The 144,179-nt window shown below is 42.4% G+C and overlaps 1 protein-coding gene across 1 annotated transcript; it reads right to left on the reverse strand.

Annotated features, from left to right (window-relative positions):
* Positions 1-18,351: 18,351 nt before the first annotated feature.
* Positions 18,352-103,180, reverse strand: LOC126252404 (triokinase/FMN cyclase-like). The gene is made up of 3 exons (XM_049953295.1): positions 101,744-103,180; positions 42,517-42,732; positions 18,352-18,441 (listed from the first exon to the last, which is right to left on the reverse strand). The coding sequence occupies exons 1-3, from the start codon at positions 103,178-103,180 to the stop codon at positions 18,352-18,354; spliced, it is 1,743 nt and encodes a 580-aa protein (XP_049809252.1).
* Between the last annotated feature and the right edge of the window lie 40,999 nt (positions 103,181-144,179).

Consider the following 144,179-nt stretch of genomic DNA (forward strand, 5'->3'; position numbering starts at 1 on the left):
AACAGTGCACGAGGATCGTTTGGACACCGATTTGTGGAGACGCGTGCTGCAGAAACGAGGGAAAATTCGTTCGCAGGAAATGTTGAAACATTCTACCACAAACATTTCTTCTCCATTCAAAATATCCAAGTGTACAAAGAGAATAACAATACGTTACACCCAAAAAAGGTTGCTATCTCAGTACAGTAAAGTGCTACCATAATCATGGCCACTGAAACACAAGATGGAAATTGCTTGCGGATTTTTAGTGGAGTCGATCGCGGAAATTATGCGCAGTGCTGCGGAGTGTCGTCGCTTAAATAAAGAGTTCAAGGACGCATTCCTTAACATATATTGGTCGCAGGACACACAAGAAAGAATCAAGCAGGGGATTATGCTGAGCAGAGACCTAGAATCATCATGATTCCATAGTCTGGTGAAGTTCTTTAAGTCGTTAGTTAAGTTAGTTTGACCAGGCGTACAGTCCCAAGGAAATTATGAGGCACTGTTACGTCAAATTAGCTCTGCACTACCAACAACTCCTTATCAGACGGTGTAACGATTCCACTAAATCATTCAAGTGCGCACTACGTGAATTAAACTATGTCAACGAAATACGAAGCGCAAGAGACAGGAACATAAACAAAGACCACAATAGGCAAGGCTCGTCATAAAGCAGCGATGACAGACGAGGTGGGGTAAATTATCGACCACAGGGAAACAAATACTCGAACTATAGAGGGGATAACCAGCCACGGTGGGAGAACAGAGGTAGACGAGGCAATTACAATAACAATTACAACGAAAGGCGAAACGGAAACCGGACAGAACCACGAAATCAAAACAGGTTCCAGCGGGATACGGGAGAACCACAGCAGCAAAAAAACAGCTGGGAGAACAACAGTCAATGTCAGTAAAATAACCAATAAGATTAAAATATCCAGATTAGGCCGCCTAACCCGTCACAGAAGAAACGTAGCAGAAGTCTAAACAGAAACTGACGCTCGGCTGCTGCGGGCACAGCTCTAAACTGGGCCGTAGAAACAATAAGCAACATCAACATCTGCCAGGAAGTTTCAACATCATGAAGACACAAGTTAGCTTTCGCGTGAAGAAAAAGAAGTCCTTATTCACTTCACCGCACGCAACGTCAATCTGATTGGGAGTGTGAACAGTGGAAGCCACGTTATGGTGATATCGGAATCTGCCTACAAGAGATGTATTGTGAATCACCCATGACCAGCAATCAAGCTGAAGAAAACGGAAATCACTGGCCCACTCAGAGTAAACCTCACGGAGGTTCAGCTACAAACCCGGTTGCCAAGGGCACGCCTTGCAAAGAAATTTCCTAGTCGTCCCATCGCTGGCAATTGAAATAATGTTCGGCATGGATTTCTTGAACCAACATCAGGTCGTATTGAACGTGGGAAGAGGAGAGCTCGCCTTGCAAAAAGATGGCTTCAGATCACGAAGTACATGCGCAAATTCCTGCCGAATGTCTCAACCTAAGGTATACCAGAAAACGGGAGGAAGATAGAAATCAATCGTGGCGTCATGTGCGTAGTCGCACCACGCACCAAGATGAACAAATTCGATCGGAGATGCACTATGTTGCTGATAACATGTTGTGAGAACTTAGAAAACATTCGAGCGAATAACAAGTAGGATCTGGAAGAAATACACTCATGTTCAAAAGAAACGGAACACCTTGAACGGCTAGAGGTAAAACGTTCATATTCACAGAACATTTCAGTCACAGAGCATTTCAGTCACCTGGGTTCAGCATGTGTGCTGTTGCCTAGTAGGTGCAGGTTCCGCCATGGGTCCCGGTAACTTGTTCCATGCGTGATGGCATCGATGCGTATAAGGTGCGAATGGCGTCCTGTTGTATAGACATCCATGCTGCACTCACCTGGTTCCAAACTTCATCTGTGGTGGCTGGCAGTGGGTTACAGTGCTGCGCCCATCGTTTCACCATTCCCACACATTTTCGATTGGCGACAAGCCAAAAAGCTGACCTCCTGGGACACCAAGAAGGTACGTGTTCATCCAGCAACATGTGGTCGTGCATTGTCTTGCAGAAAAATGGCGTCTGGGATGTTGTGCAGAAAGGGTAGGACGACGGGTCGCAGAATGTCATCTACGTAGGTCACGCTGGTTACACTGCCCTGGACACACACCAGCTGCCATTTGTGGTTGTACTCAATAACACCCACACCATAAGGGCTTGAGTTTGCTCTGTATGTTTTCAGCGAATGCAGTCATTGTGATACCGCTCCGTCAGTCTGCGGGGAACCAAAATGCGGGCCATCATTTTCAAATCAGAACTTTGATTCGTCCGAAAACATTATCTGATGCCATTTCTGTCCCCCGTGACGTTGTTCCATACACCACTTCCTTCTAGCAAACTTCTGCACATTCGTCAAAGGCAGGCGGAAAAGTAGACGGCACGCACGTGACCCATGCCGTAATAAACGGCGACGGGTTGTCACCCCTGATAGTTTATGATGTGCTACACTGTTCCACCACTAGGGCCGAGGAGGACGCAGATCTGTCTGTAATGCCATTCGGATGAGGTTTCGATCTTTAAGAGGGGGGGGGGGTGCAAGGGTGGTCCGGGTAGTGTTACCTGACCCATCTCGTCGTGTTCTACGGCCTCCCGTGAACCATTCTGCACACATCGGTTGCACTGCCGAAACACATTTTCTCTCTTGCCAATAACGCGTCCTCTTTCAAACTCAACTGATTTGATGGTACGGTTCGCTCATACGTCAGCGAGGCATCCTGCACGCCTACTCAAGTCCTCAAGTCGCACTGATCCATTATCTTTGGTTTAGCGACAAGAGCCGGAGGCACATTTACCGGTAGGTGGTGTAGAACCACGATATTGATGTTGACCTTGAAGCCTTGGGCCGGCATGGTTCATGTGCTAATCATTTCTGCAGAACATACTAATGTACGTGTCCTGTGAATGTGAACGCCCTATCTCTAGTGTTTCAAGGTGTTCTGTTTTTCTGAACATGAGTGCATTATTTGAAAACTCGGATGTATTTCTGCCAAAAACAGGAGCAATCCGCAATTTTGAATACGTATTCCCAGTACCCGAGCACACAGAATTCTTCGTGCCACTTTACCATGTTCCACTCATCTACCGTCATTAGACGATAGTGATGAAGAGGATGCTTGACAGCGACATCATTTGACCTGCAACCTCCATGTACAACAACGCCCTCACGGTATTTGTTAAGTTCGACGGCTCAGTCTGTCTGATGCTGGATTCACTCCAAATTAATACCTTCATAGAATCAGAAACAGACCGCACCAAGCAGCTGGAGAAACTCCTACAAAACTTCCATGACGTAACAGTATTCTCGTCCCTCGACTTGCGGTCCAGTTTCTGTCAAATTACGCTCCACCCAGACTGCAGGAAACACACTGCATTCCTCGTCTTCGATAGATGTTACCGATTCATATGGCTACCATCCGGGTTAAACGTGCCCTCAGCTGCCTTCGTTACGGGTCTCGAAAGTATATTAAAGGATTCCGTAAAACAAAGAATTACCACTTGTGAAAACGATCTCTCGATTGCGGAACCGACGTGGAGATTGCACAGTATGATCTTAAGGGAAATACAACAAAATGGTTCTGAGCACTATGGGACTCAACTGCTGTGGTCATAAGTCCCCTAGAACTTAGAACTACTTAAACCTAACTAACCTAAGGACAGCACACAACACCCAGCCATCACGAGGCAGAGAAAATCCCTGACCCCGCCGGGAATCGAACCCGGGAACCCGAGCGTGGGAAGCGAGAACGCTACCGCACGACCACGAGATGCGGGCAGGAAATACAACAGACCTTCAGAGATGCGGCATAACTGCCAACATCACAAAGTCATGCATTCAGACCTCGTGAGTAAAATTCCTCAGCCATATCATCACCGCCGAAGGAATCTCACCAGACTCAGACAAGATGGAGGCAATAGCCAAATTTGTAACGCCAACAATTAAGAAACAACTCAGTGGTTTTCTCGGTGTCACAAATTTCTACAAGAGATTCATTCACGTGAAGAAACTAGTAACACCACAATTATGCCAGCTTACCAGGAAGAGTCTTGCATGGTGACGGACAGCTCATACTCTGGGTTTGGCAATAGGGAAACATGGTGCATCGACTACCACTTTTGGAAGACTTGTTCTCAGTAAATGCAAGAGAAACTACTGTGTAACCGAGTTGAAAGCTTTGGGCTTTGGCGGTCGCGTTTGGCTTCGAAACATTTCAGTTTTTCTTGTGTGATAGAAAACCAAAAGTCTTCACCACTCACAAAGCCTTGGAGTTCTTACTCACAGCGAAGCTCTGCAACAAGAGACGGGCGAGACAGGCATGCATGCTGCAGAAGTACGATTTAATTACACACATACCAAGGGAGGAGAACATCATCGCAGATGTGCTGCCTCGTACGTCTGTCGGATTGGAAAGAAGTAGCGCAAACCCACTAGGAAAAGAACACTACAGACTGCCTGATATTAAAAAGATGGCATTTGAGAATAATATCACCCGGAGCCTAAAGGACATTAGCGGGAAACAAGACCCAGCTCTAGTTGCTCTAAAGAATAGGTTTAAAAGCTGGATGGAAACTAGGCTCAGACAATTCTGTCTATTACGAAAGGGAATCTTGTTCTTTCGCAGTGAAGAGGAAGGCGCACCCTGGCGTGTTTGTTTTCCAGATGAACTTGTTCACAAGGTCATCTGGCACACTCACCTCACCTACGCGTATTTTGAAGCCAGGAAATGCTACATGAAATTTTGTACAACGTGCCACTTTAAAGATATGGGCAGAAGAATTCGGAGCATTTTGGTGGTGTGTAAAGCCTGTCAGAAATCAAAGGATGTTACGGTGGCAATGCAGGTACTTGTGCATCACGTAATTCTGTCTAAAACACCTCGCTGCAACCAATTTAATGGGCGCTCTTTTGCTCGCACGTATAGGACATAGTTACCTCTTGGTAGTAATGGAGCTGACATCTAAGTATAGCACCTTAACCATCCTGAACAAGGCAACTGAAAAGACAATGTGCAGAGCCTTCTGAAAAGATTTCCTCTCCCAGGTAGGTCTTACAGACAGGACTACGTCGGACAGTGAACTCCATTTCCGGTCAGAGAGATGAAAAGCTATGTCAAGAAAACACAGGATTTAACCAATATATTTTTCCATGCAACATTCCCAATCGTTCCCGACAGAGAGGATAATGAAAAACCTGAGAACCCTTTGCTGTACATACTGCACAAAACGACAAGCTACCTGGGATGTTCTCCTACGAAACTTGGAGGACGTGATGAACGAGCTGCCACATGGGAGTCACTAAGATACCACCAGTGACTGTTCTCAATAAAAGGCAACAAAGAGATCTAATTCGTGAAGCCGTAGACTTTCCCCTGGGAACCCGAGTGCAACATAAGCAAATTGTTGATCTGGCATTCAGGAGCTTGCATGAGGCAGGAGTGAAACAAAAAGAGATCTGGGATAGAAAAGCACATGTAAGAGAATTCGGTATTGGTCAAAAGGTGTTGGTTAAAAGTTTCCAACTAGCTAACAAGGACGATCAGCTGTGCCACAGATTCTGCTATATCTATAGTGGACCTGGCCGAGTCTGCAGGATCGCTCACATGAACACACTGTAACTCAAGACCTTGAAATCGAGAGATCTCTTGGCATTCACCGTATCTATCATGTGAAACCATTTGTAGAGTAGGTGCATGTGGTAGTTCATTTAGGATCAGAATCAATTTGTACGTAGAACTTCAACAGACCAGCAAATTCTATCTAGTAATTGTGAAGCACAGCCTAGATTATCCGTTTATTGAATTTCTGCATTTGATGTATTGTAATTGTAGCTTACGGTCTGACTCCTTGTGCAACGTGATCAAATGAGCTGCGTGGCTATTACGTCATCGTATCAACGAGTGCACTGCGTGCATGAAAAGCAGAGTCAGGATTGAATAGAAATTCGTCATAACTGACAGTTCCTCATATAAACTGACACTTACTTGTGGCATGACTACCCATGCACATTGAGGAGCTAAGCTCCTTGTGCAACCAGCATTTTACCTATGTTACAAAAGGCCATTATGTTGTTGTCCATTAACACGCTCCAAGGAGAGCAAGAATGTTAATCAAGAAACGATCGCATTAAGAACACCTAATTCAGCTGTATAATTCTGGTGGTAGTCTCTTCTATAATATCACTATGATATGTGAGATTATTTCTGTCGTTTGCCACAGTATCTTTTGCTCTGCCCTAGAGGAGAGTGTACGCTTCTTTTCACTGTTTGGCAGTGATGAGATTGCAAACATGCCACTGCTCATGTTTGTCTCGATTTTCGGGTTTGTTATGACTTTAGCTGGTCATGCAGTAGGTGCGTGGAGACGCTAATTCCGCTAGAATTCTGGGTCATCGCCAGTCGTGTGATGAAGCCTTTCTCGGGACCTTTTCATTTCGTCAGCGCCATGAGAGCGCGGTGGGCGAATTGTATATTATGAGGCGACAGCACGTACAGTACGAGTCACGCTTGTGTGGCGTACCTGAGGCTCAGGAAAAGGAAGACAGTAGTAATAAGAAAACCATTGGCGAGACTGAAGATCAGCTTACGTTGGTGTTGTTGTCAACAACAACAACAACGTAAGCTGCTCTTCAATCTCGCCAGTGGTCACCTAGGAGAACTAATTTACCTCAAGAGAAAGACTGGAGACATTTTTACAACATGTTAAGCAACATCTACACAAGAAATAGTGACATTTATAAGTTTCAGATGTGCGAACCCAGGAGAAGTGCTCACTAGACAGAGCATCTATGTAGACAAATGGGAGCACGGTTTCAGACCACTTCAGCATTGGGTGACAATGCCGCCGGAAGTACTAAGAACAGGAACAGTATGTGAAGTGTAGACATAATCTAAGAGCAGAGAGGGCTTGGAGGTACTTGACAGGTGTTGGGTAAAAAAAAATGTTGATACTAAGTTTTGTCTGGAGTGAACATGTTTGAATGATGATTAGGTACAGTGCCAGTCAAAGGGGTATGCATGATGGGAAATGGTACTAACACAACTCTCTCACACAGACTAGAGACACTTTACATAATATTTTTAAGACAATTGTAACTATTAAGGAAGTCATGTTTAGTCGATACTACAAAACTTATTTCTTCTTTTCATTTTATTGCGATCAATCAAATAATTTCATATGGGTTCATACTGTATTTAATCGAAGAACTCATTTTTTGTGATACTTATAACCATAAGAAACTATTTGTAACCTATGGCACTGAAGCATACCAAGAGGACTGTGCAGATCTTGGGAGCTGTCAAACCCTGTATCGACGCATCCTGTGGGTCATCGCGAGGCAACATGCTGTAGCCAGCGACGACGACCATGAGGCAGCTTGAAGGAGAACACCTGTGGCGCACGAAGCCCAGAATGTCCTGAGCGGAGGGCCAGCAGCACAGCAAAGCTGAATTAATGCTAATGCTGGGACAGCTGGGCGCCACCCAGCCGCCTTCACAGCCAAACAAGTGTGAAAGCGGAGGAGGAACTGCGCCACACGCCGTGGCTGCCATAAACCATTCTACTCCGGGTGGCTATGAGTAGAGGCAGGTCACTGGACAAGGGCAGCCCGCCATTGACGTCATGCCACTGCCTCGAGAGTCTTGCAGATGGCCTGGTGCCTAGTAACTGACAGGTGACAGCGACAGTCCATCGAGGGGTTGTGAATGGGACCCACCAGACAGGAAGATCGTCCCTGACGTCATGCCACACCCTTCAAGGACCTGCAGACGGGCTGGCGCCACAACAAGTCCCGGAGGAATCCCCCAGATGGACACACCCCTCTGCAGATGGCATACGGAGTCTGATGGCCACGATCCAGAAGAGTTACTCCTGCAGTCTTGCACTATGATGCAGACAAGCATTAGCGACTTTGGAGAGATACACTCTACCTAATGGCACATTGAGAAACAAGAACTCATCACTAGGAGATGGGTTGTGCACCCAAGTACAGCGCTGTCTCGCCACATCATCCGAGGGAAGACCCCATTCCTTCAGCTACCAGATCAAGAGACAAGATGGGGGCAGAAACGTCACTTCCTGGGTTGGAGATGTTGGGCACCCTCCATCAGCACTGGTATCTCATTTCCTCCCACCAGATGTCATGTCCATCACACCTGACAGGGTGTCAGACTGCCAACTGCTGCCAGGTCAAGGTGATGCCAACTGACCAGCTGTCATCCTGATGCTGCCAAGGACAAGATGGGGGACCAGACCCGTCCACTGCTACTCCCAGATCAGGTGCCGAGAGAAGGGTAACCCTCATTCTGGCAAAACCTCTCTGCACCTTCATGCTCCAACCAGTCCAGACAATTTGTGTGTGTGTGTGTGTGTGTAGTGCCGTGTTCTATCCGTGTAACTTCGTAAATGTAGATTGTCTCCCCAGGCACCCTTGCAGAGGGAGCAATAGGATGTTTCATATAACTCTTAATTTCATGTAATTCTGTATATTTTTTTGTGAAATTAAAATAATTTTTGATACAGTTAGGAGCTGTAGCGGCTAATGTGAGGGCACACGCGTGATCCTACTGGCGCCACTTGTGCGCATGTTCCATCGTCTCTGGCCCTTGTTGTATCATCTTTATTGGGTTATGTTTTTCCTCTGGGGTTGTGTGGTGGTGAGTGGTCGGACACGGAGCTGGAGGGGTGAGCCTGAATTCTTGGCGCCCTGCCGTTTGCAGTGAGTTAACGCTATTGACCATTGGGCTACGGGTCCCACCTTTTCCTGAAGCGTTGACCATTGCTATCGTCTCTCTTCGCGTTCACCCTGGATGCAACATGCATCTGTCAATCGTGCTGTGCTAAATACTCTGAGATGTATGGAACAACTTGTTAGCGGCCACTAGCAGTAGAGCAGTATTGTCCGTTGCCTACCCAGAGTCCTGAAACTATTGGCGTCCTCGGCATTTGTTTGAAATTATCTATGAAGATTATTTAGTAAGTACTGTACTTAAAAATTGTTATTCTGCCCAGTGTTTGCTGGCCAGAAATACAGTTTCTTTATGCCTTTTGGTGACCCCTTTGGAACTGTGTGTCTCAATCTGGATGTTTCTGTATGTGCCAAGTTAGTATTTTGCAATATTAATCTTGTACTTGAAATCATAGTTTGTTATTATTAAGTATTTGATACAACTGATTGCAATTTCTGTTTGTTGTACACCTCATGGCCCTTCCTGGGTCGAGTACTGGATTCGGCCTGCAACTAAAGTTGTGTGCTCTCAGCTAAAGGTATGCATGTGTGGATCATGTGTGTGTGCATGCTTGTATTTTCACACTCGCTTACTCTGTGTTGATTGTCTATTAGCCCCTAAGAAGTCCCAGTAAAGGTATACTTTCATTTTATAAATCTTGTTTGAATTATTATGGTATTATTCTTTTAAATGACTTTGTGCATTGCTTCTTGATACTGCTGGGTAGGTTACTTGTAACGTTATGAGCGGGCCGCTCCCATACTGAAGTTGTAATACTCGAATATTTAATTGCCCGTTTATGTATTATTATGTATGTTAATTTTTATCAAATTCTTTTGCTGTTTGTTGCTTGGTATATGTTGACAGCCTTGTATCAGCAAAGGTTGGCCTAAGGTTGCCCAGTCGCTATTCTGCTGGCCCGGGGCAGGGACGCGGTTTCCTTCTGCTTTGGCGGCATTCCCGTAATTTCACGAGGCCTAAGTGCTGACAGGTCACACGCGTTTCTGCGGATCTCCATTTCCAGTCTCTGAGTAGTTTGTTTGTACTCTTTTGGTATCGTGTCATGGCAGGGGAGTCGCCGGATTAGGAAGTAATTGGCCCAGTATTATTGCTACTGTAAGAGTGGGTGTGTGACGAAAGTCTTTGGGCAAACTGAGAACTGAGTTTCTTGATTTATTTAAAAGAAATTAAGGCTTTAACTGTCATTATCATTTTAATTATGTTTAAGGGGAACAGTAGTTTATTTAGTGGAACAGGCTTGTGCCTAATCACTGAAGTACTACTGTTATTTCGGTTTTACATGTGTGTAGCCTTTGGATGGCTTGGCTCTATCTTGTCTATATGAGAGCAGAATAACCAGTGTAGATGTGTGCATTTTGTTGTCTTTTATTTAACGTTTGTTGAACTTATATTCAAGTCCCGTTTCGAGATTAGTCCACAGTTATATTCAAGTTGCAGGGACAGAGTGCCGCTGCAGCTTTATTTAATTAATTAACTGTTTGTAGTACGAGCACCATCGTGTTCCACAGTTGACATTTTTGAGTACTATTGTAATTTTATGTATAAATCAAATGTTCTTTACAACGTGAATCTAATTTAAAAATCTTAACTATTTGTATGTATTGCCCAAGAATCTTGGTTGGCTAATGACTGAATTGTTATTAAATAAAAATATTTGTTTGGGGATGATAAATGACACTTCAAGTTGGGCCACCCTTCCACATGTTTTCCTCAAATTAATTCCAATCCTTGTTCTTCGTCTCAAGTTATTTTTGGGAGGGAGATTTGAGGGATGTGTCAACCCTTCAACCAGTTGCCCATAATCTAGTCCCCCACATCAAACACACCAACCATTTCCTTCACTGACTCTCCACCATCCCAAGCCCTTAACCTCCTGGATCCTTAGTCGTCACTGTTGATGGCACCCTTCTATACACCAGCATCTGGCATGCCCATGGTCTGAACACTACCTACACCAACACCTTTCAGACTCCAAAAAGCTCAGCTGGGCTGAGCTTTTTGCAGCGGAGTGTGCGTGGATATGAAACTTCCTGGCAGATTAAAATTGTGTGCCGGACAGAGACTCAATCTCGGGACCTTTGCCTTTCGTGGGCAAGTTCTCTACCATCAGAGCTACCCAAGCACGACTCGCGACCCGTCTTCACAGCTTTACTTCCGCCAGTACCTCGTCTCCTTGGAAGTTTGGAAGGTAGGAAACGAGGTACTGGCGGAGGACGGATTGTAAGTCGTGCTTGGGTAGCTCAGATGGTAGAGCACTTGCCCGCAAAAGGCAAAGGTCCCGACTTCGAGTCTCGGTCCGGCACATTGTTTTAATCTGCCAGGAAGTTTCAGATATGAAGTTTTTTAACTATCACACATTGCGCGATATTATTTTTAGTTTGTGCAAATGTGTCTATTTGGGGAGCCTTCATACAAATGGACTCCCATGCCATGTAATAAAGAGTGATTCAAAACACACTATCTGATCAAAAGTATCCAGACACCTATAAGCGGACATTAATATGTGGTGTGTCCAGCCATCACCTTCCTGGTGGCTTGAACTCTGCTGGGACACTTTCAATGAGTTGTAGGAAAGTCTGTGGACGAATAGCAGTCATTCTTCCTCAAAAACTGAAACCAGAGGAAGCAGTTACCTTGGACGCTGGGATCTGGAACGAAGACGATGTTCCAATTCGCATCAAAGCTGTTACTTTGGTTCAGGTCGGAACTCTAGGTAGGCCAGTCCATTTCAGGAATCTTTATGTCCATAAACCATAGCGTCGCAGATGCTGCTTTCAGGTAGGGTGAATTGTCATGCTAACACAAACAATCATCGCCTCCTGACTGTTCCTCTACTGTACATAGAACACGACGCTATATAATGTGTTCATATACTTCTGCATTTACCGTGTTCTTATGCGAAATAAGGGAATCGCTCCCTGACCGCGGGAAACATCCCCATACTGTAAAACCACCTCCTCTGTACCTCACTGCTGGCACTACACGTGATGGCAGGCAACTTTTTACAGACTTTCGCCAAATCCAGACAGTTCTAGCAGACTGCAACAGTGTGTAGTGATTCATCACTCCAAATTTCTAGTTTCCAGTGATCCTCTGTCCAGTAGTGTCGCTCGTTATTCCACCCCTACTATTGCTTAACACTGAGTGTACTGTGCGGCTGACGGTGAGCTGCTCGGCCTTTATACCCCATTCATTTTAACCCACTACGCGCGGTTATTGTGCTACTCGACTACTGATATCCATTCGGAACTGGAAAGTGACTCCTTCCGCTGATTTCATGCAATTTTTTGCAACTACCCTCCGTGATGCTCGACGCCCCCTGCCCGTCAGTACTGGTCTTGGCTTGCCTGTGGTTGTTCCTTCGCGTCTGCATTTCATAGTCACACCACCAACAGCTGACTTGGGCAGCTTTGGAATGGCTGAAATGTCCCTGATGGATCTGCTACTCAGCTTATATCCAATGGCTAGTCTACGTTCAAAGTCACTGAGCTCTCGTGACCGACCCACTCTGCTGCTACTGTTACTCTTTTAACCACACAGCACTCCCCGCGTCTTTTTATGCTGGTGGGTCCGCCTCTCGTGACATCTAGTAGTCAATTCCGCATTACATAGGGATGTCTGGACACTTTTGATGAGATGGTGTATTCATCGGATTCATATCTTCCATGTGAATGAAGATAGAAACCATTAGTAAATTTTAAGTTACGCATGCAAAGTAAATACTAACCTTGGGACCAGTTGTAAATTACTGGTTGATGTGGTTGCTGGGTAGGGGGTCTCCTGATGCAGCTGGCTCGCCCACTACCTCGCTCGTTCCTCCATTCCCGACGCGCGTCGAGCCCAGATGCGATAATGCAGAGAGGAAAAGGGTGTCTCGACAATAGGCTGTCTCACAGATAGATTGCCAGTAAGGCGAAAACGGACCTCGTACTGCACTACGGGTCGGCAGAAGCAGTAAATGCAGTTAACTGCAAACATGCTCGCAAAAGTCTGGGACGAATTTCACCATCGTCTGGATATTTGCCGTTTGTCTAGTGGAGGGCACATTGAATATTTGTCAAATGTAAGTGAAAACTATGGCTCTATACGTAACTGTAAAAATACTGCAGGGTGGTACGTCCTTGCATGTAAAATTTGATCCTCCTTTTTAGAACAAAAACACTGTAGTTCCAAGCGTAAGTTAAAAATTACTCCAAGTTTCTATCTTCATTTTCTTTTCCCTACCGTTTACACCGCGTAGTACGGGATCCACTTTTTCACAGTTTGTCAAATTTTATTTAATTACTTAACTCTGTGACCAGGTCTGACGCCACAGTCCTCAAGGTTAAAAATGGTTCAAATGGTTCTGAGCACTATGCGACTTAACTTCTGAGGTCATCAGTCGCCTAGAACTTAGAACCAATTAAACCTAACTAACCTAAGGACATCACACACATCCATGCCCGAGGCAGGATTCGAACCTGCGACCGTAGCGGTCGCTCGGTTCCAAACTGTAGCGCCTAGAACCGCACGGCCACTCCGGCCGGCCCCTCAAGGCTACCTAAGGAAGGGAAATCATGTGCGTCACTTGCCTGTTAATTCTGTAAGCTTTGTTCTGTTCGTGACAGTCCTTTAACTGTTGGTGTATCGTGTTCTCTTAGGCCGAGTCTGGGGACCAGTCCAGCACTCGCAAACACGAGTGTGCGAAACCGCCTACAAACCTCAGTCAGGTTGTCCGGTACACCAGCCGACGACCGAGCGAAGTAACGCACTGGTTAGCACACTGAACTTGCATTCTGGAGAACGTCCATCCTGATTTAGGTTTCCCTTGATTTCTTTAAATCTCTCCAGGCAAATGCCGGGATGGTTCTTTCGAAAGGGCACAGCTCTTGTCCTTCTCCATCTTTTAATAGTCCCAGCTTGTTCTCCTTCTCTAACAACCTCGTTGCCAACGGGACGTTAAAGACTTATCTCCTCCTCCCTCTTACCAGCCGACGGTCGTCGATCCGTCGCAAGGATTCCATCTGGGTCCAGATCACCTCCCTGTCTAGCAAGCTTGAGGGCTGCGCGTTGTGCTATATGAGCAGGTGGATCAATCTTTTTGAAACATCCTGTATTAAATGTGAAACAGGCAGTCAGCTATCATCATCATCAGTGTTTTGGCCACATGGTAACTCTCCACTTTCTCCTCCCTTCTATCATCCTCTTCACGTCCGCGTAATTTTCGCTCCCTTTTATGTCGTTTATAGTCTCGTATATCCTCTTCCCTCTCCATCTCCTTCCACAAACTAGACCTTCCAAAGCGTCTGTTTGCAAGAACTCTGGTAACAACGAACGTCCCATCCAGTTCTTCTTCTTATACCTCCAGCAGTCTTCTGCTCTCCCCAATGCTTTCCTACACTCTTTCGTTACTCATTCTTTCCTTTTCACTTATCCTATCCATTCTCCACCACACCCATGTCTCAAATGCTTCTAACTTTATTTCATACTCAGTGTCCATGGTTCTGCCCCATAGAGTGCCACACTCCAGACGAAACACTTGCCAAGCCTTTTCTTCAGACTTTTATCTAGTTTGCCACATCATAATCTCCTTTTTCTATTGAATGCCTCCTTGACTGTAGCAATGCGAGTTTTCATCTCCGATTGACATCTCAAGTTTTCATTGATCGTACTTCCAAGATAATTAAGTGCTCTTACCCGGCTCATAACATTTTCGGTGCATAATTTCGTAGCATTGTTCACAAATTCATTAAACACAACAGATACACATTACACAGACTTCAGTATCAATAATATATTCACCTCCATTATTTACAACAGTCTGCCAACGCTGGGGTAACTCTTCTATTTCAAGACTGCAGATATGTAATTGTGATGCGAAGAACCCGTCGCGCTATGTGCGGAGCGAATTTTCATACGGAAAGGGTGGTCCTTGGAGGTTGTTCCATAGAGAGTGGAAAAGGAGAAAATCTGAGGGCGAAAGATCAGGTGAATTAGGTGGGTGCGAAATGACTTCACAGTCCAACTTCTGTTTCGTTAGTGTAGCAGAATGCGGGCGGGCGTTGCCGCGGAATAGCATAACTTCACGCAGTCTTCCGAGTCTGTTGTTCTTAGGCTGCATCTGCAAGATGTCTCAGTTGATGACAATAAATGTCAGCATGACGAATACACCCCGGGGAACAATTCGTTGTATACCACAAAGTCACTGTTCGATCTGATGCATGACATTACTTTTTGTGGATGCGCGCAGGTCTTTGTACGGGGAGTTGCTACTTTGTTTGGGCTCAGCTATTCCTTTCTTTTCCTTATGTTAACATAAAGACACCGTTCCTCATCACCACTAACGATACAGGATAGGAATGGTCGGTGTTGTTTGCGAGCCAATAGGTGACGAGTAGGCAGAAATGTACATATGGTCACCCGCTGATTTTTGTGAATTTGGCTTAGAGCGTGTGATACCCATATAACCGATTTTTTAATCATCCCCACTGGATGCAAATATTGCACGATGGTGAAATGATCACTGTTCATCACATTTGCCGTTTCTCAATTCGTAGTCGTGGATCATTGTGGAGTAATGTGTTTAAGCGATCTTCATGAAACCCCAAAAGTCTTCCTGAACGTGGAGAAAACCATTTTCTTGCCGTACTCTGTCAAGTGGCATTATCCCCATAGAGGGCGCAAACATTTCTCCCTGCGTTCGCTGCTGTGACCCCACTATCGAACTCAAACAGAAGAATATGTCGAAAATGTTCCAACTTTTCCACTTGGCACTCCATTTTCTGGAATTCACAGCTCCACTCATTGTCTACAAATGACAAAATTACAATATGTTAATCCAGATAGCAACAGTGAACTACAAATAAAAATGACAATCGATAATAAACCCATAGCAAACGGAATACCAACATGCAAAACAAAAACGCTACAAACTGATGCACCAACCTAATAACTTGTCCAGGTTGGTTATCGTGCAGACGAACGCTTATTTCTCAGTGATTATGATTTGGTTGAATGCACGGTATTAATTACTGCCTCCATCATGCACGTAACACACTCGCAGCGAGCTCGACTGCTTAACACGGCCCCGTTCATTAAGACAGTCCTAATTAGGAAACGGTGAGTGGCCTTACAAGACGCCTTGTTCTGGCCCACTAATGGGCTTCTAGAGTTGACAGCTGGTGTTGTTCAATTGATCGGAGAGGGCAACAGTCTCTACATACCACGCCCATCATTTAATATTCAGTGTTGCAACTCTCCTCGGTAGTCTACCCGTACAAGTCTGTTGATATCTGCAGAACCATTGTAACTTTCATCTGTCTTCAAATTTTATCCCCCCGCACTTTCCCTCCCTCCCACCCTCCTACCAAACTGATGATTCCTTGATGCCTCAGGATGTGTCCTATCACCGGATCTTTCTCTTAGTCAAGTTGCGATATTAATTTCTTTCATCCCCGATTCGATCCAGTATCTTCTCATTGGTTATCTGATCTAAGCATCTAATTTTCAAGTTCCTGATGTAGCACAAATTTCAAAACCTTTGAGCCGTGGGTGGCTCATGTTCCCGCCATCACGTATTTTACACTCTGTTTTTAACATACTTCCACCTCACTACCTTAATTTAAATTACTGGTGTCACTGAGATGTTGCTTTGCCTGACCGTGAGTGGCGCTAGCAGCGCATATCAATAAATCCCCTCTCATAGTATCTTTGCTCGACTGCTATTACTTCCTGGTCGTTGTCTGTCGTAAGCCAGTTCGGATCGCGAGTTTGGGCTGCCAGTCAGTTGGAACGCGTCTGGAGTGCAGTCCGGACCTGCCAGTCGGTGAGTTGCAATGCGGCACTAGTGCAGTCGGGTTGGAGGTGTGAGGTCCGTGTCGACATGGCTTGCCCGACCATTGCCACCACGCATCACTTGAGCCGGGCCACGGTCTTGGTGGATCGTCGGTCGGTCGTCCTACCGGACGACGCGTTTTGACTCACCGATCGTTTATGAGTCGGCTGAGTGTGTGTGCATCGACTCCCGATTTTTCTTCGTGCATGCTTAATTACTGTTGGGTATCGTTCAGGTCTTCGTGCAAGTGTTTGTCAGGTTGTGTCGTTGGCGTTATTTCCAATGACGAGTATTTTAGATGTTGTCGGCATTCTGATGGAGTTGGTCGGTTGGTGCGGACCAGGGAGGATATCTCCGTGCGGTGCAGTCGGCTGGGTCCGCTAGTGGTCCCTGCGCAGTGTCGGAGCGTGTGTGGAGCTGTCTGATCGCAACGAGCTTCGTGGCTCACCGACCCAGGACGTCAAGTTGAATGGTGTGTTAAGTACCCAAGCCACGTCCGTTCATGTTGTGTCGTTCGTTTCGGTGGTTCACTGTTGGGGGAGCTTTTCCTGTGAGCAACACTGAGTGTTCGTAGTAGTGGAATCGAGCCGCCGTGGGGTGAAGTTAACTATATTGGTTCACTACAATTCAAGTGCGCCAGCGGAATTTTTTGCCTTGTGGCCGTTGGTGTTCTGGTTACCTTCCCTGGGCACTGATGTAAATTCAGGCAGTGTTCTGTTTTGTTGGAGTTAACTATATTTTCTTATTTCCTTACCAGCGGAATTTTCTGCCTTGTGGCCATTAGCGTTCCGGTTACCCGCCCAGGCCACTAACGTAATTCCAGGTAGCGCCCTTTCCTCACCTATTGTCGCTGTCCTACATGGTGTGTAGTTTTGACAGCTTAATACATATTTCATTTTGGATAATCACGTCCGTAACAGTTTGGTCTTTGAGTTTTTATGTACCAGTTGGTGGCTAGCAAGTCGTTTAGTCGGTCGGTCCATGACTGTCTCTTGGTTGGGTTACCAACGGATCAAGTGTAGTTGGGCCCACCAACTGTCTCAGTAAAGTGGACGTTAATGTTTAGAGGGCAGCCCCCCCCCCTGCCCCCCCCCACCCCCCACCCACTGAGGCGTCTGAGTTCCGTTGTCTATACTGTCCTTTTTATGGGTGTTTAATGGTCTGTTGGTAATCTATCATAGCCAATGCGTTAAAAGAAAAAATTTGTGTTTTATGTAAATCAATTTATGTAAATCAATTGTGGGCCTTGAGCCGCTTAAAACCTTATTCTTAAATTTAGTTATTGTCGTTGCGTTGCTATTTCATTTAGTGTGCGTTCGGCCATTGAAAACTTAAAGGTTAAGATATTTTTGAATTTTTGGAAAATCAACTGTGGGCCTCAGCCACTTAAAGCCTTATTCACAAAATTACCCCTTAAGCGAAAACACTGCGGCCTTCTGCCTTAAAAGATTATGGTAATATATTTTAAAATATTTGAAATTTAATTGTGGCCTTCAGCCGTTTGTATTGCACGTTGTATATGTTTTGTTCTATCCTCTTCTTGCAAGTGCCAGTGTACGTATCGTCATTTATTTTGGTGCCAAAGTAATAAGACTCATCTACTAGGTGTGAACTGCGGACATGTGGATAAGCTACACTGCGTCAGACCAGGAGAAAGAGAGAGAGAGGAAAATGGGAGAGACAGACAGAGAGAGAAGCAGACAACAGCTGCGCTGCAGCTCGGCTTCTGGCCAGTCTGACCCGCACTCTCACACGGCCCCAACGCCCTCGTCGCCGCCGCCGCCGCCGCCGCGACGCCAGCCAGCCTGGTCGCACGCCACTAGGCCACACTCCGCATTCTGCTCGTCACAAAAAGCGGAGAAATATTTTGAGATGACAAAAGTTGTGCGATAACTCTTAATATCGTGTCGGACCTGCTTTTGCCCAGCGTAGTGCAGCAACTCGACGTGACACAGACTCAACAAGTCGCTGGGAGCACCATGCAGAAATATTGAGCCAAGATGCCTCTACAGCCGTCCATAATTCCGAAAGTGTCGCCGGTGCAGGATTTTGTGTACCAGCTGATATTTCGATTATATCCCATAAATATTCAGTGGGTGACCAAACCATTCACTCGAACTGCCCAGAATGCTCTTCAAACCAATCGCGAGTAATTGTGACCTGGTGACACGGCGCACTGTCATCCATAAAAATTCTGTCGTTATTTGAGAACGTGAAACCCATGAATGGCTGCAAATGGTCTCCAAGTAGCCATACATGACCTTTTATAATCAACGACCGGTTCATTTGGACCGGAGGATAGAGTCTATTGTATGAAAATGCAGCCGATAACATTAGGAGCCACCACCAGCTTGCACAGCGCCTTGTTGACAATTTAGGCAATCCAGGCGATGTCGTGATGTTAGCAAAGGCACTCGCGTCGGTCGTCTGTCGCGTAGGCTATTAACGCCACATTTCGCCGCACTGTTCTAACGGACACGCTCTTCGTATGTATCGCATTGATTTCTGCGATTGTTTCACACAGTGTTGCTTGTCTGTCGGCACTGACAGCAAACACCACTGCTTCCGGTCGTTAGTGAAGGCCGTCGGCCACTGCGTTGTCCACGGTGACGGGTAATATCTGAAGTTTGGTATTCTCGGCGCTCTCTTGACACTGTGGATCTCGAAATATTTAATTCCCTGAAGATTTCCGGAATGAAATGTCACATGCACCTAGCTCCAGCTACTATTCTGCGTTCTAAGTATGTTAATTCCCGTCGTACGGCTAAAATGACGTGAGACATCTTTTCATATGAATCACCTCAGTGCAAATGACAGCCCAGCCAATTCAGCGCCTTTTTATACCTTGTGTACAGGATACTACTGCGATCTGTGTGTGCGCATATAGGTATTCCATGACTTTAAAATTTGTTTACAAATGTCGATCCCACCTCAATATAGTTTTTTGTTGATAGCGCAAATGGCAAAATTTGATTTGATTTAAATTTACGAGTGGTAGTTGAATCTGTCCGCCTCCGTAGCCGAGTGGTCAGCGTAGATGCCTGCCGTGCGGTTTCGATTCCGTGTAGTGCCTAGGAATTTTCCTTGGCGAGAGGACTGGTACGGGATGCACTCAGCCAATTGAGAAGCTACTTGACCGAATACTAGTTGCTCCAGAGCCTACAGCCGGCCGCTGTGGCCGAGCGGCTCTAGCGGCTTCAGTCCGGAACCACGAGGCTTCTACGGTCACAGGTTCGAATCCTGCCTCGGGCATGGACGTGTGTGATGTCCCTAGGTTTAAGTAGTTCTAAGTCTAGGGAACTGATGACCTCAGATGTTAAGTCCCATAGTGCTCAGAGCCATTTGAACCTTTTTTCAGAGTCTACAAAGTCTCCAAATCGGCCGGGAGAACGGTGTGCTGACCACACGCCCGTCCATGGCGCATCCGCATGACGCCGCAAGACAGGGGATGGAGCTGCAGCCGATAGACATCACTTGCGCATTCACGCCCTAGCAACGAGCTCCTTTCGATAGTTGAACGTCGTTAACATGTAAGTTCGAATAGCTGTCCATACGAAATTCAAAACAAGTCATTGTGCGCCCTCTTAATGCTTAGTGAAGAGTCTCCAGTCAGTACTTGATGATAAGCCCGGCACGATTGAAATAGATGGCTCTGAGCACTGTGGGACTTAACATCTGAGGTCATCAGTCCCCTAGAACTTATAATTACTTAAAACTAAGTAATTAAGAACATCACACGTATCCATGCCAGAGGTAGGATTCGAACCTGCGACCGTAGCGGTCGCGCGGTTCCAGACTGAAGCGCCTAGAACCGCTCGGCCACACCGGCCGGACGATTGAAATAGAGGCTTAACTCATAGGGCACGAGCTTACGAGACAGGAATCATATTCACGCAACCGATTAAAGACCGTTATTCTGTCAGCAGTAGGATACTTTTATACGGTTTTCCACACTGACTTAGGAAAATGCTACGATGATCTGCGATTCCCGCAACAGAAAATATCATACGCAAACAGTTAAAATCATCTCAGTGGACAAAAAAATGATCACCGCCTAAAATAGCGCACTGTTCGCTTCGGAGCGTTGTGGATGACGTACAACTGGTACTTCTGCTAGCACAAATATGGCAGGGGAGTGATTTGTACGTGTCATAGAAATTCGATGGGTCGACTTTGAGTCGTGACAGAATGGCAGGTAGGAGCTACCGTGTTTGGTCGTGACCCAGACCTGAAAGAAACTGCCCAGTTAGTTGGTGCATCAACACAAACTGGTAAGCGTGTCTACAAGGAACGGTGTACCGCTCGCAGCCATGTAACACGGTGTAATAGCAGTGGTTGTAAAAAGAACCTATCCGACAGGAATGAGACACGAGTGTCACCCACTGTCAGCGACAATCGGTTTGAAATCGGACAGGGATTGCTGTTCTCAGTGAATGTATGTCCATATCAACCACTTTCCGGGAGAACACTGCGAAGGGCTATGCACGCAGTAGACAAGGGTCGGCCACAGCGTGCCAAACTTCACGTGGGCTGGCTGTGAGGGCAGCGTGCGCGCCGAGTCTCGACCTGCCCCTGCTTGGCTCGTTCCTTCCAGGAGGTACCCGGTACAGTGCAACACTTCATTTAGTGTTCCGGTGTGGCATTTTCCGGTTGGCAAAACACTCTTCAGTTCGGCACAATCCTCGTGTCAGCTCTGTTTACCTTTCGTTATTTGTTCATGGTATGAAGGACGTTCATAGATTGTAATGGGTAATTTGAAGTTCTATTTAATGTTATTATTGTGGTGTGTAAGTGTTATTGTAAAACATATGAAAATGTAGCAGCGAGAATAACAGTATCATTTGAATGAAAGAAATAATCTCTGATAATTCTTATTTATGTGCTGCTCAGTCCGACTATAACGAGTTTCAATAATTCCATACTTGACGTTAAAATGTATGCACCATATAAGTAATATATCACATCACCATCTCTACCCATAACAACACTGGTGTCGTAATTATTTCTATTTAAAGTCACTGATGAATTAGTTTTGGAAAAATTAATCTTACGCACCAGCCATAAAATTATTTCATTACGTAAAGTCTAAGATTGTTCTACTGAATGTTATTTTCACTTTTACAATAGAAAAATAATAATTTCCTGTGGGTTCTTGTCCTCGGAGTTCAAATATTGTAATATCGATCGAAAGAATTTGTGTCTGATTATTTCTGCAGTTTAAAATTGCCGCTCCATACGCTCACGTAATTGCGGCAAACAAAGCACAGTCTGGACTGTTCCGGACACAAAACTTAACACATTCATTGTTGGTTATTTAGTTACAAATAAAAGTCCGTACACTAGAATTCCATTTAGTAAATTTTACATTATATTTTCCCTTTGACCACTTATGAATATCTTTTACAATATTTAAAGGAACAGACCTCAGCTTATCTTCGATCTCATCCCCTTCATATAACAAAGAGAAGACGAACATAAGAAGGAAGAATTCCACGAACAATACAAAGCCAATACACTATTTTAGTGGTATTACCTTTTGTTATGTGGTAGTAGGAAACTAGTTATAAAATAATAAAACATATTGTTGTTATTTCACAATGTAATAATAATTCACAATATAATAAGTCTTTTCTCAGTCAAAAGTCATTTTTGAAAAAAAAACATTCGTTAATTGATAAGTCTCGAGCATTGTCCCACAAACTAGCGACACAAAATATTCGCGTTGACAATACGAGGTCCAGTGGCTGTTTCCAAAAAAGAGGCAGTGTATAGATTTATCGTGACAAAACAAAATTAACTGCTCCAGAACAGGCCATGAAGGCCCAACGGTACCGACCGGCCGCCGCGTTATCCTCAACCCACAGGCATCAGTGGATGCGTATATGGAAGGGCATGTGGTCAGCACACCGCTCTCCCGGCAGTATGTCAGTTTCCGAGACCGGAGCCACTACTTTTCAATCAAGCAGCTCCTCAGTTTTGCCTCTTAAGGGCTGAATGCTCCCCACTTGCCAGCAGCGTTCGGCAGACCGGATGGTCATCCACCCAAGTGTTAGCCCAGCCCGACAGCGCTTAACTACGGTGAAGAGAAGGAAACCGGTGTTATCACGGCGGCAAGGCCGTTGGCGATTTATCGTGACAAACCTTTAAAAATGAATGTGAATGACAGAAGAGAGAAATGTGACTGCTCATTCTTTACTATGCAGTCGCATAAGCGACGGGTACTAAAATTTTGCTACGAAATGATATTAAAATACCATGCAGAAAGAATTTAAGGTTTTAGTTGACAATCATAGAGCAACAAATTACGACGATCGATAGACAGGATTCATTGTTCTGAACATCAAGCAGCACTTTGTACTGAGGTGGTGGTGGTGGTAAGTTCCTATGGGACCAAACTGCTAAGGTCATCGGTCCCTAGGCTTCCACACTACTTAATCTGACTTAATCTAACTTACGCTAAGGACAACACTCTCACCCATACCCGAGGGAGGACTCGAATCTCCACCGGGGGGAGCCGCGCGAACCGTGGCAAGGCGCCATACACCTAGTGGCTATAGCTCGTGGCTATGTGCTGAATTTTCAGATATGTAGCACATGAAAAAATTGATTGTTTGTATAGTAAAATTTCTGATGTACACATTATTCTACTTCCAGTTTCAACTGTTATCGATGGAACTGAACGAAGAATATGGAGACTTTATATATTGTGGCAAAGTACGTTAATTAATATCCGGAAAGGGTTGAAGACGTCGCATTTTAAGAGGACGTTGACTGCGCACAATCGGCAGTAAAAACAGGTTTGTATACGCCGCGACTTTCACATTGGACAGAAGATATTAGTACGTACACACTATTTATCCAATAGAGGAAAAGGTAGGTGCAGTAAATTTGAACTTCTATGCGCAGGTCCATATCGGATTCGCAGCATTCCTCACCCCAATGTAGTACACGTCGAAACTTTGAGAACCAGAAAAGCCAAAGGGAACCACCAAGTGTCGAACGTCAAACCTTTTATTGAATGAAGATACTTTATGATTTATCACACTGTAATGCCATTTCCTAATTTTTTATGACCGCTTATGCAATTATATTCACATGAACACCTACTGATGATTATCGTAATTTTTTCTTGGGAAGTGCCCGGCAAGGTAAGGTTAGCAGGTCGCTTTTCTTGTCGTTACACATCAGACCGTGCATATTTTCCATTTTTCATGTATGTATGATTGTTTTCCAGTTTTTTTTTGTATGCACTATGAAACATTTAAGATATAATAAACACCAGTTGACTTTAACATTTTGCCTTATGATAGCTAAACATCGTGACTATATTAGATTTTTTTTTTTTTTTTTTTTTTTTTTTTTTTTTGTGCTACATCGTGATACACTGTGTACATATTTGCTTCTGAACACTGTCGATGTTTTTGACATATTACGTTTTCTGTCATGCTATGCTGTATGCTCAATTATGTTACTATAAACCAGTTTTTATCTAATGGGTATATGAATTAAATGCAAAACATTAATCTTTGTTCATCATTTTCAGAAAGAAATAACGTGTAAACGAAATAAATTAAACAGAAATGGGAATTTCACCTTCGGACTGAACGAAAGAGGATGCAATACCTCGTGACAAAGAGTAAATGGATCAGAATTAACAAGCATTAACAAGAATATACTATACACATCGTTGAATAGCAGTCTTAACTAATTTTTTCTTTCAGAATACAAGGCGATTGATGCAGGCTGTCAGACAGAACTACACATCTTAGTTTTAGTGATGAAATATGCTAGAAATAAGGAATAGTTGTATAATGAATAATGAAGTGACTTTTTTGCAGATGATAATGAATGGTGATGAATAATGATGAAGAATGTGCTACTATGGATAATGAAGTTTTTCTTTACAGGTGATGATAATAATGGAGTTATGGTGATATGGATAATGAAGGTTTTTTTTTTTTTTGCAGATGAAAATAATGATGAAGTTTATATATTTACTGTTAGTTAAGAGATGCTATGTAGTTATTTAAGTATTTGTTGCAGTTCGTTTTGACAGTATGTCTTATATCGCATGGTATGATGACTGAAGGTTTTGGAAAGGACAGCTAGAGAACATATACATTTTTATACACATTTCACTACCTGTTAATTCGAAGTTCACTACTTTTCAGCATAATATGCGTTTCTTCTTTCAGTTTCATAATCCATTTTGTATATTTTGCAGGAGAAATTATTCGTGAAATTAATGTGGTATAAATAGTTGTATATTAAACCTATGACGTTTATGAATGTGATCACATATACTGTACTTGTTTCATAACCTTGATACAGCTGACTCATGACGAATGACGTTACACATCTTCATTTGCAGCAATACCTAAAAAAAAAACAAAGGAATTACCAGTCACAAATAATGCTACTAGTTTAAGAGAGTTCTGAGCAATACTGATCAGCTCTGAATAGTATGTCACTTCAATAATGACTTCTGAATAATACAAAAAAAGGCTTTGTAACTGGCCAATGAATGCCACTGATTATTGTAATAAGATGACCTATGATGCCAATGATTACTATAATTAGTTTAATTATGTATAAATGGTATGCCAATTATCAACTTATTTTGAATGATGAGTTCTGAACAATACATGCAAAAAAAATTGTTTGTAACTGGCCAATGAATGCCATTGATTATTGTAATAAGATGACCTATGATGCCAATGATTACTATAATTAGATTAATTATGTATAAATGCCATGCCAATAATTAACACATTTTGAATAATGACTTCTGAATAATGCAAAAAAAAGCTTTGTAGCTGGCCAACGAATGCCACTGATTACTGTAATAAGATGACCTATGATGCCAATGATTACTATAATTAAGTGAATTATGTTAATACTATGCCATTCATTAGCTTCTGTTTTGAATGATGACTTCTGATGGTTTGTAACTGGGCAATGAGTGGCAATAATTACTATATTAAGATAATTTATGAACATTATTCTGTAATACTACATACATGGTACAGAAATGTTCAGTAACTGGGCGATGAGTGCCACCAATTACTCAAATCAGTTGTTAGACTAGTGTACTTCTCAATGAAGACTACTATGTGACTTAATGTCCTTCACCTTCTGACCTAATTACCAGAAATTACTGCAATATCCATTTGTCCTGTATCCTCATGATCATGGAGCACTATATTTGGTTTTTGCACTAATTCTACGTTGGTCTACTTTACAAGAACATGGTGTTGACACGACATTCTGTCCACCACCTTGAGCGATGGAGATGTTATTATGGTCCCACTGTTTGGTGTACCTAGTGTACTACCAAAATGATAGCATGGAATATTATTACGACATTTCAGTGTCTTGGCTACACTGATTAATACTTCAAGGAAAAGAGCTTCAGATTGTCTCACTTGGTGTTGTGCTTCTGTAGAGAGATATGGACTTTCAGTGCAGCTGCGTGCAACCTAAAGTGCTACAACCATGACGCAATCCTTCCCATTCCTTTCCTAATTCTTGTAAAATGATAAAGACATATACAGTGCGTGTGCACTTCCTTTCATTTGTTAACAAGATCAGTTGTCCTAAAAATACTAAAGACTTCTATAGTGTATGTGCACTTTATTTCACTCCTTGATATGTTTATTTGTTGTAAAAAAATGCTAGAGAGTTTTACAGTGCGTGTGCGCTCTATGCCATTTGTTAATATGATTTGTACTCATTACGTATGCATTTTGTGATTCCCAGATGTGTTTTGTATTACAGTGCGTGTGCACTTTCGTCATTTTGTTAACATGATTTGTATTCATTGCATTTTGTGATTTGCTGATATGTTCTGAACTACAGTGCGTGTGCACTTTTGTCATTTGTCAGTATGATTTGTACTCGTTGCCTATACATTTGTGATTTCCTGATATGTTCTGTACTACAGTGCGTGTGCACTTTTGTCATTTGTCAGTATGATTTGTACTCGTTGCCTATACATTTGTGATTTCCTGATATGTTCTGTACTACAGTGCGTGTGCACTTTTGTCATTTGTCAATATGATTTGTACTCACTGCATATACATTTTGTGATTTGCTGATATGTTCTGAACTACAGTGTGTGTGCACTTTTGTTATTTGTCAATATGATTTGTACTCATTGCCTATATATTTGTGATTTCCTGATATGGTCACTACTACAGTGTGTGTGCACTTTATGTCATTTCATTTGTACTCATTGTGTATAATTTTGTCTTTGCTTGATATGTTCTGTACTCAGTGCAAGTGCACTATATTTTATTTCATGTTCTGCACTTATATCTATGTAAATATTTTGTGATTGTAAAGTTAATTAATTATGAAAAATTTGTTGCTCATGGCAAGTCCAATTGACTCACCATCGCTGCCAAATTTTTGCCCCTCCCAGTGGAGGGTTATGTAAGGCGTATGCTTCGCCGGCGATGGGCGAGGCATGACAGAATCTCTGACCAGAGAGTAGCTTATTGTTAGTTGTTGCTTGTCGCGAGTCTGCGCTAGTCTGCGCGAGTCGACAGTAGAAGTGAGTCTGCAGTAGTAGTCAGTCGGATACAGTAGTAGTCGGTCGGCTTTAGTAGCGAGTGGACAGTAGTAGTCTGCGGGAGTCGGCATGCATCGGCTGTGTGCTCTGGTCGCGACTCTGGTCAGGACTCTGGAGGATGAGTATTGTTGTAGAAGGTAAAGAAGCAGTCTTGCGCATATTTAATAATGTATGTTAATTGTAATTTAATTTGTTCAGAAAAAATGCCCCAATAATAATTTTTATAATATAAAGTAACTCTTTAAAAGAAAAGCATTCATTTCAATCTCCAATGCATTATCATTGCTTCCAAGAATCAAAAAATATATATACGCCAGCATTGCACGAAGCTGTGTCGAAGAATGTATAATTAAGAGCAGATATAATTGCAGTTTTTATTGAGGTAAGAATTTTTGCTTTTTTATTCAGAATACAGGGCCGAAGGTCAGCGCTGCTGTCCTTATAAAATTTACCTGATATTATTATTTCTGTTAGGAGGTTACATTTCGGTCATGGTTCATTATTTAATCAATATTATTGTGTGGTTTATGGTCAATTACCATTCCTTTTAATTCTGTGGAGAGTTTACGCTTGGCTCCATTTTGCATTATTATTTAACATATTTTGCGGGGAGGTTACAACCAGTACTAGCCATTTCCTTTCTGTTCCACCCGCAAATAGAGCAAGGGAAAAACGAATGTCTATATGTCTCCGTACGAGCCCTATTTTCTCCTATCTTATCTTTGTGGTTCTTAAGCGCAGTGTTTGTTGGAGGCATGAGAATCGTTCTTCAGTCAGCTTCAAATGCAGGTTCCCTAAATTTTCTCAATAACGTTCCTCCAAAAGAACGTCGTCTTCACTCCAGTGATTTCCATTTGAGTTCCCTAAGCATGTTCGTAGCACTTGCATGTTTTTCGAACCTACTAGTAACAAATCCAGTAGCTCACCTCTGAAATGCTTTGATGTCTTTCTTTAAACTGACCTGGTACGGATCCTAGCTCCAAAGCAGTACCAAACAATACGTCACACTAGCGGCCTATATGTGGTCTCCTTTACAGATGAACCACACTTGCCTAGAATTCGCCCAATAATCTGAAATCGACCATTCGCCTTCCTTACCACAATTCTCACATGCTCGTTCCATTTCAAGTTCCTTTGCAACGTTATGCCCAGATATTTCAAAGCCGTGACTGTATCAAGCAGGACACTTCTAATGCTGTATCAGATCATTTTGAGTTTGTTTTTCCTACTCATCCGCGTTAACTTACATTTTTCTACCTTTAGAGCTAGCTGCCATTCATCACTCCAACTATAAATTTTCCTAAATCATCTTGCGTCCTCCTACAGTCAGCTTCGACACTTTATCGAATACCACAGCATCATCAGCAAACAACTGAAGATTGCTGTCAATCCTGTCAGCCAAATCATTAATTTATACAGAGAACAGCAGCAGTCCTATCACACTTCCCTGGGACGCACATGACGATAACCTTGTCTCTGATGAACACTCCCCATCAAGAAGAACTTACTGGGTTCTATAACTTAAGAAGTCTTCGAGCCACTCACATATCAATGAACATATTCTAGACTCCAGTACTGGGATAATGGGGCTCCGAAGAAACTTTTGATATCAAACTGATATGCAAATTCAATTGATGAATTACTTACCACCCACTCCCACCCCCCTCCCAACAACATAGGTGATGTCACGTCTTTTCCCCTGCCGCTCCCTCCCTTTTCATCCCCCACCCCCTCCCCCACCTACTCTATTGGTAGGAATTTCGAGTTTAGGCAGGAATTTCGAATTTTGGCAGGAATTTCGAATTCACGTCTTTTCCCCTGCCGCTCCCTCCCTTTTCATCCCCCACCCCCTCCCCCACCTACTCTATTGGTAGGAATTTCGAGTTTAGGCAGGAATTTCGAATTTTGGCAGGAATTTCGAATTTTGGTGGGAAATACAAAAAATAGTAGGAATTTAAAAAATGACAGAAATTTCTTTGTCCCAAGGCTGTGCTGACATCCCCCCGACCCCCCACCCAGGAATGGCGGAAAATTCAAAATGGTACTGCCCTTTCAGGGACTAGAACCGCGATCCTTCTGGACGGTAAGCCCAAGTGACCATCCAACACAGGGAAATTACCCAGGTGCAGGAGAGGAAGGTCAGGTTAGTGTACATTATTTATTCTGGGTGGGGAACTGAAGCATAGATCGGTCCTAATTACAAATCAATGATAAATATCTGTCCTAATTACACATCTATAAGCATAGCACTACACAAAGAACGCTTGAAATCGGGACACAGCTCAAAAATTGATAATGACATAAAAGTTGTGTTATCCTGCTGTTAAAAAATTTCACAATACCACTTGGACCTAGTGGCAGACATACTCAAACTCTACATAGCTCCTTCCACCTGCAAGCTGGCGGGAAAAAGGCTGGAGTGGAAGGGACCATATTTATTTTTGGCAGGAAATATCCTCAACCGACGAGATGTTAGTATTGGACACAGAGGAGTTTACTGAGTGTATTACCGGTATCAAAACAGCCGAGGGCTGTGTTCATCGCTGTTTGACGTCGGAGATCATTACAGACACCTCCCGCTGCATTGCTCGACAATCACCCTGCAGCCCAGATGCTCAAAGTACAGGAAGGCCAATATACACTACCACAACTGATGGAAAATGCTCCACTGTTCTAATTACACATCGAAATTGTTGTGAAAGAAACCAGCACCCGTAAACATTGGAGATAGGGGAAAAACATTGTAAAAACACAACTACTGCAAGAAACGACTCCAAAAGATTCCACTAGGATAGAGGGGCAACAGTTACACATGTGTGTTCCTCGATGTGCGGTCACGAAATAACCACTTGGAGCCAGTCTCACCTACCCCCTACCGCCCCTCATCCCTCCCTCTTCTCGTCACAGGTAGGGTACACGCCTGTTCTATCTTGTCCCTGCTGGTCCACAAAGAGATTCATCTTGTGCTAGTGATGTACTGTCTCCAGTCTGTGGGAATCAGTCACGGATACATGCTTCCTGCAATCTGTTAAAAGTATTTCTCGGAAAGACTGGACCTCCCCCGGAGCAACAACTAAATTCCAGAGAACTCTCCACAACACTTTTCCAATCATAAGCTCCTACCGCTTCTGTGTGCAGGCACACAATACGTTCCAGCAGGTAGGCGTGGCCGGCCATAGCCAAAGGTCCAGACAGTAAGTAGGTTTGCCCCGAACATTTAAATCAGAATGTCATCTTAACATTACTGTAGGTATTTGTCATTCTGTTTAAATTCAAAAGAACTTATAATACTTACAATTATTTCATAAATAACTCAAAATCATAAGAAGGAGATCACTCTATAACGAATCTGAACTTCCTATCAATTCTACTTCTATAACATAAGCTTCAAAATGTTAATCACTGCAGAATCGGAGGATTTAACTTTAAATTCTAACGTAAATTTCTTCCTCATCGTGGGTAGAGCGAAACGAAATAAAACTGCACAACCATCCTTAATAAATAGAGAAACGAGTCGCTGGCCATATTGTCACACGTCTCTGCTAACCAGCCAGACAGCCACATCGCGTGCAGGAATTGCATGCAATCTATTAGATTTCCTGGGATTTTTGCGGGACCAGCGATCACTGACCGATTTGCCTGGGTCGAATAAATAAAATCTCCTTTTCGGAAGTTTGTTAAAAATAATGATCAGTGAGAATGTGAAGACAAATAAATTTATTAATTAAGCCAGCTTTCGCTAGCCAGACTGTATTTGAAACACGATTTTCAGGCTTTTTTCTTGATTTTTGTAGCGAAAAAACTAAAAGACGAAAATGACAAGTAAAGAGGATGTTTCAAGTAGCAGTAAATGCAGCGAGGTAGCCCCATCGCCAATTACAAAATTTAATTATGGTCATCGAAGAAACAATAGTAATAAAAACTTGTGTAACTCACCACTAAACCCACTAGAAGAATCGGAGTCGGAATCGGTAAATTCTGGTAACATTATTGACTAGATAGCTTCTGGATCTCATTCATTTGAATCTACACCCATTCTGGATGATAATGGTCATTGCCATGAAAATAATATCGGATGGTGGGTTGGGCGATCTCTCTTAAAGGCTGCCCAAAAGCGAATAGAAATGTTAAAGTGATGTTGGGAACCTCCAGAAAATAATGATTTTGTTGGTGATGCTACGCATTTGAAACGCAAATTTAATCATACTTGGTTAGAAATGAATAAGCCATGGTTTGTTTTCTCAGATATATTGAAAAATGTTTCCTTTTGTGTTTTATTTCCACCGAAACTAGCACGTGGTGTACAGCGATCTCTAATTGACCATTCGCTAATTATAAAGATATACACAATCGTTGTAAAGCAAAGAGTGGCACCAAGCGTTGTATGTGTCTGTTAATCAGCTGGTAACGCAAAGACAAATGTACGGGTTGCAAAAAGGCCACACAAAAATTATTGAAGATAATCGAAATGCATTACAAGCTGTAGTCAATACAATTATTTTTTGCAGAACTCATGGTTTGCCATTGAGACGAAAAGAAAAAAATAACGGCATATTTCAAGATTTGCTTACATAAAAACTGGTTCTGGTGACGAAATTTTGAGCACGCCCTTGCAAAAAGGACATAAAAATGTTCAATATATGTCTAAAAAAATACAAAATGAGATTTTAAACATGTGTGGAGAAAAATTGGTCGATAATGTCAAAGCCGCAAGTGCCAACAGCATTTTGGCTGATGAATCAGCTGATATATCAGGAAAGAAGCAACTGTTAATAGTATTGAGTTACCACGATGAGAGCGAAAAAAGTGTTAAGGAAGAATTTGTGTACTGTCGAGTTAGAAAAATAGATGCCCAAACGATAGATTTTGAAATTAATGGATTCATCAACTCATTAACCACTGATGTTAGCAAATGAGTGGTACATGGCTACGAAGGATGTGCTACGATGGCGGAAAAAGATGGTGGTGTCCAAAACACATTGAGAGGAACATACAAAACGGGTTTATTTCACTGCGTTTGCCACAAATTAAACCTTGTAGTAAACGACTTAAATAAAGTTGCTGAGATCTGCAACTGCATTAGAACTGTACAACATACGGTAAATTTTTTCAGGGAATCAGTTTTGCATCAAACCCCAATCTGGGGTTTCAGATAGCGTCATCCAATCACATGCTTAATATTTGTTAAAGGAAATAGCCCATTTGTCAAAGCAATTAAATGCTATGGCATAGAACGCGATTGTCTTTCTCAAATTTCGAAATCAAATTAATTATTTCTTGGTTAGGGTTTTCGTTCTTTAATTTGTTCAAATTCATCTTGGTTTGCATGTTAATAAAACTGGCAGTTCTTCCTTTCATTCAGAAATCTTTCAGTGGCGATTAATATACTTCTTATTTCAATTTTCGAGACTTAGTTCTTCTCTCCGCTTTTTATATATTTTTTCAAACAGAGCCAAGTTTGACGGCAAAAACATAAAGTAAATTTCACTGATCGGACTACTGAAAAAATCTGAAATTGTTTTAGGTGACCTGTCTTCGGCGTCAAACAATTATTTTAACAGAAGAAGCCAAAGCTTAAGAATTATTTCAACTGCGGGAATTAATGAAAGCTATCTCGTTTTTGAGTGAGATAGAAGAATCTGATAATTGACTTCAACGTGTAAGCAGAACTCTTTCAGATTCTACGTCCTTACCGTGTATATTGAATGATAATTAAATACTTTCATGACGATTATTTCAATGTCGACAGCTGAGACTCCATCAGTGCTTGATGTAGTATTGTGGAGAGTATGGGCGGGGCATCCAATTCCTTCTATATTTTTTCCTATTTCTTCTTTAATTTGATGAAACACATTCCGCTGGCCGCGTCGATGAAGCCCTCCGAAGTTGGTCTCCACAAAAAGCGATTAACTTATCTAACGGAATCTGTAGTTGTCTTAAAGCGCCTAGACAGAACTTTGTAATTGTCTCCGATGTTTCTTTATTCAGCGAATCAAACTTCAACAGCTCCTGTTGCATTTCGTCGGTTTCAGTAAACTATTGAACAAGTAAAGGAAACATTTTTTCAGCGTTGTGGTACGATGTGTCGGTGCCTGTTCCTAAAATGAAACTTCTTGAGATTGTATTATCCATTCGGACACTGAGTGCGGTACGAGAATATTTTCAAAAATCTCTGAAGCTTTGTTTCTGGCTGTAGACTGTTTGCGGCGGCTTTGTAGTCAGGATACAGTGCGGCATTCAGTTTTATGCTACAGTCATGCGAGCTGAAGGACAACTGTATAAGCTGTTGTTGGTTCTGCAGTAACAACGAGTAATTCTTCCTAGGGATCTCCTTCAACAATGAAAGTAGGAATAGGCTTTGACGTCGGTGCTACAGCGAATCTATTTTTATTATTCTTCGTAAAAATGTGATGCCTCACTTCTGCCTTACCTCCGAGAGATGAAACAACCGAAAATCTCACACACCACCACCTGATCCGTACGTCCTTTCTTGACAAAAGACCACTCTTTTGTGTAATCATCCGGAAAGTGATATTTTCTCTTTTCATCCTTAGACATTTTCGTATGCTATGATAAGTTTATTAGATGGCAAACAGTCGACAACAACAGTTAAGTTACCGAAGTACCCGTCACTATATACTTCACGCCCTGTATATCCGCAGTAAAACATTTCAAACATTAATAACTTCCATTCGTTGTTCGTATTACGTTTAGAAAGAATTGTTTTATCAGTTTGCTATTCAAATGGGAACCGCTAATTTCTTCCGCGTGGCGCTGCTTAAATAGTCCCAGCCCCGTACTACTGGAGAAGCCTGGTACTTTCTCAAATGATGGCGCTTGATCTAGAAGGTGCTTGCATAGCTGATACAGGTTACGCAACATAGAACGCCGTATGTGAGACGACCTTCTCAACATAAACTTCTTGACATAAGTAAAACTAGCTGAGGCTGCATTTACATGTTGCGCTAACAGATGGCGTTACTTCAGTTCTTGATCCAAAATCGGGACACAATTGGATATTGTCGGGATGTCAGCACAAGAAGGTCCTTAACGATTACGGTCCCGATATATCGAGACAGTTTGCACCCCGGCCCTACACAATAAACACTCCTAACGTTACGCATAGGTGTCTTCGTGTAGTATGTAGGGCAAAACAAGCGCTTGGGACCCGGATAAGAAATTTTTTACTTAACTCCACCCCCCTTCCCCCGCCCTAAGCTAAAATATGGGTACGCCCATATGCTCAGGCTGTTCTTTTAATCATTTTGGAGCATATCTACAAAGAAAATGCTTGGCGTACAGGAACACATGTCTGGTTTCCATTAATACGACCTTCTCGCCGAATGGGTGAACGTGACAATGTGGCATATTGCCTCAAAATTAGGTATGACATCTTTCAAGACAAAGTGCACATATTTATCGTGGACGTTGGTGCTGCAGTGTTTAGGAGAACACAACGAGAACGATTAACAATATTGACTCAGCTTTAATCACACTAAATTTCAGTGCTGTCGATTATAGGAGCCACGTATTGTAGAAAAATCTCTATATATAAAAGGACGTGTCCTGATTACCTCATCATCGCCCAGTCCAAACCACTTAGGGTGTTGGTCTTATACTGTAGACGTCATTAAAGAAGGGTTTTTTTCGAAATTCCTCCCCTATGGGGGTGAAATAGTGGATGAAAAACATTTTTAAAAATAAATCATTATTAAAGAGCTACTAAAGCATCATCTATGAAAATTTATGTTTGACTTCTCGGTTCGAAACTTTTTTAAAAAAATAGGTGTTCCAGTGTTTCTGGAAATTTGACCCACAAGTGAGTGAAATACGGGATGTAAATTTTTATGAAAATATTTCATTATGAAAGCATTTGTGAAGCCAAATCTAAGAAAATTTGTATTTGGCTTGTCAGTTAGAAATAAAAATGTATGTGGTATAGGGTTTCTAGAAACCGAACACCTGAGGGGACAAAATAGGGGATGAAAATTTTTATCGTGATATTTCATTACAAAAGCTTTTGCAACTAAATCTTTAAATATTTGTATTTGGCTTTTCTCTTAGAAATAAAAAATACATGTTTGTTTTTTGGGAAATTCAGCACATTAGGGGGTGACCTAGTAGATGAAAATTTTTATGAAAATATTTCGTTATATTAAAGCACATTTGGAGCTAAATCTATTAAAAATGAAGCATCCAGAAGAAGGTGGTGGAAACGGAATGTAATCTGTCTTGTTATTTCAGTGATTAGAAAATCCAGCTAAATTTATAAAGAATTTGACAGTATGTGCCCTCTTGTCAGTACGAAGTTGCATCCCCTCTAGTCTGGATGCGTGCATGATTCGGTTGCGAAGGGTATCATCAAGCCGTTCTATCTTTTACAGAGGCAAACTAGCCCACAAGTGTAGCAACGATGCTTGATACCCCAGACACCGGCACTGGGACAGAGTTGACATCCGAACCGGTCCAGCACCTGTCCTATCACGTACCAATTTGGGGATCTCTCTGGCCAACGAAGTACCTCAGCATCACACAGACAGTTCATAGACACACTGCCATCTGTGAACGAGCATTGTCCTGTTGAAAAATGGCACGACGATACTGTCACATGAGAAGTTACACACGATGATGCAGGACGTCCGTGACGTACGGTTATGCCATCCGAGTTCCCTCAGGCACCACCAACCGCGACCAGAAGTCGTACTCGTTGGCTCTCCACGCCATAACACCAGGAGTAACACAGCTGTGCCTCTCCAAAAGATTAGAGGAATGGTACCTCACCCAGGCCACTGCCACGCTCGCCGACGGAGGTCATCCGGGGTAGAGCAGAATCGCGACTCATCACCCAACACAGTGCGACGCCATTCATCAGAAGTCCATTCTTCCTGGTCACGGCAGCCTACGAAGGGACGGTAATTCGCTAGCTCAGCTGCTGATACTCTCCAACCAATGGTATCGGGAGAGACGTGATGTTGCAGGGAGTACATTACCTGTTCCCGGATGACAGGCGCAGACTTGAGGGGTTGACAATGTGCTTAGTACACTATACAGAGATACTCCCTTGTGGTGGTCGGACGTGTTCTATCGAAACCTTGACGTTTCTACACAGTGCAGCTTCGGGTCAACGTGACATACGAATGCCCGACAAATCCGGATATTGCACGATTCGACCAGAGACCCACAATGAGGCCCCTAATAACGCTGTCTCATATGAGTACACACCTCCATATCCTTCACAGTGATCACTCAACGTCTAACTTGGTCACGTCGCTTATATACCTTACAAGAGTTGGTTACAACATTGAACAGCAGCAGCAGTAATGAACTCAGATGGCCGTTCTACGTGTCACAGAGAATAGCAACTCTAATCATTTACATATCCGCCGATAGTATTTACGTGTGCGAAGCTACATTGACATCCGACCATGTCCTCTGGTGCTTCAATTTGTCAGGCAGTATACTTATTGTCGTTTTCTATTAAACATATCTGCAAGTTTTTTACTGATTTGATGGGTGTAGTGTAAATCAGATCCTTTCGGTATGTAGCCACATATACTTTTCTCTGTCACGACAACGGTCCACTTGGGATAAGAAAGGAACTACAGAGTCAATTTGTCAACCGCATAGTATTGCGTGTAGGACCTTCTTTGTTTGTTTCCGGGTTTTTGGTATGAGTTCTCAATAGAGTGGTCAACAGTGTGCTACACAGATGACTCTGCACTCATTGAGAACCTGAAATTGATATCCTATATCGAAACTAACAGTACGATCATTTTATTAACAAATCAAAAGTTTCCCTGCTCATTCTCTAAAATAACATAGCCCGCATCTCGTGGTCGTGCGGTAGCGTTCTCACTTCCCACGCCCGGGTTCCCGGGTTCGATTCCCGGCGGGGTCAGGGATTTTCTCTGCCTCGTGATGGCTGGGTGTTGTGTGCTGTCCTCAGGTTAGTTAGGTTTAAGTAGTTCCAAGTTCTAGGAGACTTATGACCACAGCAGTTGAGTCCCATAGTGCTCAGAGCCATTTGAACCATTAAAATAACATATCTTTAGGGATACTTCTTCGATCCTTTAAACATCTTGAAAGCATCACATTCTTTCACTTTAGCACGCCAATAACTGTGTATCCACAACATCGTTTACGTTTACCAACATTAATTTGTCTGAAATCAGAACACTTTCATCATCCGAAGAAGACACAGTGCCACGTTAGTAGTGCCAAACCACTTCTACTGGCGCCGAGTTCTTCTACTGGCGCCAAGTTAAGCACATGCCACGCCACTGCCACGTGTCTATCACGGCACGCATCACTTCAAAAATGGCTCTGAGCACTATGCGACTTAACTTCTGAGGTCATCAGTCGCCTAGAACTTAGAACTAATTAAACCTAACTAACCTAAGGACATCACACACATCCATGCCCGAGGCAGGATTCGAACCTGCGACCGTAGCGGTCACGCGGTTCCAGACTGAAGCGCCTTTAACCGCACGGCCACACCGGCCGGCTACGCATCACTTCGCTTGTCATGCCACGACGGTGGATGTTTCCTCAGAGGAATAAAACCCAACTTGATTGCTTTTCACCCTGAACCATGCTTTATTGATTTGTGAAATCAATTCTACCGATACAGTCACTTTTTATTACAAGGGACGCTTAAAATGTTTCCGATCGAGGGCCGTACAATTCAGAATCTGTACGCTAATCAGGCAAAATTGCCGTGAAAAATCAGGCTATTATCCCACCAACGCACTAAGTTGAAGATAGGCGTTTGGTAAAACACCGTGTCTTGCTGCGTGAAGAAGTCTGCAACTGCCTGCTGCACATCCTCGTCCATCGGGAACTGTCGACACCTCAAAGCCTTTTCTAAGGGACCGAAGGCGTGATAATGGCATGGGAAGAGATCAGGACTATAGGGCGGGTGACTGAGTGTCTCCCACATGAGTTGGCGTAACTTCTGCGTTACGACACTTGCGATATGGGGACCTGCGTCATCATGAAGCAGCAACACCCCTTGTGGCTGTTAACCCCGGACGTTTCGCCTTAATCGCACGCCGTAATTTCTCCAACGCTGCGAAGTACCGTTCGCGGGTGAGAGATACCATGTTCCTTGCAAGCTGTAAGCAATAGGCCCTAATGCCGCGTGGAGTGGCCGCGCGGTTAGAGGCGCCGGAGGCTCGAGTCCTCCCTCGGGCATGGGTGTGTGTGTTGTTCTTAGCGTTATGTTAGTTTAAGTAGCGCGTAAGTCTCGGGACCGATGACCTCAGCAGTTTGGTCCATTAGGAATTCACACACATCTGAACATTTTAGGCCCTACTAATCAAAGAACAGCGGAGCATCGCCTTTCCAGGGAATGGCTGACTCTTGAACTTCTTAGGACGAAGGGATGATGGATGACAGCAACGCATCGTCGACGCTTTCACTCTGGTTGCCAGTGGTGGCACTTTTTCATCGCCTGTAACAATGGGCTCAAGTTTAGTGTTGCCTTTAACAATGAAATGCATCAGGTGCTTCAGTTAAATACCTACCCTGTTTGCTTTTTACGATATTGCAGTGCTTGCGTTATTCTGATTACGATGCAAGGCGCTGCGGCGACTACAGTCGTTATGAAATACATTAAATTAATTCGCAATTGCAAATTCATTTATTTGATTTCGCAATTGCGAATTCATTTATTTGATTTCGCAATTGCGAATTCATTTATTTGATTTCGCAATTGCGAATTCATTTGATTTCGGAATTGCGAATTCATTTATTTGATTTCGCAATTGTGAATTCATTTAGTCTATTTTTTAACGGCTATATACGCCACAGTGCCTTCCATCGTAATCAGAATACCACAAGCCCTGCAATATCGTATTTATCTGCCGATACCAGGCAAGACTTTGAAGTACAACGTCTGATCTGTACGGGAATATACATAATGGATGTACGAGACAGGTGGCAGACGCATGGTTGACGACATATGAAAGTTTGGGTCTGACCGTGAGTCCTGCACGGATAGCCAAATGGTAAGGCGACCGCTCGTGATAAGCGGGAAATCCGGGTTCGAGTCCCGGTTCGCTACAAACTCTCACTGTCGTCATTTCATTCTATATCTGGTGGTTGTCCTCATTCGCAATTGTGAATTCATTTAATGTTTGATTTTCCTTAGATATTCAACTCACGGGGTATCCACAGGCCTTACAGGAGACAAAGTGCTGCTGGATACTGTGTTGCACGCTACGAAATCTGATGCTGAGATGATTTGCTAGCGCAAGTACGGTTGTCCACCGGTCTGCCCTAATCATATCTTCAACCGGTCTCTTCTTGTTGCATATAATGGATGAGGCTGGCCTCCTGGGTCGACCTGCATCTTGTGTCGTATCGCTACCGGCGCGGAACTAGGCGCACCATTCCACAACCATGGTTTTCGACAGACGCGCTGCCATATGCACATTTGTCATTTGCTGAAGGATGTGTATCAATGTTTATCCTTCGGCAGCCAAAAAAGGAAGAACAGCATGTCTGTCGTGTTTGGACGCATTTGGTAATAACGTTGCCATAGTTCACATTTGCTACTTCATTGAGAAGTAGCGGCTCCGGTCTCGTAAACTGACATACGGCCGGGAGAGCGGTGTGCTGACCGTATGCCCCTCCACATCCGCATCCAGTGGGCAGTGACGCCTTTAGGTTGGTGATGACACCGCGGCCGGTCGATTGCGTTGGGCCTTCCAAGGATTGTTCGGATAGAGTTTGGTTTTTCATAGTTCACATTCCCTACTTTACTGCACGTATAACGAAAAGAAACGAACACAACACTATCCCTTACCTACATGAAGGGGCTTGTATACCCATTGGAGATGCACTGGGTTGCAGTTACGTTGCAGCAATGCCCTCAAATGGAAACTTTTTTTATCGCCCCTTATAATATTAGCCCGACGGATTTCGGTAGCATGCTGTCATAGTCAGGTGCATTACAGTTGAAGTATGATTATGTGTATTTGCTGTGTGCGCCAGTGAGGTTATCTATCGAAATACAATTCTGTACAGTAAGATACATTTATTTTAGATTGTGTATTAAGTGATTTGCATGTTTAGATCGTTCCGTTAATGTATTTATTACATTTTTGTTGGAAATTGTGATGTCTGACATACAGAGCGCAATAAGAAACACACCACAGCGTAACACCTTCACATTCAGATGTTTACATAATTCTGAAGACCCTTTACTGTTAAGATAAACTTATTTCAATTGCTAAGGATAATTACAAGAACTGCCGGCCGAAGTGGCCGTGCGGTTAAAGGCGCTGCAGTCTGGAACCGCAAGACTGCTACGGTCGCAGGTTCGAATCCTGCCTCGGGCATGGATATTTGTGATGTCCTTAGGTTAGTTAGGTTTAACTAGTTCTAAGTTCTAGGGGACTAATGACCTCAGAAGTTGAGTCCCATAGTGCTCAGAGCCATTTGAACCAATTACAAGAACTAGCTGGACTAACAGAAAAACGAGTGAGATGGTTCTACAGGAAACAGGAGAGAGGAAGAACTACTGAAAGTTATAGACCAAAGCAAAGCAAAACTTGTTGGACATTTAATCATACATTTTCGAAGGCAGGATCATAGGGTAGTAAACGAGGCGACGATCGAGAGCATACTGTTTAAAAAAATAAGATTAGTGAGATGGATTGTTTTTTCAAATGTGGTGGTGAAGAGGACTGGTGAAGAGAGAAAGCTGTGGCTGTAGAGACAAGGCTTAACCTTTTGAAAGCAGGGGAAGAAGATAGTAATATACATGAAGTCGAACCATTTTCTAACACAGTGTAATAGGTGTAAGTGCAGATATATATCTATTGGTGACTGAGGACGATGTACTAAGCAGCAATACATTAGTATTTACATCATTTGCAGACTAATAATTGTAGCCAGTACATGTTTTTTGGTTTGTGCAGCAACTGAAACATCATGATGCGCAGCAATGCTCTGAATTTGCTGTTCGGTTTCGGACACAGATTGAAGCTAATGACATGTGGCCAGGCAATATTTTATGTAGTTACCAGGACATTTTACACTAAAGTCTTACTGAACACGGACCTGCCGTATTTGAAGTACTGCCCAAGCATATGTGGCAAGAGAAAGCCATTAATGCTTATTTTCCTTGGGCAGCAGGTCAGGTGTTGGAGTGTACACATATGGACGCAAAATAGTTAGTCTACAGTGACAGGCGTAGTCCACTTAGCGGTGCAGTTACGACTATGCAGAAAACATTAGGTTGTAAGGTTTTTGGCGTGTTTTGGGATGACTGTTTCACGCGGAAAAAAAAAACATCACAGTGATTTGTGTACATTTAAGTACTACATACAAAAATATATGCACTTATATCCTGTACCGATGTATGTATGTCACGGTACATATTACATAATATGATTACTCGGTAAAGACAATTCTTCGTTAAACATATTTTTTCAATAACATATGCATTTAACATTGGAGATATTTTTAAAGAACTTAATAGTGTTACTCTCTAGCTTATAATTTAGTAACCTTTTACCAACCCGCCCGGTTAGCCGAGCGGTCTAATGCACGGCTTTCCGGACTGGGAAGGAGCGCCTGGTCCCCGGCAAGAATTCATCCGGCGGACTTGTGTCGAGGTCCGGTGAGCCGGCCAGTCTGTGGATGGTTTTTAGGTGGTTTTCCATGTGATTCAGCGAATGCGGTCTGGTTCCCCTTATTCCGCCTCAGCCACACGATGTCGGCGATTGCTGCGCGAACAAGTTCTCCACGTACGCGTACACCACAATTACTCAACCACGCAAACATAGGGGTTACACTCGTCTGTTGTCTGACGTTCCCTGGGGGTCCACCGGGGGCCGAACCGCACAATAACCCTGGGTTCGGTGTGGGGCGGCGGAGGGGTGAAGTGGACTGCGGTAGTCGTCGTGAGGTTGTGGACCACTGAGGCTGCGGCGGGGACGGAGCCTCTCCGTCGTTTCTAGGTGCCCGCTTCACATACGACACAATACAATCTGTTACCTTGTACTGTACCATGAATGATGTTTTCTAATTCTTCGTGTAAGTCGATTTGGTGTCCCTTGTCGACTTTATTAGTAAACTGCAACTGAAGTGATAGAAATTATTTCTTAAATCTACAATACAATCGCAGTCCTCAAAACAGTCCACACGACATGGATAAATTTAAGTCACACTTTATTGCTTTACAGACGCCTCAGAAGAGCATCCGCCCGACTTCGAAGCAGGCTCTGAGCCAGAGGGCGACGGCGTGCGCCCCGGGGTCGGGCACCACGGCCGTGCCGGTGTCGGTCCTCTGGTCCGCCGTGGCCGCCGCCGCCCGCTCTGCGGCCGCCACCACTGAGGCCAGCCGGTCCACCCAGTCGGGCGTGGCGCCGTGGGACGCCACGAGCTGCTGCCGCCACTCTACTACCGCCGCCGACAGCGGGTCCAGGAAGGTGCCGTCTCCGACCGTTGACATACAAATGCGGAACATTGCGTCTGTACCAAATTCCAAGGCCTCCAACCATTTAGTCTCACAAACAGTCACTGGTCCTCCATCTTCGTCGAAGACCTGCCCGAAAGTTCACAGATTTTAGCATAACATATTCCACAGCGAGAGTTCGTTGAAAATTTGAGACTGTTATAGCACCAAGTGTATACCGGGCGATTATAATTAGAGCGCCGCTATTCACAGAGATCCAGTGTGGCTGTATTATCGTTTGGGAACGAAACTTGGTAGATATTCTAATGCGTTAATGCACGACTGATTTATACTGGAAAAAGTCAGTTCCAATTTTGGCCACCAGGTGCAAATCTGGCGCGGTGTATGCAAGAAAGATATACAGGGTGGAGAATAATTGCGTCACGAAATTTTAATCCTCGATAGCTGATGCCAAAATGTTGTGTAGGACGACAAAGCACCACTTTTAAACTACGGAGACTTGGCGCTACGCTCTCCGATTGGCCGTGGGATTGACCTGTTGCCGTTCGTCGGTTGACGGGCAGCGCTATGGTTGCCGGTTCACTCATACAAACGTCCCTCGCCCCGTTGCTTCCCCCACGTGCTACACACACTTGTCGAACAGGTATTGCTGTTTGTCTCCACCTCACGTCAGTTTCGCTTCGGAGCACACACGTCACCTGTGACTTAGTTATACAGTAAGCGCGGCGGCACAGTATTCGCTTGAAGAACGAGATTTGGCCATTGTTTATGGACTAACCGACGGTAATGCGCGTGAAGTTCGACGGTTGTATGAGGAATGGTATTCAGCAATACGCCATTCACACCCGCAAACGTTTACAGCAATTCACCGACGACTTGGCGGGATATCATGGTGATGCTGGAAGATCTCGAGCACGACTGGATGCTGCATTTGAAGAGACTGTTCTCGAGCACTTCGAGGAAGCACCTACAACAAGTACTCGATCGATTGGGCACGACATGGGTGTCATTCATCGGCTAGTCTGGGAGGTTTTGAGAGATGACAGCCAGCATCCATTTACTTTCCACCCTGTCCAAGAACTAAATCCTGAAGCGGAGTATGAATACAGCGTTTTGCCGGTCGTTTCTGCGACGTGTAGCACGAGATCCCTACTTCCCCGTCATTGCATTGTTCACCGACGAGTGCACCTTCCCTCGGGATAGCCTTTACAACACTCTAAACGTTCATTGCTGGGCAAGGGGAAATCTTCACGTCACGAACGTCCATAGAGAAAGATTTTCGCTCAACATTTGGGCAGGCATTGTGGGTGACCATCTCATTGGACCGGTCCGTCTACCTCTTCGAGCTATTGGGGCAAATTACCTTCACTTTTTGCAAAAAACTCTAAACGGCCTGCTGCAAGATGTTCCCCTGGACATACAGCTATGCATGTGGTTGCAGCATGATGGGGCGCCTACACATAACAGTCGTGCTGCGGGCGGATATTTAAATGAATTCTTCGACTGCCGGGTAATTGGCTGAGGTGCTCGTTGGATATGGCCCCCATGATCACCAGACTTCACGTTACTGGACTTTTTCCTGTGCGAATTATTCAAGGTTCTAGATCACCCACCCGGACGTTTACCACCTAGAAATGAAGAGGAATTAATGGATCGCATTCAACATGCCGCCATCCACATCAGGGCAATGCCAGGAACCTTTGAAAGAATTCGACAAAACACCGTTCGACGTTGCCAAGCTTCTGTCGCGTCAGGGGGGTCGGCTGTTCGAGCACCTAGTTTAAGCAAACAATGTCCTAGCTGCAAAAAAGGTCCTTTTCATGGACGACATAATTTGTAAAAGGCTTTCTGTACGCGAACTAATAGCGTTGATGGGTTTGTTCCCGGTACGTCTTATTATGAGACTACAATTGATGTGTCAGGACCCCGGCGGATTCGCCCCCCATGCCCCAAGAGTGGAAGGCTGTCGCGCTACCACCGAGCGTGCCGGCCGCTTTGGATACACCGCAATCTCCGGCAGGCAAAGCAATCGTGGTCATGCGTTGTCCAGAGCATCCGGCAACAAGGTAATCCCGCTGCGAATCAGTTCAAAAACTGTGCGTTTTCGACCTACACATCAGTAATTTTGGTTCCTACTGGCATCAGCTATCCAGGGTTAAAATTTCGTGACAGAGTTTTTCTCCAAGCTGTTTAGAACTATTTCCACTTGTAAGGGGTTAGGAACGGGACGTGGGCAATAAAGGTCAAATAAATGAGAAAGACATATTGATTCTACACTCCTGGAAATTGAAATAAGAACACCGTGAATTCATTGTCCCAGGAAGGGGAAACTTTATTGACACATTCCTGGGGTCAGATACATCACATGATCACACTGACAGAACCACAGGCACATAGACACAGGCAACAGAGAATGCACAATGTCGGCACTAGTACAGTGTATATCCACCTTTCGCAGCAATGCAGGCTGCTATTCTCCCATGGAGACGATCGTAGAGATGCTGGATGTAGTCCTGTGGAACGGCTTGCCATGCCATTTCCACCTGGCGCCTCAGTTGGACCAGCGTTCGTGCTGGACGTGCAGACCGCGTGAGACGACGCTTCATACAGTCCCAAACATGCTCAATGGGGGACAGATCCGGAGATCTTGCTGGCCAGGGTAGTTGACTTACACCTTCTAGAGCACGTTGGGTGGCACGGGATACATGCGGACGTGCATTGTCCTGTTGGAACAGCAAGTTCCCTTGCCCGTCTAGGAACGGTAGAACGATGGGTTCGATGACGGTTTGGATGTACCGTGCACTATTCAGTGTCCCCTCGACGATCACCAGTGGTGTACGGCCAGTGTAGGAGATCGCTCCCCACACCATGATGCCGGGTGTTGGCCCTGTGTGCCTCGGTCGTATGCAGTCCTGATTGTGGCGCTCACCTGCACGGCGCCAAACACGCATACGACCATCATTGGCACCAAGGCAGAAGCGACTCTCATCGCTGAAGACGACACGTCTCCATTTGTCCCTCCATTCACGCCTGTCGCGACACCACTGGAGGCGGGCTGCACGATGTTGGGGCGTGAGCGGAAGACGGCCTAACGGTGTGCGGGACCGTAGCCCAGCTTCATGGAGACGGTTGCGAATGGTCCTCGCCGATACCCCAGGAGCAACAGTGTCCCTAATTTGCTGGGAAGTGGCGGTGCGGTCCCCTACGGCACTGCGTAGGATCCTACGGTCTTGGCGTGCATCCGTGCGTCGCTGCGGTCCAGTCCCAGGTCGACGGGCACGTGCACCTTCCGCCGACCACTGGCGACAACATCGATGTACTGTGGAGACCTCACGCCCCACGTGTTGAGCAATTCGGCGGTACGTCCACCCGGCCTCCCGCATGCCCACTATACGCCCTCGCTCAAAGTCCGTCAACTGCACATACGGTTCACGTCCACGCTGTCGCGGCATGCTACCAGTGTTAAAGACTGCGATGGAGCTCCGTATGCCACGGCAAACTGGCTGACACTGACGGCGGCGGTGCACAAATGCTGCGCAGCTAGCGCCATTCGACGGCCAACACCGCGGTTCCTGGTGTGTCCGCTGTGCCGTGCGTGTGATCATTGCTTGTACAGCCCTCTCGCAGTGTCCGGAGCAAGTATGGTGGGTCTGACACACCGGTGTCAATGTGTTCTTTTTTCCATTTCCAGGAGTGTATTATTAACTGCCTCCTTCACAATTTGTTCAGTATGAGTACTGGAGACGTCAACGAGACGCTGCATACATAAAACGCTGTGATCAACACTTGCTCTCATTACTTACGGTGGAATCTGAGCAACGTGTTCCTGAATAATGGCCTTCAGATCAGAGGAGACCGAACGTGTCCCTGGTAAACGACTTCTTTTATATGGCCCCAGAGCCAAAAGTCACGTGAATTCAGATTAAGTGATCTTACAGGTCATGCATCTGGAAAACCTCTGGAGATACGTTTGTGGAAGTTTGTGCTTGTGAATACACGCTAGACAGTCTCAAACAGCGAGTGCAATGGCTCTTCATGTGTACGTAGTTTTACACTACCCCCAATTCGAAAGTTCCGTGTATTCACTGCACACTGTAGCGTAAAATATGCTTTGTCACTCTATAGAATATTGCCTCGCCACATGTCATCAACTTCGATCAGTGCCAGGAACCGAAGAGCAAATTCAGAACGTTGCTGTGGATCATATTTCAGTTGCTGCAGCATCTGGATCTTGTACGGGCACCAGTGTAGAACAGACCGAATACGTTCCGTACTGTTGACCATGGGACGGACAAATCTCGTGGCACTGCGCGGGCACTAGCACTACCTGGCCACATACTGTATGGTCAGTTACAGCAACAGCAGCATCTTCAATAACTTCCACAGGGATAGGACGCCTTCCACTTCCAGGTGCCACGCCAAGCTCACTCATGTTTTAGAATTTTATTATTACCTTCTTGAAGCCAGTTAATAACATTGAGCCTCTCCTCAGACGTTTCACTCGGCGATACTCTCTCAAAGCAGCTCTGTAATTGCTGTAGTTCACATAAAACAGTCTCACTAACAGCGCAAGGTCTCTCTTCTTGATTGCCACGCTGTTGACTCACATTATGGCTTCTAAAATGACAGTGTGGGTGTCATGCGATCATACAAACGGTGTACAGTGCCAAATTTCACATGGTGTCCACAATTGGAACTAGTTTGTTTTCCAGCGTAAATCGGTTCCACATTAAGACATTAGAATATCTACAAAGTTTCGCTACCATATGATAATTAAAGCCAACACTGGACTTCCGTGAGTAGCTACACTTTAATTATAATCACCCAGTACTTCCAGAAGGGAGCTGGAGAGGCGTGAAAGTGGGGGCATTTACCCCTTCTGGAATCTGGGACATAGGCTATTTATTCTTTATAGAAACCTCACACGTTTCCAAATATTATTGTGATGTTATTAATACCAAATTTTTCATTGACGAATGTAATGTGAAACACGGTGAACTTTAGCAAACACTTCATAACCTGCGTTTGTTTGCTTATCAGGCTATTCACGGTAAATGATACTGGTACCGTTCCCTTGACACGGTGTCGATTTCACCACTGTTTTGCAGTCATAAAGGATGCGAACCTTTAAAGAACATTGCCGACAAAGAGTTTCCAAATCTTCCTCTGCCACCTCTTCGTATGGTCCTTACCGAGCTTCAGAAAAGGACCGTCCCTACACTGAGCAAAAGCAGAAGTGGGTGCAGTATACCTGCATCCCAATCTGATGGTATCTTACATTCACCTCTCCTGGGTTACGTGTTACCCAAACAACCCAAAAAATAGGTTTCCAAGCAGATTTTGTTTAACTTATAATATGCAAATCATCAATAAGTAATAGAAGCCTTGGAAATAACAAACTAAATCCGTTAAATGACACGTTTTATTCACAACAGAGAGTCATACATGGCGTCAAGGTTTAATAAGTGATTTTTAAGGATTTCTCTGTTTATTCAGTTTGATGCGTATTGGAGATACGTTTTATGGTTATTTTTGTAGGTAATCAATGGTTTTTTTTTAAAGAGATATGATTTTTTTCTTTTTCAGAGTCTTAATTTTCAGTATAAACCCAGCATTGTTGGCTTGTTGAAATTGTATTTTTTTTTTTTTTACTCAGTGTCCGTGTAATTAAAATGCTTCCGTCCTCTCACACATTAAGGGTATCATTTTATTGTGAATATTTGCTAAAGGAGTCTTTTTATCGGGTTACATTATGATGTACGTTCATTGAAATATGTTAAACTTCATGATGTTCAAAGTGCATAACTATATTTGTTTATATACTGTACGCAGCTTTTCAGTGGACTGAGCACATCTTAAGACAGCAACTATTTGCTCGTAACTGGTAATGTGAAAGTTATTTGCATACCCAAGCGATCGTGAGGTAATGAATTATTATAGAAGCACTAACAAAGGACGCATGCTTCCAATTGACAATGCGTCAGTTAAAAAAAAAAAAAAAAAAAAAAAAAAAAAAAAAAGATTTTAACGTGAGGTTGTAGTTACAGATCATCAAATGATAAAGGTGGCATTTATATTCTTATTAATAATGTCAAACGATGGGCTTTGCATACGTGCTTACTTTTAAGATATCAGAGTAATCTACCTTCGGGGTAACATTGAGCCTCTAATTCTCAGAGATACAATGAGTTTTGCATATCTGATGTCAAATGGAAATCTTGCGGCATGACATGCCCCTTACCTTGGACAACTAGCATTCCTGGAAGACAGGATACTGCGGAGACATGGCTTATCCATAGCTTGGGGGATGTTTGCAGAAGAAATTTTTTCTATGCAGCGGAGTGTGCACTGATTGGAAACTTCCTGGAGTTTAAACTGTGTGCCGTGCCGGGACTCAAACCGGTGACCTTTGCGTTTCACAGGCAAGCACTTTACCAGCTGAGCTACCCAAGGGCGACTCACGATCCACCCTCACAGCCAGGACGTCCCCTACATTCCAAATTTCACGAGGTCTCGCTCCGGCTCACACTTTTAATCTGACGCGAAGTTTCAAACCTGCGCCCCGCCCACGCAGTGTGAAAATTCGTTCTGGGAATAAAGATTTAGCTTCTTACTGAAATAAAAAAGCTAATCCGTACAACAGCAACTAAAACCTATAGCAAGTTCTCAAAGACCGCTCCTCTCACTGCATTCACTGCAACGTAATGGACCGACCAGAACTGACGAATGGATTCAGAATCATTTGGCACCATTGCTTGCACACAGATATGTAATTTCTGATCCATCAGTTCTCATCATACTGTACTCCTCGAACTTTAGAGTTCGCAGGCTTGTTGACAGGCTCTTATCTCTAAATTTCTCCCAACAATCCAACACTTCCTCGTCATATTGTGCCGTGCAAACAACTGTTTTAGACTGTTACTTTTTAGTCTTAAATGAAGTAAAAATCGCTGAAGTTCAAACAATGTGCCAAAATTGCTTAAACAGTTTATTTGTTTTTAACTAAAAAACGCCTTCTCTGGCTGCACTGTATTTTATTCTCCCAGACGCGTTTCGCCGTTACTCATTTTAAGGCGTCATCAGTGGGCTCTTTAATGATACAGTCATGACACACTTTTGTTTCGATATGTATTATTTGTAGATTGAAAAACAGTTCACTTCTCGCTTTTTATGTAAATAAGTGATTACTTACAGTTTTTCCCGTTCTTAGTTGGCATCCGTGTTTCTCCTCATTTCTTCACCTGCTGGAGGTCGCACTACCGCTCTATTTACGAAAATAACCATGTTTTTAAGTATCGAATATTTTTCTGACCACTTCTCTTTTTTTGCCCTTGTCGTTGTAATGCACTATCAGTATTCTGTCACTAATATAGACATTTGATCGACAACTGTAACTTCAAGTCGTAAGTACTTTGAGTTCAATGTGTGTCTCATCCTGTTTGGTTTGTTAACGTCTAGAAGTCACAGTTTTCTATCAAATGTCTACATTAGTGACGGAATACTGATATTGCATTACAACAACAAGGGGAAACAAAATTAAAAGTGCGAAGAAAAATGTTCGAAACCTAAAAACGTACCTATTTTCGTAAACAGAGCGGTAGTGCGACCTCCAGCAGGTGAAGAGAACGGGGGAAACACAGATACCAACTAAGAACGGGAAGAACTGTAAGTAATCACTTATTTACATAAAAAGCGAGAAGTGAACTGTTTTATAATCTACGAATAATACATATTAAAACAAAAGTGTATCGTACCTATATCATTATACCAGGCTTGTCCAGAAAGTAAGTTTCTATCGGTCGCGAAATGGAAACCACTGGGAAAATCCGGTAAAGCTTTGCACTGATGTGTTGGGCAGTGTCTCTAGTTCGCCCATCGATCGTGTCGCGTTGCTCTTTTCAGTTTTGAGTGAACAGTGAGCACGTAAAGATGCGTAGGGAATAGCGTCTCCCGCCAAGTACGAGGGCCTGGTCAGAGATTTCGCCTTTGTCATGCAGCCCACATAACACAACTGTCGAGCAGTTCCTTCTTCATGCTAATTCTCGGCAGCACACTGCAGGGGCAATGAAGCCGCTCCTGCAGCGTTTCCGACGAGAAGTGTTTGATCACCCACTACACAGTCCTGAGTCTCATCTCTGCTCACAAGAGCGCTGGCTATGAAAACAAAATTTTTCCACAGACAACGAGCTGCAGACCAGTGCAGATAACTGGTCGAAAGCAAAGGCGGCTGCTTTCTATGACGAGGATATTGGAAAATTGATACAACACTACGACAAAACTCGAAATTGGAGCAGCATCTATGTAGAGAAGTAAGTGGAAGCTGTACCTAACTGTTGCAAATAAAACGTTTCTGGTTTTCACTGTGGTTTCCATTTCACAACCAATCGGAACTTACTTTCTAGACAAGAGAGAATAAAATGCAGTGGGGCAACAAATATTTCTGTGCTTGCTGCGGTGGATAGCCACGCAAACAAACTCGTGCCTAACAACTTTTTGTCAAGAACTTTGGTCACCTCTCGGTGGTTTGAACGACTCAGTCCCTCGTACTATCTACAGCGAAAAATCTCTTTTAATTAGGATGATGCTTGTTGTGAATCATTCGTTCGGTTTTTCGAGTTACGCAAACGCATGTCTGCAATTTCGGGTAAAGAAACATTGCCCCTTTTTTATACCAGTAATTAACTGTAAATGTTGGTAAACTCCACATTGGATATACGATTATGTATTACGTTTAATGACAGTATCAAGAATTGCAATAAGGAAGGAAAGTGTTTGTTATGAAACAGTTTTAAAAACACGTGTCTCACAGGAAACATTAGTTTAGTTTCTTTTTATCCGAAAATTCTTGGTTTGGGATCCTCCACAGTCTCTATAATTTCGGCCGTTAAGCTCTGCGACATTCTGTATACTCGTACATTAAGGAAGGTACTATTGACAAGACCGAGTGTGGAGCCAGCCATTATTGTAAATGACATCAGTCTGGTAACGTAGGAAACAGCAGCGTTCGTAGTGGTACGTCCCGTTGCTTCTAGCTGATGCAGTCTCAAAAAAGCCAAGGCGTGACTATAGCCAACAGCAGCAGTTGCGACGACTAAGTCCTGTAAACGACATCAGGAAACGACGACGAAGCCCAAGGCCTCTACGATCGCTTGAGACAATAAAGGAAAGGGAGGTGGATACAAGCCTATCTAAGAAGAACGAGGAGAAAAGTGTCGCGCTCTGATCCGTCGCCATGCTGTCTGGAGGCAGCAAAATATTACTGGACCCAATATTGTGGTTGATCTGGTACTGAACATACAGAGAAACTTTAGTGCGCTTAAAACTACCCGATGTTAAGGTGCGTCATTTGGCGCTGCTGTGTTGCGACATCGGCTAGCACGGTTAGAGGCGATATGCAAACACTGCGGATCACTTCGCAAATGTTGAAATGGTATTCATGTAACACGGAGCAATGTTGGTAGCTGCTGCCATCAGATACGGCGGGAACTCGAGATGCTTTGTCCACAGCTGATTTTAAAAGACTAATGACTGAATTGCGGCAGACAACTCGTTTTGTAATCCTGAATCTACTCTCGCGTTCTAACCTGACCACAACCTCATGATGTTCAATGTATCCGAGAAAACGGCTGTCAGTAACCTGCGGCAGAACTATTAATCACGCTCGCTTTACCCTCGGCGATTAAATCTGACCTGTACGATCAAACTCGAGGCAACAAAAATTCAATTTCAGCGCTAAAAGCGAGCTGTAATTTCTCGCTTTTGTAGCAAAGCTGACGCGATACCGACCGATGAGCGGTCGTGGGTGGAACTCATTTACAGGTTACAGGCGACACAAGCAGATTCCAAACGAAAGTATAATGATAGGTAGAAAAGAGAGAACAAATAAAAAGCTCTATACGCTGTTGAAAATGAGGCGACAAAGGCTTAAAAATAAAAAAAAAATTGTGTTGCAACCAATTAATTGAAGTTAATGATAAAGAAAATAATTTTCATGAAGATTTTGTCATCCAACAGGATCGCAACCCACGACCATATGTACCACTGCGCTATGGAATGCCTTCTTATTACATTGTTATATTGATTCATTTCTACAACTAGATGCAATGATCATTTGCTTTTATTTGGTTTCAAGCCATGCCGTATGAAGTTTATTTACCGTAAGCCGATCTCTGTGATGATAATATTTCAATATGTGAAGCAGAATCGAATTTGGGTGGAAGGTTGGCAGCCCTGCATCCAAGCGGACGCGCGTGTACGAAGCTCTCACTAGGTTGAGCGATTAATATTGAAATTAGAGCTAATTTAGTTAATATTACATTTTAGACTAGTGCATTTACTTCTTATCTAATCTACCTATTAAAGGTTTCGCTTTTCTAAACGCAATAACATCGAAAAGGAAGTATTTCTTAAAGGCCACCAGTCGCGAATTTGTTTACATACTTAGGCGTAAATTTCGTACGAGCGTAGATTTTTGTTCTTGACTAGACTTAGCGCTTCAAAGTTAAATTAATTCGTGTCTCTCATCCAGAATTTGTGTGGTTAATTAAAAGTTGCTGAAGCAAGATTATAAGTTTGTTTACATTAGTGTTTAGTTACGTATTAGTACAGGTTACGAAACTATTGTGTTGTTGAAGTTATTTTCTGCTTTTGTGTTACGTTTTACTATCAAACCATGTGTGACAAGTGCGGTGGTTGCCGCAGAAATTTGAAAGAGGGGGTGTTCTGTATAGACTGTAGGTTGTGGTTTCATTGGGGCGAGTGCAGCGAAGAGGATACGAGGGTAGATAATGAGGTTCTTCCATGGCAGTGTAGGTTATGTAGAAACGACAGAAAAATCGCGGAACAGCAGGAAAAGATTTGTGCCCTTAAGGCTGAATTAGAAATCGCGAATTTGGAATTATGTAAGCTAAGGGAGGAAAAGGACTCTGGCCGCTGGGAAAAGGTAGCAAGCAGAGGGCGAAAAAGGGAAACAGTTGATAAAACTTCTGAAATTCAGTTAGCAAACCGGTTTGGCTTGCTATGTGAAGTAGTGGAGGAAGGGCCTCATTCAGATGTAGTTGAATGTAGGTTGAAGCAGAATACTAGCTTAAATAAAAAAGACAGGTCGGGATGAAACCAGAATAGAAAAAGAAAGATTCTGCTTATAGGTAGCAGTCATGGGAGGGGTGTGGGCCAACAGCTTCAGGAGAAATTAGGGACTGAGTACCAGGTCACAAGTTTTGTGAAACCAAGCGCTAGCCTTAACCAGGTTACAGAAAACATAGGTCAGGAAGGAAGATTAGGTAATTACAGTTGGGGGAGCAGGAAACAGCCTGGCTATGAATCCAAGATATAGTATTAGGAGTGACCTGGATAAAATAGGAGCAGAAACTGGGCACACGAATGTGGGGTTTGTGGAGGTCTTTCAGCGCCATGATCAGCCTTGGCTAAACACTGCTGTAAGGCGCGTTAACACTAAGCTGAACGGGATGCTCCAGACACCGGCAAAGTCTCACATGAGTGTTGTTCCAGTTGATGCAATTGGTAGGTGGGGTTACACTACACATGGCCTGCACCTTAATAGGAAGGGGAAAGATAAGTTAGCTTGTCTATTAGCAGATACTGTAAGGGGGGCCACAGTCACACAAGGGGGTGATCCCTGTGGTTATTGGGACCAGGCAGACAGGTTTTTTAGGTTAAAGTCAAATTCCAGACAGACAACAACCAAGGAAAATAGAAGAAAAGAAACTTCATGCACAGCAAATAGGGATAAAGCTAAGGGTGGTATCAACTTACTTCACCAAAATATCAAGGGAATAAAAAATAAAGTAGATGAGCTGATCATGTTTTAGATAATCTCAAAAATAAGAATGAGATTGATATACTTTGTCTGTCTGAGCACCATGTAACTGTGGGGATGGAAACTGTCAGTATAAATGGGTATAATTTAGCATCTTACACTTTTAGATCTGGTATGGATAAAGGAGGAGTTGCCATTTTCATAAAACAAGGGTATAAATACAGAACTGTTGAAGTAACCAAATTTTGTGTTGATCAGCACTTTGAGATTTGTGCATGTGAACTTCAGCTAGATAATGTTTTGTTGATATTAGCAACAGTGTTCAGGTCTCCACTAGGAGATTCGGAGCTATTCATAAAAAAGGTTGACTCCATATTATTCTGCCTGTCAGAGAAAAAGAAGAAGTTATTAATCTGTGGTGATTTCAATGTTAACTTTCTAAGATATTCTGATAGGAAAAGTGAACTAGAAGTGTTGTTAACAACATATAACTTAGAATCAGTGATCAATTTCCCTACACGTATAGCTCAGGACAGTAGTACTCTAATAGATAATGTATTTCTACAGCTAGAGGATGGAGAACAAACGCATGCTTTCCCTGTGGTTAATGGATTATCTGACCATGATGCTGATTAACTTACAAAACCTAACAGGCTGTACACTTCAGAAACCATTAAGTAAAAGTGTGAGGGTGCTCAACCCACTATCTAAAGATCACTTCAGAGAAAGTTTAGGACATGTAAACTGGGAAGATGTATATAATGAGCCAAATGCTAATCAGAATAATTGCCAATTTTGAAGATGTAGAAATTAGTAAGCTAACATACTTTGCATACTTCCACTCTCTTATGTCATACGGAATAATATTCTGGGGCAACTCAACACTTAGGCAAAAGGTATTCACTGCTCAAAACAAAGTAGTTAGAATAATGTGTGGGGTTCATAGTCGCACATCTTGTAGGCATCTGTTTAAAAGGTTAGGAATTCTTACAACTGCTTCACAGTACATTTACTCAGTAATGAAATTTTTTCTCAACAACCCTGACCAGCTTAAAATCAACAGCGACATTCATGTTTACAATACCAGTAAAAAGAAAGACCTACACTATTCTTTACTTAACCTATCTTTGGCACAGAAAGGGGTAAAATATGCTGCTATAAAACTTTTTGATAAATTACCAGATGAAATAAAATGTCTGAAAAACAGCAGTAATAGTTTAAAAAAAATTGAAATCGTACCTACTTGACAACTCCTTCTGTACCATAGATGAATTCTTGAATATGAGTAAATAAATCTGGAGATATAATAAATGCATTTCGTGCCATTTAAAGGAATGGGATAGATAACAGAAATATTTAGGTATAACACTATAATCTAAACAAAAAAACTTGTTTCCTGTGCGCATTTCTCGTGCATTTCACACATTCCACATCACAACGGTTTTTCCGTGTTATTGATCAATGGAACACGTAAATAACTAACTAACGAATCCAGTTGTCTATGGTTAGTCGCGTTTACGAAATGTGTGTTATTTCGTTGCCATCGTTTTCTGTGCATTGTTTTGGGTGTTATTCATGTGTGTTGAAATGCGAATTCGGGGTCCAAACACAACAAGAAAAAAGAGGCAGACAAGGAATTGGAAGTGAACTGACCGTTTGGTGCGGCAGTTTCGCAACGCGGACAGTTCGGGCGGGACGTTGAACGCTCTAATTAGGCGAAAGCACCGCCAGCACTTGAACTGCCGACTATCAAGTGCTTCTGATCAGACTATAGATACATTCCAACAACAGCAAAGTGTGTGTGTGTGTGTGTGTGTGTGTGTGTGTGTGTGTGTGTGTGTGTGTATGTGTGTGTGTATGTACATTTTAGACTACAGATAAGAGAAACAGTGAGGCTAAACAAGACAATAAGCTACCTACCTGTTCTCTGTGGGTCACTGACCTTAACATTTTTCAGAAGCAAGAGTAGTAGAGGTATTAGTGTTAGTGTCAGTAACGTAAGTTTCAGTAGTAATCGTTACTGTAGAAAATCAAGATAGCAGAGGCAGTAACGACACCTTTTTCTACTTGCAATACTTGTCTTGAATGTTATTGTAGTAGCAGCATACGCTGTCGTGACAGAACTAATAGCAATAGGTGACAAACATAATTGTGAAATTAGCCAAATAGTTCAAAACAATGAAATATAGGGCTCTTTCACTGTCTTAGTAAAGGAACATGTGACTGAGAGAAGAAAATAAATACCACAGGGCAGCCGAATCTTGAATAGCGGATAGGCAGTCACTAAATGTTAAATCGATGGCAGTAGAAAAAAAAGAGAATATGAAAAAATGGTGTGATAGCCACTGTTAATCTAGTTCAATATTCAGAATAAAAAATTATCATAAATATTCATATAAATTTAATTTTATGTCTACCCTTCGCCCCATTGTTGTCTTGAAGAAAGTGGACTACAGTAAAGTACGAGGGACATTCGACATTCTAAGAGACAAACTGATGCAGAAAAAAAGTAGTGTGTGTTTAAAAAATGGAGGTTTTATTACTTCCCAACACAATTCCTATCAATATTAATACAATTGCCCCAATGATGACCTAGTTTTTTTTATGTTGTTGTTGTGGTCTTCAGTCCTGAGACTGGTTTGATGCAGCTCTCCATGCTACTCTATCCTGTGCAAGCTTCTTCATCTCCCAGTACCTACTGCAACCTACATCCTTCTGAATCTATTTAGTTTATTCATCTCTTGGTCTCCCTCTACAATTTTTACCCTCCACTCTGCCCTCCAATACTAAATTGGTGATCCCTTGATGCCTCAGAACATGTGCTACTAACCGATCCCTTCTTCTAGTCAAGTTGTGCCACAAACTTCTCTTCTCCCCAATCCTATTCAATACTTCCTCATTAGTTATGTGATCTACCCATCTAATCTTCAGCATTCTTCTGTAGCACCACATTTCGAAAGCTTCTATTATCTTCTTGTCCAAACTATTTATCGTCCGTGTTTCACTTCCGTACATGGCTACACTCCATACAAATACTTTCAGAAACGACTTCCTGACACTTAAACCTATACTCGATGTTAACAAATCTCTCTTCTTCAGAAATGCTTTCCTTGCCATTGCCAGTCTACATTTTATATCCTCTCTACTTCGACCATCATCAGTGATTTGCTCCCCAAATAGCAAAACTCCTTTACTACTTTAAGTGTCTCACTTCCTAATCTAATTCCCTCAGCATCACCCGACTTCATTCGACTACATTCCATTATCCTAGTTTTGCTTTTGTTGATGTTCATCTTATACCCTCCTTTCAAGACACTGTCCATTCCATTCAACTGCTCTTTCAAGTCCTTTGCTGTCTCTGAATTACAATGCCATCGGCGAACCTCAAAGTTTTTATTTCTTCTCCGTGGATTTTAATACCTACTCCGAATTTTTCTTTTGTTTTCTTCACTGCTTGCTCAATATACAGATTGAACAACATCGGGGAGAGGCTACAACCCTGTCTCACTCCCTTCCCAATCACTGCTTCCCTTTCATGCCCCTCGAATCTTATTACTGCCATCTGGTTTCTGTACAAATTGTAAATAGCTTTTCGCTCCCAGTATTTTACCACTGCCACCTTCAGAATTTGAAAGAGAGTATTCCAGTCAACATTGTAAAAAGCTTTCTCTAAGTCTACAAAAGCTAGAAACGTAGGTTTGCCTTTCCTTAATCTAGGTTCTAAGATAAGTCGTAGGGTCAGTATTGCCTCACGTGTTCCGATATTTCTACGGAATCCAAACTGATCTTCCCCGAGGTTGGCTTCTACTAGTTTTTCCATTCGTATGTAAAGAATTCGCGTTAGTATTTTTCAGCCGTGACTTATTAAACTGATAGTTCGGTAATTTTCACATCTGTCAACACGTGCTTTCTTTCGGATTGGAATTATTGTATTCTTCTTGAAGTCTAAAGGTATTTCGCCTGTCTCATACATCTTGCTCATCAGATGGTAGAGTTTTGTTAGGCCTCGCTCTCCCAAGGCTGTCAGTAGTTCTAATGGAATGTTGTCTACTCCCGGAGCTTTGTTTCGACTCAGGTCTTTCAGTGCTCTGTCAAACTCTTCACGCAGTATCGTATCTCCCATTTCATCTTCATCTACATCCTCTTCCATTTCCATAATATTGTCCTCAAGTACATTGCCCTTATATAGGCCCTCTATATACTCCCTCCACCTTTCTGCTTTCCCTTCTTTGCTTAGAACTGGGTTTCCATCTGAGTTCTTGATATTCATACAAGTGGTTCCCTTTTCTCCAAAGGTTTCTTTAATTTTCCTGTAGGCTGTATCTATCTTATCCCTGGTGAGATAACCCTCTACATCCTTACGTTTGTCCTCTAGCCATCCCTCCTTAGCCATTTTGAACTTCCTTTCGATTTCATTTTTGAGACGTTTGTATTCCTTTTTTCCTGCTTCATTTAATGCATTTTATATATTCTCTCCTTTCATCAATTAAATTTAATATTTCTTCTGTTACCCAAGGATTTCTACTAGCCCTCGTCTTTTTACCTACTTGATCCTCTGCTGCCATCACTACTTCATCCCTCAAAGCTACCCATTCTTCTTCTACTGTATTTCTTTCCCCCATTCTTGTCAGTTGTTCCCTTATGCTCTCCCTGAAACTCTGTACAACCTCTGGTTTAGTCGGTTTATCCAGGTCCCATACCCTTAAATTCCCACCTTTTTGCAGTTTCTTCAGTTTTAATCTACAGTTCATAACTAATAGATTGTGGTTAGAGTCCACATCTGCCCCTGGAAATGTCTTACAATTTAAAACCTGGTTCCTAAATCTCTGTCTTACCATTATAAAATCCATCTGAAACCTGTCAGTATCTCCAGGCTTCTTCCATGTATACAACCTTCTTTTATGATTCTTGAACCAAGTGTTAGCTATGATTAAGTTATGCTCTGTGCAAAATTCTACCAGGCGGCTTCCTCTTTCGTTTCTTACCCTCAATCCATATTCACCTACTACGTTTCCTTCTCTTCCTTTCCTACTGACGAATTCCAGTCACCCATGACTATTAAATTTTCATCTCCCTTCACTATCTGAATAATTTCTTCATTTCTTCATACATTTCTTCAATTTCTTCGTCATCTGCAGAGCTAGTAGGCATATAAACTTGTACTACTGTGGTTGTCGTGGGCTTCGAATCTATCTTGGCCACAATAATGCGTTCACTATGCTGTTTGTAGTAGCTTACCCGCATTCCTATTTTCCTATTCATTATTAAACCTACTCCTGCATTACCCCTATTTGATTTGGTGTTTATAACCCTGTAGTCACCTGACCAGAAGTCTTGATCCTCCTGCCACCGAACTTCACTAATTCCCGCTATATCTAACTTTAACCTACCCATTTCCCTTTTTAAATTTTCTAACCTACCTGCCCGATTAAGGGACCTGACATTCCACGCTCCGATCCGTAGAACGCCAGTTTTCTTACTCCTGATAACGACATCCTCTTGAGTAGTCCCCGCCAGGAGATCCGAATGGGGGACTATTTTACCTCCGGAATATTTTACCCAAGAGGATGCCATCATCATTTAACCATACAATACAGCTGCATGCCCTCGGGAAAAATTACGGCCGTAGTTTCCCCTTGCTTTCAGCCGTTCGCAGTACCAGCACAGCAAGGCCGTTTTGGTTCTTGTTACAAGGCCAGATCAGTCAATCATCCAGACTGTTGCCCCTCTTCAGGAACCACACGTTTGTCTGGCCTCTCAACAGATACCTCTCCGTTGTGGTTGCACCTACGGTACGGCTATATGTATCGCTGAAGCACGCAAGCCTCCCCACCAACGGCAAGGTCCATGGTTTTTTTTTTTTTTTACCAGATACAAAGAAGACCATACAAAGAAGTCTTTGTCTTGTTCTTTGAGCCACTTACCCAAAAATTCCTCGTCGTTGCTGAACTTTTTTCCACGTAATGCTTCCTTGAGTGGGCCAAACAAATGAAAATCCGTGGGAGCCAAGTCTGGACTGAAGGGGGGGGGGGGGGGGCAGGTAATATCTCCCAACCCAGGTTTTCTTGGGTTAGGTGGGTGGTGTGAGGGTGAGCATTACCGAGTAGCATCATCACGCCTGCTGTTCCTTTAGGTCCGTCGTGTTTTCCTCTCGTTATTCGTCAGCATGTCTGAGTAGCAGGCACTGCTTATTGTGCGCTGATCTTCCGCATTATCACGAAAGACCGCACATGCATCCCAAAAGACGATCGACATGACTTTTCCCGCTGATACTTGCTTTTTTAATTTCTTTCGTATAGGTCGAGCTGGTGTGCTTCCATTCATTTTGCTTCAAAATGGTGATCTCAATTTTCCTTACACGTTAAATCTTGGTTAGAAAAGGGCCACCTACCCTTTCATAGTGTTCCTTCTACCCTGTACACACTTTCGGTCTTGTGTTGCTACGTTAACTCTTTCGGGACCTGCAATGCAATTGTTTTGCCGCACTTGAGCTTGTTTCTGATAACGTAATGAGTTTTGCCAACACTTACTGCAACTGTTTCTTCCGTATATTCAACATGAACATGTCGGTCTCCACGAAAAATGTCACAATGCGGGTTTCAAGCGTAGTTTACACTTTAAATGGCGAACCAGGACGTTACTCTTCAGTCACTGGGGTTTAACCTTTTTTGAACTATTCTACCCAGTTATAAAAATAACCGCCCTTCATATAATAAATTATAACCTTTGTTATGTGTCAACTATGTAAAGTTCTGACACTGAAACTGCCCTTAACGACACAAATGTAATTTTAATGTGAAGTGTTAATGGGTAGTTTGGAAGAATCGTTGGGAATCGATGTCAGGGCCTCACTGCGAGCGACATGTATTTAACGTGCGACTCTATTATTAATATTTATTGATCCACCTACTTTCTCCCAGAATTTATTTAAAAACATTGACCCACTAAGCAAGTGGATCAATTTTTCTAAAATTAAATCATAGGAGAAAGTAGGTGGGACAATTTTATTAATAACAGAGTCACACATTCGATATCTATAGTCGAATCATTCATTACACAGATAAAGATGTTTCTCAAAACACAAAAATTGCGAAAACATTGTTCGAGATTGACTGTGAATTTACAACCTGAGACTAAGGAGTGATATCGTTACCTAGCAGATGCAAATGGTCTTCTATGTAAGAGTATTTGTTGTCGTCGTTGTTGTTGTTGTTGTTGTTGTTGTTGTTGTGGTCTTCAGTCCAAAGGCGGGTTTGATGCGGCTCTCCACGATACTCCATCCTGTGCAAGCCTCTTCATCTTCGAATAACTACTGTAACCTATATCCTTCTGAATCTGCTTACTGTATTCATCTCTTAGTCTCCCTCTACAATTTTTACCTTCCATACTTCCCTTCAGTACTAACTTGGTGATCTCTTCATGTCTCAGAATGTGTCCTATCAACCGATCCCATCTTTTAGTCAAATTGAGCCACGAACGTTTTGTCTGCCAAGTTCTATTTAGTACGTTTGGTTACGTGATCTACCAACATTATCTTCAGCATTCTTCTGTAGTCTCACGTTTCTTGTCTAAACTGTTTATCGTCCAAGTTTCACTTCCATGCATGACTGCACTCCAGACAAATACCTTCAGGCAAGACTTCCAAACGCTTAAGTCTGTATTTGATGTTAACAAATTTCTCTTCTTCGGAAACGCTTTTCTTGCCATTGCCAGTCTACATTGCTTTTCTACTTCGGCCATCATCAGTTATTTTCTGCGCAAATAGCAAAGCCTATCTCCTATTTTAAGTGTCTCGTTTCCTAATCTAATTCCCTCAGCATCGCCTGATTTAATTCGACGACATTCCATCATCCTTGTCTTGCTTTTGCTGATGCTCATCTTTTATCCTCCTTTCAATACACTGCCCATTCCATTCAGTTGCTCTTCCAAGTCCTTTGCTGTCTCCGACAGAATTACAATATCATCGGCAAACCTCAAAGTTTTATTTCGTCTACCTGGACTTTAACTCCTATTCCGAATTTTTCTTTTGGTTCCTTTACTGCTTGTTCAATGTGCAGATTGAACAACATCGGTGATAGGCTACAACCCTGTCTCACTCCCTTCTCAACCAATGCTTCCCTTTCATGTTCCTGGACTCTTTTATCTGCCTTCTTGTTTCCATAGAAGTTGTAATCAACCTAGCGCTCCCTGTATCTTACCCCTGCTACCTTCAGAATTTCGAAGGAAGTATTCCAGTCAACATTGACAAAAGCTTTCTCTAACTATGCAAATGCTTTCCTTGACGTATCTTGTAAGGTAAGTCGTAAGGTCAGTACCGCCTCGCGTGTTCCTAGGTTTCTCCGAAATCCAAACTGATCTTCCCCGAGGTCGGCTTCTAAAAGTTTTTTCCAATCTTCTGTAAAGAATTCGTGTTCGTATTTTGCAACCATGACTTATTAAACTGATAGTGCGGTAATTTTTTTTAGTTATTTGTAAATACTATGAATTGAACGGTAAGGTTCATTATATACTTATCTCGTAAAAATACGTTAGACATCAGATCCAAAACTAGACAATGACAAAGATTTTGAGACGACAGAATATAATAATATCTAACTCATTGTAACAGTTTTCTCCGCAACAAGGCTTTCTAATGTATTGTGCCTCTTATCTTCACACTGTTTCGATCATAAAAACTTAAGTATAAAACAAGGAAGCTTCTTTTGTGTAAATATCGGAAATTACGGATAGAAACGGATACCATTTCTTATAAAAGTATAATAAAACATTTCACATGTATTGCTGAAGAATCATCAGAAAACTAAATGTTTCCTGCTGAACTGGTACTCCAGTGGAAGCAATGACACGGAATGCAACAAAATGTATGTTCATTGGAAGAACTGTAATTCTGACGCTTGTAAAAAGAAGGAACTGTCAATATAATGTTTCTTTCATAGTGCTTGTTAACCATTTCGCCTTGACAAACGTAAAAATAACCATCGCATTAAGACTGGTATTTCTACTACTACTTAATCTGTTATGCTAATGTAAGTCATTTAATTGTTAAAATCATTTTTTTATTTCAACTATAACTGAGAAAAACTGTAACTGTCGGCTCTACATTTTGCCCTCCCTCACATGACAAATGCTGGTTTCAAACCTTCACATGAAAGAGATAGGGGTGTACGAGGTCTATATGTATCCATGGCCCTATATTCACGTGTTTTCGGCTGTTAAGGAGCTTACAATGAGAGGTCCCCAGCGGTGAGGTAGGTTCAGATTCAAGGTATCACACACTGCAGCCATTCACCCTAGTGGGCCTTCGTCTGCGAGTAAAATCAGAATTTTTTGTGACACTCAACAGCGTTAAAAAATGTTCAGTTGATAGTCTAATTGCGAGGTATAACGGTTAGGATAACAGCTACATATGCAGGCTGCTGAGGGCTCGATCTTGTCACGTGCAATAAGCTTTTTTATTTTTAAATCTTTATCGAAATGACGTTGGTCATCATTATTATTCAGTTAATTGCTTTAAATGTAATTTTTTAATCCCATTCCTATGTGACATATTTTTAATGGTAATATCATTTTCTTTATTAGCTCCCATTTTTCTTCCTAACAGTCTTTCTCCACTTGAAATCTTTGTTCATGTCTTTTTAATTAATTTTATGTATTAATTTCTATTTAATTTCTTTTGCTTCATCACCCCGTTTTTTCGTCCACGTTATTGCGTTCATTATAGCCGTTTCTAATTTTGTTTGATTTTTGTTTTTGTTATCAACCCCTCTTTCATTTAAATTTTCATTTGCATTATTTTGTCCATAGTGCAACAGGTATTTAGGTTATGTTTTAAATGTTTATATGACGATTACGGTGTAAAAAATTGAACATCTGGTAACAAAAACACATTTTTCACACCGCTGAATAAATATAAATAGATTATTTCGTCTTTTCTTTTTTAACTGATGTATCGGATTTTTCAAATAATTGAATATTATAGTAGATAAATACAATTAAATTCATATAACAAAAATTCCAATTGTAAAAATAATGATATAAAGAAAAAATAGAACAAATGATGAAGTTCATACGCTGATTAAAATGATGAGACAAAGGAATTGTAATCAAAAATTACGTTTAAACCAGTTAATTGAATAAAAATAATGATCGAAGAAATTTCAATGAAGATTTAAGAATAAAAAATAATTAGTGCGTCTGTCAACATTCGAACCTACAACTTGCTGCATGTGAAGGTGTTGCCCCCTTCGTTATACTGCGCAACCAGACTACACAGTGCAACATTTTTAACGGTACTGAGTGGCATATAAAATTCCCAATTTTTTTTTCGTCAACTACTCGCAAACGAGGACCACCAGGATGAATGGCTGGAGTATGTGATACCTGGGATCTTAACCTCTATCACCTTAGCTAGTTTCAAAAAGTCGATCGCACCGCGGCGACTTCTTGTTAGCGCGACATACAATGCAGTGTCCTCACACATTGTTGTTACCATTCTGTGTTGTTTCCGCTGCACTTATTTTAGTTTCGACTGTTGTTAACGTGTCACATCCACTTTCGCATCCAAAAGCGGACGACGTGCTAAGATGCCACTATCGTATGCTAACGCAGCCAGGCTAGGTTGGCAGCGAGAGAAAGCCGTCAGTACTGGCCGAGTATCTTTGATCTGTATTGACTGTGTTAACCGTCGTCACCCACTGCGCCCTTGTGTCTTCTTGGACTACGCGAATAGTATATGTTTTAACCTTCTTTTCTTGTTCTTGCACCCTGTCCACATGATAAGTCACGGAACCATTAGTATCGCTTCATAGTCGGTTTAAAGAAGGGTCTGAAAACTTGTACAATACCGTCTTGAGGAAATACGGTAGCGCTATCTTCTTTTTCGCATGTAATATAACTTTTATATCCTCATTATTCTTGCTATGACTAATCCGACCGCTAACAAATTTAGTAGTACGCCTTTTATTCTTTAGATATCGACCTTTAATCTGTATTGGTGAGAAGCTCAAAACACTCCAACAATGCTAATGACCAGATCACAAAATACAGAGATCAAAATAAATGTTGTGTATTGCTTTATTGTCAATACTGAACACGATAAGAAACAAAATTGATTTTGATCTGTCAGGTACATTCATAAGAAAACAATAGTGCCGTGCGGGATTAGCCGAGCGGTCTGAGGCGCTGCAGTCATGGACTGTGCGGCTGGTCCCGGCGGAGATTCGAGTCCTCCCTCGGGCATGGGTGTGTGTGTTTGTCCTTAGGATAATTTAGGTTAAGTAGTGTGTAAGCTTAGGGACTGATGACCTTAGCAGTTAAGTCCCATAAGATTTCACACACATTTGACCATTTGAACAAAACAATAGTAAAGGAGATTCAACAAAGCCTTACAAAAGATTCCAAACACTACTGGTCCTTCTCACTGTCATATTGCATAACACACTGTTTATGAACCATTTGGTACTCGGCCTGTGAGTTATTGCCTCATTCCTTCACAGCGATCTCTATGATGCCCTGCAGACCACACATTTAGCATGGTCCGTACTTTCTCAATGCAGTTGAGATTTGGAGAATATGAGACCATTGCATCCGGCCGACTCATTGCTCCACTAGGAAGACGGTGACGTTAGGGACGTGCATTGTTGTCCATCAGCGTGAATCTCACTCCAATACGTTCACCAAAAGGAGCCGCAATGCGTGCAAGAATGTCGTCGTGGTGCTTCACATTAATCATCTTCCCGTGTATTGGCAAGAGGAGTGTCCTGCGGCCATAACCGTTTCCACCCAAAAATATGACTGAACCGCCTTGATAAGAGTGGCGGTCTACAATACAATTAGAATGTTAACGTTGTCCTCGTTGCCTCCACACACGAAAATCAGTCCTGTCCGGGTGGAGGCCGATACGGATCTCACCATCAGAAAAGAGCGTTGTTTCCCACCGTAGATTAATCCACTGGGAGTGGTTTCGTGTCCATGCGACACGAGCCCCTGTCCAAACTCGACTTAGTGGAGGTGTCTTGAGAGTTGTTCTGGCATTTAATCATCGCTCATAGAGTCTATTTCGTATCGTTTGTGTTGACATCTACACTCTTGTAGCTGTTTGGAACTGCCGCCGTAGACATGTAGGATTGTGTTGAGAGTTACTGCTTGCTATTACACAAAGATGTTGGTCCTGAAAACCTGTCGTTTTTCTTTCCATGGCCACTTGCGTGACGATTATCAACTGATCCTGTTGCTAGAAAGTTGTTCCAGATTCTAGAAACATCACTTTGGCTCACAACGACATTCGTTGCAACGTCCACCTACCTCATATTCTTCTCCACTATAATGAATATTTGGAGCCTCTGATCATAGGTGATTGATGTCCGAACAACACTGAAACAAAATAACACTCAGAGACAGCACAAGTACTGCAATGCTTCTGGGTGACACGGTTGCACATACTAACCCCTCACAGTAAAAATATGGACTGTTTCTGCTTGATTAAATTACAAACAAAGCAGTATATTCAGATGTAACATATTTCTGGATCACAACCTTCAATATAAAAGTTTCCGAAATAATGCAACATTTCTTTTGACCACTGTAGCGTTGTAAGCAGTTGCTTTGCAGTTGTCTACAGTTACTGAGAATTCTCCCAATAAGTCTTACTCGTCCATTTTCTTTCCCTCTAAGTAATTTAGTTTGTTTGCCTCACATTACATCGCTTCGAGATGTTACACCTTCTAAGTATTTCAAAGAAACCGATTCAGATGAAGAAATTTAATACATGAAACTACGCTACACAACTGTTCGCGCCATTTGCATGTCACTGTGCACGATTTGTGGGCAAAGCTCTACACGGAATGCAACAGACAGAGACGCAACAATGTTCCAAGTTTTTGTATGTGGATGTTGACAAGACCTTCAGTGTTCCCTATGACAACTTTTTCTCTTCGCGTAAATGCTAATTTTCGCTAATAAAACGTCAGAAAGTCAGTTTATTTTGGATACTTTGAGAGCCGTCCATTGGAAAACGTCTTTGAAATTATTTATTTTTACCAAGTATTTTGCCACTGGCGTGCTGCAAAGACACACTATGCCCGAATTTCGTTTGCTGCGAGTGGCACATCCTTCGGTTGCACAGAGAAGGTATATCTCTACGCTATACTTTGGCGGAGTAGCTGCCTGACCAATACGGTGGTGAGAACGGCAAAGTTCTGAGGAGCATTCTCCTGTAGGCTGCGAGACAACGCATTCTGACCAAGTCAGGGATCGTTAATGCTCAATGCAGCAATAGAACTCTATAATTCGATGACTTTGCTGTTTCATTTTGTTGAACATTTCTATGCTGCCATATGCAGAAATTATGGTGAGATTGAAGCTTGCAAGCGCACTTTGGCTTAGTACTTTATTTGCAGAATTTTCAGCTTTGTATGTTTACCTTCGTGGTGTACAATGTTAAATACGCTGTTCAAAGCGAGAGTCTTTGTTCCATGTTCAAGGATCGATATGGGTGTTTCATTTATTAATCAGTGAATGTAGGTCATAGCCTGTGTTACTATCCCATTTGAGGACAAATGTAACCATGCTACCACACACTATCATTTGTTTGCTCAATAATAAGTAACTAAAATAGCTCGGTGATTATTTTGAAGTCACAGTCATATCGGAAAATTATTACGTTTCATGGATTGTTCCCATCGGTTCATGTAATCTTACTTAAATCGGTAACTGATGAGAGCACAATTTACTAGACACTTTCTGCCTTCATCAGCATAGTTTTTCAGATAAGGTGCCATCAGCAGAAATATTTTTAATGCTTTGCATGTGTCCTATAGCAAGTATAGCGTGTGTTTATGCTCCTGAGAACTTCGCGAATTCCTGCTGGCGCTGAATACGTTTGGAATGATTATTGTGATTCACGTTCATTGTGAATAGGTGTTAGACCATACAAAGTGAAGTTTTACATCCTCATTGTACGCATCCCATGTATAAGGGAAGATGCACATAAATTTTCAGATCGTGTAAGGAGGTTACATTGTGTTGATCGCAGTACAGCAATCACTTAAATACATGTTGTTTTGTAGGGCGGGCAACCACAGCCGAACTTCGACATTTTCTCAAAGAAAATTCCGCACTGGCTGAATAATTTTTATTAAATCTGTGACCGGTTTCGCACCACTTGTCGGTGCATCCACAGGCAATATGCACAAAAAATAATATAATAAGAGATCTTATAAACTATTCGATCCTCCAATTCCGAGGTGTAAATTACACTTTTAAATAGCCAGTTTTTTGAATGAAACAAGAAATTTACATAGTCAACTAAGGTTGATTTCAGGTTATGCCACACAACTGATGCATCCTGACAGAACAACGGAAAAAGATGGTTAAATGACCTGCAGCAACATCCCCCTCCCTCTCTAGAATAGGTCATCTGTCTACCATTAAATCATACCTCGTTACAACTCTGTCTCATCCGATCACTCCATCCACATTCTGTCATCTTTCAAAGCAGATGCAAATAAGTTTAGAGCCAGATGTTCTCTTTTCCACAGGAAAGCATCAATGGCAGCAGTCAGCTCACATGTATTACTATTACCTCAATAGAAATGCAGTAGAATGTTACCATACAGCATCTGTATTGTTAGCTGACACCGCAAGATTGTGATTGGTGGAGAGTACAGAGAACCACATTGTAAATACTGTTTGTTAGTGTGTGTGTGTGTGTGTGTGTGTGTGTGTGTGTGTGTGTCTGTACGTGTGGGGGGGAGGGGGGGAGGGGGAAGCAGCAGCAAACTTACACCATTCGATGTCCAGCTTTCAAGTCAATGGATCGAAAAATGTTAATGTCAGTTTAGGACCTCGAATTCGTGGTGGAAAAAAACAAGGTGTATGGTGGTTTATAAAGCTGTGCCATATGCTGCTTGGATGTGTTACAACAGAAAAAAAACAATGTTTCAAACAATAACACAGGGAGCCTGTCTTCTGACTGATAGTCTGTGGAATATGGTCCTCCTACCGTACTGGCGATGACACTTTACACCGGTCTGTGAAAGTGACTTCGATCACTGAGTGGATCAACACCTGTATAATTAATAGGGTTGGCACATATGCTCGATGCCAGCACACAAATACTATTTGTTTTCGATGCACATATTGGAAGACAGAGACTCAGTAATATCTTATTGAGTTCTCTGTTGGATGAAGTTATGAGAGCTTTTATAGTTTGTAGTTTTTTATTCTCTATTGGATGGTGCATGATAGAGAGAATGTTTGGGTGAGAGACGTGAATGGACCCTGAGGGACTCACATCTGCTTCAGACTGCAGCACCTGTATGTAGTTTGAAAATGTACCTTCTCTCAGTTCCCGTACTGTCTTTTTATACTATGACCCCATGTTGCAGGAGAAAGCTTTATTTGACGCTTGTCTTACACACTGTACCGGTTGGCGGAGCTATGACATGGTCCCATTCCCACCGAGTGGTCAAAACATGGTCCTGTCGCATTAACTCAGCTTACCCTGTTTGTATACGGGTTGCAGAAGGTGGTAGATATAGCGCGCTACGACTTTTGCTCAGCTCCGAGTTAAATTGGACGATCACATGCACAAAGCTGCAGGGATGGTGGGGCAGAGACTGAGGAACAGTTACAGGATTCATAGGGACTGTTTAAAACCACGCTGAAGTTTCACTACAGCAGATAGGTTAAAAAAAAAAGATAACTCGTTTTGATATATGAGAGTGTCATGAATATGATTCACTAGTGGCTGAAATCATTAAAAGACATCTCCACAGGATCCAACGCAGGTATTTAGTTGAATGGAAAGACTTGCTCCAAATCACAGACAGCATTCCTACCAAAGAGCATAACAGCGTAGATCTGAAAAGCTAGTATACATTTCTTACGACCTCAATCTTGTGTTGAATTTTTTTTAAAAGTGATGAGTCGCATAGCACACCATCTACTACATGTGATTATTCTCAGTCAGCCATCGCCTATAACTCAGTAGATATAGCTCAGAACCTCTGACATGACATCAAGATAGAATGTGTTACAAATGCTGGAGCAATATCTAGCAGTGGCATGACGGAGTTGCAAATACCAGCTTCATACCATGTTCCATAGCCGAATCATTTTTTAAATTTGGTGATTTTATTACCAGCCTACACCACAGTGACGTGCACACACACTTTCGGTCTGTTAATACACACAACAGCGATCACTATCTATATTCAATATAGCAGTATTTGTGTGGAATATCACTTTATTCGGAAGCAATACCATACCTCGATTTATAAAGCCAGTATAATTTTTAACATGGATATTTGCGTATGCCAGTAGAACCAAGACCGCTTGTTGCAGTAAAACAGTCGTTGCGATCGTGTCTTTAACATCTGTTGGCTTGTAAGATGATTATGTCTCTGTTCTTAAGACACACTGGTACCACTCGCAAGAAAAAAAAACAAATGAGACATATCCATCCATTGCGAATTTTCGGTCAGTACTCTTTGGCGTCACCAGCATTCAGTTACTGGCGAAGTATTATGCGTAGTGGAAGGGATTTGTATTAGACGCGGTGTGATCAGCGGGCTTATAAAGTATGTGTATGATCTGATATGTACAAAGGAAATGACTACGTCGCGTCGTAAATAAGTTATGGATCTGACGAGGAACACTGCGATAGCCTTAAGGGAAGTGAAAGATTCTTTACGTGGAAAATTAAGTCCAGTTATAAGGATGGTACAGATATTTCTATTTCCAGAGCAAGTCCGTCAGGAGGGGTATTTTCGATACTTCGCCCATTGTCGAATGTCGTCAGATTGAGGCTGCCATCCTAATATTTAACTGTATGTACAGTGATTATATATATATATATATATATATATATATATATATATATATATATATATATATATATATATATATAGGCGAAAGACACGTTTGCTGGTTCCCTAGACATGAGAAAAACTTTAGTTGACTTTGTAATTTAGAACGATGTTTGGAATCTGTCATATCACTGACATCGGTATTTGCGAATAGAGCTATCAGTTTCCCCTATTATTCGAGTTTTCACATAAGGATCTTCGCAGACGATGTAAGTCTCTAGTTACTCAGTGGTTTAGCAGCACGTTCCACCACGTTGCACCTTGCTACAGTTCCAAGTTTCTAGAGCAATAATTCCCACTCTTTACCTTCGGAATTATGCTGTACAAGCGATCGGTAGCATACTGCTCTGTGCTTGATATCGAGAACTATCGCGTAAATGTTATGATGTTCTGACAAACAATGTGAAAATGCATGTATTCTTGTAATCCCAGAGGATATAGATGGGTGTAGAAAGCAAGCGAGCAAGCAGGCCAGGGACAGAAACATTAACGCCTTTGTGCAAGGGAAACCAGGAAACCAGCCCAGCTTTTGTACAACAGTTCAGAGTGTGACTGCGGTCCGCTGAGGGCGCTCTGATCGCATATCAGGCAAGTGTGTGGTGTGTGTATGTGTGGAGGGGGGGGGGGGGGGCAGTTGACTCGTCATGGTTAGCCGTAGTGGATGATGGACCGACCTCGCGGGAAATATGTAGTGCTGCGAGGACAATATATGGTGCATGTGCTTATGCTGTCATCTTCGCTGTATACTCGTATGGACGAGTGCCTGGTGGTCGATAGCTATATGCAGGATGCAGAAGTGATGATTTTGTATGGTGCAGGATACGAATTGTATTTACTACTACATCGATATGATATGCTGTGATATAGCCCGGTTGCAGATCGGTTTCACGCTGAAAAATTCAAGCTTTCCTTGACAGTAGCAGAGCAGTGTAATTGAGGAAGTGCCTTTGGTGATAATTTCCGTATTTCGTGATCTGTAGATCACTTTTGCAGGGTTTAACTGTCAGCGCAATATGACTTTTGTATGTTTTTTATCGGTCTGTATAAAATAGTTTTGCCATTGAAAGTCTCATAATGTCTGTCTGCAGAAAAAAATGGCAGACAGTGTTCCCGCACCGGCAGCAGCAGCAGTAGTTTTGCAGGTAATTTCAGTAAGAGACAATCAGAATGCTCCATTCACAAGACATCCTTTGTGCGGGGCTTAGGAGCCTCTACAGACTGGTTCAAACAAGATGGGGGTAAGGTGTCTACTGTAAGTTCTAAGATGGCTGAGAGTAATGTGATGTCTTCTTGTTCGAGTGTTCAGAGACACGTCCAAGCAGACCATCCTCCTTTGGCGGGATGCTGTCCCTTATGCGCCATTGTGGCTTTGGAGCATCTCCAGACCACCAACTGTAGGACACCGAAAATTCCAGCCTCTTTTCTCATCTCTATGACAGTGCTTAGAATTTTGATTGTGTAATAGTTCTGATTATCCCGTTTGTGCTTAGACACCCGTGAGTGCTGCGAGAAGTGAGGAAAAAATAGCGTCCCCGACTCCAGCAGCAGCAAATATAAGCTAAGTCCACTTACGGTTTCTGAAAAGTGATGAACTCCACAGCAGCTGCAGGACTTCTCTCTGTCTGGCAGCATCTTCAAACAAACAGCTAAAACTCGAAAAGTGGTGAGCGTTCTGTTTAGCGTTACAGAGATATTGATTTCGACTTCCAGATATCATCGTTTTGGAGTTTAAAATCAGATATTCCAGCTGATATCGGTTTCGGGATCTGTTTCCCACAAAAACGTGTGAAGTGCCTCATGGAGGTTTCACAAGTCTGCAGCGATCTTTTTCAGAGTCAGTGATGGGATACATCGCAAAACTGAAGCAACCAGAGTGCAGCAATGTTTTTGAAGGTGTGTTTAGAGACATATTCTATTGGATTTAGTATCTACCGAATCAACTCAAGCTCAAAGGCAAGGGTATTTCTCATAAAAGCGCGCAAAGTGTTTCAAGGATGGTTTCACACTTTTAGTATTGTTCAGGTATGACAGTGGTAGTATTCCTCAGAATTGTTTAAATATTGTCATGTCATCTACAGAGCTCCCTCTTTGTGCAGTGGTACATTTAGTTCCTGTGATATCTTCAAGTTATCCGTGTGACAACATTCCGTAACACCAGATGTAGTAACTCCTGAAGCAGTTCGTGAAATGCAACACAAGAAACTGTGCAATGATGGCTGGAGCAGTTTAGAGTCCATGGCGGAATCGATTCTCAGATAGGCATTTGGCTTGGAAGTTCTCGTGTGTGCCGTTGTTCCACAGGGGTTTACTGGGTAAACACTGCTTTGTCTGTGATTCAGTCTGATCACCACTGACAGCGTGTGCAGGCCTGGCAGGAGAGGAGGAGAAACAGAAGGAACATGTATTTTGACTGACAAACACATCAATTTGCGGAGGCCCCCATTACACTCCAACTCTGGGCAATCTGTATGGGACGCATTCTGTGCGGGCCAGTGGACAACTGACAGTATGTGTTTGGCGATCGAAAGATTTTTAACAGTGTTATTATGTGTGATGAGAGTTTCATGAGAGTATTCCTTGCAGGATCAGGATGAAAAGAAAAGCGATCGATTTAATTACTTCTTTTCGATTTATTTCGCTAGACCTGCATCTCCCCAAACAGCAGAGAATGATGAGTAAGAGAGATCCAACCTCTCCAAACTAAATTTCTTATAAATAAACAATATACCTTCCCTTGTCGTGAGTTCCTTCCTCTCCAGCAAATGGCTCTGAGCACCATGGGACTTAACATCTGAGGTCATCAGTCCCCTAGAGCTTAGAACTACTTAAACCTAACTAACCTAAGGACATCACACACATCCATGCCCGAGGCAGGATTCGAACCTGCGACCGTAGCGGTCATGCGGTTCCAGACTGCAGCGCCTAGAACCGCACGACCACTTCGGCCGGCCCCTCTCCAGCACAGAGCTGTCAATTTCCTGATAGGGGAGGGGAGAGGGGAGGGGGTTTGGCGGTTTATCAGAGGTGGAGAGGGTAATTAGTTGATCAGTTAAATTAAGTAGTCAATCAAATTATGGAGTGGGAGGGTGCTATTCGAATAACTCCCACCTGAAACTGTACCTGTATCAGCGAGAGGGATGGGGGTTTAGAGGTTTCCTGAGGGGTTGGGGGGAGGAGAGGGGATGGGTGGGGAACAATAGGTCAAGCAGTTGCCAATCAAAAGGGTGGATTATCCCCAGGGGGTCTTAATCCTCTTAGCAGAACAATAGATTGAGGCCCTTTCAATCAAAGGCAACAAGAGGTTTGCCCCTGATTGAATACTTGCCCTGTTGTAGGTTTCTTGCACTAACATAGTGCGCTATAACATACTTTGTCCCTCCTACTCTGGAGCATGCTCCCTGGTTCGACCCACACTTCAATATGTCAGCGCTCTTGCATGACTGCACGTCTGAAGAACATTACAAAAACATTGGCACTCAGTTTAATATTTCATACCTAATAACTAGGCTTTGACTTTAATCATGTGCCACTTCCTGTACGGGACTCACAGCATCTGTGCGACTATGGGATGTAGACAAAAGGAGCGACATATGGAAGGCTGGGTCAGTCCAGGGAGCGTCCTCAGGTGCCTGAGGCCGTCAAGGTGACCAGTCGCATCAAGCAAAATATCTGGGTTCAAGTCCTGGCAAAGCACAAGTTTTCATTGTCGCTAATACATAATGCAGCCACAGTTAAGCCGTATTCACAAATGTGAATATGATACTCGTACCCTGGAATGCCTCAAGCGTCGTTAGAGAGAAGAGGAGGGAAAAAAAGATCAAATTTTTATATGCACCACATGTGTTTCACACCTTACTTTTTAAAACCATAAAAATAAATTGTTTTAATATACTATTGGCAATACGACAGTTCTTTACTAAATGAAATTTAAGAATAAAAACTAGAAAACATTCCAGGCACTGAGAGATACATGCAGTCCAAAACTGCTTAAGCGCGAATCTCTTATTTTTGTTCGCTACCATCAGACAAGCGGTCCCAAAGGAGATTTCACTCTGTAGTAGAGGTATGACTAATTGGCTGTACCAATTCATGTGGTATTCACAGTCCTCAGACATGACTAAGACCGGAATCCAAGCTGGCAACAGTAACTTGCAAGACAAGAACCTGAAATTAGTTTGCAAGAGTTATTACGTAATATCTCAAAACCAAACTGTCAACTTCCAAACTAACGCGTCCCGCGGTACGTTACAGGCCAGTCTGTCAGTACAACTGCGTTTCTTGCATTTATACCCATTTTCATAATTTCATGCTGCTCTACCAGTGTCTCAACTCCACAAAAACTTGGTAATTGCGATATTTTCTCCAGAAATTTCTAAGAAAGATAGCACTTTAAACTGGCTTATCGAGTCTAGTATAAGAGAAGTAACAGGCGAGAAAGAGTGGCGTAATGTGACTGTAATTGTCAGTTCAACTACTTTATCATGTCCAGTGCTAATCACCAGCATAAAAAACACGAATCATTGTAAAGAGACAGTTATAAATATGTGTGAAATATTTCCACAATTTATTTGAAAGTATGAAATCTATACCATTTTGAATACAAACATTGGGTGTAGCACGCGACGATCTTTTAAGCTCAAACTTTTTCACCTGTAGACGCCTTGTAGTTTGTTGTTAGTAGGTCTCTACTTGCCAGTGTCCGTTATATTATCAGTTATTTACATGTTCCAAGGGTTACTTTCACGATAAAACACTGGTGTGAAATGTGTCTACTAATTTATAACAATGAAATATTTTCTCTGGGAACATGTAAATGCACGTTGACAACTTATACAATTATTGTAGTTATATTTACATTGCAGTAGTTTTTAATACATGTTTCAATGGATTTGTTCAAAAAATCACTCATACAAATATTATTGGGAAATAAAGTCATATCGAGTTTTTTAAATGTAGCTTTTAGTCCAAGAGTAGCTTTACTTTAAGTACACAAAATGTATTCGAAGTTGTCAATACGGACAACCATCAGCAGTATAATGGAATGACGACAGTGCAAATTTGTGCCGGAACGGGACTCGAAACCAGGTTTTCGTCGTTACGCTAGCAGTCGCCTTAACCACTTTGGCTATCCATAGACGACCCGCGGCCAGATGAAACTTCTATGTGTCGTCGTACATGCGTCACAACCTGCACTCGTGCATATTATGTAATTCCCGTACGGTGTAAGGACACTTTAATTGGACGTCGCTGCCTGGTACTGGCGGAGAAATACGATACAGCAGTGCCTGTGTTGTTAAGGAGAACTGTGCTATGTTCCTATGGACATGCTTAAAATGTCCTTCCCTGTACGATAATTACCATAAGTGTTCCAGTACAGTCCAGAACGACTGAGCTGTAGATAATTCGTTTCTTTAAGAGCAAAGTCAGTTAACTATTAAATAATGGAGAACAGTAATCCTGCTTTTACACCTGTAAACCCTTCTGTTCTTCTCAGATTATGACCTGTTATCTACAACAGTCTCTTTATGGAGTAAATGTATAGTCAAGCTGTTAATACGCCGACTTGCATAATTGTTTTCTACAGAATGTTTGATGTTCTGTAGCACATACTTGTATTAACGTTATTACATTTATCTGTGCCTAAGTTGTAGAATTTTCCCTGAATATAATTCCTGGGGTCAATATCGAAGTATAGTTGAATGCCTCCTACTCGTTTTTTAAACAAAAAAAATGGCTCTGAGCACTATGGGACTCAACTGCTGTGGTCATAAGTCCCCTAGAACTTAGAACTACTTAAACCTAACTAACCTAAGGACAGCACACAACACCCAGCCATCACGAGGCAGAGAAAATCCCTGACCCCGCCGGGAATCGAACCCGGGAACCCGGGCGTGGTTTTTTAAACCTAGCTAAGTATGTGACTGGTGGTGACTTCAGTGAAGATGTCCTAAAATATTCTGCATTTTATACGAAATGACCTATGAATGAATAACAACGCAATCTGACCGCTATTTGGTTGATCTTCTCAGAAGCAGGATACTTTCATAGGTCAAGGAGAAATTAAGTGAATGCAGTTTTACAATTAACACAATCTAACATCCTGACACGATCTGAAAATATATCTGCATCTTCCCTTACACAGGGGATACGAGCAATGAGGATAAAAAAACTTCACTTTGTATGGTCTAACACCTATCCATAATGAACATGAATCACAATAATCATTCCAAACGTATTCAGCACCAGCAGGAATTCGCGAAGGGCTCAGGAACATACAAACAAGTTATACTTGCTATAAAATGCATGTAAAGCATTGAAAATATTTCTGCTGATGGCACCTTATCTGAAAAACTATTCTGATGAAGGCAGAATGTGTCTAGTAAATTGTGCCCTCATCAGCTACCGATTTAAGTAACAATACGTGAACTGATGGGAACACTCCATTAACGTAATAATTTTCAGAAATGACTGTGACATCAAAATAACCACCGAGCTATTTTAGTAACCTATTATTCAGTAAACAAGTGATAAAGTGTGGTAGCATCGTTACATTTGTCCTTAGACGGACCGTGTAAAGCACAATTCCCGTAGTAATAATGAATAAGTTGGATAGTAATATATGCTATGACCTACATTCAGTGATTAATGAATGAAACACCAATATCGATCCTTGAACATGGAACAAAGGCTCTCGCTTTGAACAGCGTAATTAACATTGTTCACAGAGAAGATACATACAAAGCTGAAAATTCTGCAAATGAAATATTAAGCCAATGAGCTCTTACAAGCAACGATCTCGCCATAAATTTCCGTATGTTGCAGCGTAGAGATGTTCAACAAAATGAAACAGCAATGTCATCGAATTAGAGAGTCCTAGTGATGCATCTAGCACCAACGATCCCAGAAGCACAAATCAGAATGTGCTGTCTCGCAGTTTACAGGACAATGGTGTTCAGAACTCTGCTATTCTAACACCAGAATGGTGAGGCAGCTACTCCACCAACGTATATCACATAGTTATACTCAATCTATTGGGAATGTGGGTCGGCCATAAGGTGTGCCGAGGTAGTCCGTGCTGTTGTGATAGCACTGTGTCACTGATGATGCAATGGTTACCACACCTGTCCAGTAAACAGGAGATCCTGGGTCCGACTCCCAGTCTACTACCCACCCATTTTCACTAGTCACTCCTGATCCCGTGTAATGTCCTGCTGCAGCTGACATCAGTAATCCTTTCCCTTTCCTTTGTCCCCTCTCCACCTTCAATTTACATATAAAGTATCATAGCTGCGGACTCCACATGGTTTCTGTTCTTTCAGACACGTGCAAGAGAACTGATACTATGGATACTATGCATTCATATGGCTGATTTTGTCGCAAGCACAATATGTAATAACATTAAAAGTTGTATTGGGTTACCAGTTAATAAAGCTACAACTACTCTTATTCATTTTCTTCGATACTTAAGTTTTGTACTGTAACGACCATATATGGGCATATTAGTGTGAGTCTGAGCTAATGGCCATGCCACAGTTGTAACACCGCTTCACGTCAGATCACCTAAGTTAAGCAGTGTCGGGCTCGGCTAGCTGTTGAATGGGGGACCGTCCGGGTCTACCGAGTGCTGTTGCCAAGTGCGGTGCGCTCAGCCCTTGTGAGGACAACAGAGAAGCTGCTTAAGTAGTGGTTCTGGTCTCATAAACGGACAATGGCCAGGAAAGGAGTATATTGACGACGTACCTCTCCATAGACACATCCAGTGGTGCCTATAGGCTGAGGTCGACCGGTACTGTTGGACTTTCTGAGGCCTGTTCGGAAGGAATTCAATTTAGTTGAATGTGAGCCTGAACACTGTATTGCAGCAGTGCTGATGGCGGGTGAGTGCAGCGTGTTATCACTGCAATAGTTCAACAAGGCCAGAAAGATGTTGCAAGGCAGCTTGGCTCGAAATACACGCCTGGTATTGGCACATATGCACAAGCACGCCGCTGCCGACTATAAGTACTAGTCAGTTTTGTAACAGAATTATTGCGAGTCTTGCAGCACAACCAGGGCTGTGCTGGATGAGGACACGACATGGACCTGCCAGCAGACGTCACTGGTTCGAGATCCTGGCGGGGTAACAGCTCTGCACGTAAAGTCCATCCTCTTACTTAGTACCACGATGAGGGTGGCCACACCAAGCATCTCCAGTATCACAGGTGACTCCCGTCCAGGGGCCGGGGAGCACTTCCCGTGCACACCAGACACCATCCACTACTGCCGGGTCGGCATCTCAGCGCACTGGGCACAACCCCACTGTGACAGCACCTGAAGGTGCCCGGGTTACGAGCGGCCACAGCAGTGTCGAATTCACACACCATGGGCGCGGGGTCCACATAGCCTGCATGTATAAAGAGACAGCTGGTGCGGTGTTGTACCTGTCAGCGATTCAGGGTGTACAGGCAGTCATCTGACCACTGACCCAGTGTATCAAGAAGTGCAAATCTATCAATAAACTTGTTCAGGAACACCGCGTACAGGTGTTCCTGTGTCGTTTGCAGGCTATATCGACATCTGAGATGGTATGGGCATGGTGGATCAAGATCTTTAGAACGCCCCTCGTTTGTGCAGGATGGTGGCAGCTAGTTGATTCTAAATAAAGGTCAGTATGAGTGACCTTTCGAAACACCGAATGCTCAGTTGTACCATCGCTTTTACATTACACAAAGGCATCTAAAAACGGCAAGCAACCATCCTTCTTCATCTCCATAGTAAACTGGAACATCTGTAAACTGTGTTCCTGAACAACAAATATTCATCTCAGCACATACAGAGAGCGCTACAGATGTGCAAATGACAGAACAAGGAAGACGACGAGGCCGTCAAAACAACTGCTTGTCTACTATATATCCGGCAATGTTTCAGCTAAAATAGGCAGAATATTAAGAAGACAGAAAGATGAAGTAATGTTTCGACTTCCTTCCAAAATATCAGCACTTTTGAGATCTGTCAAAGACGACTTAGAGTAGCGCAAAGCAAGTGTTTACAGGGTGTCGTATGAATGCGACAAATTGTATATAGGGCAAACGGCGCGCACTGTACAGGATCGCATTACGGGATATTAACAGCATACTCTCCTTCTCCAAGCAAATAATTCCCCTATCACTTAACTCTGTATTTCCGCTGGTCATTCGATGAGATATAAGTAAACAAAAATTATGGGACAAGCATCAAACATTAGGAGCTCAGACATCAATGATCAATGGAAATAAGAATGTCTGAATTCCTTGTGAGTCGAGATGACGGTTTCCAGCTAAATTCTGCGTGCGATCCGATTATAGAAACACTTTTTGGTCTGCATAATAGGCGTCGTCCTGCGATCTCGCCGTGCGAAGACTATCGTTTTGACACCGAAGAGGCGATCTTTCACCATACAGGGCGCGTAGAGCAGTCTAACAGACACACGCAGAAGTGTATGCTCTCAAGCAATGCGTGCGCAATGCCAACGACGAACACCCTGCATGTGCCAGAGGGACCTTAAATAGGGAAGATTAGTGTATTCGTATTGCTCGTCAGTATTCAGCTGAAGAGATGGTCAGAAGATTATGTGCGGGAAAATCATACCAGCAAGTTACAGACATTTGGAAGTTCTCCCGAAACTTTATACAACAATTGCAGTCTTTTTTGGGGACCTAAATTACTACAGTAAATTTAAGAAACGGTTTGCTGACATAGCATAACCACTCGCACAATTGCTAAGGAAAGGTGAAAAATTCATATGGACAGGGAAGTGGCAGGGTGCGTTTGAAGAACTGAAGAATGTTTCTACATCCAGCCATGTCACAGAAATTCCAGGTTTTCGAAAGGAGTTTATCCCTCACCTTTTCTTTTAATTTTATTTACACGTCTAGTTTGATAGAACCAAATTAAGGCGCAAATCTCCAAGGTCATGGAAAGTGTCAGTACATGAAATTACAAAATGAAAGTAATAACAGATAAAATAAAATGTTTATCAACCAACACAATCAGCAATATAACATAAGAATCAGCTTAATTTTTCAAGAAACTCCTGAACAGAAAAGGATTCACCCATGAGGAAACACTTCAGTTTCGATATGAAAGACCGTGGATTGAATTATTGTGCTATCTTATTGAAAATGGATACACCTTTCTGCAAAAGAGTCAAGGAAGTGCGATCCAAATGCAGATTGGATTTCTGCCTAGTATTAACTGAGTGAAAGCTGTTAATCCTTGCGAATAAGCTGATATTGTTAATAAGAAACAACAGTAAAGAATATATATGTATATATAGAGAGAGGCCAATGTCAAAATACCCAGACTAATGAGCAGGCGCCGACAAGAGGTTCCCGTACGTACACCACTTATTGCCCGTTTCTGAACCAAAAATATCCTTGGAAGAGTTACACCAAACTATAATACCACACGACGTAAGCGAATAAAAATAAGCAAAGTAGACTAATTTTCGTATCGAACGATCACTTACTTCAGATACCGTTCGAACAGTAAAAATGGCAGTATTAAGTCTTTGAACAAGATCATGAATGTGGGCTTTCCACGACAGTTTACTATCTATCTGAACACCTAGAAATTTGAAATGTCCAGTTTCATTAACCATATGGCCTTTCTGTGAAACTGAAATGTCGGGTTTCGTTGAATTGTGTGTTAGAAATGTAAAAACTGGCGGTCCCTCCCGCCGCAAGTTCGAGTCCTCCCTCCCTCGTGCTGTTCTTAGCATAAGTTAGAGTAGTGTGTAATAAGTCTAGGGACCTATGATCTCAGCAGTTTGGTCCCTTAGGCATTCACACACATTTGAAGATTTGAACATTTTGTATAAACTGAGTCTTACTGTGATTTAGCGTTATTTTATTCAAGCGCCCCCCCCCCCCCCCCCCCCATTTGTCCGTACCCCACTCAGACCCCACATCATAGCCATTCTCAACACTGTGAATAATGACCGTTTGCTGTCTGTTGTTAAAGTAAGAGGTGAACCAATTCTAACTGTTCCCGAATTCCATAATGGTGCAACTTCTGGAGCAATATTTAGTGATCAACACAATCAAACGCATTAGTTTAATCAAAAAATATGCCTAGCACGAAACCTTTTGTTTAATCCAACCAGTACCTCACAGAGAAAAGAGAACATAGCATTTTCAGTTGTTAAATGACTTCTAAAGCCGAACTGTACATTTGATACCAAATTATGTGATATAAAATGATCAATTGTCCTTATATACAAAGTCTTTTCAATAACTTTAGCACACACTTATGGCATAGAAATAGGTCTAAAATTATCTGCATTATCCCTTTCTCCCTTTCAATAAAGTGGCTTTACTACTGAGTACTTTAATCGTTCAGGAAACTGACCATTCCTAAAAGAAAAATTACAAATATGGCTAAGTACAGGGCTAATATGTGGAGCACAGTACTTTAATATTCTTTTAGTCATTCCATCATATCTGTGAGAGTCCTTAGTCTTCAGTGATTTAATTATTGACTCAATCTACCCCTTGTCAGTATCATAGAGGAATATTTCAGATATCAATCTCGGAAAGGCATTCCAAGAGAGTTATATTATTCCCTGTAGAAACTAAGTTTTCATATAATTCATCAGCAATTCTCAGAAAGTAGTTGTTAAATACTGTACATATATCTGACTTATCAGTTACAGAAATATTTTTATTACGAACTGACTTTATATAGCCGACCTTGTGCTGCTGACCAGACAACTGACCATATGGTTTTAATTTTATCCAGTGAATTAGCTTCTATTTGCGTGCCACATACTCTTTGCCTTACTAATAACATTTGTAAGCACCTTACAATACTGTTTGTAATGAGCTACTGTAGACTGATTGTGACTACTTATAACATTTTTTTATATAATTCCCACTTAGTTCTACATGATATCCTTACCTCACTAGTCAGCCGCCCAGTCTGCCTTTTACTGCCTGTAACTCGTTTAGAACGTTCTAGTGGAAAGCAACTCTCAAAGAGCGTGAGAAATGTGTTAAAGAAAGCATTATATTTGTCAAAAAAAAAAAAATGGTTCAAATGGCTCTGAGCACTATGGGACTCAACATCTTAGGTCATAAGTCCCCTAGAATTTAGAACTACTTAAACCTAACTAACCTATGGACATCACATACAACCATGCCCGAGGCAGGATTCGAACCTGCGACCGTAGCAGCCCCGCGGTTCCGGACTGCAGCGCCAGAACCGCATGGCCACCGCGGCCGGCTCATTATATTTGTCATCTATGTTATTGGCACTATAAACATCCTACCACTCTTGTTCCATAACGAGGTTTAAAAAACTATATATTGCCTTTGGATTAGCTTTCCTCCATAGTTTGTAATTATATGTGACATTTGTTGGAGTAAAGCCTTTTAGTGTTAAAATTTGTGCATCATGGTCTGAAACGCCATTCACCTTTTTATTAATAGAACGCCCACCTAGTAATGAAGAATGAATAAAAATATTGTCTATGGCTGTGCTACTCTTCCCCTGCACCATATTTGGAAAAAGGCACAGTCTGCATCAGATCATATGAATTTTCGAGATCTACCAACAACCTTTTTCTTGCACGATCTTTTACAAAATTAATATTGAAGTCACCACGTATAACTAATTTTGTTACTTCCTGTAAAGTGAAACAATAACCCTCTCTAACTTGAGAAGAAATGATCTGAAATCAGAGTTACGGGGCCTATAAACAGCAACAATTAAAAGTTTAGTTTCACTAAATACAACTTCCCCTGCACAACATTCAAATATGTGTTCAGTGCAGTGCCGTGAACTCAAATGTAATTTTATTTTTTACGCAAATAACCACTCCTCCACCCCGCAAGGAACTCCTTGCAGAACGGCCAGCTAATCTGTATCCTGGTAAAGGAAGCCTCTGAATTGTCACATTATTTAAGTGGTGCTCCGACATACCAATAATTTCAGAGTCAACATCTATAAGCAGTTCACTAACTTTATCTCTAATACCTCTTATATTTTAATGAAGTATGCTAATTCCTTCTCTCCTTCGAAACATGACGTCCTCTGAAAGTGAGCCCTTAGTTAGAGGGACTTCATTTAAGCAGGTATACCTATCAGCTGACTTCAATCTAAAAAAATGTGCAGCTCTAACACCAACTACTATTGCAGCAAGAGAGGGTAAAAAAACCAATGTGCACTCCGTGTGCATACCGGGGGGAGTCATTCCAGATGTGGAAAGGGTCCTTCCGGATGCCATGAAGGGTACAGGGTGCACCTATCTGCAGGTGGTCGCTCATGTCGGCACCAATGATGTGTGTCTCTATGGATCGGAGGAAATCCTCTCTGGCTTCCGGCGGCTATCTGATTTGGTGAAGACTGCCAGTCTCGCTAGCGGGATGAAAGCAGAGCTCACCATCTGCAGCATCGTTGACAGGACTGACTGCGGACCTTTGGTACACAGCCGAGTGGAGGGTCTGAATCAGAGGCTGAGACGGTTCTGCGACCGTGTGGGCTGCAGATTCCTCGACTTGCGCCATAGGGTGACCGGGTTTCAGGTTCCGCTGGATAGGTCAGGAGTCCACTACACGCAGCAAGCGGCTACACGGGTAGCAGGGGTTGTGTGGCGTGGACTGGGCGGTTTTTTAGGTTAGATGGTCTGGGGCAAGTACAGAAAGGGCAACAGCCTCAAAGGGTGCGGGGCAAAGTCAGGACATGCGGGGACCAAGCAGCAATCGGTATTGTAATTGTAAACTGTCGAAGCTGCATTGGTAAAGTACCGGAACTTCAAGCGCTGATAAAAAGCACCGAAGCTGAAATCGTTATAGGTACAGAAAGCTGGCTGAAGCCAGAGATAAATTCTGCCGAAATTTTTACAAAGGCACAGACGGTGTTTAGAAAGGATAGATTGCATGCAACCGGTGGTGGCGCGTTTTTCGCTGTTAGTAGTAGTTTATCCTGTAGTGTAGTAGAAGTGGATAGTTCCTGTGAAATATTATGGGTGGAGGTTACACTCAACAACAGAGCTAGGTTAATAATTGGCTCATTTTACCGACCTCCCGACTCAGCAGCATTAGTTGCAGAACAACTGAGAGAAAATTTGGAATACATTGCACATAAATTTTCTCAGCATATTATAGTCTTAGGTGGAGATTTCAATTTACCAGATATAGACTGGGACACTCAGATGTTTAGGACGGGTGGTAGGGACAGAGCATCGAGTGACATTATTCTGAGTGCACTATCCGAAAATTACCTCGAGCAATTAAACAGAGAACCGACTCGTGGAGATAACATCTTGGACCTACTGATAACAAACAGACCCGAACTTTTAGACTCTGTAAGTGCAGAACAGGGAATCAGTGATCATAAGGCCGTTGCAGCATCCCTGAATATGGAAGTTAATAGGAATATAAAAAAAGGGAGGAAGGTTTATCTGTTTAGCAAGAGTAATAGAAGGCAGATTTCAGACTACCTAACAGATCAAAACGAAAATTTCTGTTCCGACACTGACAACGTTGAGTGTTTATGGAAAAAGTTTAAGGCAATTGTAAAATGCGTTTTAGACAGGTACGTGCCGAGTAAAACTGTGAGGGACGGGAAAAACCCACCGTGGTTCAACAACAAAGTTAGGAAGCTACTGCGAAAGCAAAGAGAGCTTCACTCCAAGTTTAAACGCAGCCAAAACCGCTCAGACAAACAGAACCTAAACGATGTCAAAGTTAGCGTAAGGAGGGCTATGCGTGAAGCGTTCAGTGAATTCGAAAGTAAAATTCTATATACCGACTTAACAGGAAATCCTAGGAAGTTCTGGTCTTACGTTAAATCAGTAAGTGGCTCGAAACAGCATATCCAGACACTCCGGGATGATGATGGCATTGAAACAGAGGATGACACGCGTAAAGCTGAAATACTAAACACCTTTTTCCAAAGCTGTTTCACAGAGGAAGACCGCACTGCAGTTCCTTCTCTAAATACTCGCACAAACGAAAAAATGGCTGACATCGAAATAAGTGTCCAAGGAATAGAAAAGCAACTGGAATCACTCAACAGAGGAAAGTCCACTGGACCTGACGGGATACCAATTCGTTTCTACACAGAGTACGCGAAAGAACTTGCCCCCCTTCTGACAGCCGTGTACCGCAAGTCTCTAGAAGAACGGAAGGTTCCAAATGATTGGAAAAGAGCACAGGTAGTCCCAGTCTTCAAGAAGGGTCGTCGATCAGACGCGCAAAACTATAGACCTATATCTCTGACGTCGATCTGTTGTAGAATTTTAGAACATGTTTTTTGCTCGAGTATCATGTCGTTTTTGGAAACCCAGAATCTACTCTGTAGGAATCAACATGGATTCCGGAAACAGCGATCGTGTGAGACCCAAATCGCTTTATTTGTTCATGAGACCCAGGAAATATTAGATACAGGCTCCCAGGTAGATGCTGTTTTCCTTGACTTCCGGAAGGCGTTCGATACAGTTCCGCACTGTCGCCTGATAAACAAATTAAGAGCCTACGGAATATCAGACCAGCTGTGTGGCTGGATTGAAGAGTTTTTAGCAAACAGAACACAGCATGTTGTTATCAATGGAGAGACGTCTACAGACGTTAAAGTAACCTCTGGAGTGCCACAGGGGAGTGTTATGGGACCATTGCTTTTCACAATATATATAAATGACCTAGTAGATAGTGTCGAAAGTTCCATGCGGCTTTTCGCGGATGATGCTGTAGTATACAGAGAAGTTGCAGCATTAGAAAATTGTAGCGAAATGCAGGAAGATCTGCAGCGGATAGGCACTTGGTGCAGGGAGTGGCAACTGACCCTTAACATAGACAAATGTAATGTATTGCGAATACATAGAAAGAAGGATCCTTTATTGTATGATTATATGATAGCGGAACAAACACTGGTAGCAGTTACTTCTGTAAAATATCTGGGAGTATGCGTGCGGAACAATTTGAAGTGGAATGATCTAATTGTTGGTAAGGCGGGTACCAGGTTGAGATTCATTGGGAGAGTCCTTAGAAATTGTAGTACATCAACAAAGGAGGTGGCTTACAAAACACTCGTTCGACCTATACTTGAGTATTGCTGAACAGTGTGGGATCTGTACCAGGTCGGATTGACAGAGGAGATAGAGAAGATCCAAAGAAGAGCGGCGCGTTTCGTCAAAGGGTTATTTGGTGTGCGTGATAGCGTTACGGAGATGTTTAGCAAACTCAAGTGGTAGACTCTGCAAGAGAGGCGCTCTGCATCGCGGTGTAGCTTGCTCGCCATGTTTCGAGAGGGTGCGTTTCTGGATGAGGTATCGAATATATTGCTTCCCCCTACTTATACCTCCCGAGGAGATCACGAATGTAAAATTAGAGAGATTCGAGCGCGCACGGAGGCTTTCAGACAGTCATTCTTCCCGCGAACCATACGCGACTGGAACAGAAAAGGGAGGTAATGACAGTGGCACGTAAAGCTCCCTCCGCCACACACCGTTGGGTGGCTTGGGGAGTGTAGATGTAGATGTAGAATTGTTCCATGTGTGATCCCATCACCACCCACTACACTGTCACCTATAAGCTTTGCCAGCCTCCCCTTCCCATACCTATTGAGGTGCAGGCCATGCCTAGTGAAACCCGATCTACTCATAGACCCAACTGGCACCACTGAAATGTGACCCATGCCCTCTGCCATTAGCGCCCTCCCTAGCCCCATTTTAACACGCCTAACAGCCGCATTAAGATGAGACCGATCATGAAGCTGAAACAGTTGCACGAAATGCACATTAATGCCACCAGTCTGAGTAGCTATCTTTACCAGTTCACCACCTACATCATATTCTGCATCCCTGTCAAGACGTGACACATCTAATCACGCTTTGGGATATCTTTTGCGCCAGGAGATTAATGGTGAAGAACATCCTGTAGCCTATGCACCGAAACAGCTGAATGTGGCAGAGAACTATTCAATGATGGAGAAGGAAATGTTGAGCCTCGGTTATGGTGTCATGTATTTTAGATCTTATCATTACAGGAAAATTGTCGAATAGTGATCGACCAGTGTACTTTGAAGTGGTTATTGGGTCTGAAGAATCTGTCTCGCAGGCTGACAAGATGGGCCCTGCGACTAAGAGAAATTTGACTAAAAAGCAGCTCACAGGCAAGGGAAGAAGCAGAGAATGGCAGATATGTTAAGCAGAAAGGTAGCAGTGGTGAAAATTCTAGGTCATGGGCTTGTGTCAGGCACCACAAAGCGCTGACAGCGATTGTAAACAGTTCAAGACACAGTCGCTGTTTAGCACATCTTTCGGACTGTTGTGCAAGGAAACAAGGTGAGGGCCACAGGCATTAGTACCAGCGAAGTCTAGGGAGCAGATTTTAAAGGAAACACATAATCACATGTTATCTGGTCTGGAGGTTGCAGAGCATCAGACTAGAGAGTAGCTGAGGGAACCAGCAGCCAGTGTCAGTCGTACAAGCAATAGTTAACAGCCATATGTCGAAGTTTGGAGTACCAGAGACAAGTATGGACAAAAGGACAAATCTGTCGGACTTATTGGAGGACCTGTGTTGGTTATTGCATGGGAGAATATAAGAACTAGCCTCACCCACAAGCCATTTGTTATTGCATGTGAAGAAGATAAAAACTACTCTATTCATGCATGGGCCAATGATAGAACAGAACAAGAGCATACAACAATTAGAAAAATGTGCCGGACGAGGATATCACATGGACCTGCCAGCAAAGGTCACCAGTTTGAGACCATGACAAGGCAGCAGCTCAGTGAACTAAGTTCCTCTTCGGACTTAGTGCCACAGCAGGGTTGACCACACCAGGTCATCTCCAGCAGCATAGCTGACTCCTGTGGGAGGAGGAGGGGGGTGGGGCAGTGGAGTACTTCCCGCAGCACACACCAGGAACCATCCATCACTGCTAGGTGGGCATCTCAGCGCGCTGGGCATTTCCCACTGTGACGGCACCTGATAGCACCAGTGCTCACAGCAGCCACAGCAGTGTCGAATTTGCACGCCATTGGCGTGGTTTGAATTTTCCGTACACACCGACCCGTCTGCCACTGCCACCTGGGCATCTTATCGTGCTGCACATCCCCCTTCCCAGTGACGCAACCAGACAGCGCCAGAGGCATAGTGCTCACAGCAGTGTTGAGTTCACTCATTGCTGGCGGTACTCTCGTACGTAACGAGGCCGTCAGTGGGGTTCAGCACAGCGCCAGCAATGTGGGATGTACGGAGAGTCAGCTCACCAGAATTCAGAGGCCAGATGGCCACTGACCCAGTGTGTCATGAAGAGCAGATGGCCACTTAAAGAACTTGTCACATTTGCAGCTGCTTTTCTCTGGAGCCAACTGGATACCCACCTTGCCTCCACTACCTGCTCGCACCATTCTGCCCTCTAGCTGCCCCATCCTGCTCAATATTTACCCAAAACTTCGAGTAGGATATCACGTGTGAAATGAGCCACTGATGTCCATGTTCAGGTCAAGGGAGCTGTGGACCTTAAAAGTTTGAAAAACACTGACATAAGCCGTGAAGCACCTTGCAGAAGGGACACAAAATCAATTAAAGATCCTGAGAGCAAGAAGCGGGCTGTTTTAAAAGTATTTTCTTGGTTTCTGAAACACTTCAAAAATTGTGTGCCTGTATATGGCACGGTAAATTACGTTATCAGGTAAATGCAGTGAAAAATGACACTGAACAGGTAAGGTGTTATTCTAACATGTAATCAGTGATGTGAAAAACGAATCCTACATGTTTAATTCATGTATGAAGCGTAAAACTTGTACCCCCTAAGCTTCAGTCCAGCTTAAATAATGAAGCTGACTAATTGCAAGATATAGAAGTCAAATGGAAACAAATTAATTGCTGTTGACAGGTAACCAAACTTGGGAATCTCATGGTGCCATTGCTGATATAGTGTCAGAAATTGAGAAGCAAATTGATAAATATAAATTCCATTGTTTCATTAAAAACATACAGCCTTTTGCCTTTAAAACAAGAAAGCAAAATGGATCACATGAAACTGGAGTGCTACAGATAGACTTTGTAAAAAAAAAAGTCTTATGCAAGAATAAATTCAGAGTGCACATTGGACACACGAGAAAGTAACAGTTTTTACAGCTTGTGCCTGGAGCACTGATAAAACATTTTCTTGTGTCATTATCAGTGAGAATTTAACACACAAATATTTCTTTTTTTGTGTTTTTACATAATATTATAGTTAAAGCTTCCATGCCTTAACAAATCGACAATTTGTTCAGATGTCTTTAATTCCCAGTTTTAAAATGAAGCACTTATTATCCAATTTGTTTGCACTGCAGAAAGTATAAGAAATACATGTATGGTTCTCGGGCGAGACGTCGGATGTTATAGTGAAAACTCCACAATATTTCGTCAGCGCAACGTCCAGGAATGGAAGTTCGCCGTTTTTCTCCATCTCCATCGTGAACTTGATGTTGGGATGAAGCGAGTTAAGATGCTCAAGAACGTGTTGGTACGGAGAAAAGAAGATGGCACATTAGGTCACGCAGTGTACCGTAAACCAACGCACACGGACTTATACTTACAGGCCACCAGCTGTCACCATCCTTCGCAACGAAGTGGCGTACTGAGGACGTTGGTCCACAGAGCACGAGCCATATCAGACTCAGACAGCTTATCCAATGAGCTACTCCATCTGTGTACCATTTTCCAACAAAATGGATATTCCGAACGGGAGATTCGCCGTGCCTTACAACCAAAGCGGGTTACCCAACGTGAGGAAGTGGAAGAAGGCGAAGAACAAAGGGGAATGGTCATCTTGCCGTACATCGGCGGTGTCTCTTCAAAAATAGGAAGACTATTGGAGAGGCATAAAGTTAAATGTGTTTTTCGTCCGCCAGCAAAACTCAGAGCTCTCTTGGGCTCATATAAGGACAGCCTTGGCCTAAGAAGACCCGGTGTTTACGAGATTCCTTGTAGCTGCGGCATGTCGTACATCGGACAAACTTGTCGCATTGTGGAAGAGAGATGCACTGAACACCGACGCTACACTCGTCTGGAGCAACCAGAAAAGTCTGCAGTGGCCGAGCATTGTCTCAGTACAGGACATTCTATGAATTATCAACATACAAAAATTCTCGCATCGACGAGTTCGTACTGGGACAGTGTTATTAAGGAAGCAGTGGAAATACGTAGCTCGACGAATCTTGTAAACAGAGACACGGGCTTTCAGCTTAGTTCAGCATGGGATCCTGCACTGGCCATATTGAAGTCGCTTCGAGCAGAGAGGAATACCATTGGTCATAAGACGGACGACGATTCGCCAGCAACATAAATATCCTGTTGACAACGGGAGGATAATCAAGGCGCCTACGTGGACGCGCAGTTTTGCTTGCGGCTTCCGACAGAGGTCGCTGGGGCGGCCGATGGCAGCGCAGAGTAACAGCGGCAGCCTCCGTCCTTGCGGCTTCCGACAGAGGTCGCTGGGGCTGCCAATGGCAGTGCAGAGCAGCGGCGGCAGCCTCCGCGCGTGCGCCGAAGTATTTGGTCCTTCTTCCTGTAGGTGGCGTTACTGTCCTTCCAGCTATTAGTTGATATCGTCGCTATTGGCCATCGAATTTGGCGCCTCCACGCATGCGCACTTCCTGCCTAAAACTGGCATAAATAGGGGGCCCTGGTGCTGCCTTAGCAGTGTGTTCGTCGCACCTGAAGATGTCGGCCAGTTGCGCTGACGAAATATTGTGGAGTTTTCACTATAACATCCGACGTCTCGCCCGAGAACCATACATGCAACATGTCCGTCGGGAAAGCCTCAAGCAACACAGTATAAGAAATAGATTGGAATTGGTTGTTCTTTGCTACATCTCACGTTTTAGTCACAGAGGATGTTATTTGTGGTTCAATAAAGGCAAGAAAGACAAGCTTGTGGGAACAGCTAAAATCCAGGAAATGGCGTGTTGGCTGTACATAGGATTTTTGTGGAAGTGCAAAAACTCAGATTCAAGCAAAATTCACGTTTTATGTTTCTAAGGAAGTGCTTAATGAAGAGTCGACTCTGAATAAAATTTGGATTAATGACAATTCTATTTCTCATTTCAAACATGTTATTATTTTTTGCCTTACAGCATCAAAGTCCCAAATGACCAAATATCTCGTCATAACTGAGGACTTAATCCTTCACAGGCATGCTACATATTCAGCAGGTATACTGATTCTTCTGAGGAATCAGATGCTGCAAATGAATACACGTCTTCAACTGATGCTGGAAAGGACGTGGATGTTGATTTGATAAATCCCGGATAGTTTATCACTGTCATAAAGGTTTAAAACACCATTTCTATGGAATCCGTGAAAGTAGAGCTGAAAACGGAGAAGTTAATATTATGCTTTTGAAACCTATTCCAAAGGCAAGAATTTGTTCACATCAAAACTGAAAAAGTTTTAAAAATAACAAATGAACCAAAGAGTATTCAAAAGGCAGTAGGTATTATTACAGATTTGTTTAGTGGGACCTGTAACTGTCTTAATTAAAATAATAAAAAATTGAAATTGAATCATTAAGTTCCGAAACTGTATAATTTACGTATATTTTCAGTTTGATAGGGTACAAAAATTTCATTAATAATGACAGAACTTGCACAGGTACTGTACAGAACCAAGAGTGTCCAATACAGAACTATTTAACATTTATGTAAGCAAGGTCTTAAGTTTTAGGTTCAATTATGGCACGAATAAAGTATTTCACTCTTTATGTATTTTTATTTAAAAAGGAGAATTATAATACAAATAATTTCACAGAAAATATTGAACCTGCACATTCACGTGTGGTGTGAGGTACATTTTATGTCCCACACAGAATTTTTCATCCATATGAACCACGGACCTCGCCAAGGTGGGTTGGCTGCATGCCGTAGGTGCAATCACAAAGGATGGGTCTCCGTGGAGGGGCCAGAACCAGAGCCAGACAAACGAGGTTCCTGGAAGGGAGCAGCAGCCTTGTCAGTAGTTGCAGGGACAACAGTGTGGATGATTGATCTGGCCTTGTAATATCAGACCAGATGATCGTGTTGTGCTAATACTGCCAGGGCCACATGAGAATAATTTTCCACTCAAAAGGCATATTGTTTGCGAAACCCCTCATCCCCGGTTTCCCCAACCAAGTCGTTACCTTTCCTTGGGCTGCCGGCCGGTATGGCCGTGCGGTTCTAGGCGCTTCAGTCTGGAACCGCGTGACCGCTACGGTCGCAGGTTCGAATCCTGCCTCGGGAATGGATGTGTGTGATGTCCTTAGTTAGGTTTAAGTAGTTCTAAGTTCTAGGGGACTGATGACCACAGATGTTAAGTCCCATAGTGCTCAGAGCCATTTGAACCATTTGAACCATGGGCTCTTGATAAGACTTTTAAAAATAAATGTAAATATAGCGATCCTGGAAACCTTTTTTTTAAATTTGACATAGCATAACGACCACATAGATCAGCAGCTTGTGGTATAGCGGTTACCATTGCTAGCTTAGATCGCGGGGTGGTGGGTAGGTTTGATTAGTAGTGAATGTGTCGTTTTGCAGATTCATATACATATTTTTAAGTTCAGGACCCTATATATCTTAAAAAGTATGTCGTGAATAAAAGTCAACGACAATTAACGAAATCTGTATTTTTTACAATTTCCTGTAGTAGTCATAAAGTACCTTTCCCCTTTATGGAAAACGCGTTAGTGTTGCTAAAATTGTGCAAAAAGATATTTCAAGGTTCTGTGCCATTGAAAAATGGTGTTGTTAATAAAAATTAACAACAATTAACAAAATTTATGTTTTCTTTAAATTTTTTGTGTTACGCATAGAGTACCCCCTCCTCCTTGGTAGTACGCCTTACGGGAAATGCGTTGGTACTCCCTATGGTTAATCCACTGCTAAATATTAAAGAAAGAAATAATTTATTTCCATTTAAGGTAATTCCTGAGCTCTTGAAAGGGTTTCAGTGACAGTGGAAGCAAAGACTTTCCAGTAAGCATGAGCCCACAAATGAGCCGTTCTGAAAGACTAGTAAATATGTGGTTATGAGCAGCCGCTGACCTCAGTGTGGCATATTGTCCTAACTGGTAAAAAGTTACTTAAAATGCAACCTTTTCTATATTGATTCCATTTAACTGGCCTCGAATTTTACCTATGAACTGCTGTACCTTGTGCAACGTCGAGGAATGTCGTACATGGATGATGGAGCATGGGAACATTTTGCTGTTGATGTAAGACTACATCTAACGTGCCAATATGGTTCAAGATGGATACGTCTGGCACAGCCTGTAGCCTGGTCTCCGAGGACACCTGACCTCACTCCTCTGAGTTTTTCTGTTTGAGGTCATTTCAGAAGTGAAGTGTACAGCACTTCGGTTGATACAATTGGAGAACTGGAGAAGCGAAATGTTTACTCTTGTCAAGAGTAACGAGACGATCTGTCATTCTTTGAAAAAATTAGCAAATCACTGCAGAGACGAGTGCAGTCTTCCCACCAAAGGAGTGGACGACATATCCTTCGAGAGGTATGAGGAACAGTAAATTGTAACACGTAACGTGCTGATGTACTTTTGTATCGATTTTTAAGACAGACCACGGGTGAAATTTCACCTCAGTGAGATGGGGGCTCAATCGAAACTTTTCATTTCCAATACATTTGTATGAACTGGGGCAACACTTCATAGTGAACTCACAGGGATCGTTTGCGGACCTACGTTCGCTGGAACGATTTTGCTTATATTATCATATAGTTTCACACATCCCAGTTGCCATTACTAATTTTGATAGACCCTGTATACAAATTTTGCCCATGGCCGCTTCAGACATCCCTTAAGTTTGGCGCTACAAATGGCAGTTTGTGTCTTTTGGGAATTAAACCGGCGCTGAGTGCTGCAAACGGCTAAATGCAAGAGGAAACTGCAGTCGTTTTCCGACAGCAAGCAGCTCTACCGTGTTCTTATATGATGATGGCATGCTCTTGGGTAAAATATTGCAGAGATAAAATAGTCTCCCACCTGGATCTCCAGGTAGGTATTACCCAGGAGGACGTCGTCATCAGGAAAAACAAAATTGACATTCTATGGGTCGAAGAGTGTAATTTTAGATCACTCAGTCGAGGAGGTATTCTAGAAAATTTAAAAATGGATAGGTTGAAGTTGGATGTAGAGGGAATTAGCGAAGTTTGGTGGCAGTATGAGCATGACTTCTAGTCAGGTTAGTACAGTGTTATAAATACAAAATCAAATAGGGGTAATGCAGGAGTAGGTCTAATAATGAATAAGAAAATAGGACTGTTGATAAGCTACCATGACCAGAATAGTGAATGTATTTTCATAGCCAAAACAGACATCAATCCAACACGACCCACCACAGTTATAATAGCTTATATGTCAACCAGCTCCACAAAGGATGAAGAGAGTCAAATAATGTGTGATGAGATAAAATAAATTATTCGGATAGTTAAGGGAGAGGAAAATTTAATTGTGATGGGGAACTGGAATTCGATAGTAGGACAAGAACGAGATGTAAAAATAGTGGGAGGATATAGAAATGGGGAAAGGAATGAAAGAGGAATCTGTCCATTAAAATCCTGCACAGAGCATATTTTAATCACAGCTAACACTTCGTTTGAGATTCATGAAAGAACGTTGTATCCGTGGAAGATATCTGGAGGCATTAAAAATCTTCAGATTTGTTATAGATGTTTAAACTGTAAGATATTTATAGCGTAACCTGTGGACTCTGACAATAATTTATTGGGTATAAACTGTAGATTAAGGCTGAATAAACTGCAAGAAGGTAGGAAGGTAAGGATATGAGACCTGGATTAGTTGAAAGAACCACAGCTTGTTGAGAGTTTCAAAGGAAGCATCAAGCAAGGACTGACTAAAGCAAAGGAAATGAATAGAGTAGAAGGCGAGTAGGTAGCTATGAAAGATGAAACAGTCAAGGCAACTGAGGATCAAATAGATAAAAAGACAAGGCCTAATAGAAATCCTGGGATGTCATAGAAGAATATGAATTAAATTCATGAACGAGAATATAAAAATGAAGCAAACAAAGTAGATGAAAGTTAATACAAACGTCGAAAAAAAGAGACTGACAAAGTGCAAAATGGCCAAGCAGGAATAGCAAGAGGACGAATGCAAAGCTATAAAAGCCAATACAATTAGGGGAAAGATAGCTACCATCTGTAAGAAAACTAAAGAGACCTTTGGAGAAAAGAGAAGCAGCTCAAAGATATCAAGAATTCAGATGGAAAATCAGTAGTAAGCAAAGAAGAGAAAGCTGAAAGATGGAAGGAGTGTATAGAGGGACTAAATAACCTTGATGCACTGAAGATGAGATGGAAGATACGTTACTTCTAGAAGAATTTCACAATGCACTGAAATACCTAAACGGAAACAATGTCTCTGGAGCAGGCGACATTACATCAGAATCGCTGATATCCTAGGAAGTGGCAGCCATGACAAAACTATTTCACCTGGTGTTCAAGATGTATAAGACAGGCTAAATACCCTCAGACTTCAAGAACAATGTTAAAGTAAGGCACAGGTATGCACCGAACACTAAGTATGTTTGAGTTAAGAGAACACAAGCTTCCTTCTGTGAGGTACATGTTAAAACAGTCCGAGTTAATTAGCTTGGAACTTAGCCATTAGGCCGTTGCGCGCGCAAATTCAAGCGGCTCGCCGACACCTTTAAAAGATTTTCAGACTGTTTCTGACCATCCTGTAAACTCTGCTTCTTGTTTTGTTGTTTTAGTATCTATAGTTTACTGGATTTTTTGAAAAAAGTCATAAAATGTAAACACCTATTTTGTAAAAAAAATCTGGCGAATAAAGTGCATATTTCAGATTTAGAAAAAGCACTCAGTCTTCAGGCCACGAGTGGCCTACCGGGACCATCCGACCGCCGTGTCATCCTCAGTGGAGGATGCAGATAGGAGGGGCATGGGGTCAGCACACCGCTATCCCAGTCGTTATGATGGTATCCTTGACCGAGCTACTATTCGAACGACTAGCTCCTCAATTGGCACACGAGGCTGAGTGCACCCCGAAAAATGGCAACAGCGTAGGGCGGCCTGGATGGTCACCCATCCAAGTGCCGACCACGCTTGACAGCGCTTAACTTCGGTGAGCTCACGGGAACTGGTGTATCCACTGCGGCAAGGCCGTTGCCATGATATTTCAGATAGAAACATAAAAATCATTTTACACATATCTATTCTACTGCACAAGTAACCCAGTGCATTATCCCCCGAATCCGCTTGCAGGTTGCCTATCTAACGGCTTCCAAGGGAAACAAAAATTTTATTTTCAATATTTCATACAATTATTGACCGAATTTGAAATTTATAATTTCTGTCTTAATATACGCTCGAAGAGGTATAATCTTCTGTTAAAGGCGTGACTCAATAAGTCAAGTATTACAGTTAGAGACTGCGTATATGTCTTCAGACACCGTTAACTCACTGCTTGCGAACACCCAGACTATATTCACCTAATATTTGAAAATGAGAGCACAAAGCGAAAACCTTTTCCAATCTTTTTGTGGCTAGTATGCTTTAACGCCAAATATACAGAATGAGTCACTAACTTTTACCACCTAGAATAACTCCGAAAGTACCGGGTGATCAAAAAGTCAGTATAAATTTGAAAACTGAATAAATCACGGAATAATGTAGATAGAGAGGTACAAATTGACACACATGCTTGGAATGACATGGGGTTTTATTAGAACCAAAAAAATACAAAAGTTCAAAAAAATGTCCGACAGATGGCGCTTCATCTCATCAGAATAGCAATAATTAGCATAACAAAGTAAGACAAAGCAAAGATGATGTTCTTTACAGGAAACGCTCAATATGTCCACCATCATTCCTGAACAATAGCTGCAGACGAGGAATAATGTTGTGAACAGCACTGTAAAGCATGTCCGGAGTTATGGTGAGGCATTGGTGTCGGATGTTGTCTTTCAGCATCCCTAGAGATGTCGGTCGATCACGATACACTTGCGACTTCAGGTAACCCCAAAGCCAATAATCGCACGGACTGAGGCCTGGGGACCTGGGACACCAAGCATGACGAAAGTGGTGGCTGAGCACACGATCATCACCAAACGACGCGAGCAAGAGATCTTTCACGCGTCTGGCAATATGGGGTGATTCTAATAAAACCCCATGTCATTCCAAGCATGTGTGTCAATTGTTACCTCTCTATCTACATTATTCCGTGGTTTATTAAGTTTTCAAATTTATACTGATTTTTTGATCACTCGGAATGTTAGTAGCTGAAACGTTTGTGGGACAAATGTTGCATGGGACAACAGGGGCCATAATACGACGTTGGTTTTTTGTTGCTAGGTGAGGTCGCTACAGAGATATGAAGGTCAACTTTGTTTTGTTTTTTAATGGGATGCTGTAGTTTGATACTTGTTTTCTGATAGCGGCTATCAAGACAAATCCAATGATGTGTAACAGTAAGGTCTTTGAAAGTCAACGAAGGTCACTAAGGTGGCATGAACGTCCATTTACAGAAGGTGTTCGAAGTGATGCCATTGGTATCAATGCAGTGCTGCAATGTTCTTATCATGGATTGAGTGGTATTCCTTATCACTTTGGCACTTACCGAAGCACATGCTCTGACAATTCTCTCTCGTATATCGTGTAAATAGTAAATATTCGCCGAATACGGCGTATCCATCTAACGTGCCATTGGCATGTAAACACCATCCGACGGATTCGTAATAAAACACTAATAGGAACGGTAAGACTAGCATCGTCGAATCAAGTGGATGTGAACGATGTATTCCTTCGAAGAACAAGTCGATATGCATTTCATTTACGGAGAATGCCAACGAACTTTAGTGAGAGCTAGAGACTTATATGGTGAAAGATATCCTCAACGTACTCACCCTACACGTCGTACTTTTAAATATGTGTATGATAAATAGAGAACAACTGGATCTTTAACGCATCGGAAACATGCCCGGCAAAAAATAAAAAATAAAAATACTAACGAGTAAACGTAAATTGGTCCTCTTGCCGCTGTGGTTCGAGATCCTTGTATTAGTTTGCGTCAAATCGCAAGGCAATCTGGCATGAGCCAGAGTAGTGTTGTTCGTGTTCTGCATCGCCATAAATATCATCCTTACCATATCAGTCTCCACCATGAATTAACTGGTACGGATTATATGTCTCGCATTGAATTCTGCAGCTGGATTCAACTTCAGATTCGCCGGCCGAAGTGGCCGTGCGGTTAAAGGCGCTGCAGTCTGGAACCGCAAGACCGCTACGGTCGCAGGTTCGAATCCTGCCTCGGGCATGGTTGTTTGTGATGTCCTTAGGTTAGTTAGGTTTAACTAGTTCTAAGTTCTAGGGGACTAATGACCTCAGCAGTTGAGTCCCATAGTGCTCAGAGCCATTTGAACCATTTGAACCAACTTCAGATTCAGAGGGATGACACATTTATTAATTTGATTTTATTTACTGACGAGGCTACATTCACGAACCATAGAAATGGTAATTTGCATAACATGCATTATTGGCCAACTGAAAATCTATGTTGGCTGCGGCACACCAAAAACCGTGGTCGGTGAATGTATGGTGTGGGATTCTGGAGGACAGAATTGTAAGCCCCTACTTCATCGAAGGAAATCTTAATGGTAGGAAGTACACCACATTCCTGCAAGAAACATTAGGCCTGTTATTGGAAGAAATACCTTTAGGAAGAAGGAATAGAGCCGCGTGGGATTAGCCGAGCGGTCTCAGGCGCTGCAGTCATGAACTGTGCGGCTGGTCCCGGCGGAAGTTCGACTCCTCCCTCGGGCATGGATGTGTGTGTTTGTCCTTAGGATAATTTAGGTTAAGTAGTGTGTAAGCTTAGGGACTGATGACCTTAGCAGTTAAGTCCCATAAGATTTCACACACATTTGAACATTTGAAAACGAGTCGAATATCGTAAAAAAGCACTGCAGCTGAACGGGGAGCACGCTACACAGTACAAACTAAAAAGAAAAAAATGTACAAAGAAATCGAAGTTAATACCGGAAAACATACAGCTGTGTAGTCAAGTGAAGACTGCGATACCTAAGTTCTGGTGTAACGTGAGGTTTTACCATGTATTTCAAAAAATCACGTCACCGATTGGCATATTCCCAGAAAGTAGGGTGGATGGGAGTAGGGTCACTATTACAATCTGTTCAGTATTCAGCTAAAAGGAACTCAAATGCATGCAAACAATACAGTTCAAAACTATCTTACATAAAAATTATTATGCAAATAAGAATTACAACTATAGGATATTCAGCAGTACTTACCAACAGCAGACGAGTGTTTCCACTTGGCTTCAGATAGGCTACAACAAATCAAAGCGAACTATGAAGCTGTTTAAACAAAAAGATCCTCCATCGCTACAAAACACAACAGAAATCAATAAAGACACAGTACTGAAGGACTCTCCATCTTCAAAACTTCCGCTCTCTTCATAAATATCTCCGGAATCTGGAGCAGTACTAGAACCCGGACGGCCTCAATATTTCTCATTCAAAAGGACAAATAAATGACGAATTTGTTAGCATCCCCGCCAATATAAAAGAGGTAGTATTTTGTTTCTCAAACATAGCTGAGATTTAAAAAATAATTTCTGTCCATAAACCGACAGTGTAACAGCAAATTACGGTATAAGGAAATGCAATTCAAACTAAGCCTATAGACTGTGCTATGTACCAAGAAGTGATATCACAGTAGCCAGTAATATTATGTAACTGGTTAGAGCAAACTCGTCTTGACTCCACAAAGTCATGTCGAAAGAGGTGGAGTCCATATTTTTACGCACTGTGCCAAGTGGAGCAGGAGCAGAGAGTGAAAGATTTCGTCATTTGTACTTGAAATCAAATACTGATTTCAACAACTGATCGACCTACTGTGTTAGTATTAATATTTTCGCAATACGTATCGTAATTACTGCGAAATACCCAAATGCGAGAATTGCAGTTTTAACATTCAGCCAGGTAACAGCGTAGAAAGCAAAAAATTGAAACACTACAGCTACAGTTCTTTGTGTATACACTTTTCACAAGCACCAGAATTACGTTTTCTTCTGTGTATTCCACGTTCTTGTTATACTGTGCGCTGTTTGGCTAACCGTTTACTCAGGAATGGAAAACAACGTATTAGTTTGGTAGGAACCATTTTGTCTTCAAACGATTCCGCAGAAACAGGTATAAAATATTTCTTAAACTTTTACACCTATTACATCCGCGATTACCAATCAAAGTAGATTTTATAAAAAAATAAATAAAAATGTTCTGATAGTGACTTCACCAAGATACATTCTGAAACTCTATTAAGAGAAACCATGAACAATATAAGAAAAAAGTTATTATGGAGAAAATTATAGTAACGTCTCAAAAATTTCATCATTAACAGATTTTGACATTTGAGGACTACCATAAATCCCAGCTTTCTGCACTTTTTCTCAGTACAAAGTAACAGTATTTAAGATTTATTACCTTTGATACAGCCTCAAAGAACGCACTGTAGAGAGCGCCAGAAGCACCTGCCATTATGTTTTCTGCGATTTCACTAATAGTGTGAAACAAACGGCACAGACTGCGAGCCGTTATCTCGCCACTATCGATTCCATTCACAACTACTTCTGATCCCTTTCGTATCTTTGTTCCGCAGTCCTTGTCGCCTCCAAAGTCGTCAAATAGATTCAGCTGCTTCTCACACGCTATTAACGTTTTTGCGGCGAACTTTAAAACCTCCTGTATTTTCGAACTGAGTTTTTCTGGAATTGGGGATCCACACTCGTAATGAGGATCTTCTTCTTGGATCTCCACATCGGACTTCGGCTTTACAGTTTCTAGCAACTTTAGCAGGTGTTCTTCCTTTCCGGTAAGGGTTTGCGACTTCTGAGGCCAAGCTGGAGCTAAAGTAGGTGCGTCTAAGAAATCTAGCTCCTCCGGGTTTGACAGACGAAATGCAGTTACAGAGAACCCGCTCGCTTCGCGCGCCGTGAACAAACTTCCACAGTACGCTCTTCGCACATTATAGCCCTTCTCGTCGAGTTGCTTAACTGTTTCGTAAGTAAACAAATATTCTTCCAGTCTCGGATCGTTACCCAGGTTGTTAATAAGCACAACCAACGGATCAGACTGCAATGTGGCACGCGAAGTCGATTCGATTCTCATCAGGCGCTGTAGCACCATTTGCACTGCATTCGCTGGGCTCGTGTAGGGGCGATGTGTTGTTCTCAGTTCCCTGTAGCTGCTCGACTGGACGTTTAGTTCGACGACTTCTGCCGGGGACTGGCTTGTAATCAAACCTATACTCGGATCAGGCATTATTTCTACTTCGTTTAAGACAACGGCTGATCTCTCTCGTACTAGATTAACACTGATGGTGGTCAAATCTCTGAGAGCGACTGATCGGCACAAATCAAAGATTTCGTCGAGATTGCAACCCCTTTCCGCCATAGCACCGGCTATCTTCTGAATGAGGATCGCGCCGGCTAGACCGCGTCGACCTTTGAATCTTTCCGATGGCAACAGGTCATCTCCGACAATGAGAGTTTTCACTTTTAAATCTTCATTTAACGCTCTTTCGGCGGCAATACCAAAATGGTAGTGGTGTGAAGAGTAGTTCTGTACTATGATGAGGATACCGGCGGAGTTGTTCCTCGCGAGTTCGCGGATAGTGCGTAAGATGACGTCAGATGGCGGTGGGCCCCCCGCTCCTACGACGGCGGCAGTCAGCATTCCGGGGCCCACAAACCCGGCGGGCCAAGGATCGTGACCCGCCTCTCCACCTGACAGCAGCTTCACCTTGTCTTCTATTCCTGCGTGGTCTCTTCTCATAACTACGTGCTCGTTTCCGAGGAGGACTAACCCGGGATTCACAGACACGAAGCCCATCAGTGCGTTATGCACTTGTTTCGTGCTCATATTACGGAGCCACGATATTAATCACGAACACAACACAACAAACCTACTGAGCACGTGCGCATTTAGTGCTTTTTCAAAGATATACATCGAAATAACAGTGCCGTAGCTGAGCAGTAAACAATCGCTGATGAGCAAAGAAGGCTGCATATTTCGCGAAACGACGCTCTATGGAATGTGGTGAAATGGGGTAACACTCATATCACAAGATTTCTCCTGGTTCCACTCGCATCAATTTCAGCTGTCGTTTTAGATTTCTGCCTAACCACACACTCAGAAATCGTCAAATTCTTCCTTCTCTAGTCAGACTGAAATGTAAATAAAATCGAATATTGCAGAACATACTTGTATTACATTCCTAAGTAAGTCCCAGAATGAGTTAACAACGCTACAGGAGAAAAAGGTGCATGTAGCGGGATGCGAATCTACATCCTTTGACGCGAGAAATCGCTGCTTATCAAGTGATACTAGTCTCCTGTCTTGGTTATCACAGCATCTGTCGAAGGCTTATGTCGTTGATGCATTAGTAACTGACATTTAATTACAATGATGACATGTTTGTGATAAATTTTCAATTCTCCGTTACCTTGAAACGGAATAAAACAAGTTATAATGAAAACGTGTTTCACACTTAACTTGTAAATTATTGAAGACAACAACTTACTCCTGAGTTGCTTATATGAAAGCATTAACTGTCGATTAATCATTAAGTGAGTTTAATTATAGCAATAATTACAATAAATCGTACCTAGAACGTGTTGCTATGAATCTCTGATACACGTGCATGAAGTCTTGTGAGAGGCCCGTATCGAACGCAAATGAAAGGCGATAGCAGTTGGTGTGGTTGCCGATATTGCACGTAGAAATGAAGTCACGTTTGCAGAAAGTCTTGTGAAATGAGTGTTGCGCGCTTGAATGTTAAAGCCCGTGTAAACGCAAGAATTTGTTTGTCAGATTCACTGTTTTGATTTCCACGGGTTTCTCAAACAAGCACAATATTGTCAAACTTAACCTCAGTTTCGGAGCTGCTTCAAACTGCGTATATTCTTGTACGTCGTCCATAATAAACTGATTATTCTCTGCGTCTCGTTGTGTGCAATTTTTATGTGAAAAACGCAACACCTCTACCATTTTGTGGAATGGCCTGTAATACTTTCCTTGGTGTTCACAGTTGAGGAAGCTCAGGGTACAAAGAGATAAACTGCAATAAAAAAATATTTCTCGCTAAATCGGCACGGCGAAACATCAACATTCGCACAGTGCGTTATTATCGAAGTCTGGCAAGCAACTAGCCTTTTTTTTATTATTATTATCATAATCACGTCAGATAAAGCATCTTCCAGGCAAATAGTTTGACAAACGCGTGAAATTTGACGAAGTGTTTGATCATCTACGGGGGCCTACGTATTCTGTTGCTATAACCGTAGACTTGGAATATCTGTACAGTTAGTTTTCATATGTGCAGAGCAAATTGCAGGATCGATTGCGATTTCGCCAGCAGTATCGCCTACAATCGATCCTCGATTCGACATGTGAGATTTACTAAGCAGTTTCAGCCAGTTTTACGAATGCTACTATGTCATGAAGTTCTACTATTGAAAGTGAAGTGCGATATTTAGCAGCAGTGGCAACTGATCGAATTTCCACTAACGTCATAGTAGAAAAAAATTAAAAAACTGGAATTTAAAATTATTACTCTTGTTTTGAGACGCATTTCTTGAGAAGTGAAAGGTGCGCTACAGAATACATTAAGTTTTTTATTGAAACCAAGTGAGTCGTGTATATCTTTTCAGTTTACTTAAACAATTCATTTTCATTTGACGACGGTCCTGGTACTGTCCCGATGACGGGTACTGTCGCTGTAATTTACTCTGGTGATCGCAATTCCAGTCACTTTAATACCTTTTATTTCGTGTGTGAAGCATTTAATTGTTGATAAATTTCCTTTCTCGTTTCATCTTCTTGTTATCGTCTTGCCTTCAAGCTGACTGCCAGTAGGTAACCTTGTAGCTATTGTTTTAATACACCGAGGTGACAAAAGTCATCGGATAGCGATACGTACATATTTCAGATGGCCGTAGTGTCTCGTTCACTAGGGATGAAAGGGCAGTGCATTGGTGGAGCTGTCATGTCTGTAGATGATTACGATTCCTGCTCGAGCAACGGCACGGTGCAAACCTAAGCGCGCTCCGCTAGGATACTCTGAGCGGCTAACTCTGGCGAGGTTTCCTGCTCCAAAAAAGCAATTTGTCTTCTCTTCAGAATCTGGATATGGCACAGCGACCGACCAGGGTTTTCCGTGGAGCTAAGGCGAAGAAGCGGTGGATCGCCGTCCAGCGGCGCCATCTGTCCCTCGACCAGAGGCTGCCTTAGGTATGTACAAAGGGTGCAACCACACATGGCCCTCACTTCTATGGGCCCTGCGCAAAGCATTCGAAGGTAATCTGAAAACTGTCTCCCGTAATTTCATTTAAATTAAAAAACAGTAAGATGTTGGTTCGAATGGCTCTAAGCACTATGGGACTTAACATCTGAGGTCATCAGTCCCCTAGACTTAGAACTACAGTAGAGCGTCGATTATCCGAACGTCGGTGAACCGAACGACCGCTTAACCGAACTGTGTACTCGCTCGCCTCGCACCTGTTACTCTCCCGCCCTACCGTCCATCATCCCCCTCACTCCCAAACCAAGTTTGCCACAGTAGTCGCCGCACCGGGCCACCGCTGGCGGAACATTGCTTCTAATGTGGCCTTCACAAGGCGCTGCTGACCGGCCAAGCCGCCAGTCGCTGTGTTTCAACAATCAGCACACTTCTGTCGCCTTGGCACTGGCAGTAGAAGTAGCGGCAGTATCAAAGCTGTTCACAACAGCTGCGCCAGCTTATAGAGTTGAGGCGTGCCGCTCCGCGCAGTTTGAAGGATTGCGCGCCCCTAAGAAGAGCTTCTCACGGTGCAAACAGTCACCTTCTGTTCTCTGTTACGACCACTTGTGTGCTGCTGCGTGAAGAAGTGAACTTGACGATACAAAATGCTTGAACGTAAACGTGTTGTCCTTTCTATGAGGGACAAGTAAGAGATTATTAAAAGGTTAGAAGAAGGTGAATCTGCAACCACTTTATCCAATGAGTACAAGGTGTGGAAGTCGACAATTACGGATATAAAAAAAAAAAAAGACGAGCATAGCAAATTTTATAGCTATGCTTGATTCTACTGATGGATGAACAAGCCGTAAAACTATGAAGCTCGCCACTAACACAGATCTAGATGGTGCTGTTTACAAGTTGTTTACACAAAATAGATCGGAAGGAGAACCTATCTCAGGTCCCATTCTGTGTGAGAAGGCAATGCAGTTCAACGAAAAACTTGCAGGGCCTTCGAACTTTAAAGCGAGCTCGGGCTGGTTAAAACGCTTCAAGTCAAGACACGGCATTCGTGAGCTTACAATACAGGGAGAAAAACTGTCGGCTGATTCTTCAAAGTCAAAATAAGGGACGTATTAAGAGAAGAAGATTATTGTAGCGGGACTTCGAATTTCGCCGCGCTACACTCGTTCCCTCAGATAAAAAATATCCCGTCGCAGCGGTATGAGCGCTCGATGGCAGAGAAACTACTAATATTGTAGCTGGCTTTTTTGTTTTCTATTCTTTTTTATTTGTCTCTTGATAGCCGAAGCTTAAGGCAGACGTGATCTGATGCTGACGTAAAAAACTTAATAGCTAGTCTTGATCTGATTTTAATGTGTAGACACATTGAGGAAGTTGTTATGAAATTTGGAGGAGGGAAGCAACGTAAAATAAATTGCATTTAATATCAAGACGGTTTTGTGTACATTAGAAATTCCTGGACAATGAAACTTATTGCAAGATTTCGGAGCCGACTTTTCACACAGAAATGAAGCAGATTTTTGAAGACCTGGACGCCGCACGAAAGAAGACAAGTTAACCTGGTAAAGGATGATTTATCTACGCCACTTACCCATGTCAGTTACATTTTGTTATTCTCTGTTTCTTTTCAGTAAGTTTTGTAGTGGAAATTGGTTTAACTTTTGCTCAAAAACGCCACAAGGACCACCCCAACTATAGCTTTTCTGTAATACGAAGTCCGATTTGCTTTTCATTCTTTCCCTTTTTCACGGTCATTTACTATTATAAAACCCCTTTTTTATTCACCATTTCTTCCCACATTTTCAACCTTTTCCTTTTCTTTTCTTCTCATTTTCTTTTTTTATTAACCACTACATTATGCTCTCGAAAACGTTTACAATGCTGACGAAACTGGACTTAACTGGAAAGCTTTACCAAGAAAAACTCTTGTTTCACGTCACGAATTAGCAGGACCTGGTCCTAAAACAAGCAAGGACCATATAACAGCTTTGGCTTGTGCTAATGCTGCTGAAAGTCACCGACTGCCTATGTTCGTCATTGGTAAAAGTAAAAAAAAACGCGTTGTTTCAAGCACGTTAATATGTCAGCATTGCCTGTTGTGTGCACCTCACAAAAGAGTGCCTGGATGGATAGTACGATTTTTATGAAGTGGTTTCTGGACGTTTTCATACCATCTGTAAAAGCAAATCAGCTAATAAATTTACTGTACAGTACTTCTTTTTGCCAAATAAACATGTACAGTTCGATTATCCGAACAAACCAGTTTTCCGAACACCCATGTCCCCCAATTACTTCGGATAATCGACGCTCTACTGTACTTAAACCTAAGGTGTTTGTAAAATTACTTTTAGTGTAGTGCAATTCACTTATTTACCCACTGTGATACGACTGTGGCCGCTGAAATACATCTCAGAAAATTATGTCTGCATCGGAGTCGAGGGAAACCAGGGACTATGATACTGATGTGCTATAGTAATGTCTATTGTCGACACATGACTACTGCTCATGCATAAATTAAGAAGTGCGTAACTCATTGTTTCCCTGCGCCCCTCCGCGCCCTTTCTACTCATTGTTGTAGCTAACAATCAAGCATTACATTTTCCCGTCAACAGGTGTTTCCCACAGTCAGTTTAAACTTACGGTACTATCCCAGTTCACGCCGTTTCACTTGTTTGTGCACTCTGTCGGAAGATACAGTATTTTAGCCTGTCCTGCGAAGTTCAAAGTGCCAACAGGGAAACGTCTCGTGAAAGGGGCAGATTTAGTAAATACGATTCAGTGCTCAAGACATCAAGAAAAAGCTTCAACATGACAAGTTTCTGAACTCACAAACATGTGCTTTCGAGAAATTTCTTCGACCAACAACTTCAGAGAATGAGACTAAGGTGCGCTTAAAGGACAATGTCATTAACAGTAGCCTCTCACCATCTGATGCTTTCGATACAAATGAGCATGAAGCATTGGGATGCCGACCTTCTGCTGTCCCACGTTCAGGTGGACCTACGAGTGGCAATTGTGAAGTAATCACAAATTCGAACCCACGCACTTGGCCTAATGGCCTAATGACCTCCGTGATAAATGAAATTGTGCACAAAGGCTCCACTAAGATTTATATTTTGAGTATTCCTTAAATGAGAACATAAGAATATTTCGACTCATTTTCATCTTAGAACTTTACAAATGGAGAAAAAAGGGATCGTAAATGGCTTGTGTATACGAAATCTACCGACAAAGTTTTTTGTTTTTGTTGTAAACTTTTTGGATTTCCTTCAGACAAGCTAAACAAGCTGTCAGGCGATGGACTCTGTGATTGGGTTCATTTAGGAAATCGGCTTCAAGAGCATGACCAATCATTTAACCACATAAACTGTACAAAAAATGGCTAAAATGTAAGACACGTTTGAAACAAAAATGTGTTGATCAAATTGACCTACTGGAAAAGCAGAGGATCATTGGCGTCAAGTTCTAAAAAGACTCATACTTATCATCAGGGCGACAAGCTCTATCAGCAAATTAATGATAATTTTCTTGGTTTGATCGAAATGACAACAGAATCTGGCTGTGTTTTACAGAAATATTTATGGCGCGTAAAAACTCAAGAAATTCATGATCATTATCTTGGGAAAATCATTCAAAATCATCTCAACAGAATTGTTCATTTTGTTAAAGAAAGTGTTTTTGACATACTTGACTTACTCCTGATTCAAGCAACAATGAACAAATGACATTGATTTTTAGGTTTGTAAATTTATCAGAAGACGCAGTGACTGTAGAAGAACACTTCCTCAACGTTTTGAACGTCACTTTTAACAACAGAAGAAAGCTTAACTGAAACCCTTTTGTCGAAACTAGATGAACTAGCACTCAATATTCATTATTACAGAGGCTAAAGTTACGATAATGGCGCAAATATGGAAGGTTATCGAAGTGGTGTTCAAGCCAGAATCCCAAAGAGCAATCCAAGAACATTTTATATGCCATGTGCCAGCCACAGTCTTAACCTTGTGTTATCAGATGCGGCAAAATCTACAGCAAAAGCACATACATTTTTTGGTGTAATTCAAAGAATATAGCTTGTTTTCAGTGTATTCACTCAGAGATGGGAAATCTTTTTGAACAGGGTACCAACTTTAACAGTGAAGAAGCTTTTAGATTCTTGATGGGAAAGTAGTGTGGAGACTGTCAAAGCTATAAGCTACCACACAAGAGAAGTCAGAGATGGCCCTTCTTGAGGTGAGCAACAGCAATGTTGAATCGAAAACAAAGAGCGAAGAACACTTGCTTGCTGCGAACGAATTATTGTAGGCACTGTCATATGGTATGACCTTCTCTCTAGCATTAACACAGCTAGTAAGGCATTTCAAGCAAGAAACATGGACGTGATAGTACTAACTAAATTACTCGAAAGTCTAGTAAAGTTTATTGAGAATTTCTGTGAAGAAGATTTTGTTAATGTGCAGATAACAGCGAAAGAGATATCTGAAAGTTTACAAACTGAACCAAAATTTGAAGAAAAGAGTACTGGCAAGAAGGCGAAGCAATTTGATTATAAAAATGTTTTTCAGAAGAGAATTTGGTCTTCAGAAGAGAAACATAAAATCGATTTTTTTTCTACCCAGTCGTTGACACTGTGTCAAATTGTTTTAAAGAAGGTTTGGCTAACTGACTAAGTATTACGAAATATTCAGCTTTTTGTTTTCTCCAGAAAGTTTAAAGTATATATAGGACGAAGAACTGAAAATGCTTTGTAAAAACCTTGAGAAAGAGCTAAGTTTCAACATAAATGGTAAATCTTCGGCAGACATTGTTGCTTCAGACCTTTTGACAGACATTAAAGTGGTCAGAAAACTGTGCCCGAGGATGTAAAAATTCCTATGTTTTCAACGAAATACTTGAGTGACATGGCAAACCTATTTCCCAACATTTGTACTGCATACAGAAGTTTTTAAACCCTGCCTGTGACTTTCAAATTAGCTTTTCAAGTTTAAAGCTTATCAAGAATTAGTTCTGAAGCAGCATCTTGCAAGAACGCCTGTCTTCTCTTGCCATGCATTCAGTGGAGCACGACGTGGTTTCTGAATTGAATTTTGAAGATATTATTGATGAATTGGTTCGTCAAAAAGCAAGAAAAAGATGCTTTGTGTAAAGTTTGTAAGGCAGAAAACACTTATTGTTTATAACCAACAACTCATTTAATTTCTTATAAATATAGAGCACAGTCAGTTGATAAAAACATTTAAGTTCAAATGGCTCTGTGCACTATGGGACTTAACATCTGAGGTCATCAGTCCCCTAGAACTACTTAAACCTAACTAACCTAAGGACATCACACACATCCATGCCCCAGGCAGGATTCGAGCCTGCGACCGTAGCGGTCGCGCTGTTCCGGACTGAAGCGCCTAGAACCGATCGGCCACACCAGCCGGCAAAACATGTAAGTGTATATCTTGAAAAACACTTGTGGACCTTATTTGATTTTGAATTTCACTGAAATGGAAGGATTCCCAAAGCTAAGTTAGTTTATATTGTCAACATTTTAGTAATTACCATACCTGTTAAGATTCCTTCTCCCATTAACTATTTTCCTACCACAACAGCAGGTCTGCTGTAGTAACAATCTTTTGATATAGTGGTAGTATCTCAGTGACGAAACTTAGAATTATATTGAACGTGACGAAAGTGTATAATCTGTATTGGAGGCGGGGCGATGCACGAAATTTTTGCTCATGGCGTGCGCCAGCAAAGATTTGTCCTGCATTCTACCTAAGACGGACGCAGATCCTGACACAGACAGCGATATTGACAACGAGGTGGACACTATCCTCAAGTTGCGGATTTACCGCCGTCTCGACTCCCTAGCACTCGGACGACCAGACTTTGCTTGCCCTCTCGAACGCACAGAGGGCTCATTTTGAAACCCACCATTAAAAAATGTTTTCTGAACTATTATTTTGAAATTTTAAGCATTTATTATATTTTAATGTTTACAAGATTTAGAGCCATTTCAGACACAGAGTTGTGAATAAAAAGAACAAATACAGATTATATTATTTATTGAGATGTAAACAAATTTCATTGAACCTGGGAACACCCAAACAAGTGTAAACAAGTGACAGGCTTTTCTTTGTCCTAAATTCATAAAAAATTGAATTTTTCATGTGTACAGATGTTTCAGCTACTTGATTGTTTTACACAATTGACACATTTGTATTCAGTTTCCTGTGTACATTTTCTAGAAACCATTTTCGTACAAACACTGCACTTGGAAATAGTTTTATTACATTTGCAGAATTTGAGATTTTGACATTTACGGCTCTTCTGTGGCATTTCGTCTTCATTTTCATACTTGTCTGTGGTCATACGAGGAAAGCGACTCTTCACATACTCAAAGCGTAGTTCACCTGCAAGCTGCTGAATAAAATGTCTTCTTTTCATCTTCTTCCCAGTAACAGCCCTAAATACTTCATATGCATTTACTCCTGCTAGGTCTAGGATATCGTAGAAGGAGTGCACTGGTCGTCTTCTTGAGGAAGCCTTGACTGAATACTGCCTCGCCATTTCGTCCACTATGTCAACCCCAAATTGTAATAACTTACAGTTTGTGTAGTTTTTCTCATTTGCATTTGTGGTAACACTAGGATGAAGGGAAGACAATACTAGCACATATTTTGCTTTCTTTCCTTGATAGGCTGTCAAGGAAATATCATCACGTTTTAAAACTTTTGTGAAATACTGATGACTCTTCAAGGACTTCAGAGCATGTGGTATTTCTCTTCTTGCTCTATTTACTGTTACTACAATGGAGGTTGATTAGTTTTACTTGGGAAGAGCTGGTCGTCTATTGTTATGTCACTTCCAGGTTTGTAACACATTGTACAGTTTTCTGTGAATTTGTTCCAGAGAGCAGAAACCAATGCAAACTTATCATTCTGTAATCGTACAGAGCGTGCACACTTCTCGTCGAACCTCAGGAATCTCATAATCTCACAGAATCTGTTTCTACTCATGGTTTTCACACAAAATGGTAGGCCACAGGAATCTGGCCATAAGCCCTGAGGGTTTATACTTCGAGAACCACTCACACCACGAGCATATATAATTGCAATAAATGCTTCCAGTTCTTCCATGTCATTCGCCAGCTGTCATTTCCTAGTACTCTGTGTGCCTCTGTTGTAGTACATTTCAAGATATGTTTGATTATACAATTTCTATGAACAAGTGCCAAGCAGTTGACACAAGTTCATCACTTACATTTCTTTTTGTATGTGGTGTAGGTCCAGGAGATTCTCTCAAAATATTTTGATTAGGAAGACGCCCACCTTGTGAATTAGGCACTGCTTCCAACCAGAGCTGTTCTATCAGGAGCAACTTCTTTATGTCTTTCATCAGCAGTCACTTGTTCTACACTTGGAGGAATAGGTTTATCTCCTCTTGATGATTCTTCTCGATCTCTAGAGCACGAATAATAGAACAAATGTAAGAAAACCACCATAAAATCTAAATTAACTACAGTAACATTATATGTAGATAAGAATATGATGATTATAAATTAGCAGCAATAACAATAATATACTTATTAGACTGTAAACTTGCATTATCTGTTTCTGAAGAATCAGAATCATTAGTATTAGATGATTCATCTTCTCTCAAGGTCTGCAGTAAAAACTCTTGCTATAACTGCTCAGAAAAAAGTTCGCCACCATCTGAATCACACTCCATAACTCTTTGTAACTCTGCAAGAATCTCTTCATCTCGTATATACTCTTTCCGATTCATTTCATTCTTCATCTCACAATCATCTTTTGAAAGACTGATCCTTACAATGGAATGACGAACAATGCATTAAGACTTTGATGTTAGTTAATCTTGATGCAGCTCTCTTGGTACCTCTAATTTCCACGGTTCCTTTCATATGCATTTTCTCTTCAAATCCCGATTTGTCGGACTTGAAAACAAATTCCTTACTGAACTACGACATAAGGTTGCTTATCTCAACCGCCAATTTTCTGGCCGATTCTGCTGTTTGCTGTGCATCGTGAAGTTGCTTTGTTTAAAATTTCGTTGTCTCACGTCTTCCAGTTCTGTAGCACCGTTTGTAGTTATGTATCTATCCACTGCTTCCCTTTAAATCACTGTAACCCACGCGGCGGGGAATTTCATGCGCATAACATAGTAGGTAACTATTATGCACATCCTGTAAATTGCATTGAGCATTCTCGAAATGCGAAAACACGAGTTTATATAACAAGTGCGCCTTGTTCTCCCTTGAATATCCGTCGTTTTCCTTATGCACTGCACGCTCGTCTTGCTGCGGACTTTTTCGTTCCCTACCTCTGCCCCTCCCCAGAAAATGGCGGGAGTTCAAATTCCAGCAGGTCAATGCAATTGTGTTTTTTGCTATACCACGGATGATGTTCCATGTACGTAATTGTGTTTAGTACCTGCTCGTTTGGCAACGATTGTCCTCTATTACGTTTCATTGGAGACGGGATTTGTGGCTTCCTGTCCGACGTGACTCGACACCTGTTGCAATATCACTTCCACTTGTTAAGAACGTATCGTCATCATTATCCTCCTCATGTGCATTGCCTGCACATGCGAGCATAAGCAACGCCACACATTCCACTGACTCACCCAGCAGGAACACAAAAATTCATCCACCACTTCTTTATCTCTCTGTGAAATACCTTGGGTTCCTTTCTGACGAGACGTCAACTTTGGCAACTGTAGCTGTAGATATAATGCAATGTTTGCTTTGTGTATGGTTGCCATTGCTCTACTTTGTATCAACACCACTAGCACTGTACCACTATTGTGAGCTATTCGACGACTAAGCATTTCAACTATTCTCCTTAGTCTCATTCTGTGCTCACCATTGTATACTACCAGTCCCACCCCCTTCTGCCAATAGCAGCCAATAGTGCAGTTGCATGGTAGACACGCCCTTAATGGGAGTAGTGAAACAAAAAGAGCACCACCCCACTCTCCACTGTCGCCAAATTTTTCAAGATGGCGGATCCAAGATGGCGGCGATAGATATGGCAATATAACAATGATTTCATGGTGGGAAGTTCAAATTTTGGAGGGGAAAATAGGTCAATTGGGCTACCTCCACTAACTTACCCCTCCCCTCCCCATGACCCTCCGCAGAAAATGACGGAAGTTCAAATTCCAGCAGGTCAATGCAACATACCATGGCTACCTCCACTAACCTACGAAATTGCGGGAAAAAAGGGCACTTAGGTTACCTCCACTAACCTAAGTCATCCAACCGCCACCTCTTCCTAGGAAGTGGCTGAGAAAGAATTCAACCTGTGCTGGGCTGCTGGATGGACATAAGTCTTTATTTTGTATGCAGTGTTTATTTAAACAATTTGAGTGTGTCCACCATGAAGTCTGGAGTCCAACTGACCTAGTACACAGTACTGCCACCAGAGTGCACTTTCATCCCATGGCGGCCTGAAGGAAAAATACTGGGAACATGAATCAGCCTGTGCTCGTTTGCTGGAGAGAGGAAGGAGTGTTGTTGTTGTGGTCTTCAGTCCAGATACAGGTTTGATGCAGCTCTCCATGCTACTCCATCCTGTGCAAGCTTCTTCATCTCCCACTTCCTACTGCATCCTACATCCTTCTGAATCTGTTTAGTGTATTCATCTCTTGGTCTCCCTCTACGACTTTTACCTTCCACACTGTCCTCCAATACTAAATTGGTGATCCCTTGATGCCTCAGAAATATGTCCTACCAAGCGATCCCTTCTTCTAGTCAAGTTGTGCCACAAATTCCTCTTCTCCCCAATTCTATTAAATACCTCCTCATTAGTTATGTGATCTACCCATCTACTCTTCAGCATTCTTCTGTAGCACCACATTTCGAAAGCTTCTATTCTTTTCTTGTCTAAACTATTTATCGTCCACGTTTCACTTCCATACATGGCTACACTCCATACAAATACTTTCAGAAACGACTTCCTGACACTTAAATCTATATTAGATGTTAACAAATGTCTCTTATTCAGAAACACTTTATTTGCCATTGCCAGTCCACATTTTATATCCTCTCTAATTCGACCATCAACAGTTATTTTTCCCCCAAATAGCAAAACTCATTTACTACTTTAAGAGTCTCATTTCCTAATCTAATTCCCTCAGCATCACCCGACTTAATTCGACTACATTCCATTATCCTCGTTTTGCTTTTGTTGATGTTCATCTTATACCCTCCTTTCAAGACACTGTCCATTCCGTTCAACTGTTCTTCCCAGTCCTTTGCTGTCTCTGACAGAATTACAATGTCATTGGCGAACCTCAAAGTTTTTATTTCTTCTCCATGGATTTTAATGCCTACTCCAAACTTTTCTATTGTTTCCTTTACTGCTTGCTCAATATACAGATTGAATAGCATCGGGGAGAGGCTACAACCCTATCTCACACCATTCCCAACCACTGCTTCCCTTTCATGTCCCTCGACTCTTATAACTGCCATCTGGTTTCTGTACAAATTGTAAATAGCTTTTCGCTCCCTGAATTTTACCCCTACCATCTCCAGAATTTGAAAGAGAGTATTCCAGTCAACATTGTCAAAAGCTTTGTCTAAGTCTACAAATGCTAGAAATGTAGGTTTGCCTTTCCTCAAACTATTTTCCAAGATATGTCATAGGTTCAGAATTGCCTCACGTGTTCCAAAATTTATATGGAATCCAAACTGATCTTCCCCAATGTCGGCTTCTACTAGTTTTTTCATTCGTCTGTAAAGAATCCGTGTTACTATTTTGCAGCTGTGGATTATTAAGCTGATAGTTCCGTAATTTTCACATCTGTCAACACCTGCTTTCTTTGGGATTGGAATTATTATATTCTTCTTGAAGTCGGGGGTATTTCGCCTGTCTCATACATTTTACCCACCAAACGGTAGAGCTTTGCCAGGGCTGGCTCTCCCAAGGCCATCAGTAGTTCTAATGGAATGTTGTCTACTCCCAGGGCCTTGTTTCGACTTAGGTCTTCCAGTGCTCTGTCAAACTCTTCACGCACTATCATATCTTCCGTTTCTATAATATTGTCCTCAACAACATCGCCCTTGGATAGACCCTCTATATACTTCTCCCAACTTTCTGTTTTCCCTTCTTTGCTTATAACTGGGTTTCCATCTGAGCCCTTGATATTCATGCAAGTGATACTCTTTTCTCCAAAGGTCTCTTTAATTTTCCTGTAGGCAGTATCTGTCCTTCCCCTAGTGATATACGCCTGTACATCCTTACATTTGTCCTCTAGCCATCCCTGCTTAGCCATTTTGCACATCCTGTAGATCTCATTTTCGAAACGTTTGTGTTCCTTTTTCCCTGCTTCATTTACTGCATTTTTGTATTTTCTCCTTTCATTAGTTAAATTCTATATCTCTTCTGTTACCCAAGGATTTCTACTAACCCTCGTCTTTTTTCCTACTTGATTCTCTGCTGCCTTCATCTCTCAAAGCTACCCATTCTTTTTCTACCGTATTTCTTTCCCCCATTCTTTTCAATCGTTCCCTTATGCTCTCCCTGAAACTCTGTACAACCTCTGGTTTAGTCAGTTTATCCAGGTCCCATCTCCTAAAATTCCCACCTTTTTGCAGTTTCTTCAGTTTTAATCTACAGTTCATAACCATTAGATTGAAGTCCACATCCCACCTTTTTGCAGTTTCTTCAGTTTTAATCTACAGTTCACAACCAAAAGATTGAAGTCCAAATCTGCCCCTGGAAATGTCTTACAATTTAAAATCTGGTTCCTAAATCTCTGTCTAACCATTACATAATCTATCTGAAAACTTCTAGTATCTCCAGGCTTCTTCCATGTATACAACCTTCTTTCATGATTCGTGAACCAAGTGTTAAGTTATGCTCTGCACAAAATTCTACCAGCCGGCTTCCTCTATCATTCCTTATCCCGTTCCATATTCACGTGCTACGTTTCCTTCTCTTCCTATATCTACCATCGAATTCCAGTCACCCATGACTTTTAAATTTTGGTCTCCCTTCACTATCTGAATAATTTCTTTTATCTCATCATACATTTCATCAATCTCTTCGTCATCTGCGGAGATAGTTGGCGTATAAACTTGTACTACTGTGGTAGGCATGGGCTTCGAATCTATCTTGGCCACGATAATTCGTTCACTATGCTCTTTGTAGTAGCTTACCCGCATTCCTATTTTTTATTCATTATTAAACCTACTCCTGCATTACCCCTATTTGATTTTGTTTTTATAACCCTGTATTCACCTGACCAGAAGTCTTGTTCCTCTTGCTACCGAACTTCACTAATTCCCACTATATCTAACTTATCCATTTCCCTTTTTAAATTTTCTAACCTACCTGCCCGATTAAGAGATCTGACATTCCACGCTCTGACCCGTAGAATACCAGTTTTCTTTCTCCTGGTAACAACGTCCTCCTGAGTAGTCCCCGCCCGGAGATGCGAATGGAGGACTATTTTACCTCTGGAATATTTTACCCAAGAGTACGCCATCATCATTTAACCATACAGTAAAGCTGCATGCCCTCGGGAAAAATTACGGGGGTAGTTTCCCCTTGCTTTCAGCCGTTGGCAGTACCAGCACAGCAAGGCCGTTTTGGTTAGTGTTACAAGGCCAGATCAGTCAGTCATCCAGACTGTTGCCCCTGCAACTACTGAAAAGGCTGCTGCCCTCTTCAGGAACCAGAGGTTTGTCTGGCCTCTCAACAGATACCCCTCCGTTGTGGTTGCACCTACGGTACGGCTGTCTGTGCTGCTGAGGCACGCAAGCCTCCCCACCAACAGCAAGGTCCATCGTTCATGAGGGGGAGTGTACTTTATCTATTTTCGAACAATTTATTTATGGACGGATTTGACATAGAAAATTATTACACTGTTACAAAACACTCACCCTGACATGCTTGGGGTCACAATACACAGCATACAGACACCCAAACAACTCGTAAATTACCGAAATAATGCAGTACACTGAAGTGCAGACACGCACACTAATTATAAACTGTCGAAGTAATGCATGCAATTTATTTAGGGACAGCATTCAAGTAGTTTATTTATTACACTGGTACAAAACACTCACCCTTGCATGCTTGAGGTCGCAGTAAATAGTCTACAGACCTGCAAACTACTCGTAAATCACCGAAATAATGCAGTACACTGATGTGCAGAGACGCAAAAAACTCCTAAATTGTCAAAATAATGCAAGTAAAACGCTCTGCAGACAAGCTTGTAAATCATCAACTGTCGAAATTATGCATTGTACAGCCTACAGACCTACTCGCAAAATAATGATAGAGACACGCAAACAGCTCGTAAATTGTCAAAAGATAATGCATGTGTAACGCTATTCAAGCATATTCACAACACTTACACGCCCGAAAATAATGTAGTGCACAAACTCTCAGTGCACGTAAAAAACGCAACGTATCAGAGAACTGTTCCAATGCGTGCATGCACTTTGCAGGGCCAGCCAGACACAAGCCAGCACTGTCACACCACTCCCAATGGCAGGTGAAAGTCGCGTCTGTTTTCGGATATACAGTTAGAGTTCTTCCAGTGCTATACTGATGTCAAATGTCTATGTAAATTTGCGCCAAGTCACCCTCTGGACCACGTGTTCGTGTCCACCGTTGCTGGCGTGATCCCTCTCTCTGCCCTCAGTCCAACAAAGACCTAATTGCCGAGCGACTCACCCTCACAGATGCTGCAGAAATCCATTCCATTGCTTCCCAGAATAGCACAGGCTGCATCGTTCCTAGCGCTCCTAATGGGACATACGAGCTGTGTCTAGCCATGCACACTTGCTTGCCGGCCGGCCGAGGTGGACGAGCGGTTCTAGGCGCTACAGTCTGGAACCGCGCGACCGCTACAGTCGCAGGTTCGAATCCTACCTCGGGTATGGATGTGTGTGATGTCCTTAGGTTTAAGTAGCTCTAAGTTTTAGGGGACTGATGACCTCAGATGTTAAGTCCCATAATGCTCAGAGCCATTTGAACCATTTTTTGACCTTGCTTACCTGCCCAGTGTGGCTGACGCATCCTCGTGAAATATACACACAGCGACCAGGCCTTGTTTACGAAAATAGCCCAGAATAACACATACTGCATTCTTCCTGATGGTCCTAACGAGACATCACGTGTTCTCTTCCTGGAAATCGTGATGTCCTGCTTTCAACATACATCTCAGAAATGTTAAACGTTCTCACCTCCAAAACCCTTCATCATGTCTGCTAACACTCGCGAAAACACCGTTAATCATAAAAGCATTCTTGTTGTTTGGAAAGAGAGCACTGTCTAAGCACTGATGGGACAAATCAGAATAATTAGACAAACAGATATCGAAGAGCTGTCCTACTGAAGATAAAAATAGCGGGAATTTTTAGTATCCTACAGATAGTGGTCTAGAGATGTCCTAATGCCACAGTGGCGGATGAGTGATGGCATCCCCACCAGAGATGGGTGGTCTGCTTCAACTTGTCTTTGAACATTTTCTTTCTCAGAACTTTCTGTAGATACCTTGACTCCGTCTTAGTCGAATCAGTTTGTAGAGAATCCTATGTCTCGGCACAAAGGATGTCTTGTGAATGAATGGAGCATTATGATTGGCTCTTCTTGAATTTACCCACCGAATTACTGACTCCACAGGTGTGGAAATACTGTCCACCTCTTTTTTCCTTTCTGCAGACAAGACTTTCAGCGGCAAAATATTATTTTGCACAGATCACCATATTTCACCGACAATTAAATCCTGCAAAGTGGCCTACAGGGCGTCAAATATTGAAAGACTCTTACTCAATTACACCGGTCTGCCACTAAGGGTGGAAGCTTGAATATTAGAGCGTGAAACCAATCTCCAGCCAGGCAATATATCACTGCATACCGTGTCGAGGTAGTAAACATACAATTCGTATCCTGCACCATAGAAAATTGCCCCTTTTACATCATTTGTATAGCTATCGACCGCCAGACACTTGTACATGTACTGCGAAGACAGACAGCACCATATATACTCCTCACAGCACTAGATATTTTTCCACAGCCGATTGTCACAAGTCAACCATTGAAATGCATGACCAGAGCGCCCTCAGTGGACCAAAGGCACTCTCAGAACTGTTCTACAAATTCAGGGTCGCCTCCCCTCGGCACAAACGCGTTTCTGTTTCTGGACCCGACCTGCTTGCCTGGTTGCATTTCTGCATACGTCTCCAGACTCTGGGATTACAAGAACACATGGGTTTTCACATGGTTTGCCAGAATATCTTACCATTTACGCGATAATTCTCGATATCAAGCACATAGCAGTATCCTACTGATCGCTCACACAATTCTGAAGATACAGACTGGAAATTATATCTCTACAAACCCGAAATTGTAGTGAGGTGGAGCGTGCTGTAAATCAATGAGTAAGTAGAAACTTATACCGCCTATGAAGACTTTTACATGAAGACTCTAAAAAAAAAAAAAAATAGAGGAAACTGATATTTCCACTCACGAATACCAATGTTGGGGATGTAACAGATACCAAATCATCCCTAAAATTTACAAAGTCAACTAAGGTGTTCCTCATGTCTAGAGAACCAGCAAAAGTATCATCTACCTGTCTTTCACATGCCAAATGCACACACCACAGTCGATGTTCCCTCAACTAAATAAAGGTGCGAAATGTGCAGAAGCAGTCGAACAGACAATTTACATGGGAGGCAATAATGGTCCAGTGCAATAACACGTCCATATTGAATCTTCTCAAATTTTCGGGCGATCATGAAAGCAGCCCAATACATACTAAGTATTAGTTCGCTATTCGGCCGTCTAGAGGATGACACGGTTAACTCAGCTACATTCCTGCACTCCAACAGGCCTCTCCAATCAGGCAGCTTCTACCATTAGCCAGAAAGATCAATCATTCCCGCCACAGGTCACCAGCATTGCACTCCAAGCGCACACAGGCAGAATCGTCCTAGGAAAAAAGGCCGGCTCCTGCCATTAAGGGGAAAAGTGAATCATTCCTGTCACAGGCCACCGGCCGGGGTGGACAAGTCTCATAAGTTGTCTTCTTGTGAGTGGTGCCACTGTGTCTCAGAAAGAGAGGCGAAATCTTCTTACAGACCGCCAGATGTTAAAAAACACAATCATATTACCCTCACAAGTGGTCTTGGTTCTACAGGTGTATACATTAATCTATATTGGCTTTATAAATCGAGGTATGGCATTACCTCTGAATAAAGTGGTTTTCTCCAGACAAATACCATGACATTCAACAGAGAACTCGATAAGATTTTTACCGCATCTCTCTCCTCCCATACATCAAAAATAAATACCATCTGCATTCCAGAATCGAGAACATGTGACGATTCTATTCAATAAACATCTATTGATCCAGTGCATGGACCAGTGTAAAGGTGCATCACCTGTACTATAGTAGGATGACATATCACACAAACTATAGTATAAGTCGAAGTGACCGTCCCTGTGACCCTGTATCGTATGAAACATTGTTTCATTCTGCTGTTACACGCTTTGCACTCTGCCATACATTTTGATTTTCCGTCACGACTTCGTGGTCTGCGCCACATTCTAAACTGACATTAACATGTTCTGACCCATTGCTTCTGACAGAAAACTACACGTCGCACGGTATATGTCATGTTGCTACTGCTGCTACCATAACACACCACACACACTGGATGATTTTAAATAAAAGACAGCTACAACATAAGGAAACTGTAAGAGTTTGCCGCCGATGTAGAGAGTTTAAAAGCTGCTGTCTGAAGCTGATTGACAACCTCTACATTTAAACTCATTTTCACAATGACGGAATAGCTGATGGCTTTGTATTCTGTTTCGACTGATTCCTCATATTGCACTCATGTACGCGAACACTGTTTCGGTGCTAGCCATCCCCAGTAGGTGTTGCCCCTCCACCAAGACTCTTTCTCCAGTTCAAACAAGCGATGTCAGTCAATCATTATGTGGTAACAGTGTACCAGTGGACAGGTGGGATGGAAAAGACATCTTAGATGTACTGAAATTGTAAGCATCGCAGTTAATAGTGCAAACAAGTTTAGCAATTTTACAGTAATTTCAACACTGACCAATGATGAAACTGCATGTTTCCCAATTTCAGTATCATAGCTAAGCCGGCCGGAGTGGCCGTGTGGTTCTAGGCGCTACAGTCTGGAACCGAGCGACCGCTACGGTCGCAGGTTCGAATCCTGCCTCGGGCATGGATGTGTGTGCTGTCCATAGGTTATTTAGGTTTAATTACTTCTAAGTTCTAGGCGACTGATGACCTCAGAAATTAAGTCGCATAGTGCTCAGAGCCATTTTACCATAGCTAAACCGTGCCTTCTCAACTTTGCGTGTGTCTTTGCGAATGTAGATAGATGACTGTGCAGTACATCCATTCATTGTTAGTTCTCCAGCATATACATCACCAAAGTAGACTAGACAGCGTTCTACATATTTCTAGCACCTCGAGCATAGTGCTTAATTTACAATCTATCTATATACTGATGGGAGTCACAGAGCATTCTCGCAGTCCTAGGATAAAATTAGAGACTGAAAAATCCCCTGGCACTGTTATTGACCAACCCACCCTGCAGCTCCATTACCAATTTAATCTGCAGCTGACCAGAAGTAGACAACTACATTCCACGTCTCGTGAATGTTTGGATCTTGCCGAGTCCTCGCCCATCCAAGTGCACAAGATTTCTCCAGATGCACCCATGCCAAGGAGGTTAGCACTCCTTATCGATGTATACTAACAGATTTGAAAGTGTTGTAATGTAATAGCAGACGGTTAAGAAGAATAAGAAAAGGATGATTCTTATGCATGATGGAGCTCGAGACAGATGAAGTTAGAAGCATTTTATGCAAATCAACTACTCTATCAATTTTAAAGTATTGTTCTAGTGTCTGGGATCAGTACCAGAATGGTATTGGTAAGAGAGATCATAAACAACCGCAGTCCTAAGGCTACACATTTCTGCACTTGAAACAGGCTATAATGTTAGATCACTTGAGTTTCTAACGTATCAATCATGTGGAATATCTTGTTGTTAATATTCCAATGTAAGAAATATATTTCCAAAGCATGACATACATCCTTCTTGCAGGTTTCTCTATGACAAACTATGGTAACAAACTGTAAAACGAAAAAAAACTACTTCATTAAAACAGTGGCTCTGTGTGATACATGCACAATATAGCTTTCCAGAGATGTATAGTGTCCACTGTTCACAACTGTTCACAGTTCAGAAATTATACTATGCCCACATCAGTCCTATGTAAAATGATCATTAGTTACGGACAATACCTCTTACCAGGAAACAAGATAAATGCATAGCAGCAGTAGTAGAACAAAGCTGCCACAAGTGCATTTTGTTAGTGCAGGTTGCCTACATCAGAGGCAGGTATGCACTCAGGCGCAAACCTGTTGTTCTCCTTTGATTGACAGGTCCTTAACCTATTGTTGTGTTAAAAGAATCTTTCCTTTTGATTGACAGGCTCTTAACCTATTGTTCCCCCTGGACATTCCCCTCCCCCCTCAGGAAACCTCCCCCCTCACTGCTACAGGTACACTTTCAGATGTGACTTATTAGAATAGCCCCTCTCCCTCTTATCAATGTGATTGACTACTTAATTACACTGACCAATTAATTAACCTCTCCCCCCTGGTAAACCCCCTTCCTTCCCAACCTCATTCCCAGAAATTGGAGGGAAAAAGTCTCAGTTCATTGGTCATTTGGAGGGAATTCGATCATAGTGTATGGAATATTCTTTGGTGTCTGGTATATTGTTTATTTAAACAATTTATGGGGTTCAAGGCAATGGAATATATTTAATTTTTTTATTTAAAGTATTTTTCAGGAAATCGGTCATCGTCCTCCCCCCCCCCCCATCCACAGCTCCTCTTGCCCCTCCGCTCTACCGCTTCCCTCTTCTGCCCGGAAAGTAGTGGCTCTGCCATGGAGAGGAAGGATCTCACGAACGGAAATTCAAGGGTATATTGTTCTTTTATGAAAAAAATCAGTTTTCAGGGATTGGATTTCACTTGCTCATCATTCTCTGCTGTTTGGAAAGATGCAGGTCTTGTGAGAAGTAATTACATGGATCGCATTTCTTTTCTCATTCCAATTGTTCAAGGAATACAGTCATGAAACACAAATCACACTTAATTACACGGGCAAAACTTTCGATCGCGAAGCACGCACAGCACACCGACCTCTGTCCACTGGACCGCACAGGACGCTATCGCACACGCTCCCAATAGTCGGGATGCACCGGCGGCCCCCGCAAAGTGACGACGCGGCCGTCAGCTGCCGAACCACGTGCAGGTATCAGTTCATCTCCTGCAAGGATGAGGCGGTGGCATCCCTTTGACCCCTGAGAAATACCTGTCGAAATACGTGTTCACGTAGGCACTGTTACTGGCGCGATGATGCAGAGCTGCGAGTCCATCGCTATAGAAATCTGTTCCAATGCTTCCCAGAATAGCTCAGGGAGCACTGTCGCTAGCGATGCTAACGGGACACGCGAGCTGACGCATCGACGCGAAAGGTTAGTGTAGTGACTTACCATCTAAAAGGTTCTCAATGTTGTACTGACGTCACATGCCTATTTAAATAAGAGCGAAGTCGACCTCTCGTAAATTGTAAAGTGTCGTAGAAATAGTTAACGCTCGCTTTTGTAGGAGTTTTCTTGGTGTCTCAGCTTGCCTGCATGGAAATTACTGCCGTAACAGGAACTGTTTACAAAAATAGCCCAGAGTAACACCGAATGCATTCTCCCTGATGGTCCTAACGAGACACCACGTGTTCCCTTCCTGGAAATTCTGACGTCTTGCTTTCAACATACGTCTCAGAAACGGTAAACGTTCTCACAGCTAAAAGCTCTCATAATGTCTGCACGCTCGCGAAAACATCGTTAGTCATAAAAGCATTCTTGTTGTTTGGAAAGAGAGCACTGTTTAACCACAGACGTGAAATCGGAACAATAACGCAAACAGAATTCGAAGCACTGTCATACAGAAGAGAAAAATGGCGGGAATTTTCGGTATACTACAGCTACAGGTCTGGAGACGTTCTAAAGCCACAGAGGCGGATGAGTGACGGCATCCCGCCAGAGATGAATGGTCTGCTTCAACTTGTCTTTGAACATTTGCTTTCTCAGAACTTTCTGTAGATGCCGTGTCTCCATCTTGTTCGAAACAGTTTGGTGTAGCTACAATTAAATATAAGGATTGCTGCCGCAGTCTGACACGGAGCAATGTGCTGGAAATGTCTCCTCTTGACGGCCGTGGTTCTGGAACGAATCTCAATATCTATAGCACACATAATTTTCCACGTAAAAAAAATCTTTACTTCTCCTTACGGCTATCGGTGTGCTGCATCTATACCTCCCTCACGATAGCACACACAGTCATTTTCTCTGGACATGCCGGAACATAAGCCACAGTAACTTTACGCTGCAACATTTACGCATTTCAAACAAACACCCGAAAAAATTATGGCATGCGCACATTCGCACCAGCTACGTGTCTCGATTCTCTTCAGTCCTAGGCAAGTACCTGACGTTTAAGTTTTTCCAGTCAGCACTTCCGGAAGGTGCTGCATCTTGTCAAGACTCACTCAAACAAGTGTTATAAAGCACAGGCGTCAGGCCCTATGTGATAATCAACAACACCCCCGCGGTACAAAGGATTGGAAAGATATCACCGATACGGGTTGGTGTACTGTAATCAACATCATTGCCGATAATACGACAAGGAAAACGCAAGGATACGTTTAGGGGGTGCCGATGAGGGGACTTTTTTTTTTTACTGCCGTATTGCCCGTCCTGTTTGTACACTACAGTGGGTCCAGTTGAGCCCTTGCATTGCTATATTGTGCAGCTGTTTACGAAATGAATCTATCACCCCTTACGTTCGGATATATTCCTCAATGCGTTGAAATCACAATTCACCACATCAAATGTATCCTTCCCTTACGACTAGACATACGTAATTTTCTTTCTTACATGAATAGTAGTTTGATTGCGTCCCACAAACGTCTGGTCATATGTCCCTTTACGATCAAGCAGCAGCATAATTCTGACTATCAGTTATAGATGTGTAAAAAAATTATGGTACGTCCACACTTGCACCAGCTGGGTGTCGTTTTCGCACTGCCAAAAAAGCCTCCCACCATCACATACTTGTTGATGAGTATAGATGTAATTACAATTATTTAAAAAGTCCTAGAGTCTTTTCGGTTTATCGATTTCACCACTTCCACGAAACCTTTTGGTGTTTACGATACTTGTAAATCCAGCCAACACACAGTGGGGTCTTTTATATATTTGTGTCAGTGCGTTCCATGCTTAGCTTCCACCACCCAGATCACATAATTTTCCCATGGCTAAGAAATCATTGTGAGTGCAATTAATTTTCACGGGCGTAGCAGGTGGGTGGAGAAACAGAAAAACTGTTGTAGTCGAAGCGCATTTTTAAGTTCATGTTGCTAAGCACCATACCTGTTTAACACTTTGGAGCAGGAGGAGGATCTCCGCGAGACGGATCTGTTGTTTCAACTTGGGAAATTGAGTTTGTTACGAATAAACAAAAGAGCCTGTTAGAGCGTCATACAAACATTATGTTTGTTACATGTGCGAGAAACGGTGACTTCGTTATGCAGCTGTTTTTAGACCCTGTAACGTGTATGTGGGAGTCGAATTTTCAAAAAGGAATATCATGTTATGTAAATGGCTCAAATGGCTCTGAGCACTATGGAACTTAACATCTGAGGTCATCAGTCCCCCAGAACTCAGAACTACTTAAACCCAACTAACCTAAGGACATCACACACATCCATACCCGAGGCAGGATTCGAACCTGCGACCGTAGCGGTCGCGCGGCTCCAGACTGAAGCGCCTAGAACCGCTCGGCCACCACGGCCGGTGTAGGAAAAGCCAAGGATAACCGCTGTAAGCGCCTGCAAAATATGTATTTGTATTTTGCTACGCTGGAAGGCGAGAACAAATGATAAAGACCTCATTCAATTTTTTGTCACCTTATTTCTTGAGTTCTCGTGGAGACAAGCCGTGTTTAGATATGAGATGCGTGTAGTAGCTTTCACGGTATCTGAATAATAATTCCTCTCAGTGCAAAAATATGAGGCCTTTTTATTTTCTTCCGCGCACCACGAAGAGATCACGTCACACCTGCTGCCTGTATATGAGGAAAAAGTCCGATAAATGAAAATTACATTACCTACACGGTCAAGAATGGAAAGTTTTGCGGCGTCGGAAGAAGAAGCACCTAACAGAAGTGTGTAGATCTCGACAACATGGTAGTAAGTTCAGCTTAATACGCACTCAGAGGAGAGAAGATATAAAGTTACAGAATTTGGCCATTAATTGAAAAACAAAATAATTGACTTCTGGTTACAAAAAAATTAACTTCCTTATTTAGGTATTTTTATTATTAATAAAAAAAATTTGCACAACTGGCCACCTGGTGACATGACATTGAAAAGGCGATGAAACCAGTTGTGTAAATAATGCAACATTATTTACGACATTGTATGAAAAATTTTTGCATGTACTAATTATTTTTTAAAATTTTCATTTGCAACATCACGACTGGGAGCAAAATAACGAGAACCGAAAATTCTTGTGAAGAAAACCAATCCAAAAAGAAAACAAAAGGAACCGGAATTTACGGAAAATTTTGGAAAATATGCTGTTTGTTTCACCGCAGTAAAGGTAGGACCGCTACGCAACCGCTTGCTTAGCTATGCTTGGTAGCGCCTCCTGCGTAATAATTAGATTTACCTTTCCTTAATTTGCCTTCCTAAATGCATTGTAGTGAATTTTTTCAGAAATTTTTCTTAATGAGTGACGAGAGAAAACTTTGAAGTTTTTTGTGTTACATTTCGCTTGACGACACGTAAATCGTATGTTGAAATTCACAAAATAATACATTTCAATGTTCTGTTTTCCAAAAATTTTAAGCTTAATATTCAATCAAATATGGCACAAAAATCAGTTTGCATTATTGTTAACAATGGCGAAAACCCAACGAGCCAAGATGGCGTACAATTGCAGAAAAGAACATCTGAAGTATCAGCGCCATGTCTTCCACAATTAGGCGTATTAAATAGTTCAGAGATGAACATGACCGAAATGACAAGTGTTAGTGAGCTTTCACAGAGTTCTAACTTTGAGGACACGTTGATGACAAGAGATGACACTACGTCACATATCTCTGCGAGCAACATTCTGTTCGCACAAGAAAACATAGAAAGCACAGACAACATGATTTTTGACGACACTTTACCGTCATCCATCACACGAAGTTCAAACATTGATTTGCAGAGTACAGTTGTCAACAACCGAAGTACATTAAATAGTAACCAAAATGACGCATTGCTGTAATACTCCAAAAACTGTTTAGTGTGCACATCAATTAGGGGAAAGTGAGGTAAGACGGGGTAGCGGGGTAAGAAGGGGTACTTGGCTTTATGGCTCAGTTAGTGCTGCAATCTAGCGGAAAGCGTTCATACTGCTAGTAGGGATGGAGAAAAAGAATACGTGTAAGTGGCAGCCATTCTGAACTGTTAGTGCCTTGTGTAAGTCCGTTCCCTCGACTGGCGCGATTTTTGCTGGAAAGCTTCTTAGTGAAGTTGAAAAAATGGCTCTGAGCACTACGGGAGTTAACATCTGAGGTCATCAGTCCCCTAGAACTTAGAACTACTTAAACCTAACTAAACTAAGGACATCACACACATCCATGCCCGAGGCAGGATTCGAACCTGCGACCGTAGCGGTCGTGCGGTTCCAGACTGAAGCGCCTAGAGCCGCTCGGCTACGACGGCCGGCTAGTGAAGTTGAAGTTTGGTTGGTTGGTTGGTTTGGGGAAGGAGACCAGACAGCGAGGTCATCGGTCTCATCAGATTAGGGAAGGAAGTCGGCCGTGCCCTTTGAATGGAACCATCCCGGCATTTGCCTGGAGCGATTCAGGGAAATCACGGAAAACCTAAATCAGGATGACCGGACGCGGGATTGAACCGTCGTCCTCCCGAATGCGAGTCCAGTGTCTAACCACTGCGCCACCTCGCTCGGTAGTTGAAGTTTGGTGCTGAATACAGGTAAAATACATTCATTAACTGAAGCACTGTATATATTGGTGGAAACTGTTATTTTTGGACGTTATGTTATGTATATTATAAATACTTTTAGTCGAAACCTAACCTAAAACTAGCAATAAATATTCCATAATGTATCAGTGGGGCATGATTTGGAACTACCCCATCTTACCCCACAGATTTTACAATTTCGTCTTTTGTTTGTACAGGGTTTCTAAGATGGTAAGGACATACAAGAGGAAGACTCATCGAGGTGGATGGTCTCCAGAAGCAATGAAATCAGCTATTGAAGCCGTTATCACAGGTGAAATGGGATATAAAAGAGCAGCTGACACTTTTCGTGTTCCGCAAACATCTCTAGAAAAAAAAGTTACAGTACCTCGTGATCTACATCTACATCTACATCTACATCTATACTCCGCGAGCCACCTTACGGTGTGTGGCGGAGGGTACTTATTGTACCACTATCTGATCCCCCCTTCCCTGTTCCATTCACGAATTGTGCGTGGGAAGAACGACTGCTTGTAAGTCTCCGTATTTGCTCTAATTTCTCGGATCTTTTCGTTGTGATCATTACGCGAGATATATGTGGGCGGTAGTAATATGTTGCCCATCTCTTCCCGGAATGTGCTCCCTCGTAATTTCGATAATAAACCTCTCCGTATTGCGTAACGCCTTTCTTGAAGTGTCCGCCACTGGAGCTTGTTCAGCATCTCCGTAACGCTCTCGCGCTGACTAAATGTCCCCATGACGAATCGCGCTGCTTTTCGCTGGATCATGTCTATCTCTTCTATTAATCCAACCTGGTAAGGGTCCCATACTGATGAGCAATACTCAAGAATCGGACGAACAAGCGTTTTGTAAGCTACTTCTTTCGTCGATGAGTCACATTTTCTTAGAATTCTTCCTATGAATCTCAACCTGGCGCCTGCTTTTCCCACTATTTGTTTTATGTGATCATTCCACTTCAGATCGCTCCGGATAGTAACTCCTAAGTATTTTACGGTCGTTACCGCTTCCAATGATTTACCACCTATGGCATAATCGTACTGGAATGGATTTCTGCCCCTATGTATGCGCATTATATTACATTTATCTACGTTTAGGGAAAGCTGCCAGCTGTCGCACCATTCATTAATCCTCTGCAGGTCTTCCTGGAGTACGTACGAGTCTTCTGATGTTGCTACTTTCTTGTAGACAACCGTGTCATCTGCAAATAGCCTCACGGAGCTACCGATGTTGTCAACTAAGTCATTTATGTATATTGTAAACAATAAAGGTCCTATCACGCTTCCTTGCGGTACTCCCGAAATTACCTCTACATCTGCAGATTTTGAACCGTTAAGAATGACATGTTGTGTTCTTTCTTCTAGGAAATCCTGAATCCAATCACAAACCTGGTCCGATATTCCGTAAGCTCGTATTTTTTTCACTAAACGTAAGTGCGGAACCGTATCAAATGCCTTCCTAAAGTCCAGGAATACGGCATCAATCTGCTCGCCAGTGTCTACGGCACTGTGAATTTCTTGGACAAATAGGGCGAGCTGAGTTTCACATGATCTCTGTTTGCGGAATCCATGTTGGTTATGATGAAGGAGATTTGTATTATCTAAGAACGTCATAATACGAGAACATAAAACGTGTTCCATTATTCTACAACAGATTGACGTAAGCGAAATAGGCCTATAATTATTCGCATCTGATTTATGACCCTTCTTGAAAATGGGAACGACCTGCGCTTTCTTCCAGTCGCTAGGTACTTTACGTTCTTCCAGAGATCTACGATAAATTGCTGATAGAAAGGGGGCAAGCTCTTTAGCATAATCACTGTAGAATCTTACGGGTATCTCGTCTGGTCCGGATGCTTTTCCGCTACTAAGTGATAGCAGTTGTTTTTCAATTCCGATATCGTTTATTTCAATATTTTCCATTTTGGCGTCCGTGCGACGGCTGAAGTCAGGGACCGTGTTACGATTTTCCGCAGTGAAACAGTTTCGGAACACTGAATTCAGTATTTCTGCCTTCTTCGGTCGTCCTCTGTTTCGGTGCCATCGTGGTCAACGAGTGACTGAATAGGGGATTTAGATGCGCTTACCGATTTTACATATGACCAAAACTTTTTAGGGTTCTTGTTTAGATTGTTTGCCAATGTTTTATGTTCGAATTCGTTGAATGCTTCTCTCATTGCTCTCTTTACGCTCTTTTTCGCTTCGTTCAGCTTTTCCTTATCAGCTATGATTCGACTACTCTTAAACCTATGATGAAGCTTTCTTTGTTTCCGTAGTACCTTTCGTACATCATTGTTATACCACGGTGGATCTTTCCCCTCGCTTTGGACTTTAGTCGGTACGAACTTATCTAAGGCGTACTGGACGATGTTTCTGAATTTTTTCCATTTTTGTTCCACATCCTCTTCCTCAGAAATGAACGTTTGATGGTGGTCACTCAGATATTCTGCGATTTGTGCCCTATCACTCTTGTTAAGCAAATATATTTTCCTTTCTTTCTTGGCATTTCTTATTACACTTGTAGTCATTGATGCAACCACTGACTTATGATCACTGATACCCTCTTCTACATTCACGGAGTCGAAAAGTTCCGGTCTATTTGTTGCTATGAGGTCTAAAACGTTAGCTTCACGAGTTGGTTCTCTAACTACACTCCTGGAAATGGAAAAAAGAACACAATGACACCGGTGTGTCAGACTCACCATACTTGCTCCGGACACTGCGAGAGGGCTGTACAAGCAATGATCACACGCACGGCACAGCGGACACACCAGGAACCGCGGTGTTGGCCGTCGAATGGCGCTAGCTGCGCAGCATTTGTGCACCGCCGCCGTCAGTGTCAGCCAGTTTGCCGTGGCATACGGAGCTCCATCGCAGTCTTTAACACTGGTAGCATGCCGCGACAGCGTGGACGTGAACCGTATGTGCAGTTGACGGACTTTGAGCGAGGGCGTATAGTGGGCATGCGGGAGGCCGGGTGGACGTACCGCCGAATTGCTCAACACGTGGGGCGTGAGGTCTCCACAGTACATCGATGTTGTCGCCAGTGGTCGGCGGAAGGTGCACGTGCCCGTCGACCTGGGACCGGACCGCAGCGACGCACGGATGCACGCCAAGACCGTAGGATCCTACGCAGTGCCGTAGGGGACCGCACCGCCATTTCCCAGCAAATTAGGGACACTGTTGCTCCTGGGGTATCAGCGAGGACCATTCGCAACCGTCTCCATGAAGCTGGGCTACGGTCCCGCACACCGTTAGGCCGTGTTCCGCTCACGCCCCAACATCGTGCAGCCCGCCTCCAGTGGTGTCGCGACAGGCGTGAATGGAGGGACGAATGGAGACGTGTCGTCTTCAGCGATGAGAGTCGCTTCTGCCTTGGTGCCAATGATGGTCGTATGCGTGTTTGGCGCCGTGCAGGTGAGCGCCACAATCAGGACTGCATACGACCGAGGCACACAGGGCCAACACCCGGCATCATGGTGTGGGGAGCGATCTCCTACACTGGCCGTACACCACTGGTGATCGTCGAGGGGACACTGAATAGTGCACGGTACATCCAAACCGTCATCGAACCCATCGTTCTACCATTCCTAGACCGGCAAGGGAACTTGCTGTTCCAACAGGACAATGCACGTCCGCATGTATCCCGTGCCACCCAACGTGCTCTAGAAGGTGTAAGTCAACTACCCTGGCCAGCAAGATCTCCGGATCTGTCCCCCATTGAGCATGTTTGGGACTGGATGAAGCGTCGTCTCACGCGGTCTGCACGTCCAGCACGAACGCTGGTCCAACTGAGGCGCCAGGTGGAAATGGCATGGCAAGCCGTTCCACAGGACTACATCCAGCATCTCTACGATCGTCTCCATGGGAGAATAGCAGCCTGCATTGCTGCGAAAGGTGGATATACACTGTACTAGTGCGGACATTGTGCATGCTCTGTTGCCTGTGTCTATGTGCCTGTGGTTCTGTCAGTGTGATCATGTGATGTATCTGACCCCAGGAATGTGTCAATAAAGTTTCCCCTTCCTGGGACAATGAATTCACGGTGTCCTTATTTCAATTTCCAGGAGTGTATCTGCTCGAAGTAATTCTCGGACAAGGCAGTCAGGATAATGTCACAAGAGTCTCTGTCCCTGGCTCCAGTTCTGATTGTGTGACTATCCCATTCTATACCTGGTAGATTGAAGTCTCCCCCTATTACAATAGTATGATCACGAAACTTCTTCACGACGTTCTGCAGGTTCTCTCTGAGGCGCTCAACTACTACGGTTGCTGATGCAGGTGGTCTATAGAAGCATCCGACTATCATATCTGACCCACCTTTGATACTTAACTTAATCCAGATTATTTCACATTCGCATTCGCTAATAACTTCACTGGATATTATTGAATTCTTTACTGCTATAAATACTCCTCCACCATTGGCGTTTATCCTATCCTTGCGGTATATATTCCATTCTGTGTCTAGGATTTCGTTACTGTTCACTTCCGGTTTTAACCAACTTTCCGTTCCTAATACTATATGCGCACTATTTCCTTCAATAAGCGATACTAATTCAGGAACCTTGCCCTGGATACTCCTGCAGTTTACCAATATTACGTTAACTTTTCCTGTTTTTGGTCTCTGAGGACGGACGTTCTTTATCAACGATGCTGATGTTCTCTCTGGTAAGCCGTCAGGTATTTTATCGTTTCGCCCAAGGGGGGGTCCCTCTAACCTAAAAAACCCCCGTGTGCACGCCACACGTACTCTGCTACCCTAGTAGCTGCTTCCGGTATGTAGTGCACGCCTGACCTGTCTAGGGGGGCCCTACAGTTCTCCACCCAATAACGGAGGTCGATGAATTTGCAACCATTATAGTCGCAGAGTCGTCTGAGCCACTGGTTTAGACCCTCCACACGGCTCCAAACCAGAGGACCGCGATCGACTCTGGGCACTATGCTGCAGATATTAAGCTCAGCTTGCACTCCGCGTGCGATGCTGGTTGTCTTCACCAAATCAGCCAGCCGCCGGAAGGAACCAAGGATGGCCTCAGAACCCAAGCGGCAGGCGTCATTCGTTCCGACATGTGCTACTATCTGCAGCCGGTCACACCCAGTGCGTTCAATAGCTGCCGGAAGGGCCTCCTCCACATTACGGACGAGACCCCCCGGCAAGCACACCGAGTGCACACTGGCATTCTTCCCCGACCTACCCGCTATTTTCCTGAGGGGCTCCATAACCCGCCTAACGTTGGAGCTCCCTATAACTAATAGGCCCGCCCTCTGTGACTGTCGGGACCTTGCCGGAGAATCGGCCACTGGCCCAACAGGCGAGGCATCCTGTGGTGGCTCGGAAACGATGTCATCACCACTAGGAAGCACCCCGTACCTGTTGGAAAGGGGTAAGGCAGCTGCCACGCGGCCAGATCCCACCTTCGCCTTTCGGCCAGGCACGCGCGAGCCCACCACTGTCCGCCATTCACCCTGGAGTGATGGCTGACCGGTAAGATGCTCACTGCCGGAAGACGCAGCGACATCAGGGGTTCCATGTGATTCCAAGGCCACCGAAGTAGGCATAGGTCTCACCACAGTTGCCCCAACGCCACTACGAGCCGACGCCTGCGCCTCGAGCTCGATGAGCCTAACAGACAAAGCCTCCACCTGCCCCCGAAGAGTGGCCAATTCTCCTTGCGTCCGCTCACAACAACCACAGTCCCTACACATGACTATGTTTACCCTACTCTATACGGTGACAAATTCCCAAGATAATCTTCTGATGAGCTACTCTGATAATCAAGAAACACTCACTGAAATACGAGACGCGAAAACTACGCTAGGTTTTCCCAGAAAAACTATTTAAAAGCTAAGCGCAGCAAATAAGTACAAAATAAATTTCTCTCCTAACGATCAAGAACTGTTAGTTTCTATGCAGAGCAGATAAACACAAATAGAATCCCTTCCTTAGTGGAAGGTCGTAAACAAAATGCAAAATAAACGCTTTATACAAACAGTACTCGCTGCTGCTGGTGCTCTCGCTCTGGCTGTCAGACAGAAAAATCGGAAAATATATTTACTGCGTCATCTAGTGGACGTGTGTATTCAAATAAAACAACTCCAATTTTGGTCAAGAGTCTGGGGACAATTAAAACCGCTTTTACTCCAGAAGAAGAGAATATGTTGGTGGAATACGTACTAAAACGGAGGAAAGGTTATTTGGTCTGACAGAATATGACCTCAGAAAACTTGCTTTTCAATGGGCAGAGCAGTAGTGTAAAAAGCACACATTTTCTCAAGAAAAACAAGTAGCTGGCAAAGATTGGTTCATTGGTTTCAAACGCAGGCATCCTCAGATAACCCTCAGAAAACCAGAGCACACAAGTGGAGCACGAGCTGCAGCATTCAACAAACCGAACGTAACTAAATTTTTTGGTTTCTTAACTCGACTTATTGATACACATCAATTTACCCCTGACAGAATCCATAATTGTGATGAGACTGAAGTAACTGTAGTACCAAAGCATAGGTCAAAAATTCTGTCTCTAAAAGGTAGAAAACAAGTTGGTGTGTTATCTTCTGCTGAAAGAGGCAACACTTTAACAAAGGAAGTATGTTGCAATGCTGCTGGTTCATATACACCGCTTCTTTTTATTTTTCCAAGGGTTCGAGCTAACAATCAGTTAATGAATGACTGCCCTCCTGGAGCTTGGGTAGCATATCACCCAAGTGGTTGGATGCAATCCGATATTTTTTTTCAATGGTTTAAGAAATTTGTTGACTGGAGCCGAGCTACTAAGGAGAGGCCTGTTCTTCTGATTCTCGATGGACATTTTGCCCACACCAAAAACATGGATGTTATTGCCTTTGCACGGAAAAATGGCGTAGTGTTGTTGTGCTTCCCACCACATTGCACTCATCGCTTACAGCCTACCGATGTAAGCTTCATCAAGCCTTTAAGTGTTTTTTATGACCAGGAAGTTTCATGCTGGCTCAGGTCGAATCCAGGACGTGTTGTCTATTTGTTCCAAATATCTGAGCTATATAGAAGGGCTTTTGTAAAGGCAGCAACTATGTCCACAGCAATTGATGGATTTCACAAAACTGGAATTTGGCCTACCAAACAAGGCGTTTTCAGTGACCATGATTATGCCCCATCTGAGACTAAAGATAGGCCTAGGCCAGATGTCACAGATAATGAACCCTCAACACACGGGGCTACAAACACCAACCAGCTTTCTGCTGCTTTCAACTCACCTCATTCTGCTGCTTCCGCCTATTTAGGCCTACCTCAACCTTCTGGTGTCTTCAGCCCACATCGGCCTGCTGCTAAATCGGATATATCAACTCCAGATGTTCCCTCCGACGTTCTCCAGGCTGATGGTGCATATGAAATGAAGTTGCTGCTCCAATTGAAAATATTCATCCTGTTTCAAGTCAAATTAATGTTACTACAACTGCTGGAAAGGCTGTAACCATTCCAAAATGTCCAACACCAGAAGACATTGTACCGGTTCCCTCTTGCAGGGGCCTCGATTCAAAAAAGAAGAGCCGAAAGCATGGTAAACCGGCAGTTTTGACTGAATCACCCTACAAAAATGATTTACAAGCAGAAATAAATTTAAAAAGAGAAAATGAAATGAAGCAAATGGGACAAGCTAGGAAAAACTTAACAAAGAGATTTGCTCAAACTAAGAAAAATACAAGCATCACTAACCAAGTATTGATAAAGAAGTCGAGTAGTAAGAAGAAAATATAAAAGCAAGGCAAAGAAATTAACAAAACCAACTTAAAACGTAAGCAGATCAGTTCCTCTTCATCAGAATCTTCTGACGCTGAGTGTCTTTACTGTGGATACTTGTACTCACAGTCTACTGAAGGGTGGATTTAGTGTTGTGTATGCAAAAGATGGGCTCATTGTTCCTGTGCAGGAGAAGAAGTTGAAGACGATGTAGCAGTTCATGTTTGTGCACTGTGCAAGGACTGACCCCATCATGCCGCACTAGTAACCCCATCTTGCCCCACTAGATGGGGCAAGATGGAAACTTGTCATTGTATTACAAAGACAGTTTTATATTGTAATTGAAAAGGCAAAACAAATTTGTTTGTACATCATTCTCAGCTATAATAATGTACAATTACACTATAATTTTTTCAAAATCTTCTGACTATGATTGTTGATTTGATGACCCCAAATATATTATCTATCCCACCTTACCCCACTCTCCCCTACACCAATTTGCGTGCAGACATAGAAAATACAAACACCAGTTTGCGTGCAGAAATAAAAATAATAATACCAATTTGCGAACGGACATAAATACAAAATTTGACAGTTTGTCGCAAAACCTTAGTAACACAAGACATAAACAACATAAAGCAAGAGTAGAAACAAGTTTTAAAAGATTTTCAGGATACAGTCACACAGCAGATCAGTGATTTGACAAAGAATTTTCACGATGAAACGAACGTAAAATTTAAAGACACGGAAAAACTGCTAAAACAAGATTTATTTTCAGAAGTAAACAATGACATTACGGAAATAAAACAGAAAGTACACACTCTTAACGAACATAACGATTTAGTAGAGCAGCAATAAAAGCGATGAAAGACACACACACAAACCTGGAAACTACACAAACACAATTAACTTCCACAGTAAAGAACATCTCTACCGTAGTAAACAATCTGCACAAGGATTACGAAAATACACCAGCAGCAATAGATGAACTCACTTTAAAAATAGCATCACTTGAAATCGAATCAGTCTGTGCCAAAAAGGAAAGAGACAAAATTAATGAAAATTTATCTGACGTAATTTCACAAGCTGGAGTAGGTACTTAAGACAAAACCAGTACTGCAGCGGAAAAGGTAGTGAAGGAATGTAAATTAATTAATGATGTAGTCGAAAATGTTATTCAACAAAAGGAAAATGGCAATATCGACACAGTGAACACCAATTTGCAGGCTACAGAGCACAGGATACGGAACTACTTAGGTGAAATTGATATAGAGGCACACGTTGTACACACAAAGTGCCAGCCACAGCAAACCAAAGTAATGTATGCACACGGATCATTGCAAACCCTACAAACAATGCCAACAATAATTACAGACCACAAAGTGTAAGTTTACCTGGCATGACACCAGAACCAGTAACTACGAGAAATGTAAACTACGAGGGCTGTCCAGAAAGTAAGTTACGATCGGTCGCGAAATGGTAACGACTATGAAAATCCGATAAATCTTTGCACAGATGTGTTGGGCAGTGTCTCTAGTATGACTCTAGGTAGAATTATGTCGCTCTTTTCATTCCTGAGCTCTTAGTGAGCGCGTAAAGATGTTATAGAAAATAGTGTCTCACGCCAAGTACGAGGGCCTGGTGGGAATTTTCCCCTGAAGCTATGCAACCAACATTACATAACTGTCGTGCGGTTTCTTCTTCAAGACAATTCTCAGCCTCATTCTGCAGGGGCAATGAAGATGTTCCTGCATCGTTTCAATTGGAAATGTTTGGTTACCCACAATACAGCCCGTAATTGTCTCGCACTGAGTTTCATCTCTGCTCAAACGAACCGCTGGCTATGAAGACAACATTTTGACAGAGACAACGAGCTTTAGGCCAGCGTAGGGAATTGGCGGAAAGCACTGGCGGCTGCCTTCTATGATGAGGGTATTGGAAAGTTGGCACAACGCTACGACGAATGTCTGAGTCAGAACGGCAACTACGTAGAGAAGTAGCTGAAAGGTGTAGCTAACTGTTACCAATGAAACATTTCTGATTTTCACTGTGATTTTCATTTCACGATCAATCGTAACTTACTTTCTGGACAGCCCTCGTATTATGACAGCTATGTAAACACAGCACAACGCGCAAACAGCTTGTCCCCTATATTTGCTGACGAAGGTCTATTAAGACACTGCCAATTTCCAACACTTACGAGCGAAGGTAAGAAGATGAATCCTATTGTAATTATTAGTGCTTTTCGACATGTGTTTCCTAGAAATTGGACGGAAGCACAAAAGATCAGGTTTATTGTTGGGTACACGCAACGCGATGTACTTTTGTGGGAAACCGAGGTAGCTGAGCGTTGTACCACGTATTTACAATCTGAACGGGCATTTCTTGACAAATATTGGTCAGAAGCCGTTAAGGAGTGACTTAAGCGAGAGGCTTTTAACCCCGCCCCTTTTAATAGCAAATACGGTAGCTTGCGAGGGTATTTTGAGAAGTATCTCAATAAAAAACGTTATTGGACGAATCCTGTTTCTCATGTTGATGTTTTAAAAATTTTAGAAAGTCGTTTGCCGTCACACATTCGTGAAAATTAATTACTACACCTAACACGACACAGAATATTTTCTATCCATTTTAGATTCAATCGACTTAATATATGAAGAGAAAGTAGTAACAAATAGGGCGTCAGATAGCCAAACACAACAACGGAACTTGAATGGTCAATACAAAAAGCCAGACACGAACACAGACACGAACACACAGCAAAGCTGGAACGCGAAACCGCAAGGATACATTAACCGTGGTAATTGGTACGGGAATGGAAATGGTAGAAACAAGAGATTTAAACAAAGCTTTCCGTATAACAGGAATGATTACCATTCACAAGGTAATTTATATCCCTCCTCTCAAAATTATGCACCGCGTGTAAAAATAAAGTCAGCCGTACCAGTGGCCGGCGGGCGGCTACAACAATAACGTACAACACGCCGTACCGCAGCCAACCTTTGCGCAGCAAATTCGCAATACGGCAACATTTCACAACAGTCATATGAACACACGATAATGCACGTCGCGGACTGGAAATGATACACACCGGAGAAACAATCACACAGTACAACTGACAGAAGTTGTCCCGTGTACCGAAGTAGATCAGACTACACCGCAGGAAAACCAGAATCGGTCGTAGTTGAGCCCCATACTATAGACCTTGTAAGCGATAGGGGCAAATCATATTTTCAAACATGTTTCGTACGATTCGATGAACAAGGAGACATAAAGGACGATCTACACCAACATGAACTAAAATCGGCGAAAAATACACTGGAAGAACAAGCGTAAGCAGTAATCAGGGTGAACATTTTTGGTCGACTACTTTAATGTCTGAAGCATTTTTCAATGAATTAAAAAGACAGAATAAATTTTCTGTTCTGCCAGTACAAAACTCAAAAGTACAAACCGCTACAGGCGGTAAAACCAAGTTAGTAAAACACCAAGCTCTTATCACCGTAACATTGAAAAATTTTCTGAGCAGTGTGATTTTTTAATAGTGGACAAACTTATAGCCTAGTCAACTGCTTGATAGGTATGGACACATTTAGAACCTATAAAACTCAAACAGACGTAGGTAATGGTAAATGCCATTTCTTTGTGAAGCAAAGCAACCGAAGACTAGCGAGATGGTGTGTGTAACTGCCGGAATTTAATTTTGAAATAATATACATAAAGGGCAGTCAGAATATTATCGCAGATGCACTGTACAGGTTGCCGCAAGGACTAGACGATTTGAGTGAGCGGTCTGAACACGATTCAGAAATCCGAACGTTATTGATGCAAAGTAGTACACAAAAATCAGACTACAAAAAAATTTTGTAAGCAGATGGGAATGATACAACACAGAGACGATAGGTGGAAAAAGGTAATACAAAATATTAACCGAAATGCAAACCACAAAGTAAGTAAATGGTATCAGTTATACAAAGGCGTTTTGTTTCACCGGCAGCACGAAAAGTTCTATAGGTGTGTATGCCTTCCAGAGGAATATATCAACGAATTTATCAAACATACTCACGAAGTTTGGGAACACTACGTAGTAACAAAATGTACAGACAAGATTTCCAAACTTTGTTACTTTCCTAATTTACGACGACGTGTTTCACAAATATTAAGAAAGTGTGCTATTTTCCAAAGAACAAAACCATCCAATATGTCAAAGTTTACGGAACTACACCCCATACTAACCAAAGCCGCACTGGAAATGGTTTCTCTAGATATCGCAGGACCGTACCCTAGAGCAAAAGGTGTTGTCAAATACATAATAGCTCTTTATGATATTTTCACAAAATACATCAAACTTTATGCTATCAAAACCACTACAGCCAGTAGCATCATAAGGAGAATTGAAGAGGATTATTTACGAAGAGTAGGGAAACCCAAAGTCATGTTAACAGACAATGCAGCCTACTTTGTGGGAAGAAAATGGAAACAATTCATGAACACACAGGGCATTAAACACATCTTGGTGAGTTTTTTCCACCCAGAAGCAAGTCCCGTGGAAAGAGTGTATAAAGAATTCAATAGATTTATAAGGACATACGCTCATAATAATCATTCACGATGGACTGAATACGTGACTCCATTTAAGCGAATAGTAAACAATCTCCCCCACTCTTCCACAGTTTCACTCCTAATGAACTTATGTTTAACACAAAGCAAACTGACGAATGGCAATCACCCATACCAAAAGTACCTACTATAGAGTTAACTTTGCAGGATAAAATCAAACAAGCATTAATGACACTAGAGAAAAGAGCAGAATACAGAAAGAGAATATACAACAAAAAACTAAAACGAGTTACACATTTTTTTGAAGGGCAACGAGTCCTCTTGAGAACACATCCCAAATCGACAAAGATCGCTAAGTTAAACAAAAAATGGCAATTACTGTACTCAGGACCCTATATTATCACAAAAATACCATATCCTGGAACTTATAGATTAGTATATGAAAGAACGGGGTGAGACAAAGGTCTCCACCCTCACAAAGATTTCAAGGCTTTTCACGAGTAGTGACACTTTATCACAGCAGTTTTGCTGTCAGAAAAAAATATGTATAAGTAATGTTATGGTTTTCATTATTATAACGATTATCACCATTTTATTTTTGCAGAGTGATTGAACTTGAATTCACAGTTTCATTTCCGGGAGTTTTTTCTTCTTTGCTTCACGAAAACTTTTCATCCTCTCAGAGCGTTTCTTCTTGTGTTCTTCCAACCAGTTACTTTACCAGGCGAGAGCGATTTTTTTTTAATTTTCGCGTTTGCGATCTGGTTCCGGCACCCTCTGCGGTTTTTTGAGATTTTTATAGTTAGCTTCTACGGATCCCTCTGGACCGCTCTCTGACGTTCTGTGCCGCATTACCCTTTGTTATAAAACTGAGAGTTTTCCTGGTCGTTTTGGAGTTTTCCATCCTGTAGAGACATGTATAATATAGTCACATAAGTAAATTTTATAGTTTTATAAAAAAATTAATAAAAATAAAAATTTAATGTGTATATTTTGATTGAAATGTGTATAGACCCAAGCAATTTCTTGTTTTATAAGCAAAAACAGATATTCGACAAGAGGGAAGTGTAAAAACACAGCTTCATGTGAAGCGAAATGCAAACGGGAGCTGCGTACGTATCAGCTGTGCGCGCTCAACAATGCATGTTTACGACAGTACTAGGGAAGAGACATTGACCTTGAGCAAGCGCAACAGGCTAACTCATGGCGCAACCAGCTAGGAACACGAAGCTACACAAGTGTCAAACTCAATTTCAAAATAAATATTAACACATTGTTGTTGTTGTTGTGGTCTTCAGTCCTGAGACTGGTTTGATGCAGCTCTCCATGCTACTCTATCCTGTGCAAGATTCTTCATCTCCCAGTACCTACTGCAACCTACATCCTTCTGAATCTGCTTAGTGTATTGATCTCTTGGTCTCCCTCTACGATTTTTACCCTCCACGCTGCCCTCCAATGCTAAATTTGTGATCCCTTGATGCCTCAAAACATGTCCTACCAACCGATCCCTTCTTCTAGTCAAGTTGTGCCACAAACTTCTCTTCTCCCCAATCCTATTCAATACCTCCTCATTAGTTACGTGATCTACCCAACTTATCTTCAGCATTCTTCTGTAGCACCACATTTCAAAAGCTTCTATTCTCTTCTTGTCCAAACTGGTTATCGTCCATGTTTCACACGTAACAACCATATTTTACTATCAGGGAACGAAAGAGTATAATGTTATATCAATATGCAAAGTCACGTCAACACTAAAATATATACATTACAAGTAATAGTAAAAGAAATCATTACGACGAAACATACAGGACGTGTTAGCTAATAAAAGGATAAGATACCGTAGGAAATGTCGAAATAACTTTCTTAACATGGTAAAAGAAAAAGAGGAATAAAAATGCAAGTAAATATACACACACACACACACACACACACACACACACACACACATATATATATATATATATATATATATATATATATATATATATATATATATATATATATTAAAAACAGAGATTCCATGACTGATGGGAAAGCGATGGTAGATAGGCACAATAATTGTGCCTATCTACCAGCGCTTTCCCGTTTGGTAAGTCATGGAATCTCTGTTTTTAATATATTTTTCCCATGTGGAATGTTTCTTTCTATTTTTTATTATATATATATATATATATATATATATATATATATGAACAAATAAGAATGAA

Source organism: Schistocerca nitens, chromosome 4 (assembly GCF_023898315.1).
Source record: "Schistocerca nitens isolate TAMUIC-IGC-003100 chromosome 4, iqSchNite1.1, whole genome shotgun sequence".
NCBI lineage: Eukaryota > Metazoa > Arthropoda > Insecta > Orthoptera > Acrididae > Schistocerca > Schistocerca nitens.

Bases quoted from the DNA above. Each gene is read 5' to 3' on its own strand.
- LOC126252404 (XM_049953295.1), bottom strand. From the start codon at position 103,180: ATGAGCACGAAACAAGTGCATAACGCACTGATGGGCTTCGTGTCTGTG. The intron at 42,733-101,743 runs GTAATAAATCTT...ACTTTCGGGCAG, and splicing joins TCTTTGAGGCTGTATCAAAG to GTCTTCGACGAAGATGGAGG. The intron at 18,442-42,516 runs GTGGCGGCCGCA...TGTGACGAGCAG, and splicing joins TGGACCGGCTGGCCTCAGTG to AATGCGGAGTGTGGCCTAGT.